General features: G+C 47.9%; 1 protein-coding gene across 1 annotated transcript; it reads right to left on the reverse strand.

Annotated features, from left to right (window-relative positions):
* Positions 1–8,477: 8,477 nt before the first annotated feature.
* Positions 8,478–82,835, reverse strand: PRKX (protein kinase cAMP-dependent X-linked catalytic subunit). The gene is made up of 9 exons (XM_025984630.2): positions 82,507–82,835; positions 52,625–52,793; positions 40,580–40,843; positions 29,342–29,461; positions 22,970–23,065; positions 19,538–19,595; positions 17,434–17,511; positions 15,451–15,598; positions 8,478–13,178 (listed from the first exon to the last, which is right to left on the reverse strand). Exons 1-8 carry the CDS (start codon positions 82,670–82,672, stop codon positions 15,473–15,475), a joined length of 1,077 nt encoding a protein of 358 aa, XP_025840415.2. The 5' UTR covers positions 82,673–82,835; the 3' UTR covers positions 8,478–13,178; positions 15,451–15,472.
* Between the last annotated feature and the right edge of the window lie 61,344 nt (positions 82,836–144,179).

Raw genomic sequence — 144,179 nt, forward strand, 5'->3', positions numbered from 1 at the left:
ATAATGTTGTGTCTGCAAGGCACAAAGCGGTTTTCACAGTGCAATCAGGATGCTGGTGGTGGTGTGTGGACATGCCCAAAAATCAATGTGGAGTGGAAATCTGGAATACCTCTACGGAAATAAATTCTTTTTTTTTTTAAGATTTTATTTATTTATTCATGAGAGACACAGAGAGAGATACAGAGACACAGGCAGAGGGAGAAGCAGCTCCCTGCGGGGAGTCTGATCCCAGGATTCCAAGGTCATAATCTGGGCCGAAGGCAGATGCTCAACCCCTGAGCCACCCAGGCGTCCTGAGAAAAAAATTCTCAGCTACCAGGAGGTTCTGAAAGTAAGCTAGGAGACCCAAAAGCATAAACATAAATTGAGGAGACACATGCCTTCCACCATCAGCTTCTGCTTAGACACAACGCAGAGGGGTAAATCTGGAAATAGGAACATTTGCAATGCGGAAACTCAGCCCACTGCAACCGCCCTGTTGTTCAGAACAATTGCCAAGGACAATAACATTCTCCAGAAAATGTGCTAATTTACTTTCTGTCTTTTTTTTTTTAAGATTTCATTTATTTATTTCAGAGAGAAAAAGTGCACACACAGAGGGAAAGGGAGAAGCAGACTCCCTGCTGAGCAGGGACCTCGACTCCATGCTCCATCTCAGGACCCTGAGATCATGACCTGAGCCGAAGGCAGACATTTAACAGCTCAGGCACCACCCAGGTGCCCCTCTACTAATTTACTTTCAAATGCTATAGTGACATGGGCAAAGGCACCTCCCAATGCTACACACAGACTGCACTCAAGATATAAAGCAGCTGGCAATAAAAAATGAAATTAATAAAAGTTTTATTTGGCATTCTTAACCAAAAATAACAAGCAAGCCCCCTGGTAGGGGATCATTGGCCAAGTTCAGAAGTGGAAGGAATGGTGAAGAGTGATTTATAATGACTTCTTTATAACATTGGCTCCACAACGGGACTCCACTTGAGAGCATGTATTTCAAGAAATGAGAAGCTAACTACAGGGTTGACAGACTCACAGAAGCAAACAGAGTCTGGAGTCAGACTTGGGTACAGTGGGAAGCTGGAATGTGGAAAACAGCGAGTCTTCTATAAATAGGGAAAAAAACAGACTCAGGAAAAAGCAGGGAAAAGGAAAAAAAAAAAAAAAAAAAGAGCCAAAGGAAAGGTCCTGTGGCAGGAGTTGCTGTAGGATGTTCTTTTTTTTTTTTTTTTTTTTTTTTTTTTTTTTTTTTTTTTTTTTTTTTTTGCTGTAGGATGTTCTAAATGAGTAAATAGGCTGGGGAATTTGGATCTGAGTGACCAGAGAAGACAAACAGGGAGTCTGACTTGCTGGAGAGCAGATCACGGACAGCTTTCCACATGTTGTGAGGATATCGTCTTTTGCTTGGAGTGCAATGGGGAGCCATTCCAGGGTCTTGAGCAGAAAGACATGCACGGAAAGTTGCCATCACTAATGAGTAAATGGGAGTGCAGGGCAGCTAACTCACCTGCCCCCTTGGCTCCAAGGAGATGCAAACCTGGACTCAAACCCACGTCTCTGACTAATAAATCTCAGGTTCATCCAACCACCCAGCCTGACTCCTTCTGCTTCTGATTCCCCACACTGGTCTCATAAATATTTTCAGTTTTGCAAGAGATCTAACATTGGTGATATTTAGCAGGAAGTCCAAGGTGGAATCAGAGGTAGGAAATAGCATCCACCGAAAACCACCTTTTGCATGCCCACTGCGAAATGGAGATTCCACGTGAGGATCTTCCACACGGCTTTTCGTCCTACTTAGTTCCTTGCCCGGGGCACTTTCTATCTCCACAGATGGACGTCTCATTGCACAAACGTGTTTGCAATTTTTCTACCTGGTGTCTCTAGTTCCATCCAACTGGAAGGCTGCACGGGTCAAGCTCACACACTCGGACTGGTGCGTCAACACGACACGTCCTAGCCTTCAAAGTGTTAGGATTCAGACTCTTGCTCTGGCATCAAGATCTTGTTGTAAACGTTGAAGGGAAGCAACTTTCTCTCTTTGCTTTGCTTTGTTAGCAACCCTCAAATGCTCCCCAATATCAAATATTCTCAAGATCGTGGTTTTCCAAAAACTCCAGTCAAGAAATGGGCAGAAGACACGAACAGACATTTATCTAAAGGAAGACCTACATGTGGCCAACAGATACATGAAAAAACGCTCCACATCACTTATCATCAGGAAAATATAAATCAAAACCACAATGAGATTATGATGCGTTGTTTGCAAAGAAGTCATTTTTATTTGCTTTGAAATACTTCCTCTTTAATAGTCACCTTGGTTGCAAAAATGTGCGCATTTCCTCGTGTTGGAAGCAAGCAAAGCAGAAGCAGAGCAGGGCTCTTGCTGTAACTGAGCCCCAAAACGAAACCCAAGAGCCAACTGTGTGTAGCGAGGGGCTGACGTTAACAATAGACTTATTGGAAGCTCTGGAGGTAAAACCAGTGAAAGGTGAGAGTAAAATCAGGAAACTTTAGGGTTTCTTTAGGGAAATCCCAGGGTTTCTCTATGAGATCCACAGCCTCTGTCATTAGCCAAGAGTATTTTTTAATAGGAAGTCTGAGCAAAAACAATAGAAAAGTCTTATCTATGGTTTCATATAGTTTAAGACAATTGTAGAGTCTACCTGGCAATGATCAAAATAGATATTGATAAAGTCTTGTGAATTTATACGTGGCTAAGTAGGTTTTATTTCTGTGCTATGCTTAAGATGTAGGTGCACGGTCTAGAACTATACTATTATTCCTTAATAGTACATTATTTACAATATTAATTAAATATTATGCTACATATATAATACTGAAAACTGCTTTTAAATAATTAATTTTAAATATTCAATATTACCAGTTTGAGGAGTGAATTGAGTGCCTAAGAAAAAGCAGGAATGAACAAATGAACAAACAAGAGAAAGAAACAAAGAAACAAAGATTTTTAAGAAGTGGGTTATCCCCATGTATGTTGCTTGGCTAGAAACTAAATCTACTTCTGTAATGGAACTCTACCATGACGATTATTCATCATTACTTAAAGAATATTTTTTAAAGATTTTATTTATTTACTCACGGAAGACACACAGAGAGAGAGAGAGAGAGAGAGAGGCAGAGACACAGGCAGAGGGAGAAGCAGGCTCCACGCAGGGAGCCCGATGTGGGACTCGATCCTGGGTCTCCAGGATCACTCCCTGGGCTGAAGGCGGCGCTAAACTGCTGAGCCACCTGGGCTGCCCTAAAGAATTTTTTTAAAAGATTTATGTATTCATTTTAGAGAAGGAGGGAGGAGCAGAGGGAGAGAAAGAATCTCAAACAGACTCCGTGCTGAGTCTGAAGCCTGAAACGAGACTCAATCTCATGACCCTGAGACTGTGACCTGAGCTGAAATCAAGACTGGGACACTCAACCCACTGAACCCCCCAGGAGCCCCTTATTTTTTTTTCCCAGGAGCCCCTTAAAGAATGTTCTTAAGGTCAAGTTTCAGTGAAGACCAATGGATAGAAAAGAAGAATCACCAAATGAGATCAAAGAAGGAAAATAAAAGTACGGGCTTCAGATACAGTTGGATGGATAGTATTTTAGGGTCTTCACCACTGACCAGGATGGGCTGGATTCCTAAGCCACAAAATCCAAACCTCTGCTTTGAAATAGTTAAGAGAAACACATGGAAAGCTGTCAGTACCTCTTTCTCCTTGGAAAAAAGAACACACCAGGGTATCAAGAACTCTAAACCCCTTTGCAGATCCTCAACAAGGATTAGGGTAGGTTTGTGCAGGGGCTTGCTGCCCCCATCTACAGCTGCCAACAGATGACAAAGATATTCCACCGTTAGGAAGGGAAATCTGTCCAACTGGATTCCCAAAGCAGACTGTAAAACGTAATGGCAATATCCAACGACCATGGCAATTTTGACCCAAAGTTGTAAAAAAAAAAAAAAAAAAAAAAAAAAAAAGAGAGGAAAAAAATGTAAAAAGCTGGACCAACTTTCTGTCAAAGTCCAAATTTACAGAGATTAGGAATAAGAGTTTCAGAAAAGAAAATATTACATAATGACGGACCATTAATAACTGCCCTGTAAGATGCTCATATATTGGCCAGAAGGCTGGAGTGTGCCATATGGGATAATGGGAATGAAAAATAAAATGGATTCCAGTTTTTGATTCAGAGATGTCATAGGAAAGGTTTCTTCTCCACCCCGGTTGGCTTTCAATCCCTCCTTAATCACCAATACTAAGCTCCAATTTAACATGGAAAAGTAGAGATTCAGAGCAGGCAACTATGGTTCGTGTAGGAAACTATTTTTCTAACTCTAAGCAAGATGCAAGAGTGGGTCATACATTCAATTTGGTGGGTTCCCAGTAGTCCTAAAAATAATGATTTTAGATAAAACGATTCTCTATTTAGACATGAATAAAGATGTATTTGAGAACACTATTTCTACAGTATTAGTATCAGAAGTTAGAAGTGTCTTGCTTGCTCCCCTCTGGCTTCAGGTGTGTTTGTGTGTGTGGTTTCTGGATAGTTCTGCCCAATACACCACAGTGAGGGTTTGAAAATCATGGCTCAGAGGATCTCGTGTTAAGCCCCAATGATGTTTAAGATTGTATTCTGTGCCTACAAGTTAAAAAAGAAAAGATTAAAAAAACCCGAAAAGATAAGAAACAAGTGTTGGCAAGGATGTGGAGAAAAAGGAGCCCCCTCGTGCACTGTTGGTGGGAATGCAAAGTGGTATAGCCGCTCCAGCATGGGGGTTCCTCAAAAAGTTAAAAATACAATTACCATATAATTCAGTGATTCCACTACTGGCTATTTACCCCAAGAAAACAAAGCACAAATGCAAAAAATATATATATACCTGTATGTTTATGGCAGCATTTACATACAAGAGTCAGGATACGGAAACAACCCAAGTGTCCATCCATAGATGAATAGATAAAGAAGAGGTGGTGTCTGTATACAACGGAGCATTACTCAGCCATCAGGAAGGAGGAGATCTTGCCATCTGAGAGAACGTGGACGGACCTAGAAGTCCATTTCACGTATGTTAAGGGAAATAAGTCCAACACAGAACAATACTGCAACTGCACTCGTATGTGGAATTTAAATAGGTAAATAATGAAACAACCTGAAAAATGCAGAAAGAGGCCCATAAAAGCAGAGAACTCACTGGTGGTTGCCAGAGAGGAAGGTAGGAGATGGATAAAATGGGAGAAAGGGAGTGGAAGAAACAGGTGTGCAGCTACGGAGTAGGTCACGGGGATAAAAGGTACAGCCCGGGGAATATAGTCAAAGGTATTGCAATAGCGTTGCACGGGGAACGGATGGTACTTACACATGTGGCGACCACCATAGCGTTAATGTACAGACAAGTCGAAGCGCTACTTTGTACACCAGAATGTAATATAACATTGTGTGTCAACTATCCTCAAATACGTTAAAAAAAAAAAAAAAAAAAGATTAGATCCTGAAAGAAGCACAGATTTCCCAAATTCGATCTGCAGAGGCGGCTCCCCTTTGGAACGGGGATGGTGTACAGTTGGGTTGGAGAGACAAAGGAACCCAAAAGAAAAGAAAATGCATCTAACCATCTGCCGACGGCGACATGGGTATTTCCAGGGCATTATGACGCATCCCTCGTCGTGCCAAATTTGCCGCCCATCCTGGCCTTTCAGACATCTGGGCCATTATTTATCCTCAGCAGAAGTCGGCACAGTGCAGAATAACCGCAAGAACTCCGTTTTCTGCAGGGCAGGTGACCTTTGTCCACTTCGCACTTACTGGACTGACCTCGCGTCTTCATCTTTGCCTTTTGCGGTGCTCCCCCGACCCCTTTTCCAAGGCCCTGATTTTAAGCAGCCTGCACACAGATTCTGATTCATTATGAAGAATTGTTTTCCAGCCAGTGGCTTTCTGAGACATTGCTCCCCAAGGTGCCGTAAGGGCTGACTTTGCACCGGGCTCGGAGCCAGATGCTTATAACGAGATACGAAAGCCCGAGTCTTTTCTCCATTATGTCCTTGAGAACTAAGATCGTTTCGGGTGAAATTCAAGACCCGGGTGGGCAGGTCCCCGCGTTGGCCAATTTTTGGCTGGAGGACACAGAGAGAGATGGGGAGTTGTTGCTCGTTGGGCATGAAGTCTGGGTTCTGCGAGATGATTATGTTTCAGAGATGTGCCGTCCCCAACCGGGCCTGTAGCTAGCTACCCCGGAAAGTGCGCTGAACATTCTGTTGACAGCAGATTTCCTATCATGTGTTCTTTACCATCATCATCATCATAATAATAAAAGTTCATCTCAGCTTATAACCTCAGAAGGTTTATAAGATGGTTTCTTGCATGCACTTCTGGAAGGCGATTTGCCTGTTAAAACAGACGCTCATATCGGCGGACCCAGTAGGGCTTAAGTAGATGATAGTTTTCTGCCTAAAGCAAAAGCAAAGCATCTAACTTCAAATTCTCCCAAGAATAGTCACTGTAGGTCTACAGTGTTCAAGTTTTGTGCAACGTTTTCGTCAGAGGGAACACAGAGAATCTGGTTCTTTGGTTTCTTTAACGAGGGTCTTGTTCATTTTTTACAGAAATGTCACATGGTTCCTCGGAGTGAGCAGGAACCAGATGGAGCTTAAAGCTGGGCCGGGCAATGGATTCACAGGGAGGCCTCCAAGGAAGAACTGAGTCTTTTGCGGGCTCACTTCTGCGATCTCTAAAGTGGATAGACACCAGCCTTTGCAGGGTTTGTAAGTGCTGGAGGAACGGCTGGATCATGTGACAGCCCCATCTTTAGTTTTTTGAGGAGCCTCCATACCGTTTTTCCAGAGCGGCTGGGCCAGAGTGCATTCCCGCCAACCGTGCCCGAGGGTTCCGATTTCTTCCCATCCGCGCCAACACCTGCTGTCCTCTCTTGTCTCTTTGATGATGGCCATTCTAACAAGGGTGATGGGACATCTCACTGTGGTTTCAGTTTGCATTTCAACGAGACACCTGCACCTCCATGTTCACAACAGCCAAGATATGCCAAAAATGAGTGAGTGGATAAAGAAGATTGGTTACATACATACAAATGTCTTCCTTAACGTTTTGGGGACAAGGTTATGAGATTTTTTTTAATAAAAATGCAAAAGGAAAAAAAATAAAATAAAATAAAAAATAAAAATGCAAAAGGATGGTGGCTTCCAAGGAAGTAAGAGAACTGCATGAACAGAATATGTGCTTTGAAAAAAAAAAAAAAAAAGGAAAAACCCTATGAAAGCATCTATAAAGGGCAAGGACATACTCCCCGGATAATTTCTCTCTGTCCTTCAAGAACCCTCTGGTTTTCCCCCCAAAATACATGCACATACACACTACGCCGTCTCCCAAACCACAATGTCACCACATAAGCACCTACTCTACAGAAATTCTGGAGCATTCCTTGCTCACGAGGTTTGGAATGAGACCCTGTAGTTTTTCCTGAAAGACTCCCTTTTCCAAGGGGTTTCCATGAGGAGGGGAGGACAAGCTCCATCAGCAGGTGAACAGGCTCCTGTGTGACCATCTGTTTGTTGAGATGTTCCGCTATGTGGCTGCAGCAAGTGCAGTCACCATTACTACTGATTCCGGGTTGACCTGAGTGACGAAGGCAGGACGTTTTTGGCAAGCAGCAGGTGGTTTGCGGAGCCAGGTGTCAAGCTAGGTGAGTAAAGAGAACGTGCATTATGAATGTGCAAACAACCTATTTATTGATAATGATAATGGCAGCACATTTTTAACTCGCTGCAAAGGCGATATGCCAGGTCACCCTTGGGCACTAGATGAGAATCTGGCCAAGGATGGCCTGAGCAACAAATTCGGCCCCTGACCTGTGTTTTTGTTTTAATAAAACTTTATTGGAACACAGCACGTTCATTTACAGATTGTCTAGGGAAGCTTTTGTGCTGAGACCTGGTGTGTCCTGCAACATTGAAAAAAATGACACAATAATAACACATTGTGTATAATATACTTGAAACTTGCTTAGAAGAAAGAATTTAAAAGTTCTCAGCACAGGGCACCTGGACGGCTCTGTGGTTGAACATCTGCCTTGGCTCAGGTCCCGGGATCGAGTCTCACATCAGGTTCCCCGAAGGGAGCCTGCTTCTCCCTCTGCTTATGTCTCTCATGAATAAATAAAAAACATCCTAAAAAAAAAACAAATTCTCATCAGAAAAAAAATATGTTTACGACTCTATGTCATAAACATATAGATTGTGATAGATTTGATAGATTCTGACTACGTTTATGGTGGTGATCGTTTTGCAATATACAGAGATATCCAATCATTATTGTACGTCCAAAACTAATAGATCATGTCAATTATACCAATAGAAAACTAGAAATTAAATTTAAAAAGAGACACTGCTGACTCTTGAACTAGATGAACCCAGAAAAGCTTGCCCTGTAATCAAAGAAGCAGACCAGAATCAAGTGTCTTAAAAGATACAAAGTTTTTATTAAACAAACCTGGAATGAATAGTATTATTACATAAATTAGGCAGCAGTAAAATTTTCCTAGGGTATATATATATACAAATCACAGTGATTTTCATTGTGCAAGAATTGAAAGAATTAGCAAGACTTTTTTTTTTTTTTTCCACATGAGAAGCTGGGATGACCCCACAGGGCTCCCAGTGCTGGCTCGCCGGGGCGCACCACACCTGCAAAGGCACTCCATCTCGCATCTGCGGCATCCCACGGCCACCCGGGGGCCCCCGACACGTGCACAGGTGACCCGGCCAGGCTGCCCGTAGCACAGCGCAAGGAAGAAGGAAGCTACGACCTCTCTGCAGAGCTGAAAAACCATCTCAGAGGACGAGACGCCCTGAGTGTCAGAAGGCTTGAAATCCCATCTGCTAACACACACACACACACACACACACACACACACACACACGCATAATGACTTTTCCTTTAAGTTAACAGTCGTGTCCACCAGGGAAGAGCCAACGAAAGCGTCACAGAATGCGTTACAACAGGACAATTGACAGGAAACCGTTACAGCACGTTTGCCTTTGACTGTGTAGGACCTTCCCTTGGATGCAAGCCCATGGGGTCTGCAAAGCAAACTTGGCAGGGAAATGTGACGCTTGGTGATATCAGCCCTCCTGCACTCCACCCCAACCAAGACACACATGCACACGCGCACACACACATCAAACTACCCCAATACATTATTGACACAACCGTTCATGTGCTTGTCTTCTCGGTTTTGGTAAGTGGACATCGTCCACTGACGGTGAAGCAAAGACAAGGCCTTCTCATCTCCGTAAGAAACGGGGATACGCGGTACAATACCCAGGACCTGCCCAACGCCGATAAAACCCACACTCTCGGTGGATGGACCTCCGGGAAAAAGAACTCAGGCATCATCACATTCTAAATCTGCACCGCGGGAGCCGTCAGGGGCTTCTGAGAATGTACATCATTTGAGGATGTCAAATCAATTGGTTGGGGGAACAACAACAACAAAAATCCAACCAAGTATTTTTCCTGCACTACAGTAACCAAGAAATGGCAGAACAAGAATGTCGATGTTGTCGTGGGATTGGACGCAGACTGAAGCACTCCCCGGGGCGGGCAACCCTCAGTGCTTAGCGAGTGGGGGCTCTGGGGTCTTCAGTTTATGGCATGGAGCCATAGTTTCACAGTTAAATTGGTCCAAGATCTAGAGGCAGCGTAGGTCATACACAGAAATGGCAAACGCATCCCACACATCCCACGTTCACGCGACGGCCCAGCGGTACCAGCGATCCTGTCGTTGGTGACCAGGGTATGAGTCCTTGAGTGCAGAGCACAGAACGAAACAGAACACTGTACCAGGTGCTCACGGACAGATGGGTGACGGGTGGTGGGAAGAGGATGTGAGCCGGGCACATCCATCCATCTCCTTGCCGGGCTTTCTTGCGACGCATCGACAGGTCAACAGCAGAAATCGCGCTGCGCTCATTGCCGCAGCAGATACGTTTCTGCCCAGCAGGACCCTCACGTATGTTCTGCAAGAGCTGGAAGTCACCCAACGCAAATGGAGGATATGCTGTACGGCCCGTGGTGATTTAATTTCCTTCTTAGCTCTGCAGACCGTGTGTCCAACCAGGTTAGTGACAATCCCCTCGGAAAAACAACACCCGCCCCAACACACTTCTTCGCAAAACATGCGTTTCCTGAGGAATTTCTTTTTAATGGTACGTGTATTTGAGGAAAATATTGCCAACTCATAAAATTGCATAGAACAAAAGGAGTCTGTAGTTTTTCCCCCATGCGAATTTTGCGAATATTTCCATGACGTTTCTTCCCGTGACTTCTGCGCACGGATGTTTGACCAGATAACCTGAAAACTGAAGTGTCCCCACCCGAATAAAGTATTTCTCAATTATATACGGTGAGGGTCCCATGTGTTTGGGACTCATTTTGACTGAATCAGTCTTTGCATTACGTCACTCTGTGTAATTTAACAGTCCAGCCACGGGCAGTTAACACACGGCATGTGCCACTTTGAATATTGAAATGGCAAAGACTGAGTTTAACACCATCTGGTATTCTTGGAATCCCCTTTAATTTTTAATTTGTTCTGCATGGTGGATGGCTGATGACAATGTTTTTAAAGAACTGTGTGATCTGTGCATTCCAATGTTGGCGTTTTGTGTGTCTGTGTGTGTGCGTATCTGTCCAAAATTAAGGCAATGTATTTCATGCTTCCTTGAGGCTATTTTCATATCCTATATTAAATCCGGGACAGTGAGAATTAAACCTGAAAATATGCGTATGGGTCAATGTGTATCTATGTACAACGTTTTACCGTGTTCAAGAAAGGTGTTTCATTTACTTTAATTTTTTGAAGCGCGGGGCTCCAAGATAATAATAATTTACTTTTACAAGTCAGAGGACACGAGATCTTTGCTTTCCCTCATGGGTTTGTATCTCAGTGCATAGGTCACTTTGCTGACTTAGACTTGAAAGAGCCAATGATCAGTTAAGAAACTTCATGGTGAACGTATAGCCGGTTCTGGCACCTGACTTAATGCAAACAGCATGGGCATTGCTCAGTACAGGCTAAAAAACACTGTTCTGTTGGAACATCCAGACAGCACGCCTTGTGAAAATAATTTTTCTTTGAATTATACATTATAAAGAGTTTATTTTACTAAATCTTGTCGTCACTCTGATCTTACTGGATTTGGATTTGAAGAGCAGCTCATGCATGAGAAAGGAGGAGATACCGAGTGGCTTCGATTTCAGGGTCTTGTAAAGCTTGGATGATTGCACGTGTTCATCACCTCATCTCCCGGCACACAGAGCCCCGGCCTTCCAACTTGAGAGCAGTGTCTGCTCAAAGCTGCTAAACGACTGGATGGCCATCGACATTTTGCTGCTTAAACCCACGTGTGACTCTCCCCCACGGCGGCTCTCTGCTTCCGTAGATGTGCTTGCAGAAGAGAGGTAGGAAAGCTCACACGGAAAGAAAAGACCTTCCCAGGCCCGGCATTGGAAAACAACATGTATGATGGTGAAGAATCCACGAGGTGACTCAAGAACGTGGGAGCTGGAGACACCTTGAGAGGGTCCCCACTCTTTCTTCTCCTGCATCCAAGTGCACCAACACATCTCCCAGGGCATGCGCATGCTGACTTTTCCGGACCCGGCATGGGAGAAGAAAGGGTATGCAAAGGGAGGTCTGTGTGGGTGTCCCTCTGCAGTTGTTGAAGGGCCTGGTGCCTACTAGAAAGTCATCGTTGACACCTACTACCAGGCACGTCACAGGTGTGAGCAGCTCTGTTTGTCCAGCTGAGTCACGGTGAGCAGAGAATGGGCCACCTCTTGAGATTCACACAGCAAAGTTCAGAATGAGGAAGAGAAGCACAAGACAGAAGCCAAGGGATCATGGACAGCACGGACCTCTTGTCTGTGCACCGTTTTCTGGGAAAACCCACATCTAGCAACACGCTCCCTGGAGCCCGGGCCACAACTACCTTTCATTAAGTCAATCCCAAGGGGAAAACACAGTGCAGGGTGCTCTCCGTGGTATCTTCACGATCAGGTCCAGAGAGGAAAACACAGAATCCCAGCCCTGAGAAGTCTCTACAGGGCCGCCCTACCTATGGTAAGACCAGAGTGTGCAAACTAGTCAAACGCTCTCAAACTGAACATTTACGGGGACAGGAACAAGAGAGGTTAATTTTAACTACGCTGAGAGCTTACATCCTATAGCTCATTCGTGTCTTACTTTTTCCCACAGTGAAAGTTAGAAGAAAACCTTGGCATGAAGGTCATCCATGCCACTGAGGCAACACGGAAAGTCATTTGTTAGCTTCTGCATTTTGTTGAAGCTAGAACTCAACTGGATTTTAAGAGGAAGCCACCCCTCCCCTACCCTCACAATGGAATATGAAATTTTTGGATATAATGCAGGAAATTTCTGAACTGTGTTCAATTCCTTGAAGAACGTTAATGGCTATTGGCTATTCTCAGACTCAAATTCAAATTGATAGGTCCTCCTCTTCCCCTTTTGGCTTCAAGACCTAAAGTCACTAGACATGAAGTACTAAAGACATGGGATGTGGACCACCCCATGATGTTTTCTCCACAAACTACAAAACGCACATGAGATGATAAAAAATACAACACGTCCTATCTGTTGCAGCTATTGTCGCCAAGAAACACGGATCTGGAAAGGGCAATTTGGAAAATAATCATAGGCTCTGCTGAGTATGAAGATTTACATCACGGCACAATTCCTGTGCACCAGTCAAATGGTCTTTTTACACCCGCACACACACACGCACACGCACACACACGCCACCTGTGGTTATAACTGAACGTGCTCCATTTAAACTTATAAAGTTAAGTCTATGAGGAAAACCAAGATATCACAGTAGGTTCATCACACTAAGAGATAAGAGAAAATCTACAACGAAACAATTTTCCAAAATGTCCTACTGTGCAGTAGATTTCCAGTTGCTTAAAGATGCTTAATTTCCAGTTGCTTAAATAATGCCAGGTCCATGACTTTGTACGGATCTCCAGTCTCTTTATATACATCCTGACGTACAGAATTCGGAAATGTCTTTATCCCACGGACATGACCCTTTTTCAGGACTCGTGTGCAGCTCTTTGTCCCCGGCAGGCTTCAAGCCATCCTGTGTGCCACATGACATAAGAGAAAGGATTTTGTTAGTTTTCAGAATGACAGGGTACGTTTTGTCATAATCATACTCATAACTCAAAAATGACTCAATAAAACACACACACAAGAAGAAACTTTCCATTGAAATTCTTGCAAAGACCCACAAGCAGGAATTCCAAGGGATGGGAGATGCTTAATAAAATAATTAAGCTGTGGGGCGCCTGGGTGGTGGACCGGTTTTAGCATCCGACTCTTGATTTCAGATTTTGGGATCGTTAGATTGAGCCCTACATCGGCCTTCACGGTCAGTGAGGGGTGTCCTTGAGAGTCTTTCTCCTTCTCCCTCTGCTCTTCTCTAAATAAGTAAATAAATCTCTAATAAAAAATTAAGCAGTATTTTAATGGTGGGTCTCAAATGTGGTATGATGGCATCATGCATATGACTATCCCATGCTCATCTATGCTAAGAGAAGACATTAGGTGGATTGCACAAGCAAAACCAGGTTCTGCTCGATGTGCTTCGCTGCAGACCCTTCCAGCTCGACAGAAAACATTCCATTATGAAGCCAAATAAAAGCCAAAGTGTGAGGTCTTTCCATGCCAGGTGTGCTAACAGCGTGCTCCAAGGGCTGGAAAGATGTGAGAATTCACTTTCCAAAGACAAGTGTCTTTCCCTCCTCGGCTCTGGAGGACAGTGATGAAGCTGCACTTGTGTCTCATCACTGGGAGAAATTTTTGCTTCATGAAGGAATATCCTCCTGCACGGGCGGTTGCGCCTGGGCACTTGGTGCTGAAAACTCAGGGCTCTGTGTGTCATCCCTCGACCCCACCACCGTGTACAAAACGCTGAGAACACATGAAAATGTTAACATGTCCTTCTGCTCGAGGATGAGACTGGGATCCAATGTTGTGGAATAAACAGATCAGGGAAATGACTTCTTGATACCCCAAGGTTCGCCAAGGAGGTCATCGCAGTGTCCCCACCACTGACCCAAGTACGTACACAATGATTCCAGGTGCAAAAAAATGCCGTTTGTGCATCCGTTCCCAAGGACATGCCCCACCTGGAGGAAGTTATTCCTATGTGCAGAAATGAGCTTTAAGAAAGGTAGCTGGACCAGCTGGGGGCATGATTCTCAACCGTGAATAGAAAACTATCCATTGAATACATGACAAAACCCATCGGACAGCAGCTCTGTGTTTCCCTAAGTCAACTGAACAGTGTGTCTTTTACAAAAAGGCCCCAGCCTCTGACTATCAATGATGAGTCTTCCACTAGAAAGCAATCCACGTCTTCCAATCATTGGAATATGCCTGAATGAAAGTAATTCATAAAATATTATGGGCAAATCACTCAAAATTGAAGCAAGCGAACAGAACACACACAAAAAACAAAACCAAGCTCAGAAACATCTTTTATCTTTAAAACTCATGAACTGGACTTCACTAGCTTTGCAGAAATTGGAAAAGCTAAAAAGAGTCTTCATTTTAAGAGAACCTCAGGAGAACGATGATTATGTGTTGAAAAGACTAAAACCCATCGAGCAGATGTCTTCCTTTGTCATCCACACAGCCATCTCTTTCTCTTATTAATTTTTTTCTTCTACGTTTTAACTTTTAGGCAGGTTTCCTCTCAGTATTGGCGTGGCCATACCAGCCCAGAGCAGGGTTCTGGTGGCACCATGCCTCCCTCCCCGCCAAGGCTCTATAGTGCTATCGTCTGCACATGGTATTGACCAATTATTTCTCCCACTCCTCATAAGCGCTGTTGGGGAGATAAACACAGGAAAAAGCAAGAAAAGTCACGGGTAGACATATCATCGGCAATATGCTCACGAGAAGGAAAACCTGATTTAGGTGGTATATATAACCAAGCTCCTCATGGAATGGGAGTAACTGAAAGATCTTTACTACCCACATTGAAAAATCCTTCAAAGCCATACGTAGATGCCAGACACATAGAGTCATAGACTTTCAAAGGTTCAAAGAAATGAGAGACTCAAAAATCCATTGTTTTCAACGTCCAATCGAGCTTAGAAAATTCCATACAAGGTGTTCCTGGGCAGCATGAGGCCGGAGGCAATGCTGTCTTGGCCGCACTGCCCACCGTGAGTAACACACTCCGGAGCGTTGATGAGGCTGCCGCCAAGAAGGCCTCCATCTTGCTCTGCCCCACTGCTCCTGTCCCAGTGGATGAGGAAAGCACCACTCGGCCAACGCAACATCCCCTTGACATGGGGACACTCAACCTCCCTGATGCGTAATTATTGAAACAAAAGATATACCTTCCAGATGTGGGTCCTGCCCTCAGAAATTCTTGAAGACTTCCAAGTCTTTTGGAGACACTGGAGGGGCCGTGTTCCAGTCATTCTCGGGGTATGCTTCAAAGTTGGAGGTATCACCCTCGCCGCACAGCTTGGGCACGATGGGGGGCTGCGGGACCAGGGCAAGACACAAAGGCACAGTTAGGAAGCAATGTTGCTTCCAACGTTGCACACCTGGGTGGGACGTGCATCCCTTCATGTCTATGCCTTTACATAAAAGTGGAAATGATGGGGGGGGGGGCACAAAAAGCCAAAGCTGAATTCCCTTGGTTTATGAACGTGGAAAGCTTCGAATCAGAGACACTGCAAATAAAGTATCCGTCAATGGTGCAGGATGAGGAATGAAGGAACGAAGGATGGTAGCCAACACTTGCTTTTTTTTTTAGACTTGAGACCCACCCAGATGACCTGTGAATGCAGATTCCCAGGCCTTCCCAGGGCTCAGTGATTCTGATGTAGCTAGTCCAGCAACCAGGGTTTGGAAAATCCCAGAAACATGTCAAGAACAACGGGTGCCAGTTTTAGTATCACTGACCCAAGCCTCAATCCTGCATCAGTAATACGAGGTCACTGGCATTGACAAAGAGGTTGGCCAAAGTTTCCCATAGAGGGCCAGTCAGGAAATATTTTTGATTTTGCAGGCTGTCAAATTTCTGTGGGGACTACTCAGCTCTGCCTCGATGGGGGGAAAGCAGCCTCAGACGACATGTAAATGAATGGAGGTGGCCACGTGCTAATAAAACTTTATTTATAAAAATTAGCAAGGGGCTTTGGGAGGAAATAGAACAAGGGAGTAATTCTTGGTAATACAGACCTCCTAATATCGATTTGGTTTTTAAACAATGAAAATGTATTATTTATTCAATTAAAAAAATAAATCATTTAATACAAAAAAAAAATTTTAAAGTTAAAAGCAGCTTACTGAGACATTAGTGGTCCAGGCTGAACCCAAGATTCTGGGCTAGGGGCCCAGAAAGGCATTAGCATTTCTCAAGTCTTCCCACTGACTCTAAAAAGTGCAAGGTTGAGAACGTCACTATTGACGACTCCTGTCAAAAATAAATTTCAGGGATCCCTGGGTGGCGCAGCGGTTTGGCGCCTGCCTTTGGCCCAGGGCGCGATCCTGGAGACCCAGGATCGAATCCCACATCGGGCTCCCGGTGCATGGAGCCTGCTTCTCCCTCTGCCTATGTCTCTGCCTCTTTCTCTCTCTCTGTGACTATCATAAATAAATAAAGATTAAAAAAAAAAGTTAAAAAAATAAATAAATAAATAAATAAATTTCAGTTCCAGGTCGCCTGGGTGACTTAGTCGGTCAAGCAGCCAACTCCTGATTTGGGCTCAGGTCACTATTTCAGGGTCATGAGTTCGAGGTTCAAAGCATGTCCCTTAATTGGCTCCACACTCACTGGGGAGTCGGCTCGAGATTCTCCCTCTCTCTGCCTCTCACCCCACTCATGCGCACACACTCTTCTTCTAAAATAAATAAATAAATACATCTTTTAAAATATATTTATATTTACATAGTCCGTTCAAAGAACGGTGATCTAGAAAGCATTCTCCATCTAATCCACCACCATCACTGCACGATATCTGTAACTGCTGGATGAACACCTAATCTGTGTTATGTCATCTATCATTCCCCATTAGAAGTTGGTGGGATGGGACTTTTCCCGGTCATAGTTCCAGTGAGGGACAGAGCCAAGTCTAAAAAAAAAATCTGATGGAAAAATCTTAACTGGTTACCTCTAGATGTTTCTGTAGCACTAAGATTTCCTCTAAAAAGGGATCTTGGCTTATTGATGATTTGAGATGATCAGTTGTATTCCCCAAATTAATTATGCACCAGCCATAAATAAATGAGTCACAGAGTCAGGCTCTGCCCCTCGCTGAAGACAGGTAAAGGATGCTGAGTCACCCGTCGCCCGCGAACGTATGTTGTACCTTCAGTTTCCTTTGTGGGACCGCCTCCCAATCCACAGTTCGGAACCACCGGTGTCGCTTCACGTCATCTGCTCCATTCTTCAAAAGAAACAGGCATCATCAGGAGACAGAATTTTCATGGGACAGCAAAGAAAATATTCCAGGTAATCTCTACCTTACTTAGTATAGCACAAAAAAAGAAAAGAAAAGAAAAAAGAAGAAAAGGAAAAGAAAAAAGAAAAAAGGGCTATGTTTTGATTAATTAATTATCCCTAGGCCGTGAGCTAGGGGGAGATGTATAAGTGAAGGAAACGAAGCTGTTTGTGTTCAGTTTGTGTTCAGTTGTTCAGTTTGCTAGTAGAAACAAATCCGGTCATTACTACCATGAACTGCATATAAGGGTAAGACTACGGCTCAGGCTCCTGAGATAAAACGAGACAGACACATGGTCATTTCTGCATCTGCCACCTATTTTCATGTGGACCGTTTTCTTTGATATTTAGAGTCCTCATCATATAGACATGGAAACCGAGGTTCACTAAATGATATAATTGGCTCAGGGCTGCGAAGCTAGTCAGTCACATGAGTAGGACTCAAATCCACGATGTGCAACTTTAGAGATCGTAACAGCTACCCAGCAGTACCTTCCAGTTACATTATCAGTATATTCGCGTCACAGTGATGATGTGTTGGGGTCTGTCTGCTTCATTCTCAAGTGTGATGCCAACCGCCCACTTGCAGGGGGCAGTGGCATCATGGTCTCTGAAAATCCTTCCCAAGTGTTCAGCCTCCGACTCTACCCTTCTTCCCCGTTTTTATGGCCCTTGGAGTGACTTTTTTAATCGATTAAATGTTGGGAGTTTTTAAGATAGAAACACATGAATTCTGTGACACAGGAAGAAGCCAATGGATCTGAATGTAACATTAAGTTTGTGAAATATCTCCTGGAACCTGTGAAGAACTTATTTGGAAATAGGGTGTTTGGAAATGTAAGTGAAGGGTCTGAGATGAGCTTGTCCTGGACGAGGGTGGCCCTACATCCAACGACAGGGGTCCTTGTAAGACACAGAAGAGGAGCCGCAGACACGGAGGAGTCACATGAGGATGGAGGCAGAAATGGGAGGGGTGTGGCCACCAGCCCAGGGACGCTTGGGGCCCCAGACGCTGGAAGAAGCAGGCGGGACCCGCCCTGGAGCTCCTGCCCTGGACCTCAGGGGTCCTGCCCAACTTGGATCTCAGACTCTGGTCCTTTGTTATAGCAGCTACAAAACACGCATATGAGCTATCATACCGTTTATGCAACCATCCTTAAATATATTCCCGTCCACATGAGAAGTCTGTGAAAATCATACATGACGTACACATTCTCAAATGATTCATTCACACACAAACGTGCACACCCATGTTTATGGCACTATTCACAACAACCCAAGTGTCCATCAACAGACGGATGGGTAAGCACGACGGGCTCCACCCATGGAGTAGGACACTGCCATGAAAAGGAACGAAGCTCTAACACCTGCTACCATGTGGACGGACCCTGAAAACGTGATGCTCAGTATGAGGAGCCATACATAAAACGTTTCCTTAAAAAAAAAAAAAAAAAAAAGTTTCCTTATGTGTAATTCATTTCCGTGAAAGCCCAGAAGAGGAATTCCACAGAGACAGAAAGTAGGAGGGCAGGAGGGACGGAAGGATCGGGTAACAATACCTAAGGCTATGGGATTTCTTTTTGACATGAAGGAAATGTTGTTTAACATCGACTGTGGGGATGCTTGCACAACTCTGCAAACGTATTAAAGCCATTGGCCTGCACCCTTTCAATGGGGAGGGTTGTACGGTATGTGATTTATTTGTAGGTCAATAATGTGATTTGAAAAATCGAAATAAATAAGCAAAATACTGACATCGTTCAGATCATCGGTGAGTTGTTTAATCGTTTGGAGAGAAGAGGGGATGACCGGTTGGATAGACCCAGTTGGATTTTGCCTACCCAGACCCCCAGATTGGAAGTTTGGCCCATAATTAAACACGATCACCGTGACTTTGTTTCTATAAATAGGAATGTATGGTGCCAGGTAATGAGTGTGTCTAGCGGGTGATACACATGGAAACAGACACTGACCTTCATGTTTCCGAGGCGCCTGGTTCTGTCAACAACAAGCAATTTCCTAATGAGGTCTCTGTTTGGAGGAAGGAGACAAGAAGAAGACGCGTCTTGATACGGACCCAAGCAAACACAGCATGTCAACAGCAATAAAATCCGCCCAGCACGTTATGCATTTGGAGAGAGGATCGATTTTTCACTTTGCCTCTGCATTTTCCAGCAATTGTTTCTTCACCAATACTGGTTTCTAAATAATTTACCCAAAGCTGGGTTGGCTACACAGAGGGACAGAGCGAAGGGGGAAAGGTGCATTAAATCTTTGGGCAGAAAATGAGCCTTTCAATAGAACACACGGGAAGATTATGTGCCCGCCCCGAGTGTGGCGACATTTCACTTAAGATACACCTATGAGGCTGTCCCCAAAGGGAAGACATCTGCTTTTCACAAAGTAAATGGCCACGCTCTGCCCTAAGGGTCTACTTATTTATGGGATCCTGGCTGTACACTGCTTGCTCTCCCACCGCATACAAACGTCTGTGAGTCCCCTGAACTCTGCGGTTCCACTCAATTCTTCCTCCTAAATAGCAGGCCGTGTCAGAATACAGGCCAATTAGGATCAGGCCAGGCCTATTAGGATTTGACGTTTAAGATGAGCGTCAAGACTTTCAGAAGACAGGCTACTTGTAAGAATAAAAGGTAAGGAAATAAAAAGAGTGTGTGAGTGTGTGTTTGTGCATTTGCACATAATCTATTGGATATATTATGTATCATAATCTCTAGACACTTCAAATAGAAACTGAAATCCCTCAGGCCAATCGAAAGACCCATGGCCCAGCCTCAAAAAGACCCATGACACGACTTCTCATAATTCAGATATACCATGTGCCCCGGGGTCAGGTGCACACACCCAGACTCACCCCATGGCACAGGCATGGGCTGTGAAGGCAGGAAGGCTGAGATCCCAAGGCCCATGACGATAGATGCGAAGGTCCAGGGTCCCAAGACCCTTGGGTGCCTCATGTCTAGACTGTGAATCACCAAGCACCACTCTCCTCAAACAATCCCAAATAAATGCATTTTTTTTTCTCCTTCTCTTTCCCTACTATTTGCACTCCTGCTGGCCATGTCAGGGCATATACTTAAAGCTGTCCATACTGGGGTTGTAAATAAATGAAGTTTTACTTAAAATATAAAATCACAGTCTTACAAGACTTTATGGTCCCGAAAACAAAGGTTATGGTAGTAAAGGGGTCGTCCCATATGGCAAAGCCACGTAGGAACTCTGGAAGTGTGTGAACTCTGGACGTGCCTGGAATCCTGGGATGGGCTCCGTGTCCGCTGGCGATCCCCCAGTTCACGGAGCCTGAAATTATACATCGTGTTCACCCCCTGCCTGGCTTGTCTCCGACCGCTCCGAGACACGGAGAAACACTGGTTAGGTATTTGTTCTACCGCCATGGCAACAAGTCCTAAAGCTTTTCTGTCCTTTCAACTGTTTAGTGCCTATAAATAATGTCAGAGTCAATGGAAAGAGACATGTGCCTGGGCAGGAAGGTGACACAGTCAGACGCCAAGCTCGTGTGAGCCAACAACAGGGGCCCGTGAGAAACGGAGTCACAATTCTGCCGTCATGGCGCCCAACGGCAATGGTCTGGATATGCGAGGCTCATCAGGGTCCTGCTTCTCAGCCAACTCACGGAGACCTACCCGATTGTGTGAAGCAGTCAAGTTTTCTCAACCGCCATCTGTAGTCAGCGATGCACCCAAGGGTCCCCGCTCACGTTACCCGGGGCAAACGCAGCAACAGCAACATCTAAGCCACATGTGTGTACTGTGGCCTGGATCCCACCAGGGTGCGTCCATACCAAGGGAGCAGAGGTCTACGCCCCCCTACCTGCCCCAAGATTAATCCAGAATTTCAGGGCTCAATGGTAACCGCCAGTTGGCAGATCCACCAATGGACATAGGTAGATTTTAATCCAAGCAAACCACTGGGAAATTGTTGGCATATACACGAGTAAATGTTTAAAAAGTCCACATGACATCATGTCACTCAACTCTAATTGGATTTGGACTCCGGGGGGTGAAATGCTCTATAATATTTTTCATTTCTTTCTAGAGAAAATAAGCTTTGGACTGCTTCATCTCCCTTTGCACCTCGCCATCTTGCCATTCACCGGACAAGTGCCCTCCCTTCCGGATGCTTCTTTTTTTTTTTTCGGATGCTTCTTTTTAAATGGAATCTCCTTCCCTTGCTCGTCTTCTAAAACTTGCCTGGTGTGTCAAACAACACAATTTTGGCCCAAGCAACCCCGAGAGACACTGCCTTCTCCTTGGACGGTGAGCCTCTGGGTGGAGCAAAACGGCCTCTACCACAAGGAAAAGCAACCAGATGCAGCCAGTGGTCCCAGCAGCTGACCCAGTGTCATGAAATAAGTTTTCTCTGGACTCGCCTCCTACAGGTGGCTTTAAAACATAGCAAAGGGGGCACCTGGGTGGCTCAGTGGTTGAGCATCTGCGTTTGGCCCAGATTGCGATCCTGAGGTCTTGGGATCGAGTTCTGCATCAGGCTCCCCACAAGGATCCTGCTTCTCTCTCTGCCTATGTCTCTGCCTCTCTCTCTGTGTCTCTCTTGAATAAGTTATTTTTTTAAAAAAATAAGTAAATAAAAATAAAAAATAGCAAAAACAGAAAAGTTTCATTGTTGAGTGAACAAAATGACCCCACGGGATCAGCAGGGCTTGGTACACCCAGCACGTCACCTGGGAAATGCACTGAAAGAACGAGAAACCATGGAGAAAGAAAAAAAAAATGTCTACCAGGTGACCAGATGGACGAAGATAACTAGACCGCCAAACGCATCCTTAAATTTTAAAAACTTTAGGTTTTCTCCCCACTGTTACCACAAATGTAATGAACTGTGTACCCTATGCTAACATTGAAACCATCGAGAAGTTCTCATAGCAGGTGTTCATCAGTCCCCATGTCAGCATGAAAAAGGAATTTAAGAATGAAAATTTAAGACGGAGGAAAAAGATAGACCTGCTAAAGCCATCAACCTTCCTGCCAAATGCAAAACTAGCAAGAGGGGGCGGGGAGGAGGGGATGTGGGGGTGGGGACGGACCCTTTTCATCAAATAGCCAAACGGCTCTCTTACTAAATATGATTAACAGATGCCTTGATTGGCTAATTGTAAATGTCATTTCTCTCAAAAGGCATAAAATCTGGCCAAGAGTCACGAAAACATTAAGTCTCATTACCGTAGAATAACGACAACCTCTTCCCTTTCTGTGGAAAGGTGATGGCCCAAAAGACGAGAGGCACAGCGCGGTCAGAAGGTGATATACCGTCCCGCTCGGCAGACGCCTGCCCTGTGATGTCTGGTCTGTGATTTTAAAAATAAACACCCCCCCCTCCGCCCCGGGTGAGGAGGGAAATGGTTTACTTACTTCACACTGAAATCCAAATGTCTGGGGAAATCTATTTTGCCTGCAAGAATTTTTTGGTAAATGCCAAATGGGTTGTCATCAAAAAACGGAGGAAACCTGTAAGAAAAATAAACATCTATTTTTAGTGGAGAGTAAGCATGGAAAAATCTCTGCCTCGCAGCGAGTACTATTTCCGTTCCAAGCGGGCAAGGCATTCAAAACCTCACCCCCTTCAGACCACGAATAAAGTTCTTTATATTCTTTTTTTTTTAAGTTCTTTATATTCTTCATCCGTACGGCAGAATGGAGTATCTAGCAGGTGCTTAGGAAATGTGAGCAGATCAAACGGAAGAGGACGGGTAACACTGTGCCCTATTTTCCTTTTATTTTTTTGGTTCAAGTAGACTACACCTCTATAGCAGCCAGCCTCCAAATCTCCATTCATATAGGTCGCATTAGGGAGCTGGGTGAGGGCAAGGCTGCTTCCTAAATTCTACCTTTTAGGCCACAAAGATCCAGCAAACTGCAGCCGGCACCCCGGTTTCGTAAATAAAGCTTTATTGGCAACACGGCTGTGCTCATTCACTTACGTATCGTCATCTACGGCAGAGTTATCATAAATAAAGATCGTAGTCCTGGCACGGAAACCAACAGACGTACCTTCTCTACTATCTTGAAATACAAGAAAAAAAATCTGAAATACGCTAAATAAGAAATATACTCAAAACTGCAAAGAGCAAAAAAAGGAAGAGAGAAGAAGAAGAAGAAGAAATAGAAGAAGAAGAAGAAGAAGAAGAAGAAGAAGAAGAAGAAGAAGAAAGAAGAAGAAGAAGAAAGAAAGAAAGAAGAAGAAGAAGAAGAAGAAGAAGAAGAAGAAGAAGAAGAAGAAAAAGAAGAAGAAGAAGGAGGAGGAGGAGGAGGAGAGGGAGAGGGAGAGGGAGAGGGAGAAGGAGAAGGAGAAGGAGAAGAAGAAGGAGGAGAAGAAGAAGAAGGAGGAGAAGAAGAAGAAGAAGAAGAAGAAGAAGAAGAAGAAGAAGAAGAAGAAGAAGAAAAAGGAGAAGAAGAAGGAAAAGGAGGAGAAGGAGAAAGAGAAGGAGGAGAAGGAGAAGGAGGAGAAGGAGGAGGAGGAGGAGGAAGAAGAAGAAGAAAATATAGAAGTAAATGAATAAATATATGCCAGGGACCTACCTATGCGCCCTGAGGCACACGTTGTACTTTTGATATTTGCTTGGAGGGATCAGGGCAAAGAATTGCAACTCAAAAGGATACTGCTAATTGAATGCTTTAGAAGTAGAACTGAAATAAGCCCTGGAAATAGGTTATAAAATGGAGTTTTTGTGGGGCACCTGGGTGGCTTAGTCCGTTAAGTGTCCGACTCTTGATATTAGCTCAGGTCACGATCTCAGGGTCGTGAGATCTCGCCCCAAGTCGGGCTCCACGCTCAGCACAGCCTGCTCAATATTCTCTCTCTCTTCTTGTGCTCTAACCATATAAAATCTTAAAAAAAAAAAAAAAAAACCCAACATAGAGTTTTCATATGACATCTTGATGGAAGATGGCAACTTTCAATAGGCAAAAAAAAAAAATTCCAGTTGATTTCAAATCAATTTATAAATAAATAAATACATAAATAAATAACGAGAATATGGGGAGTGCAATGGTGGACTTCAAAAAGATATATCCATGTTCTCACCCTGACAGTCTGTGAACCTCAGCTTCTTTGGAGAAAGAGTCTTTGCAGACGTAACTAAGTGAAAGATCCTGGGATGAGCTCATCCTGGAACAGGACGGCCCTACAACCAACGATAGGGGTGCTTGTAAGAGACCCAAGAGGAGACGCAGACGCAGAGGAGGAGCCCCATGAGGACGGAGGCGGAGACGGAGGGATGCGGCCACCAGCCCTGGGGACGCCTGGGGCCCCAGACGCTGGAAGAGGAGCTCAGATGTCTGGTCTCCAGAGCTGGGACAGGATGGATTCGTATTGTGAGCCACCGTGTTTTTAGCCATTTGTCCCACCAGCTCCTGGTATATGAAGTCTACACACACCGTACAAAGAAGTAAATGTGAAATGCGCCACGTGTGACAAAGGCGCACCACAACCTTCTTCTCGCGTGACATTTCAGCTCCTCAGGGACACACTTTGGTGTGAGCAGAGGCTCGGTGCTGAGAAGGCCGCAGCCGGATCTCTGAGCCACTGCATATTCGGGTTCCGTCACTACAACTTACTTTGGCCACTGGTGCTTGTAGAGCTATGAGCTACCGCGTCCTGAGAACGTGCCCAGGCCAGGCTGGAGAGGAAAGGTCTCTATGGACACAGAGACTCATCCGGTCCTCGCTGACCGGCTACACCTTCACGTTCATAGCTCCCGAGTCAACCGTCCTGGGTGGACCAGATGCCCTTTCCAGCAACGGCTGGGGGAGTCGGGACTCCTTTCTCGGGTAGCGGCTCCACCTGAGGACGCCCGGCCGTGTGATCTCATTGGGGAAATGGGCACGTTCACAAACGGCACGTTAAACACCAGGAGGGAGTGTGTCATCCATCCCTACCAACATTTATGGACAATTATTAAACAAAGTGTTCTCAGGAAGCAGGCGTTACAGGACTGTATCACGGGGAAGGTATGTGAGCAGTAGTTTAACGAGCGGAAAAAAATGATAATAAATGAGCAGCACCAAACCTTGCCCCAAGGAAGGAACGGAAGGAACGGGGATCTGAGAACGAGCCGTGCCGCAGGCCTGCGGAAAGCACCCTGAGAAATCCTCCAATCTGTCTGGGGTCCAACACAATACTTCCAGTTCTTAATTAAGCTCTGAGTGCGAGTTACGTAAGGAACCTAAAGCTGTCTACGGTGCCAGCAGCGCTCCGAAGGACCATCTGCTCACTGGCATGAAGGAAGGTCAAGAGTTTCCTCTTCCAGCTTCATGCCAGTTTTGCTGCTTTTCCCATCATCTCCCCGTGATGGCTTTCACATATCCGCTCTACCCACCTACACCCTCCAGTAGGACGGAACTGTCCAGAAAGAGGCGCCACGGTCGCGGTAACGTCATGCTCCTGAGCACAGTCCTGGACAACCACAGGAAGGACTGGCCCTGGAAGGCGGGCACTTTGGACGTGGGTTTGAGGAAAAGAAGAAAGCGTTCTTGGACAGAAAACAGAGCGGACAGGTGGCACCAGTTCTGGGTATTTGACTTCTTCCTCAAAGAACCCCTTCCCTGGTACGTGCGCACAAAACGTGAAATGTGTCCCTCAGAAACAGTGCCCAGGGCAAAGAGCCAGGCCTTGCAAGGGTTGGGGGCAGAGCAGAGAGTAGGAAAGAGTCCCAGGGGCACCTGTTGCAAGCATGACGGCCGTGATGCTCACTCTCATGGGAACCCTGGGGCTCCACAAGTCTCTTTCAGGAGCTTCGTGAGACCTTTCCTTCTGACTACAGGTCTGAATGTGGATGCATTTATTTTTTATACACCTCCAGCAACCGCGGTCTGGTTGGCGTGTGTGCAGGACACCTCCAGCTGCTGCCAGGGAAACGTCCCAAGGGCAGGAGGGGAAGCAGCTGGAGGGGACATCAAGGAAATTCAGAAGTGGTCCAGGGGGCCGCTGAGTGTGGCAGGAATGGAGAGAGAGTCAAGGAACTCCCAGGAAGGATCGACTAGGCTTGGGGGACGTGCACGCTCTCGAGTCTCTCAAGAAATCCCTCCAGGAAGCCTGGACCCCCTCCTACTGGAAACGTGAAAAAGGGAAATACGTTCCAGTGAACACACGGGGCCCTGCCTCGTAAGAAAGGCAAAGGTCAGGTCATGGTGTTTTGGTTGCGAGTGAGTTTTAACGATTCATCATCAATTATTCTGGAAACAGAGCCTCATGATATATTAGATACTATTTATCTTAAATGCTATGGCTAGAAGAAATGTGCAAAAATTCTAGTAGAATATTAGAAATATCCTATTTCCTAATGTTCTAATACAGCCTTTCTAATATTTGAACGGGTTATATCCTAAAAATATTCTAATCATTTTAATAATTGCTTTTATAAGGTAATCCTAATATATTTACTCCATCCTAATATTAAACTCTAATTTAATTAAATTTTATTCTATTTTAATTCCAATATTTTGTTATATTCTACCAATATTATTTTTCAAACTTGTATTTGCTAACAATATCTCACATTATTCTATATGTAGAATATATTTACTAGAACGTACCCCAGTAATACCGAGAAAACAGGGCAGCCCGGGTGGCTCAGCGGTTTAGAGCCGCCTTCAGCCCAGGGCGTGATCCTGGAGACCCGGGATCGAGTCCCACGTCAGGCTCCCTGCAGGGAGCTTGCTTCTCCCTCTGCCTGAGTCTCTGCCTCTCTCTCTGTGTGTCTCTCATGAATAAATAAATAAAATCTTAAAACAAAAGAAAACAAAACAAAAACCGAGAAAACAGAGCCAGGGAACCTCAGCTATGAAGCCCTGGCCGCCAGGGTTCATTTACCGTTAATCAATGCTGACCTCTAGTGGTCAATAACATTAAGGAAGGGAAATGTGCTGCTGGGCACGCGACGGGACTCGCCTGAATGCGGGCACATAAATATTCACAACTGTGGTATCTTCTCCACAGATGGACAATGCCTGATTCATTTTAACCTTCCGCTCTCCTTGGGATTTCACGGGCTGGGGTGTCTATAAAAAATCTGGTTCCATGTGATTTGCTAGACACGCTGGGTTAAGAGTAATGGAAAATACAAGAGAACAGATAGATGATGGATGGACAGATGGATGGATAAATACATAGACAGGTAGACAGAATAGATACATGATAGATAGATGGGGGAGTGGGTGGTTAAGTAGACATAAGGATAGATGGATGGATGCATGGATGAATGGACGGATGATGGACAGATGGATCAATAAATATACAGACAGACAGGTGCACAGAATAGATATGATAGATGGGAGAGTGGGTGGAAGGATGGATAGATAGATGGTGGATAAGTAGATATAGGGATGGATGGATGGATGGATGGATGGACGGATGGATGGATGGATGGATGGACAGGTGGATGGATAAATATATGGACAGACATGTAGACAGGATACATGATACATGGGTGACTGGGTAGATGGATGGATAGACGGATGGATAGATAGATGGTGGATGGGTAGATAAGTACATAGATATAGGGATAGATGGATGGATGGGTAGATAGAAAGGATGGATGGATGGATGGATGGATGCATAGAAGGATGGATGGATGGATGGATGGATGGATGGATGGATGGAGGGATGGATGGATGGATGGATGGATAGACAAGTAGAGACAAGAAACAGACATGATGGATGCCTGGATGGATGGATGGATGGATGGATGGGCAGATGGATCAACAAATATACAGACAGACAGGTACACAGAATAGATATGATAGATGGGAGAGTGGGTGGATGGATGGATAGATAGATGGTGATTAAGTAGATATAGGGATAGATGGATGGATGGATGGACAGGTGGATGGATAAATATATAGACAGACATGTAGACAGAATAGATACATGATATAGATGGGTGAGTGGGTAGATGAATGGATAGACGGATGGATAGATGGTGGATGGGTAGATAAGTACATACATATAGAGACAGATGGATGGATGGACAGAAAGGATGGAGGGATGGATGGAAAGACAAGTAGAGAGAATAAATAGACACGATGGATGCGTGGAGGGATGGATGGATGGATGGATGGGCAGATAGGTAGGTAGGTAGGTGATGGATGGATGGATAGAAGGATCGATGGATGGACAAATGGATGGACAAGGAGAAAGGCAGATGGATGGACAGATATGATAGATATAGAGAGGTGATAAGAGACGACAGACACAGATGAGAGCTAACATGATAGATGCACGGGTAGAGAGTTAATAAATAGAGAGAAAAATAAATACACATTTTCACAACACTCCATTCTGGCCACACCCTCGGCGCACAAACAGGTCTATTTCCATCATTCTTTCCAACTGAAAGGGAAGATTTCTGGGCAAACCCTCTGCTCCTGCCCTGCAGGGAATCAGGTGTGGAAGGGAATGTGGCTTCGGGTCCAACTGGGAATAAGCTCGGAGCGTCTACCAAGCTCGGCAGCGGGAAAGAAGTGAGCTGAAGGAGGTCACACAGGAGGAGGACAGGAGGAGGCAGCGGGCGTCCCTCGCACGCAGGTGCCTGTGGGCTGCCCCATCCGAGAAGGGCGTTCCCGCCACAGGGCCAGGAGGAGTCCCCACGTCCACGACCTCTACACGAGGGAGGCTTGGGAGAGGAACATCCCGCATGTGCGGTGCCTCCCGGTGCCACGGGAACGCGCGGTTCTAGGAGCACAGGACAGAGGCCCACGCTGATCCTCCACGGGGGCCCTACTCACCCCGAGTGCATCTCAAATATCAGGATGCCGAGCGCCCACCAGTCGACGGCCCTCCCGTGGCCTTTGCTCTGGATGACTTCGGGGGCCAGGTACTCGGGCGTTCCACAGAGGGTCCACGTCCTGGGGACAGAGAAGGGCGCACACACGTTAGCGGTGCTTGGCGAGCGCACGGCCCGGGAGCGCTGAACATGATGACGACATCGGTGACCACATGGCGCCCACCGCTCCCGTGGACACGCGTGGGGACATACGCGGACGTGGCCGCAGAGGGCATGTGCCCTTACAAACACCCGTTAACCCCAACAACCGAAGGCACGTCCTTGCCCTCACCGCCGCCCGCCGTTGCTGCTGCTCACCACTGTTGCTCAAGGCAAAAACGCCGCATGACCCGCTTTCCTACGAAACGACATGGAAAGTCACGCAAGCGTCCACCCACAGGACCCCTCAAGGAGCTACGCGTCTGCTCCACAGGCAAGGCAGGTCCGTCCTCCGGAGCAAAGGCGAAAAAGCTACTGCCGATGTCCTGCCCACCTGCTCCTGCAAAGCGTGGGCGTTTGCTGCGATACTGCGGGTTCCTGGTCATTTTAATCTCACCGGTGGCTCCTAGAATCCGTATGTGAAGGGACATAGTTGCTGTTTCAAGGGGGCAGGGGGCTTTTGGAGGGTTGTCTCTGCAGAGGAGCTGACACTTGCCCAAAAGGTAGCTGGTAGCCTAGAAGACAGCAGGCTGCAAGCAGGGGATGCTGAGCACCCCCCAAACCGGACCCAGCTTGGATGCTGGAGCTTCTCGTGGTCGGCTGTGCCGGGTTTTACTCTGGGCACCCCTCCCTGTGCTCGCTCTCACATCTTTCCCCCAACAGGTGAAAATGCACTGCCTTTCCTCTTGTCCTCGCAAGAGAATTCTCCTTATACCGAAAAAGAGGCACCAGGTTTAATCAAAATTCACAGATGTGTCACGTTTCTGCTGAGATCTCCAAATTTTATGCTCTACGGAAAAACGCAAGACCCGAGTTTCTTCATTTTCTCCTGGTGTACATGCCTCAGCATGGGGGGTTTTGCTATGAAAACTCATCTGTATAAAATATTAAAAAAAAAAAAAAAGGTACAGAGTTGGAGCACCTGAGTGGTTCACCGGTTGAGCGTCTGCCTTTGGCTCAGGTCATGAGCCCGACATCTCAGGATCGAGTCCCACATCGGGCTCCCCGCATGGAGCCTGCTTCTCCCTCTGCCTATGTCTCTCATGAATAATTAAGTAAAATCTTAAAAAAAAAAAAAAAAAAGTACACACTTCCAGGTAGAGATGACTGAGTCCTGAGATGGAATAAGACTATTTCACGTTTGAAGTCTACCGAGAGGACAGACCTCCGTGTCCTCACCGTCCGGAAAGAATGGGAGCCAGGTGAGACGATGGGAGGTGTCCGTTCACTTGGGTGTGGTAATCCCACCCTGACCTGTAGTAAATCACGCCATATACCTTCTAAAAACCATACTGTACCTCATAAATACAATTCTTATTTGTTGATCATACCTTATTATGGGTGCGGTTAAAAAAAAAACATAAGGACACGGACACGCACGGAGGGAAGACCCGTGGGGGCACAGGGATGGTGTCTACACTCTGGGAACCGCATGAGGTGACCTGAAGCCAGGCCGGAGGCTCAGGGCAGACCCTTCTCTTGGGAGCCTTTGTGGGGCCAGAGCCCTGCAAGCACCTCATTCCGGAGCTCTGGCGTCCAGAATCGCGGGAGAGTACCGTTGCCCGAAGCTCCCTGTCGGGTGCTGCTGCGGGACCCTGGGAAGGGCACGGACTGCGCACGCCACCAGGCACACGCCTCTCCCTCCCCCTGGAGCACCTGCAGGCTCGGCCGCACACGTTCTATATGGAACCTGAGCGAACCGACAGCGGGGAATGTGGAAATACAACCCTGGAGGCCAAGAGGACCCCCACGCCGGCCTCTTTAGTGACTGCCCAGGCCCTGGCCCGCTGACACTCTAAGGACACAGGACGTCGGGTCTCTAAGGTGGGCAGCGGCGGCTCAGAGAGGCTGCTACGGGGCTTCCGTGAGCGCCAAGTTGGGACCCTCCTTGTGGCTTTGCTCCCTGGTTACCAGGAAAGAAACGGTCAAACGTGGAGACCACCCCATACCCGTCGGGACGGCCGTTAAAAACCCAGGAGCATTGGCGAGGACGTGGAGGACAGGGATCCCTCGGGCACTGCAAGGGGATGAGCAAAGGAAACCAAGGCGGGGGGTGAGGAGCTACTGGCACACCCACGGTCAGGCCAGCGTGACTCACAATGGCCAAGAGGCAGGTGCCACCCAAGTGCCCATCAGCGGGCGAATGGATAAAGGAAACGCAGTCCCTTCACACAATGGACCATGATTCAGCCTGAAAAAGGCAAAACCCTGTAACACCTGCTACCACATGGGTGAACCTCGAGGACACGATGCTGAGTGACTGAAGCCAGACCCAGGAAGACAAACACTGTATGATGTCACATGTATGGAGCCCCCAGAGCAGGGAAAGGCAGAGACAGAGGGCAGGTGGCAGCGCCAGGGGCTGGGGGAGGCCAGTGAACAGGGACAAAGTGTCCCTTGGGGAGGATGCCGAGTTCTGCAGGTGGATGGTGCATCTAGTGAACCGTGAGCCTGAAAACGGTGAAGACGGTCAATTTTATCCTAAGCACCTTTTGCAACAATCTTTATAAAAAGTGCAGAGACCGAGGAGACCGGGCGGAGAGGGGTGTCCTCCAAGGAAGAGAGATGCAAGAAGCGTCTGATAAAGTGGCGGGAAGGCAAGCGGGATCTCAGCAGAGGCTGGGCAGAGGCTGGGTTTGGAAAGGGCCTGGGAAATTGTGACCAGAGAGAGACAGCTGCGTGCGGTTGGCGCTCTCCCGCCAGGGAGTGTCGCGTGCGGTTCTCCACTTGGCACCTGACACCCCGGACACACCTGCAGGCCACCTGTGCCCATCTTGCCAACTGAGGGGGGCCCTTCATGCTGGAGGCCCCGGCCGGTGGCGCGCCCAGGGTTGCCTGAAGCTGGCTGGAAATCGAGTTCCGAGCTCCTATTAGAAGCAGGTGGAGGTGGCCGCAGGTCACCGTAGGCATCAGGTACATCAGGTCTCCACTTGTGTTTGGAAAGGTGAGTGTCTTGCAAGCCCCGTCCTCGGGTCAGGGGCTGTTATGACGTTCCAGTTCCTAAGCTGCGTCGGGTAGCCCGGTGCTTCTTCCTTCCTGCAAACGGCCCCCAGTGCTGCGTGGACGTGCAGCGAGGTGCGGGTGGCTACAGGGCTTCGGGCTGCGCGGGACACGGGAAGATGAGACGACCAGCCCCGGGCGTTATTCAGAGCCCGCGGCGCAGCGTGTGAATTATCCATGTGGCCGGTCTTATCTCCTCCTGCTCACTCAGCTCACGGAGAGCAGGCAAGGTGACACCAGTCTGCTCACTGCTACCAGCACCACCGTGACGGGGTAGGAGACCGCATGAACCAGAGAGGGACGGGACTCTGCAAGGGACGTACGTCCACATGCTGGTGTGTTCTGAACCTCCCATTGCCTCCTGGGGCGTCTGTCCAGCGGTGAACCGTGTTCCTCCAAAAGTCCTAAACCCCAGAGCCTACGAATGTGATCTTATTTGGAAACAGGGTCTCACAGATGTAATTAAGATGACGTCATACTGGGTCAAGATGCTAACCCAGTAACTGGTGTCCCTGTAAGGAGACAGGGGACAGAGACCTCTCTCCACACTGCGAGGCCATCCAAAGGTCAGCAGGAATCCTCATCCAGGCCCCAAGCTGTCCGGCACGCAGACCTTGGACTTCCAGCCCCCAGACCTGTGACAAATCAATGCCTATGAGGTTGTCAATCCTCTCAGATTAGAACCCCACGCTCCTGACCTCGTGGAACCTCAATTACCTCTCCAAAGCACTATCTCCAAATACGGTCACCTTGGGAGGGTTGAAGCTTCAACACAGGAATTTTGGAGGGACGGAATTCAGCCCATAGCAGTGGTGATGATGGTGATGCTGGTAATGGTGATGCTGGTGATGACAGTGCTGATGGTGGTGATGGTGGTGATGGCGATGATGAAGCTGGTGGTGATGGTGATGATGGTGATCATGATGGTGATGGCGGTGGTGAGGGTAATGGTGAGGATGGTGAGGATGGTGATGATGGTGATGATGCTGGTTAGGTTGGTGATGGTGGTGGTGGTGATGGTTGATACTGATGATGGAGAGGATAAAGTCGGAAGCACCTTATGTCTACTCAATGCTTCCTATGTGTCAGGAACTCTCCTAAGGATGTACTTCCCAATGAGCAGATCCACCCATTCTTACAATCCTACAGAGTGGGAACAATTCTCACTTCACTGATGGCTCCTCTCTTCACTCCTAATCCCTCCTCTAAGGGACTTCCATTAATAGAGGCTGAGGGTGAAAATGAAGGTGTGGGGTCGATGAACACTGCTGCAAAGCACAAGCAGACAGGCTGCGTTGAGGACAGCGTGGCGAAATGGCCCTGGCTACTTCTATTTGACTTCTGACTCCACAATTTGAGTACATCAGGTACCTCGTATATGTGAATTCGACTGGGTCTGGCTCCTTTCAGTCGCGGTAATTGCTCTCAAGGTTCAGTGATGCTGTGGTTTTCTTATTTTTTGCAGCTGAACAACCATCCACAGTATGACTATACCTTCTGGTCAGTTTTAACCAGTTCACACAGCACATGGTCTTAGTTCACGGGTCAGTAAACTTTCTGTGGAAATGGCCAGGTGGAGAATATATTGAAAAGATAATATAATTTCATTGTGTAGAAAGTAAACTGGTATTAAGAGGTATGCACTGGGGCAGCCCGGGGGGCTCAGCGGTTCAGCACCTGCCTTCAGTCCAGGGCATGATCCTGGAGACCTGGGATCTAGTCCCACATCGGGATCCCTGCATGGAGCCTGCTTCTCCCTCTGCCTGTGTCTCTGCCTCTCTCTCTCTCTCTCTCTCTCTCTCATGAATAAATAAATAAAATTTTTTTTAAAAAGAGGTATGGGGGATCCCTGGGTGGCGCAGCGGTTTGGCGCCTGCCTTTGGCCCAGGGCGCGATCCTGGAGACCCGGGATCGAATCCCACGTTGGGCTCCCGGTGCATGGAGCCTGCTTCTTCCTCTGCCTGTGTCTCTGCCTCTCTCTCTCTCTGTGACTATCATAAATAAATAAAAATTTAAAAAAATAAAAAATAAAAAATAAAAAAATAAATAAAAAAGAGGTATGTACTGCTGTCCACAACAGCCAAAGTATGGAAAGAGCCCAGATGCCCACTGACAGACAAATGGATAAAGAAGATGTGGTCTATATATGCAATGTAATATTACTGAGCCATCAAAAAGAATGAAAGCTCACCATTTGCAATGACATGGATGCAACAGAAGGTGTTATGCTAAGTGAAATAAATCACTCAAGAAAGACAAATACCATATGATTCCACTCAGATGTGGAATTTGAGAAAGAAAACTGATGAACGTAGGGGAAGGGAGAATAAAATAGGATGAAACCAGAGAGGGAGGCAAACCATGAGGGTCTCTTAGCTCTAGGGAACAAACTGAGGGTCGCTGGAGGGGAGGGGAGTGGAGGGATGGGGTACCTGGGTGATGGGCAAGAAGGAGGGCACGTGATGTGATGAGCGTTGCCGGTGATACGCAACTGCTGAGTCACTAAATTCTACCCCTGAAACTAATAATACACTGTATGTTAATTAAATTGAATTTATTTTTTTTTAAAAGTGTGCATTGCCAAGCACCACTCTCTTGGTCTACGTACTCCTAAGACCCTCACTTATTTTATTTATTTATTTATTTATTTATTTATTTATTTATTTATTTATTCCCTCACTTATTTTATAAATAAAGTTTTATTGGCACACAGCACAATTCATTCATTTACATATTGTCTCTGGCTCTGCTGCGGACGCAGGACTCTGCTCCTGTAGCATGAGAGCTGCTATAGACAAGATGTAAACAAACTATGCGAACATGTTCTAATAAAACTTTATTTATAAAAACACAAGCGGTGGGCCAGATCTCACGGGCCTCTGTGTGCTGAGTCCTGGTGTAGAGAAAAGAACTAGAGAGAGGGATGGATTTCAAAGCCGGGCTTTCATCTAACACTCAAGCTTTTATGGTTTCAGTTTTCATTTCCCTGAAACAGAAGCCCTCACCAGTTTCACAGTTTAAGTTGAGCTTCACCTCTGGCTGGTTTTCTAATAGGTTAACACATTGCAACCCACACCCAGGCCAGAACATTTCAACTCCAGGGTCACGTACCCAGATCAGCTGTGTGCAGTACAGCAAGCACTTGCTGCTGCGAATCAGTGCAATAGGTAGGTGAGAGCTTTAGGGTAAGCAAAGAGGTACAAGAATAATTCACAAAAGATATGTAAGAACTCATGGTCTTAAATACAACTAGTACGGTCTGGAGTCATTGTTTGCTCTTCTGTTTAAAATAAAAATGTATATTTTTAATTCTGTCCCCCCCGCAGAATTCTCTTAGAAGCAATGAAACCCCCACAGCAAAGGGTATCCCTGGGGTGGGGGGAGTTTTTAAATTACTATTTCCCACCAAAAGGGTCCAGAGTTCCTTAAAGAAGTGGCTGACAGCAGGGTAGAGAGGAGACGCGAACAGGGATCCGGGGGCTTTTCTCTAGTCAATGAAAGCAAGGACGTTCTCCAAGCCAGTGAGATTCTGGCAAAAGGGTACAGAGGGCAGCTTGAAGGGGCCATTGTTGCTTATTTAATTATTTATTTATTTTTAAGATTTTATTTATTTATTCACGAGAGACACACAGAAAGAGGCGGAGACACAGGCAGAGGGAGAAGCAGGCTCCATGCAGGGAGCCCGATGCAGGACTCGATCCCAGAACACGCCCTGAACCAAAGGCAGATGCTCAACCGCTGAGCCACCCTGGTGCCCCTGTTGCTTTTTTAATTGAGACAAAATTCACAGAACATAAAATCTGCCATTTTACTTTTTAATTTTTTTTAAGTTTATCTCTTTTTTAAAGTAATCTCTATATCCAACAAGAGGCTCAAACTCATGACCCTGAGTTCAAAGGCTGCACTCTTCCAGCTGAGCCAGGCAGGCACCCCGAAATTTCCCATTTTAAAGCAAGCAAAGATAAGCTTTACAGGGAAGAAAAAGACATTTTTCAGACATGGGGGAAATCTGAATATTCACTGGGTCTTCAATGATCTTAAAGAATTTTTCCTTTTATTCTGTAAGATGTGATAATGGCACAGATGTTATTTTATTTTTAAATCATTATTTGTTAGAGAGAGCGTGGTATGCACTTGCTTTAAAAATAATACAAGGAAAAAAAATAAAAATAATACAAGGAACAAAAATGTGGGAGAGGCAAAAAGTCAAGTGAGGTGACAAAGCTTTGATGTCTACTGAATCTGGACTTTAAGGTAAATTCTTCTCTCTGCTTTTGTGGCTGTTTGGGAATATTAAGTAACAATTGCAAAAAATTGGCTACAACGTTATTTATCCCTAGCAAGAAGCTAGGCACGAAAATCCAAAGGACATTATTCAATGTTACCTTTAAATTTTAAAAACTGAAATAGAATAACTAAATGAAATGTATTGGTATTTTTGTTTTAATCATTTTAGAAAATGAAAAATAATAATCCTAGGGGCACCTGGGTAGCTCAGTTGGTTAAGCGTCTGCCTTCGGCTCAGTTCATGATCTCAGGGTCCTGGAATCGAGTGCCCCATCGGGATCCCTGCTCAGAAGGGAGTCTGCTTCTTTCTCTGCCCCTCCCCTGTTCATGCCCGTCCTCTCTCTCCAAAATACATAAAATCTTAAAAAAAAAAAAAAGGATCCTATCGTCTCCCTTATTCTGTTACACAGTCTACCTGCATAACAGAATGTGTGTGTGCCAATCACTTTCATACAATGAAAGGAAATATCACTGTAATTACACAAGAGTTCCGTAAGATTACGGTAGAAGAGGAAAAATCCATCCATTATTGAGAACCTAAGGAAAGTATGAAAACTGCAGTCACCGTGAGCCAGCTAGCATACAATTCGATTCGTACGTTAAGAAGAATTCCGCAGCACCTCATTGTATGTCACGCCGTAAAAAAAAAAAAAAAAATAGGAGAAACATGCTTTCCTGAATTACGTGTTCCAAAACATTATTGGGGATGAAGCTCTGTTTGGCTCCATGTCGTTTGGTGATCCCTGGGGACATTTCTTTCCATATTTGAGCAAAAGTCAGGTCAGCTGTCTGAATGCTGAACTGGAAGACAGACCATGAGCACCATGTCACCAGAGCTGGCCCAGAAGGGAAATACCTCATCCAGCAAACCAACAAAAACATGCAGAAAAACATAAAGGGGGAGAAATGATTTTGCAATCTAAGCCCATGACTAAAAACATAAACATCTTTGAAAAAGCAACGTATCAAAAAATAAGATAAAATGAAAAAACTTTTTAGAAGCAACATACCATGATGGTAATGAGGCCTTCTTTTCCAAAATTCAACATCGTAAGTATGTTAATTGCTTGATGTAGAAAGCCACCAACATGCATTTAATCTGCTGGGTTAACGGCAGAGGAACATGGCTACCCAAACTTAAAATCAAGTGAATTTGTGGAATATTTGATGTGTAGTTGGCTTGAACCAGACTTCCAAATAAAATGACTTAGAAGAGACGCCTGAGTGGCTCAGTGGTTGAGCGTCTGCCATCGGCTCAGGGCGTGATTCTGGGTCCTGGGATCGAGTTGCGCATCGGGCTCCCTGCATGGAGCCTGCTTCTCCCTCTGCCTGTGTCTCTGCCTCTCTCTCTGTGTCTCTCATGAATAAATAAATAAAATCCTTTTTATAAATAAATAAATAAATAGACTTAAAAAAAAAAAAGTAAATGTACCATATACCACATGCTGTCAATAGGGGGCAGCCTCCATGTTATAAAATCCAATTATTCTGTGTTAATAGGGTCTTCAGAGGTCTATGCGAAAGTACTTCATTTTCATGTGCTTTATTCTTAGATATGACATAGAATTATATAAGGGAAAATCAGATTGAATTTAACTGCATCACAAAGTGTTCCTGGGATGGCCCCTTTCTTAATAACTGTCAGAGAAGAATCGTTTACTGCAAAACTGCATCCTCCACACAATCAAAGTTTCTCATAAATGCAGATGTTTCCATAATTCAAGGAATAGAATTATCATGTTAGCCAATCCCACATTATCAAGAAATGGAACAATACAAGTGTATTGTCTTTCTCTTTTAAGTTCTTATTTTTAAGTAATCTCTATACCCGGCGTGGGGCTCAAACTCACGACCCTGAGACCAAGACCAAAGCTGAGATCAAGAGTTAGATGCTTAGGGACGCCTGGGTGGCTCAGCAGCGGAGCATCTGCCTTTGGCTCAGGGTGTGACCCCGGGGTCTAGGGATCGAGTCCCACATCAGGCTCCCTGCATGGAGCCTGCTTCTCCCTCTGCCTGTGTCTGTGCCTTTCTCTCTGTGTCTCTCATGAATAAATAAATAAAATCTTTTTTAAAAATCTAGAATCATATTCAAAAGCAAATCTTTAGACAGCAAGAGAAGCTGGACTTCTGGCTTATATGCATGGGATTGAAAATATTAAGGTTTCCCTGTATTCTCTATGTAAGGGCTGCATTGTTCCTAATGGAGGGAATATGCTCCTTGTAAACCGTGGCCCTGAAAGACCCACGAACATCAACACACACCAGCTGTGCAAGCACACCAGCCTCACGGAAGCTGGATGCTGTATTTTTATACATTATATATCGCATAATTGCACATATTGGCTGTAAATGTTTTCCCAGGGAAATGAGGCACTCTCGACCATCGGGCGGAGTACGCTAAAAAGGCGTTTTACGCCCAACTCCATTAGGATTTCATTTTATAGGGCTGCTCTTGATGAGATCGATGCCGGTGCAAAGGAGGCTGAGAATGTTTGTTCCGGTGAGTGGGCCATTAGAGACCTAAGCACAGAACTCAGCTGACACATAAATACTTGGCACAGCAGATATCCCGTGCCTTCATTTCCACTGGAAAACACTGGAACTGATTATCTACTTGCTCAGCCAGAGGACTTTCTCCTTGTTTGGTTACCGTCAGAAATAAAAACCAAGATACGAAGTCGTTTTCAAAAGACCCCAAGGTGACCTTGTGCATCATCTCTTCTTGTCAAAGATGATGAACTGATCATGTGCACCTCCACCCCCTCCCAAAAGGCAACAGTGAATGACAGAAAGGAAGCTCTCAAAAGCTTAAAGCATGGGGCGCCCAGGGGTTCTGTCGATGAAGCATTTGCCTTGAGCTCAGGTCATGACCTCAGGGTCCTGGGATCAAGTCTCACATGCTTGGCAGGGAGTCTGCCTCTCCCTCTCCTCCTGCAACTCCCTCCCGCTCATGCCCTCTAACTTGTTCTTCCTCTTAAATAAATAAAATTAAAAAAAAAAAAAAGTGTAACGCATGGGGATTCAGAGGGGACAAGCAAAATTTTGGAAGGTGCCCCAGGGGTTGGGTCCAAAAAACAGAACAGTCCGACCTGCGTATTATAAGTGGTTTTCAGCGAAGAGAGGAAATGAGCTGAGGGGAAGAGGAGAGAGCTCCTTGATGCACAATATACACACACGTATAATCCCGATAAAAAAGAGTAAGTAACGGGAGATATACCACCGCACACCTGCTGGCGGCTAGTAATGAAAAGGCAGGACGTGAGAGGTGTCGGCGAGGATGTGCAGAAAGGGGAGCCCTCGTGCGCAGCTGGTGGGAACGCACGCTGGTGCAGCCGCTCTGGAGAAAAGTGTAGAGGTTCCTCAAAAGAGTTAAAAATAGAGCTACCCTACAACCCAGCAACTCCACATCTGGCTATTTATGGGAAGAAGATGAAGACGCTACCTTAAATACACACTTGCCTCCCCATATTCCCACTCGAGTGTCCACTGACAGATGAACGGATAGAGAATGTGTCTCTACGTGCAATGGGCTATCTCATGCGTCCTGGAAAGAGCAGATCGCGCCATCTGCGGCAACCTGGATGGACCTTGAGGCCATTATGTCAAGGAAGAGGAGTCGGGCACGGAAAGTCAAACAGGCCACGACCCCACTTCCACGTGGAATCCCCAAACAACCCAACTGGCGGGAACAGGGGGCCGAAGGGTGGCTGCCGGACACGGCGGCAGTGAGGGGCGCGGGGCAGTGACCACTTACTTGTCTACCAATTTCTTGGCGAAGCCGAAGTCGGTGAGCTTGATGTGACCCTCCCTGTCCAGCAGAATGTTCTCGGGCTTCAAGTCCCTGTAGACAATTTCCTTGGAGTGCAGGTACTCAATGGCACAGATGATCTCCGCCGAGTAGAAGAGCCCCGTGCTGCTGGAGAAGCGGCCGCGGTTGCGCAGGTAGCTGAAGAGCTCGCCGCCCGGCACGAACTCCATCAGCATGTAGAGGAAGCGCTCGTCGTGGCACGTCCAGAACCTGCGGGACAGCAGCGCGGGGGGGAGAGCTGAGCCGCGGAGCCACACCAACGGGCGTCAGCTAGACACAGGGCACAGCGTGGGTAAGGGGGGGCATCACGGATGTCGCGTACACAGACGGGAGATGCTCATTCGAACAGGTGCCAAATACGCAGATGGGCGGATGTTAGAACCGGCGAGACATAGATGTGAACAGATGGGCTGTGACGTGTATAGACACACGTACAGGGGCAGCTGGGTTTGTAGGCAGAGGGGCCCCTGGGTGGCTCAGTGGTTGAGCATCTGCCTTCAGCTCAGGTCATGATCCCAGAGTCCTGGGATCCCACATCGGGCTCCCTGCTCAGCGGGGAGTCTGCTTCTGCCTCTACCCCTCAACCCCTCTTGGGTTCTCTCTCACACATATAAATAGTAAATAAATAAATAAATAATAAATAATAAATAAATAAATAAATAAATAAATAAAATATTTTTTAAAAAAGAAAAATAAATAAAATTCAAAAAATAAAAAAATAAAAAGATTTGTGTCTAGGCACACGTTACGGTTCAGGTGGATGTTAACATGCGTGTAGATACCCGTCAGGGTGTAGGTATCCTGGGAAATGCACCAGGGTCTCAGAACGGACAAGAGTAAATACCATGTTTTCATAACACGTTGGCCAAGAGGATGAACTGGGCCCCCCAAGATCGTATGTAGAACCCCGAACCCCCAGGATTTCACAATGGGATTATATTAGGAGAAAAGGTGTTTGAAAAAGGGATTAAGGTACAATGAGGTCAGTAGGGTGGGTTCTGATCACATAGGAGTGGGGTCCTTATAGGAAGAGGAGATGAAGACACAAACTCGCACAGAGGGAACAATCACGTGAGGACACGGGGAGAACATGGGGTGTCCATGCCAGAAGGCCTCAGGGGGAACCAGCCTCGGCCCTGCCTGATTCTCAGGCTCCCGGCCTCCAGGACTATGGGACGTATGTGTTGTTTAAGGCCCCTGATCTGTGGGATTTGTCTTGGCAGCTGAAGGAAACTCATACACACTGGACACATCTTTAGGGGATCATACCCAGTTCGGCCACCCAGCACTGTAATCAAGACCAAAAAACGTAGAGTAGGTGAAGACCATGCCTCCCAAACACCTGCCGGGAAAAGGTGGCCAGTAAAAATGTCCAACGTAAGATTTCTAAGCAGTGATGGATAGGAGACTTCCCGAGAGAGTCAGAAGAAGCGCATCCTCCTTACGAAGGCGTTCCTGAGCTCTGTTACTGGAAGGAGAGGTGGTGATGGGGAAGGCAGGGGGTGGAGGGGGAGACAAAAGACGCCAGGTCCCGACTGTATTGCAGAAGTCTTGGCTGAAGGAAATGAAACAAACCCGTAGGGGGATCGGCAGTGATGGAGGAAAAATGTTTTCTCGTCGAGGAGACGTGGGGAGAAGAGAAACGAGCTTTGGAAGCACGGACTGTGTTTCTGAGAAGATGTAGGAAGCACAAGCACGCGCTTGGTACCATCCCGGCTATGAGACGACCCCCCGTGAAAGCCACCCCACAGGATGGGGGTGCCCAGGTCGACGTTAACCACGGCCACACTATGCTGTCAACGCCGCAAGGCTTCTGGGATCAGGACAGTCTGGTGCTTCCCTGCAGAGCTGACTCCCCATGAGCTGCGTCCATCTGGGCTTCACCAGAAGTACACTTAGGCCCCAGAGAACCGTCCATCCATCCTTGCAGGAGGATGCTCAGGGCACCTGCTGTACCAGAGGGTCTCACCTGCTGGGATGGGCCATCCCAATAAAGTAAAATAAAGACAAAGCATTGGGGGGCACAGTTTGCCATGACATGAAGACGGGCTCAAGGGGAAATCATAAAGGGATAATACGCAAAAGTCAGGACACAGTGACACGGGACGCGAGAGAGGACAAAAAATCCCAACCGCAGAAAAGAAAAACTCTGCTATGTCCAAGGAAAGCATTTTAAGAAAGAATGCTTAGTTTGTTCATCACGGTGTTTACGTGCCAGCAAAACCCGGTTGTACGCACAAAAGGCTCTCCCGAAACGCACGTGGAAACGTGCAGAGCCTTTGCGGTGAGCACGCCGTTCGGGGGGGGGCGCGTACCCACACACGGGCTTTGCACAAATGCCGTGCTCTCTCCCAGCTGCTGCGAGCAAGGCAACCCCGGGGCTCGTAGGAGGCCCCTGTTTTCACTTACTGAAAGCTCTGATTTCTGTGTCCTGCTTCCCCTTCTGGTCTCTTGTAGCTCAGAAGGCTCAAGACTGGCAGTATTGAGGCATGAACGGGTACAGGAAGCAGGAACAGTGTTTTGGGGTTTTTCGTTGCTATGGTCATTTCCTGGAGAAATGTTTTACGGTTACATGACTCACTAGCTAGCTATACTCTTTCTATCACTTAAAGCCCAGAGGAGGGTTTTCTTTCAGCCACATGCTCCACTCCTCGATTAATATGGCAGGAACATTCCTTCCCGTGATGCTTCCATATAAACGCTGAGTATTTCAAATGCATATGGCGGCCACACTCTGCTTTCATGGGGGAGCGTGGACTCCAACAACGACGTCAGCACTCTGGTGGGGTAGTATCGCCTAAGGTCCACGTAACCCCGGAGTGCTGAGCTTTTACAATGAACCTCTCTCTCTATGTAGTAAGCTGGTGATGTTCTGGGTTTCTCTGGAATGGGATGAGTAGCATATTTAGGTGGAACTCACCAGAAAACGTGTTCCAGAACGTCGGGGCAGCCCTGAGCCCTTGCAAAGTCCCCAAATGGCCAAAGTTTTCCAAGTCAGAGCATTACCATTTTCCACAACCTTGTTGAACTCCATTGAAACGACAGGAAACTATGCAAAACCCTATGTCCCTACCACTCAAATGCATTATGGCCGTGCATGCACTCGCACAACACACACACACACCACCTAGTATGCCCCCATTCTTTAGATATATTCTATACCCACTCCTATTGCTCCACAGCCTGGGTAATAATCTACACAGATCCCTTCTCAGCTCTTGAGAACAATGCATCTGCCATGTCCCAAAGCAACCTAATTTCACCCTCCAAAGACGTCGGAGATAATTCACAATGGGGGAGATTAGAACAGGGCCCATCCAGAGTCCAAGGTAAGAAAGGAAACAGAACTTTCAGCATCCAGCCAAGTGGAATGTGTCAATCCCCAAGACAGTTCGGGGGGAGATCAGGAGATTCAGGCCGATCTCAGAGTCTACCACCTGGGTGCCAGATGAGTTGTAATTTTGTCCGTGGATAGGCTGAGATATAGATAAGCACATAAAAGTTAGGATTTGAAGTCAATCATCCTGCTGCCAATTCCAACACGTGTTGCTCTTTTTCCCCCACGCCACCAAGTCGTTCTGTGACACCAGCTGGGTGTCCTACGATTTAACTCAATTCTGACACTGTATACACCTGGAGACAACAGGCGATCCCACAGGGTAAGGGTTAAGCCCTACAACACGCCCCTCAACGCATGCACTTCAGATGCCGATCACAGGTCCAGGTCCTGTGCTTCTGATAGAGCTGCTATAAGGCAGAGGTTCCAAACACTCCTCCTTGGGTTCCATTAAGCTGGAGGAAAAAAAAAAAAAAAAAAGCTGGAGGAGGGCCTCACAGAGCTCAGGGCAACACCGGGTTGATCGCCGAGTTATCACAGAGACATAACTCAGGAACAGCCGGATGGAAGAGATGCAGGAGAAGCTTCCAAGCCTGCTCCAGGTATACCAGTCTTCCCAAATCTCCCCAAATTCACCATCCTGGAAGCTCCCCAATTCTGTCCTTCTGTGGTATCATGGAGGCTTCATCACGTAGGCAAGGATGATTAAATCATTGGCCACAGGATTAATTCAGCCTCCAGCCCCTCTGCCCTCCCCGCCATCTACTGTGGGGCCAAGAATTCCAATCTCCCAATTACAGGATTGGTTCCCTTGGCAACCAGCCGGGCCCCAGGGTGTTGTCCAAAGTCACCTCTTTCACATAACAAAAGCCACCTTTGTCTCTCTTATCACTGAGGAAATTCCAAGGGTTTTAGGAGCTCAGTGCCAGGGATGAAGAGCAAACATGCATTTCTTACAAATCACAACATCACGGTGGCAAATGTCACACACACAAAGGGCTGAGTGCGGAGAACTAGACCGGTACTTATTTGTTACACATTTGTTGCACATTCGTTGCACGGATCTCTCAATAAAATCAAACAAAGCATCAACCACAACCCTAAAATAGACTCTATTATCAAGCAGGCTGTCCATTCTACGGACACACACATCACATGCATGTGCATGGGTCACCAGCACCCTTGAGAAACAGTGGTTTTCAAATAAAGGGACTGCACAAGGAATCAAAAACCGAGACTATGGGGCAGCCCGGGTGGCTCAGTGGTTTAGCGCCTGCCTTCAGCCCAGGGCATGATCCTGGAGACCCAGGATGGAGTCCCGTGTCGGGCTCCCTGCATGGAGCCTGCTTCTCCCTCTGCCTGTGTCTCTGCCTCTCCCTCTCTCCCTCTGTGTGTGTGTGTGGGGGGGGGTTTCTCATGAATAAATAAAAATAAAATCTTTAAAAAAAAAAAAAAAAAGAGAGAGACTATGAAGAAAAAAACAAATTCCTGAGGGTCCCTGGTTCCTTGGCCTTTCTTCAAGCTAAATAAATATCCTAAGGGAGAAAAAATTCCATGGGCACAAATTTACATTAATAAGACTTTTCTTACATGGAAAGAATGTGAAACGTGTTGTGTGTTATTAATAAAAGCCAAAATATTCAAAGAGGTGCTGAGACGTTACTATTCTGGAAACATCTGAGGCACTAGTCATCACTTGGGGCTTGTGGGTGGGGCAGAGGAGTCTAGGCGGCCACAGATGAAATAAAATCTGAGTTAAGAAAATGAGAAACAAAGGACTAAAGGCGTCAGTCAGTGAGCTAATTAATTCATTCCCATTCATTGCAGGACTCTGCCCCTGGCGCTGAGTCTATAAACAACAAAACTGCAAGGGGGCAAGAGAAGGAAGCAGGTTTGTCATGAGTGGTATGACAGAAGGAAGCATTTCTGGATCTCAAGCCCAGTATATATTAGAGTCTTGCTTGAGCACCAGGGATCAGAAAGTAAGGAAACACACTCTATCCACCTCCACACTCACTTGCACTTTGCTTCATTTACGGATAAATTTTGACCAAGGACCCCCTGTGTGCCAGGCAACAAGCTGGGTACACAGCCCTGCAAGGGGCAGCTCTTGTGCTGACCAGTCCTGAGCCCTGTGGCCTAAGGAGGGAACACAGAATGGCAGTGGGGAGTCAAGAAAGCTGGAGGGCAGGCCCTGCAGACAGGATGCACCTGTGGTCAAAGCAGGCTGGGCGTGGGACACTTAAGAAGGTGGGAAATAGGGGATCCCTGGGTGGCGCAGCGGTTTGGCTCCTGCCTTTGGCCCGGGGCGGGATCCTGGAGACCCGGGATCGAATCCCACATCGGGCTCCCGGTGCATGGAGCCTGCTTCTCCCTCTGCCTGTGTCTCTGCCCCTCTCTCTCTTTCTCTCTGTGTGACTATCATAAATAAAAATAAAAAAAAAAAAAGGTGGGAAATAGAGGCACCAGGCAAACACTGAGATGTGGCAAAGAGCCTGCACTCTATACTACGCACAAAGGACACCCCTCCATGGGATCACACTGCACACGCTGGCACAGGCCAGGGCTCATGTCAGAAGGAAGCTCCAACCTGGTATCCAGAGTGGACACTGAGAAGAAAGTGGGGCATGTGATGAGCTGCAGTAGCTTCTGTGAAGATGCCACTGAACTGGACAGATCTGGAGATGTGGAGCAGAACTGGAGAGGGCAGGGCCCCGGGCTGGAGTGAACACAGGAGCAAAGAAAAGCAGATGAAAAATGGTGCCCGGGGGCGGCTAGAAGGACCATCTGGGGAAGTCGAAAGGAAGAAATGACTGGGGATAAGAGGCCAGGAGGAAGGTCAAAAATTCGTGTTTGGACAGAAGGACCGTGAACTGCCTGGGAGGCATCTGAGCAGGACAGACCAGGAGCAAGTGGGCCTCAAACATCCAGCTCAAGGGGGCAACAGAGGGGAAGCAAGCAGCATGGCTTAGCTGGAGTCGCCAAGTCCAAAATTGGAAGCAAGGTGGTCGTGGTGATGAGAGCAGGATTTCTGGAGCACACGCACACCCGTGCACACACTTGCTCCAACACCAACATCCCAAATGTGTCCTCCCGAAAACCCCCACAAGGGATCCCAGTGAAGGTGGGATGGAAACAGAGGGAAGGTATAAAATAAAGAGCAGGTGCATACACACTTTAAGGACACAACGATCCATCTCAGACTGTGCATGGGATGACCTGGTCATGAGGGAGGGTGGGAAGAAGACAGGAGAGTCCTGCGTGAAGCAAGCTGAACAAGGAAAGGAAAAGCAACAAGAGAAAATCTTAAATCCCACCACCAACGGGAGGGAGATAGAATTCGAGACTGAAAATGCACTCGAGCAGTTAGAGCGGGGACTTGAACAGATACTTGCACACCGCGTGGTCCTCATCTCGTTAGTATGAGAGCCCGGATGTGGAAGCAATCCAAGTGTCTGGGGGTGGACGGATGGTTGGATGGATGGATGGATGGATGGATGGATGGATGGATGGATGGAAAAATGCATGAGTGCATGGGGAGATAGATAGATAAGTGGATGGATAAGTGGCTGGCTGGATGGATGGATGATGATGATGGAGGAATGGATGGATGGGTAGGTGGATGATGATGATGATGGAAGAATAGATGAATCAGTGGATGGATGTGGATGGATGGATGTATAGGTGGGTGGGTAGATGAATGGATGGGCAGATGGATGGATGGATAAATAACTGGATGCACTGATGGATGCATGGGTGGCTAGACAGCATGTGGCCCATGCATAGAATGGAATACGAGTCACCCTTGAAAAGAATGTTCTGCACCTGCTTTAATGTGAATGGACCCTGGGGACACGGGGCTGAGTGACGTGAGCTAGACACAGAAGGACAGATGCTGACTGATTCCACGTATATGGGGTCCCTACACGAATCACGTGCATAGAGTCAGAGATGGTGGGGTCAAGGGCTGTGGTGATGGGAATGGGGAGTTACAGCTGCATGGGGTCTAGAGCTTCAGTTTGGGATGATGGAAAGCGCTGGACATAACGGCTGCACAACAGCGTGAATGTGTCGATGCCACCGAGCTGCCCACTTACAAACAGGTGAGACGGCCAACTGTATGTTTGGGATGAGAGGAGAAAATTAAACTTTTTAAGTGCATTCAAGAGTACGTGTGAACCTACGAAGAGCAAGAAAAGAAACAGGCCGTAGTTTACGGTGACAAGGAACACACAGGACGGTCCGACGCTGGGCCCCCCTGGTCCCTGACCTCAGCGCAGAGTAATGGTTTCTGCTGTTAACACCGAGCACTGTCTCTCCCTTTGCAATGTCTGCGGCGGGGCTTGTCCTCGAAGGTGTTAATTGACTGGAAACGCAAGCTCGCTCATTTAAGGAGTCTCCTAATTTCTCCCGGGGCTATGGTAAGGGTGCGCCTCTGCCCTAAACCATGAACGCGAGAGACCGCCTGCGCGCGTCACCCTATCTGTTCTTGCTCAGCTCTTTGTGCAACCTGAGGCTCTGGAATGTTCCTTCTCCTTTCCAATCTGGCTCCGTGGCAACCAGCCCTGCCCCAAGGCACCCTTGGCAACAGGGGAACAGCTCCACCAATGACGTGAGCACGGGCAAAGGGACAGGGACAGCAGACCCAAGGTGGTGGACATGGACACGTATTGTAGCCTAAAGCACAGGCCTGGCTCTGCTCACGTGCAGTGGGCCACCCCGGGCAGGGGCCTGCTGTGGGGTCCGCAGCCGATCATCACTGATGGAGTAATCGAGATCTTGGCTTAGAGGCTGGGCCCAGAAAGGGCGAGCAGGACCACATGCACGGCCACCTAGAGGTGCGTGGAAGGGGCCCGAAAGATGTCACCAGGGAGGGAATACGGAGGAGCCACCCGGAGAACAGACCAGATCAAACTCCCCAGTCCTGTGAAGGTGCAAACATTCGGGGATCCACACGGACTCGCATGACAACACATTTGTCGAGGGCTGGAGACAGGAGCAGGGGTTTCTGGCCATGATGTTTGCCCGGGCTCTGGACTCCGTGGCTGCAGGCAACATGTCCTGCTTCGTTACGCAGCCCGGGTGACCTGCACCCCGTTACGTTGGGTTCTCCCAATGCCCTATGAGGGAATGCTCTGCTCTTCTGCTCAAGCTCTCTTGTGCTTTTGCCCCTTGTGACACTTAGTTTGATGGATCAACTGCTCTACGCCCTGGTGCCCGGACATGGGGTCTAACAGGAGTCTCGACGTTGCTGGGAAGGTATAGATATTTGGATGTGATTGACATCTACTGTCAATTGGCTTTAGGAGAAGCACATGATCCTCCATAATGTGGGTGGACCTCATCTAGTCGCTTGAGAGCTGTAAGGGAAAAAAATGTAGGCAACTGGGGGGCTGAGTTGGTGAAGCATCTGCCTTTGGTTCAAGTCCTGATGTCAGGGTCCTGGGATCGAGCCCCACATCGGGCTCCCTGCTCAGCAGGAAGTATTCTCTCTCTCTCTCTCTCTCAAAAATTAATAAAATGTCAAACAACAAGTATCCATCTACACATCATTTATCTATGTACCAGTGTCTCATCTATCTACCCACCCTGTGTGCTTTCCTTTGGTCCATCCATGCATCCATCCATCCATGCATGCATCCATCCACCCATCCATCCATCCACCCACCCATCCATCCATCCACCCATCCATCCATCCATCCATCCATACACCCATCCATCCATCCATGCATCCATGCATCCATCCATGCATCCATCCATCCATCCATGCATACATCCATCCATCCATCCATCCATCCATCCATCCATCCATACACCCATCCATCCATCCATGCATCCATGCATCCATCCATGCATCCATCCATCCATCCACCCATCCATCCATCCACCCATCCATCCATCCATCCATCCATCCATCCATGCATCCATCCATCCATCCATCCATCCATGCATCCAGTGTACCCACTATGGATGTATCTATGCAGCTTCCATCAAACCTATGTATTGCTACCTATTGTCTACCTATTGCTCAAGCACAGAGGTCTGCAACTGAGGACTCTTTCACCCCCTATGACGTTATTTTGTCAAGGTCCAAATATAAACATTTTTGGTTGTCCCCACTGGAGACAGCCTGCTAGTGGCAGTGAGTGGGAAGAGCATGCGGAGGCCGTAAACTTTCTTACATGACGCAGAGCTGCCCCACCAGAGAGAATGATGCCAAGGTGGAGAACCCGTGTCCTGAGGTCAAACAGCTCTGGGACACCAGCAATTCCTGTTCACCCAAAGGGCAAGGAGCAGGCATGGAGAGGCTGGTGTTTGGGCACACCCCAAGCCTCTGTCCCAGGGAAGTCTTGGCTTTGCATCCCAGACAATTACTCAGCTCTTCTAAAATTATCCCCACGGGCTGAGCTGGCCTTAGGAACGGCTCCATCCCCGAAAAGAACATGTTCTCCAATGTGCATTTAATGAGAGCCCTGGCATCTTCTCAAAAATACAACAGCACCAGTTCGCATACTGAACTTACGATAATACCACCGGCGAACTTGCCAAGTCACTCAGCGGCAGCTTCTACCTCCAAATAATCGTTGTCCAGCTCAATACCTGGGATCATCAGCGTTCCTCGTGGCCTCAGGAAATGCCAGCAAGACCCCATCTTTCCAGAGAGTACGGGAAGCAGATGTTGGGGGAGGTGACCCCGGCGCACAGCTGGGGGATTAAATGCACTCCTCACAGATGGTCTTTTCCCACAAAAAATGTGCCCTTCATCATGTGGCCCTAAACACCCTGTGGCCCCCATCCAGATACAATGTGGTCTCCGTCCTCTGTTCACAGAACTTCCAAGACTGATTCCACTCGCTTTTATACACAGTGTTTGGGCCCATCTGATCACTTAAGTGAGGATGCACAGAAAAAAACAACTGCTCAAAGTACATTATACTAAGGTCCACGTGCTCTGGGGGATCTACACTTAGCAAGTCACTGAGTAGGTGTTAAAGCTGAATTATATCCCCCAAAATTCACGTGTTGAAGCCTTAACCCCAGGACCTCAGCATGGGACTGTGTTTGGAGGTGGGGTCTTTAGAGAGGGGATGAAGGTATAATGAGGTCAGTAGGGTGGGCCCTGATCCCGTAGGACTGAGGTCCTTAGAAGAAGAGGGGATGAGGACACAGACACGCACGGAGGGACGACCACGTGAGGACACGGGGAGAGCACGGCGTCTAGTATGTGATATAACTTGGGTCCCTATTGGAAAACGAGGAACAGCAAACTACAAAACGTTGGCTTGAGACCCCCCTGCCTTTGAAGGAACCCGAGATGTGTGATGACCCTTTGGCCGTATCATAAGGGAGCCCACGTCTCCCGGGGACAACTCTGACTTAACATCCTAGCGAGCTAAGGCTCACTTTGGCAGCACATCTACTAAAAACCCTAGCGTGTGAAAGTCCACGTCCGGGACTGCTATCTTGCTTCATCCGAGAGGCATGACTAGAAGCTTTCCTTAATTCCAGAGGGAAATCTACGTGCATTACTTTTTCTGAACGTTGTTCTACCTCGGACCGAATGAGAGACTCACACCCGGTGCGTGAGCGGCTCTGAGTCCCCAAATCACTGGCTACTTTTGTGACTATGACTTGAACTATGAGATGCTACTGACCCCTCTGTATCGGCACAAAATCACCCGCAGCTCAATAAACTCAGGAAAATAAAACAAAAAAAAATATTTTTTTAAAAATCAACCAATGGGGATCCCTGGGTGCCTCGGTGGTTTAGCACTGCCTTTAGCCCAGGGTATGATCCTGGAGACCCGGGATCAAGTCCCACATCAGGCTCCATGCATGGAGCCTGCTTCTCCCTCTGCCTGTGTCTTTGCCTCTCTCTCTCTGGGTCTCTCATGAAAAAATAAATAAAATCTTAAAAAAAAATAAAAATAAGTCAGCTGATTCCTTTCTCCCCCTCGTTACACACACAACAGGTCCCTACCCTGGGTAAGACACCATTTGGAGGAGTCGAGATGCACAGGAAATGTTCCAGAGCCGTGACGGGGTGCTCCTGTCTCTACAGGTGCATCAGAGAAGGGCTGGGGTTGGCCAGGTGTGAGGGGGCCCAGGGGGGACACAGAGGCATTGCAGGGGGGGTGGCCTGTGACAGGCGAGGAAGGGACAACGAGAAGGAATAAGAACAAGATGGCGGAGGGGAGACATGGACACAGGTTGGGAGGCCACCACCTCCAAGAAGGGGAAAGAGAGGCATCTCCGTGCATCCCGTGTCTGGCACCTGGGGGTGGGCCGGTCTTAGCATCCCCCAGCAAGAGCATGGGCAGACAGGGATGTCTTCGTTCGGTGCAGGGCACCCCCAACTGGAGATACGCAGCTGTCCCCTGGAACCCCAAGGAGCATCCTGCATGAATGAGGTTGAGCAGGGACTGTGGCCCTGATGGGGATGAGGGGAACAGAGTGTCCGGCTGGGCCGTGCACGCCCCTTTGCATGTCCTGCTTGCCCAGGGCCCCAGGGTCTGCACTGGTCCCAACAGCACCAGTTTCTCCAGAGCCCGGGCCAGCCTGAGTTTCCGCCGTGAGCTCATTCCACCCCACCTGGGCTCTCAGAGACGGAATGACCAAACGACCAAGACTCGGCCATGTGGGGAAGGACTCACAGCTTGACCAGGAACGGATGGCTGACTTCCTTGAGCACCGACTTCTCATTGTGGACATGCTGCTCCTGCTTCAGGCGGATGACGTCGGGGATGCTCATCACCTTCAGGGCGAAGAAGTGCTTGGCCGCCTTATCCTTGACCAGCTGCACCCGTCCGAATGTCCCGGTGCCTGGAGTGGGGGGAGACAGCACAAGACTTACCCAACGCAACGCGTCTGCTCCAGCAGCTCCCGACCCCAGCAGGCGGCGGGTGACAATATTTTCAAGAAACTCTGTTCTGGAAGTTTCAGGCGAGGGCTGGTGTGATGCAGACGTCAACAAAGACAACCACCTGCCCCTGCAATGTCCTTCAACTGGAGGGGAAGCTGGCCACCGATTCTACGAATGGGTCGTTGTGGAGAGCACAAGGACGGGAGCGATGGAAAAGGGCGGGAATGACTGGTGGCCCTGGTTCTTCGACCAGTCTTTCCTTTTCGCGATTTAGGTATCAGGCACACCATGCTCACCAAAAAGCCTCTGTAACACGCGAACCCCTGCTAAAAGCACTGGGTCTTTACTTTAAAATGTGCTACGGAATGGAATCTGGGGTATATACCAACACGATCTGGGAACATAGACCTACGCGGGTAGGAGGGAAAAGGGTGGAGGCTGAGACCACAGTGAAATTTAAAAGTTGCAACCATAACACACATGCAAGGAAATCAAACTATCTTTTGTACCCCGCTGGGACGTTTCCAACCCAAATGCATCCTCTTCCTCCACCGCCGGGCTTTCCTACTCCTCTGAGCCTGTGTGGAGGGCACGATGCCCGCCGTCCACCCCTCACCCAGGTTGGCAGCCACTGAATGCAAATAGGAGAGCAACGACCCCAAGGAATTTTATCTGTGGCCAGAGAAGATGTAAAGTACAGGGACACCGAAATGCAAATCTGTACACGTGAGCCTCAGGTCCCTGGTGCCAAGGAGCTTATAAAGGGCACCCGGGCTTTCCGTCACCATGTAGGCAGCTGCACAGGAAGGGGTCTTCCCAGGGATGAAAGCAGGCAAAACGCTCAACACCTGGAGCTCTCTGGTTGGAAAGCTGGCAATGAACGTCCTAGGAGGGAGGAAGGACTCCAGAAGAGCTGGAGAAGGAGAAGGGCCCTGGGCTCCCCCCAACACAAGCCCATGGCCACGGATGTCCTTTCCTTCTTGCGCAGCGTTTGGACCTGGGCACAGTAACGTGAGACACAGCACCACGTCACAGCCAAGCCAAAACCCCTTGTTTTAGGGATTTCTATAAATGAGGGTTGCCGAGCTGTGAAATAAATCTCTAAAAAAAAAAAATTTAAAAAATTTAAAAAAAAAATTTAAAAAAAATTAAAAAAAATAAAAATAAAAGAAATAAAAATAATAAATAAATAAATAAATAAATAATTTAAAAATAAAAAATAAATAAAAAAATAAAAATAAATAAAATAAAAAAATAAAAATAAATAAAAAAATAAATAAAATAAAATAAAATAAAATAAAATAAAATAAAATAAAATAAAATAAAATAAAATAAAATAAATAAAATAAATCTCCTCGCCACCGGGGGTAGGGTGGAGGGCGGGAAGGAGGACACCAGGAGTCCACCTTGGCTTAGAAGTGGATTGTGGATCTTTTAACCGTAGGAAGAGCAGAGAGGGAGGCGCAAAAACCCAGAAAAGTCAGTGTCGTGCAAGGAGGAGCGAGTGACGAGGGACGGTAGGCACAGTCGCAAGGGGGATTCTCAGTAGAAGGTCATTCGGAAGCACACAAAAAATCGTAGGGGGTGAGGCAGGGTGTTGGGATGGAATCCAGTCAAAACTAGGAGGCGTGGTGGGGGCAGCGGGGAGACCGTAAAGAGGGTGAACGGGCCAAGCTTCGGGGTCCCCATGCAGATATTGACGTTTCCACTAGGTGAGGTGTCCACAGCAGGGACCCCGACATCCGTTACCAGGTTTGGCTTATATTTGATCAAACACATGCCCCGTCGGGCTTCTACTGTCATCTCCCCAGCAGGACGGGTGGAGGGGAGCACACCACAGAAGTCCTGCCACGTCGTCACATCCTCACGAGGGAAAGAAGGCCTTGTGCCTGGCTCGCTCTTCCTGATATCTTGCTCCACTGCCCCCCGAGAAGGAGCCCCTTTGTCACTGGACTGCACTCACTAGATCATCCTCTGACTTTTCGGCCCTCATGTTTGACCCGCAATGGGATGTTCCTGAGCCTACATGAAAGACAACCCAACTATGACTCCGGTTTTTCCACGTGTCTGTCTGCAACGCCTTCCAAGCTCTCTCGGAGTAGCGTCAGCCGTACGGACACAGAAATCCAAATGGGTTACTTATGTCCGGCAGCCAAAACCTGAGCTACCCGGGGCGGACGTGGGCAGGCCCTGGATGCCACAATCAGATTGGGGGACCGCACAGGTCAACAGTCTTGTTCAAGGCACAAAGAAGCAGCACACTGCAATTTTCAGCTCGGACCACATAAATGCACAGAACACACGACAACATTAGCGGTGTTGGTCATAAGTCATCAAGGTGGTGGACGGAATATGGGCAAAACGAACACAGATCTCACCACTTGGTGTTGGGAGGCTCATCAATACACACTCCCAGCTCTCAATAACCCCTTCCAGAAAGTAGAAATCTCCTTTTTTTTTTTTTTTTTTTTTTTTTTACTATTGTTGCAGGTAAGGATAGCCATCGGGCCCTCCTCTGCCCAATAAGACACACAACGCATTACTAGTCAGCCATAAAAAAAAGAAACATAAGGTTCCCACCATTTGCAATAATATGGATGGGCCTTGACGTCATTATGCTGAGTGAAATAAGTCAGACAAAGGCAAAGAAAGTATGATCTCTCTTGTATGTGGACTCTGAATAGGGAAAAAAAAAAAAAAAAAACTCAGGAAATTTCAGATTTCTGGTTACCAGAGACGGGGCATGGGATTACAACAAATGGATGAAAAATAAATAAATAAATAAAATTTAAAAAAATTTAAAAAAAAGAACAAATGGATGAAGATGGTCAAAAGGTACAAAATTCCAGTTGTACGATAATTAAGTCCTGGGGCTGGGTTACCAAACAACGTGACCACCACAGTTAATGGCTTTACGACATATTTCAAAGTTGCTGAAAGAGTGAATCCTACAAGTTCTCATTACAAGAAAAGGATGTCAACTACGCTGTGGTAATAATTCCAAAATACATGTATTTGTCATTACGTTGTTCACCTTACACTTAACACAGTGCTGTCAGCAGTATCTCAGTACAACTGAAAAAAAAAAAAAAATGGGGCAGCCCGGGTGGCTCAGCGGTTTAGCGCCGCCTGGAGACCCGGGATTGAGTCCCACATCGGGCTCCCTGCATGGAGCCTGCTTCTCCCTCTGCCTGTGTCTCTGCCTCTCTCTCTATGTCTCTCTCAGTCTCTCATGAATAAATGAAGAAAATCTTTAAAAAAAAATAATAAACTAAAAAAAAAAAAAAATCTTGACCCCCGCAGGGTTTAAATAAAATGACACATGCAAAGCACAGCACACAGCATCTCAGTCAAGGTGATGAATGAATTTTCCATCAGAGTAAAATCAAAGTCAGCCTCACAAATGTTCTGTGCGGTGGTGGTGACGTAATGCTATGCCTTTGCGAATAAGGCATCAACCCGAACGCCTAGAATGGATGCATTGTGCTGTGTGTAAACTATACCTCCAGGACATTAACCGCCACTCCCCCAAATTAGGCTGAGATAGATTTTTCTTAAGTAGGCTCCATTAAATAGATTCTCTGCTCCCCATGTGAAATATCACGGATTGCAAGTCCACTTGGCAAATCAGGTCACAAAACAGGACACGTGGCATTGGAATGACCACCTAGAACCAGAAAGGCCCGGGGTGCACAAAGCTCTCCTCCTTAGAGAACCACGGGGGAAAGGTGCACTGTGAGTGCAGCCGCGACAAAAACGCTCCGGTCAACACACCAACTTCCAAAATATCGGACACTGCCGTTTTTATTTTCATTTTTTTTTATATAAATATGTTAAAACTGAATGGCAACAAGTTCTGCAGATCAAGTATCTTCTACATCCGTTTGTGATTAATCCCTGGGCACCCGTTAGTTGGTTAAATGTGCAGGTGGATGAATTCATGGATAAGCCAACGACCAAGTCCACATAATGGAAGTAGCAGCAGAACGTCTCTGGCCTACACCAATGCACGTCCTTTGGTAAATGTGGGCGACGTTAGAGAAACTCACGGAGATGGAGAAGCAGGAGTGAGGACAAGATTAAATCCCAGGGTGGCCCCTCAGTCCCGTGTTCCCCGTGGCATAAGCAGCTTGGGCCCTAAGTACGTCAGATGTCACAGGGAATGCCATAGAGAGCATTTAAAGCAGCTCCATATATTTGTAAAACAAACTATATAAAGTATCTCCACCGTGATCCGAGTAAGGTCCACACAGCTGTTTACAGGATCACAGAGAAGCCAGTTCCTGGATTCATGGATCTCCTTTGATGATGGAAGGTATGATCCCTGGGGGGAGGGCGCATGGGGACCCTCCTATTTTACGTCTTCTGACTCCTAAATTATTAACAGCCACACTAGCTCATGTAAAAATTTTAGAGAAATCATCTCTATCTTACACCCTAGTGGACTATCCTATGTTACCATCTTCAAGAAGCGGGATCACAGGGAGCATGAGTGGCGCAGTTGTTGAGTATCCAACTCTTGGTTTCGGCTCAGATCACGATCTCAGGGCTGTGAGGTCATGCCCCACAGCGGGCTCTGTGCTTAGAGCACAGTCCGCAGTCTGCTTGGGATTCTCTCTCTCCCCCTCTGCCCCTCCCCTTTTTTTAAAAAAAATAAGTTTTTTTTTTTTTTTTTTTTTTATTCAGAGAGAGAGACTGAGAGGCAGAGACACCGTCAGAGGGAGAAGCGGGCTCCATGCAGGGAGCCCGACATGGGACTCGATCCTGGGTCTCCAGGATCATGCCCTGGGCTGCAGGCGGCGCTAAACCGGGGGTGCCCTGCCCCTCCCCTTAATCATGCACACCCTCTCTCTGCAAATAAATTTCTTAAATCTTAAAAAAAAAAAAAAAAAAGAAGTAGATGAAAAAGTGTATCGCCTAAGTCCACCGATGTAGGATTTGACCACAGCTATTTTGCTAACAGCATCTGTAAGAAGGTCTCTGGCTCCAAAGGCATCTGTTCCGTCTGATGACTTGGAGGTCCAGTGACTGTCAAAGGTGATTGGAGCAGGTCACCTGCCTCCCTTTCTCTTACCTGAGCCTACCTTCCGTTTGCCATCATTAAAAAATAAAGGAAAAAAGAAAATAGGAGAGACAGGATCCCAAGCCAGTTGCTATGACTCTTTCCCTCCTGGATAGTTTCCTCTAGGTTACTTTAATTTTCGTTAACTTTTATTTTAGTTGTTTCTTTTTTTTTTTCATGACACATTCAGTCTACTGCTAAATTAAGTTTAATAAATTCACTGTTTTCTTGACAGCAGCAAAAAGAGGTATTTCCTGTAGTTTCCTATAAAAAGACTCCTCATGATGCCCTTACCACTGTCCCTGTAAAGTTTTTTTTTTTTTAAGATTTTATTTATTTATTATTCATGAGAGACAGAGAGAGAGAGAGAGGCAGAGACACAGGCAGAGGGGAAGTGGGCTCCATGCAGGGAGCCCGATGTGGGACTTGATTCCGGGACCGCGGGATCACGCCCTGAGCTCAAGGGAGATGCTCAACCACTGAGTCACCCGGGCTGCCCCTTCCTGTTAAGTTTTTAAGCAAATGCCATGACAACCGGTGTCCCTGAGCCTGACAAGAGTGCTGCTAAGTGCAAAAATGAAGAAAATAGAACGAAATGAAATTCCGTTCTGCTCACACTGCACACTCCCGGGGACAGAACTGTGCCTCTCGCCAGCCTCCCTTCATGCAGTTTCCCCACAGACGGGCGCCCCACGATGCCTTCCGCTCTACATGGACAACTACAAACAGACACACACGAACCACAACACACCACGGGACAAAGAGTGCATTGAAATCTAGCACAGGATTTTAAATACCTCACCCACCACCTCCCCTTTTAAATGTTGTGGAGGAGAATAAAGAAGAATAAGGAAAAGGCAATAATAGATCCCAAGAGGAACTAAAGAACCCCTGGCAGGCCAACCCACACAGATAAGAGCGAGCCACCTCCAGCTGCAATTATATAAAAGTATTCACGGGTAAACAAATAAGGAGCTGAAGGCATTTCTATTTAAACAAAACAGAGATGTGGCGCCTGGGTGGTTGAGTCTGTTTAACGTCTGACTCTTGATTTCACCCCAGGTCTTGATCTCAGGGTCATGAGTGCAAGCCCTACATTGGGTTCCATGCTGGGCGCAGTGCTTAAAAAAATATAAAGGTTAAAAAGTAAACATAGACAAAGACAGGCAGGGATACTGCGTTTGATTTGAATGTGTCTATAATCAGGACTTCCACCTCCTCCCCAAAGGCACACCCAAAATATAAAATCCCACTTCATTTATTTGTTTAATCTGGATATAAGAATAGGGCTTTATTCTGTGCCAGGGAATGGACTCTGACTGGGTCACAAAAAAAAAAAAAAAAAACTGTGTTCCTTGATCCCAGGGCAAGAAGGAGTCACAAAAGGAGTTAATGACAGGGGATCCCTGATGACTCAGTAGTTGAGCTCCTGCCTTCAGCCCAGGGCGTGATCCTGGAGTCCCAGAATCGAGTCCCACATCAGGCTCCCTGCATGGAGCTTGTTTCTCCCTCTGCCTGTGTCTCGGCCTCTCCTCTCTCTCTCTGTGTGTCTCTCATGAATAAATAAATAAAATCTTAAGAAAAAAAAGGAGTTAATGAGAGATGCACAGTCAGATGATAGCTACTCAGGTCCACAGATAGATGATGGATGGATGGATGGATGATAGATGGTTGGATAGATAGATGGATAGATGGACAGGTAAATGAATAGATGGGCGGATAGATGGAGAGGTGGTTGATGGATAGGTGGGTAGATGGATGGACAGAGAGATGGACAGGTAGATGGATGGATAGATGGAAAGGTGGATGATGGATAGGTGGGTAGACGGATGGACGGAGAGATGGACAGATAAATGAATAGATAGATGGAGAGATGGTTTGATGGATGGATGCATAGATGGAGAGATGGATGCATAGACGGATAGACAGATGAAGAGATGGATGGATGATGATGGATGGATAGATGGATATGATAAATGAGACAGATAATAGATGAATGAATGGAAACAAAGATAATAGCTGATGGATGGATGGATGGATGGATGGATGGATAGAGACAGACACATAGACAAACATATAGAGGATAGGCAAATGAGTAACATACAGATGGTTGATATACATACGATAGATGAGACACAGGATGGACGGATGGGGTGGGTGAATGGACAGAAAGACAAGCTAACTGGTAAATAGGTAAATAGATCATAGATGACCGATACATACATTGACAGATAACAGATGAGATAAATGAGATAGGTGAGAGATAGATAGGTGGACGGACGTGTAGAAAGATGTTAACTTACAGACACAGAGATACTAACTTACTTGTTAAGCCTATTTCCCAAACAGAAAATAAAACTTCATCAAAACGCATCTGGCAATAACCCGTCATTTCCGACTTTGTGTCCTAACAGCCACATTGGGACAGCAAAACGACTCCCGAGCGTTACGGCACACCTAGGAAAAGTATCCTGGGACTCAGGGTCTGTTGCTTCCCCGAGAGAAGGGTTCATGTTTCCATCACGTTGACGGCCATCGGAGCAGGGGCAGAGAGCCCAGTCGGTGCAGAGGACGCGTGCTCTGGGTGGGCACAGCCTTTAGACGCTTAACCACACGGAGCCACGGAGAGGATTAAACTCACCCTGGTCTCAGGCCTGACATGCACTCCAGGCTCCACCAATCCTCCGGGGTCTGGATGCCACCTCATCTCACCTGTCATCTGACGAAGGTCACAATTTTGACCCGGGAGCATCCCATGTGCAAAAATAAACCAGTGGAAGACAGAGCCCGTGTCCACCCCATCCTGGAATGGCCTGCACCCAGCACTGCATGCACGTGCGGAATAACAACATCCAAACAACAGCTCTTACAAAATACCAGCTGCCACTGGTGGGAGGGGAAGTGAGAATTGCTCCTGACATGCAAGGACGACACAGCCATGTCTGAGTCAAAGACCCATGTTGTTTGCCATCAACCCCGTCCTGCTCCTCTTCCTAACCTGGGGTGTCTCCTGAATTAGGATGCTCAGTGTGCTCTCGCACGGGCATCCCAGATGCGACGGAAACAGGGCAGGCACGTGCCAGGGGAGGGAGGGAGCGTGCAGGAGGCCTCGTCCCCCCGAAATGCACGGGAGAGAACAGCCAACAGGCCAGTGGTGGGTGGAGCAGAGCTTCCTAGCGGGCCTGCAGCGATGCAGGGAGAGGCGCACGCACATGGTAGTGCATGTCTTCCTCATGCACAGGGCAGGTGTGGGAAAGCACGCTTGTAAGGAGGCACCCCCAGAAGTGAGCGGAGCCCCCACGCCTGACCCATTGGTGGGTCGGCCACCATGCTCCACCCTGGGTTTCCAGGGAACACGTTCCTTCCTCATCCTTCCACACGGTGTGGCATAGTAAGGCACACAGGGTGACACGGGCGGTCTGTATTGAGGCGTACTGAGCACAGACCTTCTTGGGTGACCCCCTACGACGGGGTCTGGACTATGCTTCAGATCCAAGACTGCTGAGGATCAGACGTCCGTGTCCATGGACACAGATGCAGCAGTTGTGCATGACAAGGACTTGGAGGAAAATGATACACTCCTGAGTCACCAGGTGCTCTAGGTAAGGTGGTCTGAAGGAATGCAGTGGACTCATAACAGGAGGCTCTTGGACGCAGGTGAGTAACCGGGACACCCTAAGAAATCTGGGGCAAGCGGGGCCCCTTCCCACCAGCATACACCACACGTGCCAGGTGTTGCCAAGCACCCACCTTTACCTGGAACCCCCGGCAGAAAGCTCTCAGGGATCACTTCTCTCCTCCACCCAGCTCATGCATAGACTTTCTATCTCCCGGAACTGTCTGGATAGGAGAAATTAGCTCAAAAAGCTTTTAAAGCAAATGAAAAACAGGCGATTCCCAAGGAGGCCAACAGGATGCACTCTGCTGGTCATTAAAACATCTGTCCTCTCTTCATCGTCATAGTTGCTGTTGAAAAGGACGTCTCCAGAAAGATCCAGGACGCTACAATGGGTCCTGCAGGGTCACGGGAGAGGACAGATGCGGGACAAAAGGAGATGCATTTCACAGTTATGATTTTCACGATTTTTTTAGTGTGTGAACTATGGAAATGTTTCATGTCCATAATAGCAGAGTTTGTATGAAATGGATCGGTTAAGCGAAATGGATGCATTAAGTAATCATTGCAAAATACAGCTGACCCTTGGGAGGGTTAGGGGTGCCGACGCCCCATACTGTCGAAAATCTGCGTGTAACTTTTCATGCCCCCAAAACGTATCTACTAAAAAGCCTACTGTTGACCCGAATCCTTAGTTATAACGATGGGTTCACACATGGTTTATATGTTCTACGTGTCACTTACTATATTCTTACCATGAAGTAAGCTACAGGAAAGAAAACGTGACGAATAAAATCGTAGAGAAAACACATTTACGGTGCCGTATTGCATTTTTCGTAAAAAAATAATAATAACGAAGACCGTGTATAAGTGACCCCGCGGAGTTCAAACCCGTGTTGTGCAAGAGTCGACTGTAATCACTGCATCACAATGCATGAATTTATCATTGTGAAACTCACTTGTTAAAAAAAAAAAAAAAAAAACAACTCACTTGTTCTCTCTGGCATGTCCCCCTCCTGGTAATATCAGCAAAGATGATAAGCTACAATGAATGAAATAATAAAAGTCTAAAGCATTCAATTCTCCTTCAAATAGCCGAGTTTTAAAGTTATTGTTGGACTCAAGTATAGTCAGATTTCTCTTTTATGGGGAAAAAAGCCTTAAAAAAAATATGTGCTAATTCTGTGATTTAACATAAAACACGGAACTGGACCCTTGGAATCATATGGCCCGTGAACTACATCTCAATAAGCAAGCGTTACCGACAAAAAGTGTGCTTTGCATAATCTCGTGAAGATTCTTTTTTTAACCTGGAATATTTACTTCAAAGATCAGCTGAAAAGACTGGACCCAGTTCCACTCAGCCCTGGCTGGGGAGGGAGGGTTGTTTTGGGAGTCTGCTGGTCTAGACAGCTCTTTGTGTTTTTGTTTTGTTTTGTTTTGTTTTGTTTTAAACAAGTAACTCCCTCAAAATTGTGCTGAGTCAGGCAATATTCGATTTCACATTATGCTATTTTAAAAGATAAAAATGGAACAGACGTTTTGGAAACACCACTCTCCTGTTTGCAAATTTTTGACTGAATTATCCTCTCCCCCATCAAAGATGCAGAAACGATAACCACGAAGGGAAAAGAAACACAGGAAGTTCCCACCCGCCCCCAGCACTAGCAAATGTCCCACAAGGGAAATGCCTGGAATTCCTGGCTCGGCGTTGGTGTTTCTATAAGCATAAGTATCTGTAGCTCTGAATGTCCCTCGGGTGAGTCTTCATCGAGAACAAAGGTTGGTCTAAACACGTTCCCAATAAAAGGCAGCCAGGATACCACACAGCCCTAAAAACTGCATCCAGGGAGAGATGGAATGTGTCACAGTAACCCCTGAAATGCCCCCAAAATGAATTGCCCTTCAGATGAGGGTTTCTCAACCTCTGCACTGCTGACACGTGAGGCTGGAGGACTCACTGCAGGGCGTTGAGCAGCGTCCCTGGTCTCCACCCACCACACGCCAGGTTTGGCAACCCCACACCCGATTGTCACGACCGAAAATATCCCCTGACGTCGTCGGATGTCCATGGAGGTGCAGAAACACCGTTGGTTGAAAACCACTGCCAGCTGATTGATAGATGATAGATATACAGATGATTGATGACTGATTCATGATTGAGGATAGATGATGGATGGATGGATGGATGGATGGATGGATGGATGGATGGACACGCAGATGGGAGAGAATCTCTCCCACTAAGGCAGAGTATCCTCCACTCTGGCACAGCTGGCATCTAGGGTGGATCTGATGGGGCGTCCTGGGCACCTACTGGCAGGTGCTGAGCACCATCCCTCATCTGCATCCACCAGATGCCCTCATCACGGACCCCACATCTAGCTGTGACAATCAGTAATGCCCAGACATTGCCAAGTGTCCAGAATCAGCCCCCGTTAAGAATCACCACCATCGGGATGCCTGGGTGGCTCAACAGTTGAGCATCTGCCTTCAACTCAGGGCGTGATCCCGGGTCTGGGGATCGAGTCCCACATCGGGCTCCCCACAGGGAGCCTTGCTTCTCCCTCTGCCTGTGTCTCTGCCTCTATGTATCTCTCATTAATACATGAATAAAATCTTTTAAAAAATAAAAAGAAGAAGAACCATGACCGCATGGAGCAAGCACTGCCCAGTAGAACTTTCTGTGGGGCAGGAACCTTTCACATCCTCTGTCCGATGGAGTAGGCTCACATTCATGGGGCAGGGGGAAGGGGGGGTTACTGAGGCTGTAAAATGCAGCTCCTGAGATGGGCTAGTGAGACAATACTATTCCCCTATTCCACGTGGCCAACGGCTACCATATTGGACAGCTTTAAAGTTCCACCAATTCAGCTCACACTCCATTCTTGTATCAAGTGACAACTGCCAAGTTAGAAATAACCAGAAAACTCCATCTTTGACCACAAAGGATTTAGGTAGTCAGGGGGGATGAATGCGACGTCAGTCTCTGAATGAAGACCATGTCAATACAATGAGGTTCGGCATCCTGTCTCCCCCGCTCTCAGTATTTTACCGTGTGTCAGGTGCTCTCCACGACTCCGAAGCCACAATGAACAACATAAGGCTGGTTCCTGCGTTCACGGGGTTTAGTTACCATCGGACCAGAAAGGTAGACAGCAACCACTAATTATAATAGCTATAATAACGTTGCTGAGCTCATTTGGGTTTAAGGAGCTTATTCAGGTTTGATGACTCGATGAGAAGAAAAGAATGGAAAGAATGGAACTTGCCTTGGTGTAAGGGTCAGAAGAAGACATGTCCTTTAGAAGAAGTCAGGTTTCAAACAGAAACTAGAAATTGGGGCAGATGGAAGGCTATATTGGAGGGCGACTGGAAAGAAGGCCAGAGCCACCCAGAGAACCTGGATTTCGGAGGATGGAAGAAAACACTAGAGAGGACAGCAAGAGAAGGAAGGGATTGCAAAACCTTGGAGTGAGCTCTTCCTGCCGAGGGCAGCAGGAAATCACACGATGACACCGGGAAGTACCTGTGTGGCTCTGGGTTCTGCAGGCTTTTGTTTTGTTTCAAGGATGTCCCTGTCCTAGGAGAAGCCGGTGGGAGGAACGGCCAGGGTAGAGTGGATGCCCTGACACAAACCAAGACAGACGCCAGAGCCAAGGGTGACAAGCAGGACTGACAGGGAGATGCACAGCCAAGAGGATGAGCAGAGAGGGAGCCAGGAGAGGGAGGGTGGGCAAGACCGCAGGGTGGGGGCACGTGTAGGCATCTACAAGACAGCGAGGACACCAACACCGACCAGAAACCCTGGCAGGTGTGCGAGGGGTCTGCAGAGTTGTGTTGTTTGGGGAAAGAAGGTCCAACACTTCCATGTGGCACCCTGTGGACGTGTTGAGGATGGAGGGTGGAGTGGGTTGAACTGTGTCCCCATGTCGTGACCCCTAGTCCTGAGAACATGGAATTATTTGAAAACAGGGTCTTTGTAACCAAGGCAAAGATCTCAAGAAGAGGTCATCGTGCATGAGGGTGGCCCTAAATCCAATGGCAGGTGTCCTTGGAGGACAATGGGCTTCCTAGATTTCAGGGAGACATGAAATGGGGAGACATGGGCCCCCTCCACTCCCAACAGGCATTGCTTTGGAGACACGCCTCCCAATGCTCACTCAAGGGAAAGGTCTAGACCTGAGCTGTGCACCTGGAAGCCAGCAGCTCCACAGTGATAAGTCAAGTCTCAATCATGAACAAGATCACCCTTTGATTAGGGGGAACTTTGTTCTTTAATGATTCAAATTTTCAGCTATCTTCTCCAAACCTGTTTCTCTTTCACTTGTCACATCCTATTTTTGTGGATGGGAACAGCAGCTTCTCAAACTTCTCTGAAAACAACTCAAACTAAGACTTTTTTTTTTTCTTTTTAACTGTTTCCCGTGTTCCTCTTTTCGCATTAGTCAGTTTCGGGGGTGGGGGTGGGGCTGAGTTATTGGCTTTTCCTGGGATCACACGTCTTGACTTCTCTTGACGCCTCGCACAGTGTAACCCGCTGATAACCATCAGGTGTGTGGCCTCTTCCCGTGTAAGAAGGAGGCGGAGAGCAGAGAGGGTGACTCAGAGGGTTTCCGTGTGTGTGAGTGGGGCCAGGGGCTCTCACAGCGAGAGCCTCAGGACGGCTCCAGGCTGGGCCCCCAGGAGCTGCGTGCTCCCTCCCCACTTCTGTTTACCCAAACTCGGCACTGAACATCTGCGCTCGGATCCCCAGTTCCTCCTCGGCACCTTGATTACAGTCTGAACACCCTGACCTTTTCCTAGAGTTATTTGTAGACCAAGCTTCTTGGAAATGGAAACTACATCCCCCAAATCAGCCCTGCAGTTCTCTGCATAAGGGACGTGCTAATGACCGCTTTCCGAGCAGCCTAAATCGTGTCTTGGCACAGTGAACCCAGACCCACGTAGCGGTGGGGGCAACCACACTTGCAAGGGAGCAATGCAATTAGTAGGACTCAGTTCTGAACAAAGCGACCACTTCGCTTGGGTGGAGTAAGATGAAAAACAAACACCCAAGCTGCGTGCTTGGGGCACAGTGAGGCATTTCATTCTCGGCAGACTCGCTGGGGGCGCAGGCCTCATCACGAACCCGTCGCTGTGGGTGCTCAATCGAGATCCTCCGAGACCGGGTCTCTGGTTTAGGAGAGCAGATCTCAAACTCCCTGATCTCAAGACTTCTTTGGGCCAGACCTTCAGAAACAGATGGAGGAGGGTAACCAGTGTCTGTTTGCTTGTGGGCATCACTCTCTGGAGAGATAGTAACCATATTAGCAAGGAAAACAGAAATGTCTAAAACACGAGAGTGAGCAAGTTCACCCCGCTCATGGTCAGGGGTCATACGGTCACGGCTCAGGGAGCCTCCGGAAAGCACCACACGCCCAGGCAAGGGGGAGAGAGAGAAGATGACAAATTCTATTTCATGGTACCATGAACCTAGGCATGGCCCCACGGATTCCCCAGAAGGTTCTCCGGGAACCCCGTAGGTCCCCGGGCCCCAGGAGGAGAGCTGCTTTGGTCTCGGTGATGTTCTCACTCTGGGAACCCATCTTGCAACCAATAGGCTCTTCCAAGAGGCGTTAATGGAGTATTTTGCACGTGGCACCATTTTGCAAACATGAAGGGTCTGTATTTGGTAGAAAGGCTTCCATTTGGGGCTCTTAAGGGTTACCGCTTCCATTTGGGGCTCCTAAGGTTACCACCACGTTTCCTCCAGGACTGAAGGCACCACTGGACAACATGATGAAAATGAGCTTCCCCCCAACCAAGTCCCCATCCCCAGAGACATCCAGTTCCCATCACACAAGCCTCCTTCCCAAATGACTACGGCGCTCCTGCGTCTTCCCCCAAGAGGCTCCGGGAGGGAAGGGGTCTGGGGACCCCAAGGAGGAATGTGAGATTATCCCCCGTGTCCCTCAATGAGGGTAAGAATCACTCACTCATCTTCACACGATAGAGGTGAGCCAGAGACGTGGCAAGCACGTGGCGTCCCAACATCAACTGAGAAGATGAGGAGAGGGTCCGTGTGCTACATCCCCTGCTGGAGCCACCCAGCCTGTTCTCTACCTCAGCCACATCTTCACGCCAGCCCGATGGCAGCAGCTCCATGACAAGCCAGACCCGTTTGAAAGAACCACTACCCGCCGCCCGCGTGCAAAGTGAAGTTCAACGCCGTAAAAAAAGAAGGCCAACACCGCTGCTTTCTGCACCACTGAGCGATCCCTTGGCCGAACTGCTAATTTTATAAAAAAGCCTGCTTTACATTTTTTCTATCGCCGCGTGATGCTCGTTACAGGTCACGAGTCTTTTCTATGCTACGGATTAAGGCGTCTGGAATCCCAACCGTGGTGCGTGAGGCTGTTTCTAGAACAAAGACATTCCAGAGAAACAATCTACAAACCAGCTTTGGGAGCAGATCAGGGGACGAGCTGTTCTGCTCACTCATCAAGAACACTGGGCACCAAAGCTTTCGAATGGGAGGTTGCTTTCCTGTCACACAATGTGGCGGTCCGGTCAGGCTCAGGTCTCAAAATATGTGCCAAAACCTCAGGAATCATAGTGTTTTCAAGCGCCAGGAGGGCTGCCACCCAATCACCAACCTCCCCCCCGCCCCAAAATAAAGTCCTTTCATTCTATACGGGTGTGTGCACACCTGTGTATGCTTCATTCACTACTGGGTGCACATATCTCGCGGGCCCGTGAAGGCAAAAAGGGAAGCACGCCACAGAACAAAGAAGTAGGTCTGCAGCTTCCCGAAGGTCGGGAACCCTCACCTGATGATGCAGGAGGGGAAGAATCCAGACCACAGGGATGCTTGGGTGGCTCAGCGGTTGAACATCTGCCTTTGGCCCAGGGCATGATCCCAGGGTCCTGCATCCCTGCAGGGAGCCTGCTTCTCCCTCTGCCTGTGTCTCTGCCTCTCTCTGTGTCTCTCATGAATAAATACATAAAATCTTAAAAAAAAAAAAATGCAGAGTGCACAGCCACCTGCAAACTTCCCCACTGATGCTCTGCCGAGAGCATCCCAAGCTCTGCGTGCTAGTCTGTAGTCAATGCCTAGACTGCACTCAATCTGCATTGCAGCATGACTCAGCTTCTCCTTTTGAAGGAAGACAAGCCTCCTGGAACCCAGAGCAGTGGTCCCAAAAGGCAGCGCATTCAGGGGCGACGCACTTCTGGAGCAGGTGGCTGCTGCCTTGTGTTCTTCACGCTCACTTCCGGGCCTAGTTGGGCAAGGAAGAAGCAATCGAGGTGGGGATGGCGCGGAGGATGAGGGGAGCTGGAGCTGCATGAGCACCAGCTGGGACAGATGAAGCGTGAAGCCCACAAGACAGCACCACAACTTACGAGACTCAACAGGCCACAAGCTTACAATGGAGCAGATTCTGAACTCCCAACATGAGGCAGACCACCACTGGCCCGTAGGTGGTCTGAATGCAGGAAAGGATGGTCATTTCCTAGTTTTCCCCGGGTTTCAGTGTTGTTTCTTCCCCGGCTCTAGGCCACACTCAACGCGGCAGCCCGGAATCATGCTCAAAATAAGACAATTAAGAAAAAAAAAAAAAAACAGTGAAGAACATAGTATACCTACAGAGGAGCAAGTAACAGATACCCAAACAGAAGAACACATGTAAAAATCAGAGCCACCAAGGAAGCTGAAAACTCAACAAAAGCCTGTAGGAGGAAAAGTCGGGGAAAGAAATACCAGACAGGCAAGCAGAACAAAGAGCAAAACTGAAAACAGAAATCAATGAAATGGAAAACAGAAAATGGACAGAAGGGAAAGAAAAAAAAAATCAAACAAATCAGACACTGGTTGTTTGACAGGATCAACACCACGGATGCTCCCGAATCTGTCATCAAAATAAAATACTTAAGTGGTTCGGGATGGAGCAAAGAAAGGCCTTGGTAAGTGGCATCAGCTGATGACCATTATACCTGGGTATCCAGGGAATAGGCCGTCATTACCGGTTTTATTTATTTTTTAGTCTTTTTTTGTTGTTGTTTAAGATTTTATGTATTCATGAGAGACACAGAGAGAGAGGTAGAGACACAGACAGAGGGAGAAGCAGGCTCCATGCAGGGAGCCCGATGTGGGACTCGATCCCGGGTCTCCAGGATCACACCCTGGGCTGCAGGCGGCACTAAACCGCTGAGCCACCCGGGGCTGCCCACTGGTTTTATTTCTCTATGGGCTCTTATCTTTTTATTTTTTTTTTTATCTTAAGGTGTGATGGTAACGGAATTCATCGCCCAAGAAGAGGGTATTCAAGACAGTTGGCCTTCTTAACGCCCGTGCTGGATTTTCCGATCTCTGCAGAATGATCTCCTCTGGATTCATCCCCAAGCATTCAGCTGGCTCAGTATCCTCGTGAGGGGCGGCCCCACGACACGCCCACAACATGAGCACACACGGCCACCCGCGTGCACGCTCCGGGCACAGGCCCAGGCCCGCTCCTGGTGGCCCTCCCCACATTCAGCTCCCGGGGGTGGTGGGGGTGCCCAGGCATTACAAAGAGCTTCTTTCTCCAGAGCCCGAGCTCTTGCCCAGCCACACCCAGCCCCACATCTGCGCAGCCCTTTGTTCTGTGGAGTGGCTCCCAACATAATGATCTAACGAGATGAAATCATCCACCAAATTAATTGTCAACCACTTTAAAAGACCTCTCTGGGGGTTGCCCTGTGAACCTCTTTGATGAGCTGCTTCATCAAACCGACCACCTCAAGACCATGACCATAATGCCTGCTCGTGACACCTGCCCAAGACCAGGAGGCAGAGGGGGGTGTGATCACCTGGTGGTGGGACCCAGTGCACGTCAGCAGGGAGGCTGTGGGACGGTTTCCTTCTTCCGTTACCTGCTGGGGAAACCAGTATGGATTTCCAAGGGGGCAAGGGGGGCTAATCGAAGCCACCACGGAAGACACTGTAGCCAAGGTTGGTGTCGCTGTCAAATGTGAAACTGCCCAGTGAAGCCGAGTCCGGGATGCCCAGGGTCTAGCCTTGGCAGGCTGTCTGCATCCAGAGGGTTGGGGAAGTGCAAAGAGATGTCGGGAAGGTCCCTGGAGGCCCGAGCTGAGCTAAGGGCCTGGAAGGATTGCCCAGAGGTGGCCTATAGGAAACTCCCCCATGGGGACATGGAGGATGCAAAGGGCTGGGGGCAGGTCACACACTGTGAATCTGCGCTCAGCCTCCTCAGGGCACGTAGGGAGCAGGAGCAGCTGAGCCACAGGAGGAAGGAATCTGGTCCCTGGAATGCACCACGTCTTCTCCTACTCGACGGTACTGCAAATGCCAACTGGACTCGTATGCCAGTGCCCCGGCGGTGAAGCAAATCCGGTCCAGCCCGCCCGGCATACAATCGGAAGTTCCTCCCCATGAGGAGCTCCCAGAATTACCTGCTTCGAGGGTTTCCTTGTGTCAGTTTTATTATTCTTGCACACGCTATCTCGGAAACAAGAGCTGCCAAGTTCACTACACAAAAAAGTGCCTGTTATCGAGTTAATCTACAAGCTCAAGAGTCCTTGCAAACAGTCCTGTGTCTGTGTTCCTTATCTCGCTCCTCTAGGTGGATATGAGCTCTGCTTCCGGGGTGCCATGTGGCAACCCCGACGGAGGGTCACGGCCACCTGTCTGGCTGTGCATCCGGGGCCGGACGCAAGCCTCCTTCCGGAAGGTAAGGCTGTGTCACCCCAGCTGTGAGCAATCCCATCCCGGGGGCTCCTTGCAACAGGAGACCTGGATCTGCTCACCCAGCACAGCCGACGGGTCGCAGAGACGTGGCGACGAGTCCTCATACAGGGTTCCAGCCCGGCAGGGGAGGGCGCAGGTGTGAGCAGGTCACTTCACTCCCTTAACCCCTTGTCTCCCACTTCTGTCTGTGTCGGTCTCTCTCACGCACACACACTCACACCCAACTTTCGGCCACGCCCATGGCTAATCAGAGCTAGCATCCGTCCTCCAGACGGAAGAGCTTTTTACTGCTAATGCCTTGTCCGTTGACGGAAGTCAACGCAGCTGGAGAAGGACACGGGGCACACAAGCTGGAGCGCAGCCCGCGTCACCCACCCGACCCCACCCCATCCCACCCCCGTCTTAATGCCACTTCTAAAGCGAGGCATGCACAGCACATGACAGAGAGCAGGTGCCATCGACAGAATAACGGGCGCCTTCTCCTCAAAGGCGTCAACATCCCAATCCCCAGACCACGTGAGGACGTTAATGTACATGGCAAAGGGGAAACTGAGTTTCCAGGTGCTAATTACAGATGCTAAGTAGTTGACTTGAAATAAGGAGATGATCCTTGGTGATGTACATGGGTCCTTCCAAGTGTTAAGAGAGAGGTGGGGGAGAAAGAACAAGAGACATGGCCTCATGAGAAGGATCTGACCCAACTGCTGTCCTAGAAGATGGGTGAAGGCATCCTAAGTCATAGAGGGCCGGCAGCATCTAGAAGATTCAAGGAAAGATGCTCCCTTGGAGCCTCCAAAAGGGAACGCAGCCCTCCTAACCCTTCTTATTAACCCATCAACACCCACCTTCATGCTCCTAACCTGCAGTTGTGGGGCTTTAAAAATGCGTGTTGTTTTAAGCCACTAAGTGAGGGGTGATGGGTTAGAGCAGCCGTCAGAGACCAAGATGGGGAGAAAGTCCATGAGAGAGATCATAGCAGGAGACAAGGAAAGGTGACCTCGCAGTGGGCTCCCTCGGGGACCCTGCCCTGCACCCTGATTCCCTAACTCAGGAGCTAGCACAGGTGCAGGACTGGGGTGGGAGGGGAAGATGCTCAGCAGCCTCAAGACACGCACACCCAGTAAAGTTCAGGTCTACGAAACGGAATAAACTCCAAATCTAAGCAAATAACACCACCACCCGTCCCTGAAATGATGAGCCTGCATCATGCCTGGGAACTGATGGTCGTGATGGTGATGGTGATGGTGATGGTGAGGACGATGAGGGCGATGCCGGCTGTGGCGAGACGTGCTTACTTCCTGGTTGATGCACAAAGGACAGGAGACACAAGTGCTCAAGGCTGAAGCTCACCACTCTCCCCAAAGGCCGGAATAAAACACAACACACACCTGCCAAGCGCTATGGAGAAGCACATCCCGGGTGAAGGACCACCTCCACCACTGGGGGGGGGGTCTCAGCCTTTCGCTGACCCCTCCTCAAGGACTGTGTGGGGAAATGCAGGGTTGTGGAGCCAGGACCACACGCACCTTGGAACTATGCCTCATTTAGTGAACCCGGAGACCAGAGCTGGGCTTCTGTCCCAATCACTCAAGCCAGGAACCTGAGCCCCAACCCCATGCACCATGTTGGTTCTTAAATGCTCAGAGCCCCGTCCCCCTGGAAGGATAAGAAAGGCGGGTCATGAAACAGGGGTGAGACATAGGGACAGAGAAAAGATCAGAGGACACTTGCCTTGTTTAGTGACTTCTACATGGGTGTTGGGTTTTGGTTTGGGGTCACAGGAAAGTGTTAGAAGTGGGCGGTGATGATGGTCGCACAACAGTATGAGTTACTTAATGCCACTCAATTGGTTACAATGGTGAATTCTACGTGGTATCAGTACAATGAAAATATTCTGGGGCAGCCTGGGTGGCTTAGTGGTTTTAGAGCTGCCTTCAGCCCAGTGCGGGATCCTGGAGACCCAGGATCGAGTCCCACATCGGGCTCCCTGCATGGAGCCTGCTTCTCCTTCTGCCTGTGTCTCTGCCCCTCTCTCTCTGTCTCTCATGAATAAATAAATAAAATCTTAAAAAAATATTCTTTAAAAAATCAAATAGCATTAGAGAGTTGGTGGGGCTGTCCCACCACCCAGAATGGTCACTGGAGGTGACTTCCCAAGACACAGAGGGACCAGGATGCACATACACCACGTCACACAGACATCACAGCAGATGGGATGGAGGGTCGCCCTTCTCGGTGGGGCATGAAGGCGATAGATCCATGTGGTGCACCAGGAAATCCGCCGACACATGCGGCCTCCCAGAACCAGGAGCTGCACCCAGCATGGCTCCCCTGTGCAGGGGCTATGCCTTTTCGAGGGATAAAGAATACCCCCTCTCCCACACACAATTTGGTGAAAGGTGCTACTTGAGTGAACGAAGAACCTTGAGAGCAGTTGCACTCTGCTGGGCACCACTTAAATGCGAGTCTTGACACCTGTAGGTGACGGTTACAAATGAGCAGAGAGAAAGAAGGGGTGGTTGGTGGGTGGTGATGCACAGGAGGAAGGCAGGTGGAGGTGTTGCCAGGATGAGCAGAGGTGGTCCTTACACTAGTACCATAGTCTTCTGTCCTTGGTCAAAAAGGATCCTGCTTTCGGCCCTCCAAGCTGGTCAGCCAAATGCACCTGGGGTGACCCTACCGGGTCTTGGCACTACTGGGTCTTGGCAGCTCCCAGGGCATGGAGGTAGCATCCATGCATTCAAAGTCTCACAGGTGTAACGGGCTGAACTGCGTCCCTCCCTCACAGAAAATAACGTTGACGTCCCGATCTCCAGGACCTCCAGACTGTATCTGGAGATGGATTCCTTAAGGTAAAGTGGTGAAGGTAGAACGAGGTCACTGGGGTGTGGCCTTATCTCACAGGACCGGTGTCCTCACACGGAGAGGAGATTAAGACACAGTCACGCACAGAGGGAAGACCATGGAACGACACAGGGAGAAGATGGTGTCTCCACACCAAGCAGAGAGGCGTCAGGAGGAACCAGCCCTGGCCACGCCTGGATCTTGAACTTGCAGCCTCCAGGAGTGGGAGACAATAAATGTCTACTGTTGAAGCCGCCCCATCTCTGGTACTTTGTTTCTCCGAGCAAACCCACAGAACAGGCTACACCCAGTGTAGTCTCATCCATTCCATGAAATACTGGTCATAAAAAAGAATGAAGTCCTGACACATACTTACTCTACGGATGAAACTCAAAACATCATCCCGGACGAAGAAACCAGTTGAAAAAAAAGGCCCTGTACTGTAGGATCCCACTTACAGGAAATGTCCAGAAGGGGCAAATCCATAGAGACAGAGTATAGATGGGTGGTTGCAAAGGGCAAAGGGAAAGGGGAGCAGCGGGTGATTGCTTAACGGGTACAGGGCATTCTTTGGGGGCTGATGCAAGTGTTGGATACAAGGGATGGTCGCATATGGTGGATGTGCTAAATGTCCCTGAACTGTTCACCGTAAAACACATTTTACGGGGGCGCCTGGGTGGCTCAGCAGTTGAGCTTCTGCCTTCAGCTCAAGCCATGACTTTGGGGTCCAGGGATGGAGTCCCACATCGGGGTCCCCGCAGGGAACCCTCCGCCTGTGTCTCTGCCTCTCTCTCTCTCTGTGTCTCATGAATAAATAAGTAAAAATCTTTTTTAAAAAATCAAATAATGATTTTACATTACGTGAATTTCCATGAAAAAGCGTCACGGGCGTCAGAAGGGATGGTGACGGTAGACAGAATGCCAGAGATAGTAGATAAGTGGTAGGATGTGGGTGGGGGTGTTGAAGGGAAGGTGCTGATGAAGGTGGTGGTGGTGGTGGTAATGATGGGGTTGGTGAGCAAGATGGGAGGAACCGGAAGGATGTTGAACAGGGAGTAGTGATGAAGGTGGTAATGAGGATCATGATGATGGGATTCGTGACAATGGCCATGGTGGTCATGATGGCCATGATGATGATGCTGGTGCTGGTGATAAAGACGGGTAGAAAGTGGTAAGACATGGGCAGGTGCTGACCAGAAGGCCGTGACAAAGGGGGTGATGACGACGATGATGATGGGGTTGGCGATGGTGGTGATGGTGGTCACGGTCATCATGGTGACGATGGTGATAATGATGATGGTGACCGTGATGACGATGATGCTTAAGATGATCAAGATGGTAGAGGAGGTCAAGTGTGGGCAAGTGACAGGGTGAGGCATTGATAAAGGTGACGGTGACCGTGTTATCTTCTCTCCCAAACATGACCCCTTCCAGAGCCTTCCTTGTGCCGCCCAATGGTAGAGTCAACTTCCCGTTGATGCAACCCGCAAACCTTGGGGTCGCCCATGACTGTTGCCTAAGTCTCTGTTATAGACACAACGTGTGTGCGTGTCCCCGCAACACTCATGCCTTGAAGGCCTACATCCCAGTGACTGTGTATGGACGTGAACCTCTCAGGAGGTAATAAAGGTGAAATGAGGTCACGGGGAGGCGCCCTCATCTAACAGACCACCTACAAGTGTCCTCGCAAGAAGAGGCACCAGGGAACGCGCCATCTGTCCTCCGTGCGCTTGCACCCAGCTGAGGACACTCCACAGGCCCTGCAGGGCAGCTCTTGCGCCTTCGTTTCTCTGCTTGCTCCGCCCCACGCCGGCCACGGCGACCTTCCCAGAGCTTCTAGAACATGTCCAGTGGGCTCCGAGGCTGCCGTGCGGCTCACGTTCCAGAGCAGCAGCAGCAGCACCGGAACCTTATGAGGCATCCAGAGTCTCTGCACCACCACCCTCTCCAGGTAGGAGTCAGAACGTCTCCAGGGTGGGGGGTGGCCGCGCATGTTCCCAGCAGCCCTCTAGGGGATGCTGAGGCTGCTCAGGGTTGAGAACCAGCCACTCTGCCCATGGCTCGCCCTCTCCTCATCAACCTCGGGCCCTATCAGCGTGCCCCTACCCGCCCTCCGCTCCGACCCCCACCAGGCTGCTCCATTCTCCCCCAGACTTCCGACGGCCTTCGAACCAACCAGCAACTGGACATGTCGCACGTGGTACCCACCGTCCCATAAGGGGACGTCAAGTGGAGAAGCAGAGCCCCGTGCGCAGTACCCTAGAGCATCCCGCAGCCAGAGAGCAACCTGGCGGGCAGTGGCTGCTCAGCGATGTGCGGCGTGAGCGGGGACAACCGCCGACCGACTGCCCGGGGCCCAGGAGTCTCCCAATGTAGGCGACTTAACGGCTTTCCGGGGGCCAAACGGGGACACACCAAGCGGCCTGCGTACAGGAGCAGAAAGAACAGATGGAGGCATGACACACGTACACAGGACGTCCCCGGGGCCCCGCGCTCCTGGGGGAAGGCAGGACACCTGCCCAAAGACATGCAGCTGCAGAACAGCCCCACAGACGTGTCTGCCCCCCATGGGGCGCCTCATTCCAGGGCAAGAGGCGGGAGCACCGTGGGTGAGGAGGAGGAGGACACAAGGCAGCAGCGCAAGGCCGGGCCGCCCACAGGGTGCACACGGCGCGGAGACAGATGGCAAGCAGCCCCCCAGGGGTGGGCATCCTTGCAAAATCAGGGACACGCCTCTACTGTGCCTGGCACCCGGGCGGCTCCGTGCATTAGGCGCCTGCCGCTGGCTCAGGTCGTGACCTCAGGGTCTGCAATCGAGCCCCATGCGGGCTCTCCCGCTCCCTCTGCCCGTCGCTCCCCCTGCTTGTGCTCCCTCTTGCTCTCTCTCCCTGTCAAATAAAGGCGTTCGGAAAGGAAGAATGAACACCGCACGTCAAGGCTCAGAGGGTTAAAAGAGGAAAAAAAGAACCGAAAAGGCGAGTCTTCACATGGCGTGGCGGGTTGTGACACCGTGGTGGCTTGAAGAACCTCGGGGGAAATACAAAGGGAACCAGCCCCACCGTGTCGCTCCCGGAGCAAAGGTGGTTTTCTGAGAATTGGTGACACATTAATCTCTCCGAGAGAACACAGCGGTTAGGAGCGTCGCCGTGCACCCAGCCACCAACGCTGCTGGCACGCAGGGCACGTCTGTGGCACACGTCGCCCCTGCCCGTTTCCTCCAAGGACAAAAGCGGCCTCCCAGGTTGTCCCCAGCCGTGGAGGAACTGCCCCAGGTCGCACACTGGGGAGCACCCTCACGGCGCACTGTCCTCACCCGCGTGGGTGACCCAAGCGAGGACAAGGCAGGTGGCCCTGGGCAGACACGGGGACTGGAGCGGGACGTCACACCCGCACATGCCCGTGGACTGGATGTCTACACCCACACCCCGCCCCACCCCCGGTTTCACATGACGAAGCACCTGCTCCCGATATCAAGGGATGGACATTTGCACGTGGGGCTCTGGGACGTCAGCAGGATGAGGTCATGAGAATGGGGTGCCCTGCGATGAAATGGGTCCCCGTGTGACCCCCGGCATGCCCTACGTCCCTGCCCGCCTCAGGAGCACACAGCAGGACGGTGGCCCCCTACCAACCAGGCAGAGCACTCATCAGAACCCATCCCTGCTGGCGTCCTGACCCCACATCCTGACCCCAGAGCTGTGAAACTCTGTTGTGTAGGAGCCACCCCGTCCGGGCGTACGAGCCACGGCAGCCCAACGTCGAGCCTGATTCAACATGGCGCCCCTTGGTCCATCCTGGATTTGCGAGAGAGAGTGACAAGGTGACGCGGACCCGGGGTGCAGGCCTCGCCCGGCTGCTCGCTGCGCAGGAAGCGGATGGGTGCGAGGGAGCAGAAGCAGAGGCAGCAGAAGAGCAAGTTGGGGCTGTGTCCCATCCTCGAGCGGGAGGCCACGGATGCCCATGAACCCTTGGCTCTCCTGGGTGGACCCCAGCTGCGTGCGCTCTGTAGGTTCAGGTCGCCCGCAGTAGGGCTGCCACCCCGTGGGGGCTTCACACGATGCCCTCCCGCTTCTGGAGACCAGATGTCCGAGATGCAAGTAGGCTGGTCCCACCAGAGGTAGGTTGAGGCAGAGACTCACTCCCAGCGGAGGCTCCGGGGAGGGTCCCTCCTGCCTCTTCCGGTATCTGGGGCTGCAGGCATCCCTGAGCTGGTGTCCGCGTCCCTCCCGCCTCTGCCTCCATCCTCACCCTTGTCCTTGGGTTGAAGCTCATCCTAAGCAACGGACTTGACCTCAATCCTTAACTAATTACCTCTTCAAAGAGTCTATCTCCAAATCGGGTCCCATCTGCAGTTCTGAGAGGGAGAACACGAATTGGGGTGGGAGGGACCCTACCCCCAGGACACTGGCGGTCGTGTGCATGTGTTGGCTCATCACGGGCTCCTGCGTGTTGCCTATTTTTTATTCCCACTTTGGCCCCATCTGGCTTCCCCATCCCCTTTTTTCTCCGCCCCTTTGAGCAAGGAAATGTGGGCTCTGCATCTCCTCATTTTTCCCTTCCCATTGGACCCTCACGCCCTTGGACATGGCCAGGGAGAAGGAAGCAGCGCTCGTGGGGATGCAGCACACAGAACCGGTAACTCCGTGGAGACACGAAGCACATTCCGGGTCACCGGGGGCTGCGGACGGGGCATGCGGGGTGACCGCTCGTGGGGACGGGACCTCCTCTGGGCCACGACGAGGACGTTTTGGACGTCGATGGAGGTGGTGGTCACACAACTTTCTAAAGGAACAACACGCAGCTGGAGGGCCTCACTGAAAAGCCGTTTGCTTCCTTGGACATGAATTTTCTAATGTGCAGGACGTCTGCACTCGGGGATACGCTTTTTTCCCCCCAAATACATCTGATTTCTGAAGCTCCTGGAACGCCGTCGAACGGAAACCACTGCTCCCGTGCGCTTGCAGGTTCCGAGCCCATGAAGGGCGGACCGGATCCAAGGGTGATCTCAAGTTTCTGTGCATTGGGAAGGAACCACCGGCTTCCATTGCTATGTCTACACGGCGCACAGGGCCGCTCATTTATGGGCACAGCCCGACGACAGTGAGTCCGATTCCAGTCCTTCTGGAGGTGGATATTTGAGGATAAATAAGAGCCCGGGTCAGAAGGAGTGAAATCGGGCCGATGTGGGGGGACGAGGACCTCAGCAGAAAATCCCGTAGGTACGGAGGGAACTGCAAATACTGAGTATTTCAGAACAAACCGTCTATATGACCAGTTATTGGTTACGAAGGGCTCCTCGATCCTGAGGAAATACGACTGCGTGACGCACGACGGTGGATACCTGACAGGTGTCAAGCGCAGGCCACTAGCCTGAGCAGAGGGACGTCGTTCTGTCCCCGATGAGGGGGCGTCCGCCGCCAAATAAATGCACATGGTAACGCTGCACAGCAGGGCGCCCAGGTGCACAGCACAAGCTCCAAGCACGGGGTGGCCCAAATCGGGGCGCAATGGACGCGGCCTATGCGGCGTCAGGAGGACGAGTGTGCAGACGGGGACGTCGTGGTTCCCGCCCTGCGCCAGGAGGTCACCACGGAGGCACGCGAGGCGTGGATTCCGGGATCCCCTGCGCGCCCATAATGACTTCAGAACATGTTATTAGGCCCTTTAACAGCGTCTTGTCCGTCATCAGCAGACGGACCCAAGCGCCGCCCCAGGAACCCGAAACGCAGAGAAGGGGGTTGCAAACCAGCTCCTGCGGCTCCCAGCCCATGGTTCCCGAGCCAGGAAATGATCCTTAACCGAGACGCGCCCCGAAGTCGCTTCCCTGCTCTGACAGGGGCCTTCACCTGTCGTCGCAGCCAAGCCGGCCGGGATTCCTTCCCCACCCACGGGCGCCCTGGCACAGGGGAGCCACCGAGACCACCCGACCCTGCTCCCCGCCTAGGACCTGGGCCTCCCGGGCCCCGTGGAGTCGCCGGGCACCGTGCAGCCGGGTCAGCAGGCCCGAGCCTGCGTGTGCACCTGCTGCGTCCCACCCGCACAACCGCATCGGCCTCGGGGCGGGCGCCAGCGGGACTTGGCTGTCCTGCCCAGCATCCAGGCGGAGGTGTGGGGTGAAAGGCACAGGAGCGCACGCATGGGTGACGAACAGACAAGTGTTGCAAGCGCACGCACACGGGTGAAATGCAAACGCGCACGTGCGAGCAGCGTGGTCTTGGAGCCGGCCATGTCCTGCTGCCACAGATCCTTCAGGAAAAAAGCGTCCGGACCCCCGGGAGCAAGTGGGAGGGGGACCCTGTGGGTCAGGCACGGGGCAGGATCGGCTCGGGAGGCAGATTAGTCTCCTGGGCTAACTGCTTGTGGTAAACTTGGATCAGTATTGAAGAAAAGGCTGGGATAAAATACGGCGGAAAAGGTCACCAGAGGGGCGCCTGGGTGGCTCCGTGGGTGAGCATCTTGGGGTCTCGGGATCGAGTCCTGCGTCGGGCTCCCTGCATGGAGCCTGCTTCTCCCTCTGCCTGTGTCTCTGCCTCTCTCTCTCTCTCTCTCTCTCATGAATAAATAAATAAAATATTAAAAAAAGAAAATATCGTCAGAGCTGCAGAGCCGTGCACACACACACGCGTGCACGCATACGGACCTGGGTCTACCTCCCTCTCTCACACACACACCTGCACCCTGCAGGTCCGAGCAGGTGAACCTGCGCACTCCGGCCCTCCCTTCACACCCTGGAAGCCCACAGGAAGTTCTCCTTGCACAAGCAGCATCCTCTTCATCAAGGGAGACGAATGACACGTGGAAGGAAGGACTCGCCCTCCCCCGCGGGCCCCTCTCAGCTCCCAGGGGCGGCGACATTCTATTTTTAAGGACAAGATGACTGACTGGCTGGCCTGCCCGGGCCCCCTGGGGCAGCGCCCACGGGGCAGCGCCCACGGGGCCCCACGTGACTGCAGAACCAGAATAGGTGGCGGCGCCTCCCACCCGCCTGCCCCCACCCCTCCGGCCACCTGGCCCCCCGCCCCGGCACCTACGACAATACACCCGACGATACACCCGTGTGTGTGCCCAAGACAAATACAATCGGCGGTGCTGCGTGCCAAGGGACGGCGGGTCCTGCACCAACTTTCCATTGTTCGCTGCTGGTGTTTCCACCTCGTCCTGGGGCCACCGCACGGGCTGGGTTTGTGTCCCACCCTGCAGTCCTGCGGAGCGCAGCCAGCTTTTCAGGGAGCCCGTGTTGGTGGGGGGGGTGCTAGGCAGACAGACACCGAGACAGGGACACAGCAGCAGGAGGAGGGTGACGGGGAAACAGAAACAGAGAAGCCCACAGAGGCACAGAGGTGCCCCCGCCCCTCGTCTTCCCCAGTGAGGTCTCCTGCAGACCCGCCCCCAGCCAGCTGCACCCCTGCAGGCACACCCCCCTGAAAAAGAGAAGTGTCCCTGTGCACTGGGGGTTGGTTACCGGCCGCCTGGCTGCGCCTGGGGTCTGAGTAAACCCTAGGCCGTGACCGTGAGCCCGGCTTCCTGCTGCCCTGCCCAGCTTCCTCCTTTGCAAAAGAGGGGGTCGGGGACTGGGACGCCCCCCTCCCAGGGACAGCCCTGCCCTGCCCTGCCCCTCCGGGCTGTGCAGCGGGTCCCCTTCCCTATGTGTGTTTCTGGCCCCAAAATCCCGTCCGTCCCGGAACCGGGTTGGCAACAAAGAGCTGCTGAGAAGCCACGGCAGGTTGTGCCCACATTCGGAACTGAGCGCCCACCTGGGGTGCGGCTCTGGGGGGATTCAGGGTGGAGGATGCAGGCAGGGGGCAGGGGGGCCAGACACTACGATCGCTGATGTCCCAGCGTGAACAGCTTCGAAAGCGGAGGACAAAAGGAAAGCAGTGTGTGATTTTTTTTAAAAAAATGCCAACTTTCAGACGCCCGGGAGGAGCAGCCCGCAGGGTGTTGGGAGATGGGTCCTGTATGGGGAACGCTGCCCCCCCCCCGTCCGTGCGCCCCCCGGGGGACGCCCGGACACCTGCCTCGCCAAGCGCGGGGTGAGGTCTGCAGTGTCCGGGAGCGCACGGGGAGTGTGGGCAGGAGGAGCAGGGCAGGTGCCTCTAGGGGCCCCCAGGGCGGGCAGGGCGGGTCCCCAGTACGAGGTGCCCCCCCCCCTGGAAGTTGGAGCGCGTCTGGGGCGCACAGAGAGCACAGACAGGGCTGGGGGCGCAGGGCAGTTGCACCCCAGGAGACTCCAGGGGCGACGGGCGTTGGGGAGGGTGTCGCGGGCCGGGGAGGGCGGTGAGCGTGCGCGCAGCGGAGCCCCCAAGGTGCGGGGGCGCAGCCCGGCCCCTGGGGGTCCCCCGGAGCCTCCCGGCCCCGCGCGGGCAGGCGGCCCTTTGTCTGCTGCTGCGCCCCTGCGGCCCGCGCCCCGCGCGCCCCACTCACCCACGGTGGCCAGCGTGTCGAAGTCCTGCAGGCGGTAGGCGGGCGGCTCTGGCGAGGGCGCCTCGGGGCTCGGGCAGGGCAAGGGCGCGCCGTCGGGGGCCTCGGCTGCGCGCTCCGGGGGCGCGGGGCCCGGCGCGGCCGCCTTGGCCAGCCCGGGCGCCTCCATGGGGGCGCGCTCCAGCCCGGGGGGCGCGCGGGGCCGGGCTTCCCGGGACGCAGCCTCGGAGGGCGGCGCGGCGGCGGCGGCATCAGCGGCGCCCACCCATGCGCGCCCCCCGCGGCCCGGCGCGACTGTCGGAGCGGCGGGGACAATGGCGGGGCGCGGGGCGGCGCTCGGTGCAGCCGCTGCAGCCGGTGGGAGTCGCCCGCGGCCTCGGGGGGCGGGCCCGGGGGCGCGCTGGGCGGGGGCAGGGGCGGGCGCGGGGGCGCGGCCCGGGCAGGCTGGGGCGTTCATCCCCCGGCCGCCGCCGCTGCGTGCGCGCTGCTGGGGGGCCGGGCGGACGCGGCCGGGGCGGGGCCGTGCGCTCTCCGGCCCGCCGACCCGGGAGTCGCCGGCCCCCCCCAACACCCGCGCGCTCCGCCCCCGGATCCCGGAGGGCGGCGTGGAGGAGGCGGCCGCGCCCCCCCGCGCGCTCCCGGGGCGCCCCGCTGAGGGAGGGGGGTCCCCGCCCAGCCAGGCCGGACACCGCGCTCTCCGCGCCCCCGCCCTGGAGGCCGGGAGGCGGGGCGCGCTGGCCACCAGGAGGGCGTGGCTGCAACTAAAGTAAAGTCCAAAAAAAAAAAAAAAAGAAAGAAAGAAAGAAAAACATCCAGTGAACCGGGAGCGAAACGCGCACGGGCCCGGCACCGGGTGTAGCCAACAAAAACCCGGGCGGGGTCACCTTCCTGGTCTCCGCGGGGTGCGCGAAGGGGGCACGGTGATGCCAACATGCCATTTGGGGAGGGGCGCACGGGCACCCCTCCCGCTGGATCCCTGACGCTTCCCAAACACCCCTGATCCAGGGCGACCCCTCCAGCGCACCTTGCTCGGAGTCCCCCCAAACGCTCATGCTTCCAACCAAAGACCGGCAGACGCAGGTTTAAGATGCAGGACCGCGGCCCCCTCCCCGAAAGGCAGCGCGCGCAGCTCGGTGGGCCACCGTTTTTCGACACACACACCCAGTTTGGATGAGAAACGCAGGACGCCCCAGATGCATTCGAATTCCCGCCGCTCCCGCCGTGTAAGCACGCCCCAGCCCGTGTCGGGTGTACTCACACCAGAGATGACCAATGCGTATCTGACATTGGAATGTAACTGGACGTCCCGTGTGTTATCGGGTCACCCTGTCCCCGGGCATCCGGTGGACATGCAGGCTGCAAAGGGTTGGCCGTTCCCAGTTGCTGGCCCGGGGACCACACTTTGAGCTGCTGGAGGACACATGGCCTCCCACGTCGCCTCCCTCCTCCTTCAGAGGCGGCTCAGGGACTCAGCCCTTGGAGAGGGTGTCCTGCCCCTGAGTCCTGGGGTTGGCGAGGGGGCGGCCTGCCCAGAAGGCTACGCGCCTCAAAATCACAGCTGAAGTGTGTGATTGCAGACAGCAGGCCGTGTGTGCCCCGACTCGACCAACGGGGAGGGGGCCACAGGAAACGGGAAGGGGGCTCTGGGTGCGGTCCTCGGGCCTCTGGGCTTCAGCCTGGGCCCACGCGCCTGTGCTCATGGTGGGTGGCATGTTCCCCGGGCATTAGGCCTGCAGTCTGTGCTTGTTGCCAAATCCTGAGCTGGAATGCAAAAAATGCGTGCCCTGAGCAGGCCCCGTGCTCCGCGCTGGAACAAGGAGGCGCTCTGGCCACCAGGCCCTGTGTGGCCCTGTCCTGCTGAGCCACTGGGGAAGGGGGACTCCCCCCCACCGCCCAGACCCCGGGGGTATGTCCAGGCTCCCTTACCACCCTGATGCTACTAGGTAACTCTCTTGTTGGTCAAGCCGAGGTCAAGTAGGGACGTGCTCCCCCTTGCCATTGCACCCAGGCAGAGAAGGTTACAGAGAAACTCAGCATTAAAGTCGGGGTTGCAGAGCTGACGGGACTGACGCCTTCCTCCCCCACCCCTGAGACTGACCACATACCTGCCTCTTCCTATAAATATCCTGGGCAGGTGTCGCAACCTGGCCGTACAAAGCAGCTTTCATCTGGAAGGATCATAAACATTCCTCAGGAACCGCAGCCTGTGACTCGGAAGACAGAACTGAAAAGTCCCTGTCAGGCAGGCGTCATAGGGGCATTGCCGCCGTCAGGCCGCGGCATCACGGGTGGCGCGGCGGGCACCATGCACTGAGCCCTGCAATGCAGAAAGAGGAGGGTCTGCGTCGCCCCAGAGGGAACCATCAGGTCAGCACCGTGATCAGTGCAGGTGTCGATGGAGGCAAGAGACACACAAGTTGTGGTCCGTGAAGGTCCGCGGGAATGGATGTGCGTGGTTCAGCTGGAAGGCGAGTGGGTGTATTCGTATGTATGCAGGCCCACGAGTGTGTGCGTATGTTGTACGTAGAAATACATCCACACACACATACGTATGTACAAGCGTATGTGCAAATATATATAGAAAACATTATATATCCAAAAATATAACATATATGCTATATATTATATATAAAATATTCAAAATGTTATATATACACATACATGTATCTATGTGTGTACATGTGAGTGTACAGATGCTGAGTTAAAACTAAAAAGTATACTGTTACCTGTGCAAGCTTTACAATTGATACATATTTTATATATGTGTTATATTATAATATATTCCAGAATACATATTCTAATACATTTTATTTGACAATTGATACATACTTTATATATGTGTCATATTGTAATATATTCTAGAATATATATTCTAATACATTTTATTTTACAATTGATACATATTTTATGTAATATATGTGTTATATTGTAATATATTTCAGAATATATATTCTAATACATTTTATTTTACAATTGATACATATTTTATATAATATATGTGTTATATTGTAATATATTCCGGAATATATATTCTAATACATTTTGTTTTACAATTGACACATATTTTATGTAATATATGTGTTATATTGTAATATATTCCAGAATATATATTCTAATACATTTTATTCTGTATATTCTAAAAGGCATGTTCACCTGCCTTCACAGACTTTACAACCTAAGCATAATTAAAATATTAGATAAATATAGTCTGTATTATACCATAACATTCTGTAATATATTCTAACATTTTATTATATATATTTTAATAAGTTTTATTATAAATCCTAATATATATTCCAAAAGACATATTCAGCTGCCTTTAGACTTTACAGCTACATATATAATGTGAGATATATATTATATACTATATTGTAACATTCTTTAATACATATCAATATATTTTAATATATTTTTCATGAATTCTAACATATATTCTAAAAGACATGTTCAACTGCCTTTAGACTACACTTTACACATATATTAGATATGTATTATATATTATATTCTAACATTCTGTAATATATTCTGATATGTTTTCTTATAAATTTTAATGTATATTCTCAGACATGTTCACCCGCCTTCACAGACTCTACAACTTATGTATAATTAAAATATTAGATAAATACAGTCTATATTATACTATAACATTGTGTGATACATTCTAACATTATACATATTTTAATAAGTTTTATTATAAATCCTAATATATATATTCTAAAAGACACGTTCACCTGCCTTCAAAGACTTTACAACTTATGTATAATTAAAATTTTAGATAAACATAGTCTATATTATACTATAACATTTTGTAATATATTCTAACATATATATTTTAATGTTTTATTTTAAATCCTAATATATATATTCTAAAAGACATGTTCAGCTGCCTTTAGGATTTACACCTACATATACAATGTGAGATACATATTATAGACTATATTATAACATTCTTTAATATTTATTAGTATATTTTAATATATTTTTATGAGTTCTAACATATATATTCTAAAAGACATGTTCAGCTGCCTTTAGACTACACTTTACACACATATTGGATACATATTATATATTACATTCTATAATATATTCTAATATGTTTTCTTATAAATTTTAATGTATATTCCAAAAGACAGGTTCAGCTGCCTTCAGACTTTACAATTCATGTATATAAATATTAGACATCTACGTTATATTCTAACATTCTGTAATGCGTATTCTAACATATTTATCAATTCTGAAATATAGTTCATGTATATAATATTAGACATCTATATTATATTCTAACACTCTGTAGTGTGTATTCTAATATATTTAATTATAAATTCTGACGAATAGATTGTAAAAGAAAAATCCGTGTCAGGCAGGCGTTAGAGGGGCATTACCACCTTCAGGCCACGGTGAGCTGCCTTACAGACATTACAATTTATAAGGATATATTTGCATATGAAAAAATGAATATATATATATATTTTTATTTTTATTTATTTGAGAGCGAGAGCACATGAGCAGCAGGTGGGCAGAGGCAGAAGGAGAGGTAGGTGCTCCGCGGAGCAGGGCGCCCGATGCGGGGCTGGGTCCCAAGACCCTGGGATCGCGACCTGAGCTGCAGGCAGGTGCTTTGCCAACAGAACCACGCAGGTGCCTCTACCTACCGCGCGCTGAATACTTGCCCCAGTACTGCCTCGCGGGCAGATAAACCTGTTCTTGGGAATGCGCGTGGTGGCTTTCCATACATCCATATGTTGGAAGAGGCCTGCCCAGGGCTTCTGGAAAGACATCCTTCCAATCGGACTCGGCCCGGGAGGCCGTGCTTCCTCACTGGATGCCCGAGGTTCTGTCCGCTTAGGATTTGGTCTCTGGGGGCGGGCGGGACATTCTCTGGGGTGTTCAGCTGCCCGATGAGGGCTTCCGATTTCACGGCTTCCATCTCCCCGGATCCACCTAACACCCTGCCTGCCTGTGCGCTAGGAACAGAACGGGGCGGCATCCCGTGGTCCGTGTATTGTTCCCGGTTCCTCGGATGCGCGGTGCAAGGCCCGTTATCCGGGCTGGGGGGCCTCGCCGCAGAGCCCATAAGCGCCGTCTTACCAAGGGCTGCCCCCGAGGCTGAGCAGCGCGCTCCGTTCCTGGCTGAACAGCCGTGGCCTTCGCTTTCCTCCCCGTCACGGCCGGGGCACGTGGGGTGGGAATTCCCGGTAACCTTGCTGGTGGGCCACCCTCGCCCACCGGGCTGGGCACCCGGGCCTCCAAGTCATCAGAGGCGACGAAACGTATTTTATAATTATATGTGCAGCCACCGGCCTCCAGGGCTCTCTCGGTGGGAGTGGGGCTGAGTCACCACCGTACACAGCCTGCGGGCACCCGGGGACCGTGTGTTGGCACCTGGCTCTGCACAGGCATTTCATGCGCGTGGAACCCGTCTTCCAAACAGCTCCGACCTCCCTGGTTTCAGCAATGCCCTGACCCAACCCATGTGTTCCAACCAGGTGAGGCCGACCTCGAAATGCCCCGTCTGGTGACGGAGAGCAAGTTTTCACCATGGAGACACCACACACGCAGCTGGCTCCCTGGGTGGGGACGTCGCGAGTTCCAAATGTGCTCACAGCAATTAAGTCATCCCGGGGTAGAAACATGAGTAGTCAAATAATTGCAGATTTAAGTAACATCAGTGAGTCATCAACCCGTAAAATCAAGCAAACCTCTCAGGCTCTCTCTCTCTCTCTCTCTCCAAATTCGAGTTTGAAAATCTGAACACATCACAAGGCAGACGGACGTGCTTGTTCGTGCGTGGAGCCCTGACTGCTAAAAATAAGGCTTCAAAACGTGCCTATTTACTCTGAGGCTTTTCTTGAGTGATTTCAAAGGAAACCATATAGGAAGCAATGCCCGGGCCAGGCCAGCCTGTAATTAGACTTTGCTGAGTTTACGCTTCACCCAGAATATGCGTTGAGAGCTGTTGGTCCTCAGATGCTGGAGAGGTTTATGGAAAACCTAAGCAGTGACGCTGCATGCTCGCAGCCGCACCATGCTTTGCAAAATGCAAACAGACGCCCTGACCTTATCACTTGGGTCAGATAAGCTTTTCCACTTCTTTTTTGCTCCTGGGCTAGTTAGTCTCTGAAGCTTTTAAGTAACTCAAGACTCTGACACAGTAACATGAGAGAAATTGTCTCAAATAGAGTTGTGTGTGTCTCCAGCCAGAGTAAATAATACAGTGGTATCAAACGGTTATCTGGTTTGGATTAAATGCTACTTAGATGCTCACCTTGTAGTGCCTTTGAAAATACCAGGAAGCCATCACAGGAAAAAAAAAAGAAAGAAAAGAAAATGAAAATGAAAATAAATTCCAGGAAGAGTAGGCGTAAAGGGGAGATAAAAATCAAAAACGGTAAAACTCGGAGAAAATCCCAGGGCTAGGTTTTCAAATAAAAACGTGTGGTTGGAGAAGGATGTTGTAAGCTTGTCAGAAATAGAACCACGGGGGTAAAGAGATGAATAGATCCGACTACCCAAAAATTTAAGAAAGTCATGGAAGTATCAAGGAAATTAAAATGCACTGAACGGGAAATGTGCAGGGCGCATAAAACAAACTGCTATCTGGTCAGAGGGCATTAATGCACAATTAATACTCAAAAAAGGGCATAGCTGTGGGTCATTCACAGAGGTAGAAACAAATATTGTTAATAAGTAGGAAGCAAAGAAATGTATCAAACACCAAAGTGGCAGGTGTCTCGTTTTTTTGTTTTTTTTTTTTTTTTTTTAATCCAGCTAATTTTACAAAGAAGAGTTACTCCACACAGACAAGATAATTCTTACACACTTTTCCCGGTGACGTGCATTCGAGGGAGGCCTTTGGGGGCTAGACACGGTCAGATGTTTCGAGCGTGTCCTTTTATACCCGTGAGTTTATTTTTCAAAGCTAAATTTTGGAGAACTTTGACAGCTCTGCGATCAAGGTTAGCTAATGATCGTGGGCTAAATAGTGTCCCCCGAAATTCGCGGGCCGAAGCCCTCACCCCCAGGATTTGAGGGTGGGGCTGTGTTTGGAGGTGGGGTCTTTAAAGTGGGGATTAGGGGGAAATTAGGGCTGTGGGGTGGACTCTGATCCCACAGGAAGGAGGCACGGGTGCCAACGAGGACCAAGCCAGACCATCTGGTTGGAGGAGCTGAAGGAGGGGACACGTTCAGGCCCGCTAACCGGGATCTCACCATCCACAGGTGTTCTGGGTTGAATTGTGTCTCCAAGTTTGTATAAAGGAGTCGTCAGCTTCCAGGACCTCAGAATGGAACTACATTTTGGTATAGGGGCTGGAAAGAGGGGATATAAGGTAAAATGAAGTCAGTAGGGTGAGCCCTGATCCTATAGGACTGGGGTCCTTGTAAGAAAAGGAGGTGAGGGGCACCCTGGGTGGCTCAGCGGTTTAGTGCCTCCTTCAGCCCAGGGTGTGATCCTGGAGACCCAGGATCAAGTCCCACGTCGGGCTCCCTGCATGGAGCCTGCTTCTCCCTCTGCCTGTGTCTCTGCCTCTCTCTGTGTCTGTGTCTCTCATGAATAAATAAATAAAGTCTTAAAAAAAAAAAAGAGAAGAGGAGGTGAGGACAAATGCAAATATTATCACACACTCTGATCTTCGTTATCTAACAAAACGACCTGTAAAAAATAGAATAAAATAAGGTAGGACAATATCAAAAAGGTTGTGCGTAGATTATGAAAGTCTTTTATTTTTATTTTGCATTTCACATATTTTCTGGTAAGGAGGAAGCGGACCTCAGAGCACAAGAACTGATTATTTCCTAAGGAGATGCAAGTGGAGAGGCGTGGAAACCAGTGTTTGTGAACCGACCGATCGGCTTGAGAGTGATGTCAGGTCCTGCAGGGAAGCCGTGGTTGTAATTTCATCTTCATTTCCAGGATGCAGGAATGAGAACGTGTGCGGGGGCTTATCTACCAGCCAGATAGTTTCACTTAGTCACGAGTCCTTATCGGGGCGAGACTCGTAAGGAGGAAACGTGACGAGTCGTGAGGGATGTGAGGGAGTCAGGGCCACCGACAGACTCAGGCCTTGACCTTGGTGGAGAAAACCTTGGCTACTCCTGACCCAGGAGAACCAGCATGAGAGCCAGGATTCCAAAATCGAGTAAAGGAGACTCATCCCTCACATGGGAACTAGGTTTTCCTGGGATAAAGCCAGGATGTTAAAAATAGTTTTGTGCCGCAGCAGATAAGATCTCCAGGGGCGCGTTTCTCCGGAGACCAAAGCGCACCTGCCGTCTCCATGCGGTGGAGAGAGCACGGCCTACCCGGTAAGTGTCATGCACGCACCGCGTGGCCATTTAAAGTCCCTAAAAAGGGGTATTCCTTCTTCACGCCTTCATGGGCAATTAAATTCTGCGTCTGTCAAGACGCGTGTGTAAAAATAAAATCACAAAGTGTTTCACGAAAACGCAGACTATAAAAGTCTAATCATTTGAAAAGTATAATAAGTGCATTTATAAGATATATCTAGTTTGTGCTCTACATAATTTATTAAAAATATGCATCATATATTGTATGTATTATTATATATTTTATAGATTATAGATTAGTATAAAATATTATACAACTCTGCTGCAATGAACCGTATATATTTGTATACATATATTTTATATTGCAATATATATATTTTGTGTATACATTTAGAAAACTCTCATTTCTAAGAAACTGTACAGGAAAGGCATATTTGTGATTGTGTTGTCTAGGAACAATAGATTCATGTTTTTATATAGGCATAAATGTATGTACAAAATATATATATTGCAATATAAAATATATGTATACATAGTAGACGAATGTGTAGAAACATATGTATAAACCTAAGTGTTTGAACATATATACAAATACCTACAAACCTAAATATGTATAAAGCCACGTGTACACATGCTTGTCTCTATTAGCTTGTGTGCGTGTGTATAGATATTTCTGTGTGCGTTCATAATCATTTAAAGTACACATAATTTAAAAGTACGTAAGCTAATTTTTAAAAATGTATTTACTTATTCATGAGAGACACGGAGAGAGAGGCAGAGACACAGGCAGAGGGAGAAGCAGGCTCCTGCGGGGAGCCCGATGTGGGACTTGATCCTGGCGACCCCTCGTGGGAAGGTTCTTGGAGAAGACGGTTCATTGCAGCAGAGTTTCAAATAGCAAAAGCTGGCAGTAAGCTGAATCCACCAAGCAGGGTGCCGGTAGAGATCCTACCATGTGCCAGGCGCTCCCAACGTGGACATTTGGATGAACCAGGAGTAAGGAGACCGAGATCCTCCCATCTCCTAGGGCTCAGATCCCACTGGTGAGCACTGGACAGTGAACATTAAGAGTCAGTAAGAGAATGTCATGTCCTGGCTGCTAGAGCAGAAATAGAAATATAAATAGCAAAGCAGGAGTGTCACGGGGAGGGGAACATTTGGAACACAATAATTAATCTGTTTTCGCTACATACATATAATTACAGGTATATAAGTATATGCTCATATTTTATATCACATAATATGTATGTGTGTGCAGAGGTGTGGCATTATTTACATAGAGATGTGAGTGCATGTGTGCACATCTAGTAGGTCTTACAAATGGGGTGGGATTTGAAGGAGGAGTTGAAAGAGGGACGGGGTTGTGAGTTCCAGCCCCACGTTGGGTGTAGACATTACTGATTACTTAAAAATAAAATCTTGAGGGATCCCTGGGTGGCTCAGCGGTTTGGCACCTGCCTTTGGCCCAGGACGTGATCCTGGAGTCCTGGACTGAATCCCACATTGGGCTCCCGGCATGGAGCCTGCTTCTCCCTCTGCCTGTGTCTCTGCCTCTCTCTCTCTCTCTCTTTCTCTGTGTCTCTCATGAATAAATAAAATTGTAAAGAAAAGGAGATAAAATAAAATCTTGCAAAAAAATTCAGAATGCCCAGTGAAATGTGAATTTCAGATAGACAATGTATATGTATATTATAAATAACATATCTGTGATATATAATACATTATATATTAATCATATTATATTGTAATATATTACATAATGTATATTACATAATGTAATATATTACATTAATGCATGATTAATATTATATATTTATAATATATTGCACTTTGTATTATATATTTTATATATTATAGATTAGTATAAAATATGTGTGCATATTTTAGGCTAAATGCCAAGTGAATTTCAATTTCAGATGAACAACACGTAATTGTTTTAATATAACTATGTCTCATTCTGTATTGGGGATGTACTCACACTCAACACCCAGCTGAATTTGAATTTCAAATAAACAATGAATAATTCTTTCATTCTACATGTCTCTCATGCAGTATTTGGGACATACTCAGACTAGGCACCCAGTTGAATTTGAATTCGAATGTATGGCCCATGCGACCTTTGGGATATAACTATGCTGAATCTCGAGATGGATTTTGAATTTCAGATCAACAACAAATCATTACTTATTATAAGTACATCCTGCTTAATATTTGGGATACATTTATGCTATAATCAACTAGTTGACGGGGTGCAGAGACAGGTGGACGTGGGAACCGCCTGTGCATGGTGTTCTGTGCTTCTGTAACCCGAAACTGCTCCAGGCAATGACGTCTATTTATTTTACACAATAAAAAATAAATTGAGGCATGTCCTTCCAAGAGACCATGACATAGCCATAGACGTTACATATAAACGAAGGTGATCTGTACATCTTTATTTGTGGGAAAAATCTCAGAGTAATACTGATAAGGAACGCCTTGCCTCAGATGATGTTCTTGAGCGATGCAAAAGCATATGGTATTCTCGGGGTTCGGGTGTGCTCTTCATGGACCATCCAGAAGGGATCCTGAAACACAGGGCTGTGCAGTGAGGAGGGTAAACCAATTTGAGGGGGGGGAGGGATCACATTACCTCACCTGTGCTCAGTTTGGCTTTCTTTCTTTTTTTTTTTTTTCTTTCACAAGATTAAAAAAAAAAAAAATTCATGAGAGACACAGAGACAGAGGCAGAGGGAGAAGCAGGCTCCATGCAGGCAGCCCAATGCGGGACTCGATCCCGGGACTCCAGAATCATGCCCTGAGCTGAAGGTAGGCGCCAAACCGCTGAGCCCCCTGGGCCACCCTCAGTTCGGCTTTCTGAACAGGAGATGTTCTTTATATCAGTTGTTAAAATACGTTAATTGAAACAATAAAATACAATAGAACACGATACGATAAAATAAAAGTAAACTATGCTAAAACGAAATGAAACAAAGCACAACAGAAACCAAACTAAAAACCAAATAAAACAAAACTAAATAAAAACAAAACAAAAATGAAGCAAAACAGAATAAAATAAAATAAAACGAAACAAAATAAAATAATGAAATAAAACAACCTAAAGTAGGGCAGATGAATTGTCTTGGCTGCCTGAAGCAGCAAGGTCATGTGTCGGGGTACCCCGCCTGGGGCCAACTCCAAGACGCGTCAAGGCCCTACATGAGGTGGGGCCCCCTGGGAGGAGGCAGGGAGAGGAAAAGAGGCTCAGAGGGCGCCCCAGCCTGGCCGCTGGCGCTGTCACCTGTTTCCCCAAGAGGCCTTCGGTGCCCCACAGGGCCGACGGCAACCCTAACCCCGAAATTCCGTGCAAATTCCACGCAGACACACAGCCAGGACTTGTTCCCTCTGCTCCTACAGTTCGGTCTGCATTTGCAGAGCTGACGGAGGCCGAACAAGCAAAGGGAACCCGACATCCGAAAATGAAGCACCTGTAGAGAACTACATATGCCCACATTTGACGGATGGAAAGGTCTCCCCGCTCCAATTTTTTATGGCTTCTTGGGTATAATTAGACCAACCCACGCGGGGCTAAAGATTATGGGTAATGACCATGTCATGCCACTAATTACTGTTTATTTATTATTGAATTTATAAGAACAGTTCTGGTTGTGGGACGATGCCTTGAGATGTGTAAGGAAGAGGAAGAAGAAACCGCGCTGGTGATGTATTCCTAGTTCTCGGCTGGTTCTAAAGATAATGCCCAGCGTCGCTCTTGAGCAAGAGTGTGAAGGACGCAACGCTTTGTTTCCACCAGGTTGGATCTGGGGCTGAGGCCGGGGATCAGGAAGCTCACCTGGTACAGCCTTTGACTTGTGGAGGTTTTGTTGGTTCATGCTTGAGCTACAGGATAAGAACTGTGTCCTGGAACATGTCAGGTGCTCGTTGGGAAATAGGCTCTGCGGGGCACCTTTCACACGCTTGTTTCAGGGTGACAGTGGGGGGCATGGAGCACTGGAAAGCGGAGTCTCGGTTGATTTGACACACTCTGACTCTTCCCCCGAATGTGTTCCATTGGTGAGTACAAGTGACATGTGCTCAAGGCAAGGAAGAAGAACCTTGGCCTACCTCCCGGACTTCTCAAAGCCACGGACACCCGGACTTTTGCCAACCGATGGCCAACCCCAACCCCATCACTTCCTGCCTCGGATAGCGGACAAACCCCTATGCGTGTTGCACCTGACCTTGCTGTGAAAAGAAGGCGTGGCTTGAGGTTTAGGGATTTGGGAGGTATTTCCTTGTTTTTAGGCATTAAAAACACACTTTTAAAGAAAACACGTTTGTTTACTCAGAAATTCATTAACAGTTGTTTAGGGACTTGCTATAGTATTTCTCACATAGGATAGGTAGTAGATGAGCTTATGATCCATGTGTATTTAATGCGTCACGCTGAATATTTACTCTCCAGTCGTTAGGCCCAAGGTCCCTCAAACTTGACACTACTGACATTTGGGGATAGATAGTTCTTTGCCGTAGGGGGTGTCCTGTGTGTTGTAGGGTCTTGAGCAGCATCCCTGGTGTCCACACAGCAGATGCCAGAAGCATCTCCCTACTCCCAGTTGTGATGACCAAAAATGTCTCCTGGCATTACCAGATGGCCTGTGGACATGAAAGGGCATGTCCCCTGGTTGAGAACCACTGTCTTAGCACAATTTGTGAATTATATTCAATACAGATCATACATATAATTTATATGAGTGAGTGAGTATACACGTGTGTTTGGATACATGATAGATATAATGAATGGATAGATAGATATGATGGATGGATGGATGGATGGATGGATGATGGATGATGGATGGATGGAAAGGTATATATGATGGATGGATAGATGGATGATGGATGATGGATGGATGGGTAGATGGATGGTGATGGATGGATAGATAGATATGATGGATAGATGGATGATGGATAATTGATGGATGGGTGGATGGATGGATGGATGATGGATGACAGATGGATGAAAAGGTATATATGATGGATGGATAGATGGATGAGGGATGATGGATGGATGGGTAGATGGATGGATGATGGATGGATGGAAAGGTATATATGATGGATGGATGATGGATGGATGAAAAGGTATATATAATGGATGGATAGATGTGATGGATGGATGGAGATGGATGGATGGATAGATGGATGATGGATGATGGATGGATGGGTAGATGGATGGATGATGGATGGATGGATAGATATAATGGATGAATAGATATGATGGATGGATGGATGGATGGATGGATGGATGAATGGATGATGGATGATGGATGGATGATGGATGGATGGAAAGGCATATATGATGGATGGATAGATGTGATGGATGGATGGAGATGGATGGATGGATGATGGATGGATGGATAGATATAATGGATGGATAGATATGATGGATGGATGGATGGATGGATGGATGGATGAATGGATGATGGATGATGGATGGATGATGGATGGATGGAAAGGCATATATGATGGATGGATAGATGTGATGGATGGATGGAGATGGATGGATGGATAGATGGATGATGGATGATGGATGGATGGGTACATGGATGGATGATGGATGGATGGATAGATATAATGGATGGATAGATATGATGGATGGATGGATGGATAGAAGGATGATGGATAATGGATGGATGGATGGATGGATGGATGGATGGATGATGGATGATGGATGGATATAATGGATAGATAGATGGTTACACAGATGGATAGATAGATAGGCATGATGGATGGATAGATGAATGGATGGATAGAATGATATGATAGATGGAAAGATAGACATGATACATGGATAGATAGATATGATGGGTGGATGGATGCATGGATAGATGTGGTGGATAGATATTATGGATGGAGAGATGCATAGATATGATATATGGATAGATATGATGGATGGATATATGGAAGGATGTGATGGATAGATAGATAGATAGATAGATAGATAGATAGATAGATAGATATGATGAGTAGATGGGTATGGACGTCATTGAGAGGGAAAGTCAACTTCATCCCATGGAACTGTGGTCTTGTCTATAGAGTGAGACTCCACTAGGATCATGTGTCCAGTGCCTGCCTCCTGGGTGTTGAGATGGTTTGTATCTGCATCCTTGGTGGCTACTCACAGGATTGCTTATCTCAGTGTGGCACAGGTGGAAACATCTATTCATTCTTGTTCATCTGCCTTTTATTGACCTAGAGGTCTTTCCAACACAGGGACATGAAACAAATTGAAAGAGTGTCGCCAAATCCTATGAATAAAGCCACATTGCTGTTTATATTCATTTAATATTTTGTTTAAACCTTTTTTTTTTAAAGGAAGACTCACTGGGGCATCTGGGTGGCCCAGTCAGCTGAGAGTCTGCCTTCGGCTCAGGTCATGCTCTTGGGGCCCTGGGGTGGAGCCCCTGCATCTGTGTGGCTGCAGGCTTAGCGGGGAGCCTGCATGTCCCTCCGCCCCTGCCTCTCCCTCCTACTCTCGCTTTCTCTGGCCATCTCTCAAATAAATAGATAAAATCTTAAAAAAAAAAAAAAAAAAAGAAAAAGAAAAGGAAGAAGCAGAAGGCTTTCAAGTTCCGCATTGGATAATGGTTATTATGTTGATCATTGCAATAAAGCACTTTTCGGTTATAAAACAATGTATAATTGAAGTCTGCGCCATTTAAGTGGACCTCTATTAAGACGTGGGTGAGTGAGGTGGGTGCTGTGGTCGCTGTGGAATTAACCACTAAAATTAAGACTCCCTCCTTGACTGAGGAAGATCGAATTGAGACATACTGCCATTTTAACCCCGAGTTGAGGCTTTATCCTCTCAATTTTTCTGAGATTATTGTGATTCCAGTATTCATTCCGCCATTTCTTCGATATTCTTAAAACACGCTCCTATTTTTGTTAACTTGAAGAAACATTAATCGCCCCATGGAGGCTGTGTTCCAGGTCATGTGGATGATGCGGATGCGGCGTTCCAGCCCAGCCCTCCAGTTAACTATTGATTAAACAGAACCAATATTAACGGCTCTCCCTAGAAACGCAATTATTGGAAAATGATTGCATTTTTAAAAGCCCGGTTGCCAGATTAAGAGAGTCCTTCCCATTCTGAACTTGCGAAGAATGATATTCATGAAATAATGGACTTTTATGAAAATGTTCTCCCCGTACTGAAATGATATCTTTTCCTTGAAAGTGTATTTGGTCTCTTCAGTAAAACGGTCTGGAACTAATATTTCTTTTCTGGGAATCTTCAAAGCTCATTCAAATTATTTAATAGGCATGAGACTATTTAGGGAAACATTCTGTGATGTCACGAGGCGGCATGACTATTTTTGCATAGAGCAATACATCTGTGAGCTCTGCTCAGACGCACTTACCATATTACAAAAAAACATATTTCCCAACCCAAATGCATTTCCCAAAGTGCGGCTTGGATGTGTGAGCGGGGTAAAATGTTTCCGACAAATCAGGCGACCAAGAAAAGGAAACATGGAAGCTGTGCACGCTTACGCATGGGACGTCCCAAGTATTTCTGTGCTTTCCGTTTGGAAGGCGTCTCCCGGGTGCCCTGTTGTGTCTGTCTTCTGGCAACCCGTAGGGGAAATTGCACAAATGTTTTATCTCTGGACGCGAAGATCTAAGGCAGGGCGCTCACTGCAGGTGGCTCATTTCCCCTGATTCGGTGCCTGTGAAATCGCTGCTGGCCTCAGCGCTAAGAACCCTGCGGTGGGCCGGCCTGCTGCGGGGTGTCCTGTGCACCCTACCAGGCCAAGCCAAGTCTCTGGTCTTCACCCACCGGGTGCCAGAAAGATCCCTCCCCTATAGCTATGACCCCCCCCCACCCCGCCCTGCCCCTATATCTCCAGACACTACCAGTGTCCCTGGGAGCAGAGCGGCCCCGGGGCTGTGGATCACCGCTCTGGAGAGGTGAGGATCCCATACAAAGTATCTGGAAACCATCAACTGGGATCGTAGTGGGCTACCCAGGTGCTGCAGGGCAGGTTTCCGAGCTTCCGGCTGGGCTCCTGTCTCCTGCGTGGGTCTCCAGGCCGCGGATATTGGGGGAGTGCTTCTGCAAGGAAGAAAACCCCAAGACCCAAAGGAGCGCTTGGGCCGAGTCACCCAACTGGGGCTCTTGTGCCTCAGCTGCCCGCGGGCTCCCCGTGTCCCAGGTATTAAGGCTTAACTGGTCACTGGGGAGTGAACGCTGTGATCCACAGCACTGAGGGCATCTGTCCCGGGGCCCTCTGCACCTGCCCAACCAAGGCACATGAGGGGGTGCACCTCAAATGCCCCCGCCTTCCCCCTACGGGACGGTGACCTTGCCCAACACAGTTATTATTTATTTTGCTAACATGCTGGGGCCCCACTGCCCGACGTCCCAAGCGTTCTATGTGGTCCAACCTCTTGGGCCTCCCTCTGCTCTCCGGATGGGACGCCGCCTCGTGGGGGAGCAGCGTCATCAAGCCAGCGTTGGCTCAGCTGGGTGTGTGTCCTTGAACACGCGGCTTGGGGCACCCAGTGGGGGCAAAGCAGGGCCGCCGAGGCGGACAGCCGCACCCACAACCCCGTTAGTGCTTCGCCATGGCCCGGACCGTGTTTAAACCCAGCATCACGGAGCTGCTGTACGTGCTACACCTGCCGCTCTAAGTCTGGTGCCGTGTCCTACGTGTGCGGGCCGGGGGCTTCCCCGGCCACCGGCTCTCGGACAGCAGCTGAGCGTCCACCGGGCACCTTGGGCGTGCAGATGGGCTCAGAGCCCGCAGCGGAACGGGCACGGTCCTGTGTCTTGAGGCAGCATGCGGGATCGGGGGCTCCCATGACCCCCTCTCGGGGTTCCATCCGTTGTGCTGAGTGACTCAGGGAAACTCATTCACCCCGTGAGATTACCTACAAGGGAACAAAGGACATTAGGATAACCAGTCAAGTGCTGGATGAAGAGACTGGCAGAGTGAGGTCTCCAACAAAGAGCTTCTGTCGTCCGGGACCTTGGGGTCGGGCACAGAGTCAGGGGACAGTGTCCCATTGTCCTGGAAGTTCTCAAAACCTGTCCTTTTGGGGTTTTATGGAGGCTTCAATGTGGAGGTACAATTGCTGAAATCGTTGGCCACTGGGGAATGGGCTCAACCTGCACCCCTCCCCCGGCCCATGAAATGGAAACTTCCATCCCTTTAATCTTGGGGTTGGTTTCCCGGGCAACTAGCCCTTGGGCCCGCCCTTAGGGGCATTCCACAAGTCCCCTTATTCACATGACAAAAGACACCTTCCTATCTCCTCATTTACAAATTCCTAGGGTTTCAGGAGATCTGTGCCAGATGCAGGGGTTGGGGCGGGGAGGGGCGTGGGGACCCAAAGGCCTCTGTTTCTCGAGTCACAACATCACACCACACGAACGGAGTCAAGGATCAGGAACCACGACCCAGCCTCCGCCTGTCACCTGGCAGCGCTCCCTATTTACTGATCAAACACGAGTAAGAACCAGCAAAGACAAAGCTCCAAAGTCCGGGAACGAGGGCACGACTTAGAGGGGGAAACGCAGTCATGTGGGAAACGCCGGGGAAGGCGCGTTTCTGGCCTTCCGTGCATTTCCCAGGCTATTTTTAAGTCTCCCTACAGCTTTCCTGGTAAACTGCTTTACGGAGATGTATTTCACGGACCTTGCAGGTCACCTGTTCAAAGTGACCGAGGGACTGGGGTTTAGCACCTTCACAGATGTGAGGAACCATCAGCGCAGCCCAATTGGGATAGTTGAAAAAGAAACCCCGCGTGCCCGAACCCCCACGCCCCCCTCCGAAGCCCCACCAGCCCTAAGCAGCCCTTAGTCTGCGTCCTGTTTTCATCGACTTTCCTGTTCTGCACTTTCGGACGACGAGACATCTGTCATCCGTGGTATTTGGCGACTTGCTGTGTCTCCCCGAGCATCATGGTTTCGAGGCTCGTTCGTGTTTGTAGCAGGTGTCACAATGCGGTTTCTCTTTGCGGCTGAGGACTATTCCATTGTATGCACGGGCCACGCGGTGCCTGTCCATCCACCCGCGGAGGACGCTGCGGTGGTTTCCACCTTTTGACGCATGGGAATCATCCCCTAGGAGCACGGGTGGACAGGTGTGTGCGTGAACCCATCTTTCCATTTCCGTTGGGTTGACACCTGGGAGTAGAAGTGATCGCAGCGTGATGGATTACCAATCTTTCCTATGACGCTCTGGGAGCCTTCCTATGACCTTTTGCCCCTTGCAGAATTGGAAGAAGAAAGGATCAAGAAGCGATGCCGATAAAATCTATCTCGGTGGCAACGGGGCACTGCCGGCTTTGAGCCCCAGCGTCCTGAGGGACAGGACTAATCCCTCTTGTCTGGGGGATGTGGTGCTCTGGGGGGCATCTTAATAGAACACCTGCTTCCTTCCGTTGTGCACCTGCCAGTGTGTCGAGGGAAGAAGAAGGAAAAGGCAGGGGTTGCATTTGTGGAGACTGAGAAAGGGAGTCTGGGCATCCAGGAAGGGCAGGGGGTGCAGAAGGTGGTCCTAGGTGTGAGTTCTAGGTGTGGGTTGCGGAGGTGACTTACCCATGTGGTTCCAGGTGTGCATTCCAGGTGTGAGTTCTAGATGTGGGTTGCAGGTGTGGTTTAATGTGTGGGTCGCAGATCTGACACATGTGGTTCCAGATGTGTATTCCAGGTGTGAGTTATAGGTATAGGTCTCAGGTATGAGCTATTTTTGTGGTTCCAGGTGTGTATTCCAGGTGTGAGTTCTAGGTGTGATTTGCAGGTCTGAGTTCTAGGTGTGGGTTGCACGTATGGTTTGATGAGTGGGTGGCAGATCTGATTTACACATGTGGTTCCAGGTGTGCATTCCAGGCGCGGATTACAGGTGTGGGTCACAGGTATGAGTTATGCATGTAGTTCCAGGGGTGCATTCCAGGTGTGAGATCTAGGTGTGGGTTGCAGGTGTGTTTTGATGTGTGGGTGGCAGATCTGACTTATACATGTGGTTCCAGGTGTGCATTCCAGGCGCGGATTACAGGTGTGGGTCACAGGTATGAGTTATGCATGTAGTTCCAGGGGTGCATTCCAGGTGTGAGATCTAGGTGTGGGTTGCAGGTGTGTTTTGATGTGTGGGTGGCAGATCTGACTTATACATGTGGTTCCAGGTGTGCATTCCAGGTGTGAGTTACAGGTGTGGGTCACAGGTATGAGTTATGCATGTGGTTCCAGGGGTGCATTCCAGGTGTGAGTTCTAGGTGTGGGTTGCAGGTGTGTTTTGATGTGTGGGTGGCAGATCTGACTTATACATGTGGTTCCAGGTGTGCATTCCAGGTGTGAGTTACAGGTGTGGGTCACAGGTATGAGTTATGCATGTGGTTCCAGGGGTGCATTCCAGGTGTGAGTTCTAGGTGTGGGTTGCAGGTGTGTTTTGATGTGTGGGTGGCAGATCTGACTTACACATGTGGTTCCAGGTGTGCATTCCAGGCCCGGGTTACAGGTGTGGGTCACAGGTATGAGTTATGCATGTGGTTCCAGGTGTGCATTCTAGGTGTGGGTCGCAGGTATGAGCTATTTTTGTGGTTCCAGGTCTGTGTTACAGGTGTGAGTTCTAGGTGTGGGTTGCAGGTGTGGTTTGATGTGTGGGTCACAGATCTGACTTACACATGTGGTTCCAGGTGTGCATTCCAGGTGCGAGTTACAGGTGTGGGTCACAGGTAGGAGTTATACATGTCGTTCCAGGTGTGTATTCCAGGTGTGAGCTCCAGGTGTGCATTCCAGGTGTGAGTTGTAGGTGTGGGCTGCAGGTGTGGTTGACGTGTGGGCCGCAGGTATGAGTTACACGTGTGTCTCCAGGCGTGTGCGTTACAGGTGTGCTTCGAGATGTGAGCACCATGCGATGGGGCAAAGGCCCCGCTTCACCAACGGCAACTCAGAAATCAAGAAGCTGTGCGTTGGGGCAGACTTCCCAGCGGCGTGGCTTCCGTTCCTGCATCCACAGTCCGCCGCCGCGTGTCCGCCTTTGCTGGTGAATCTGGCCCAGACCGGGTGCGTGTGCATCCAGGACGCTGCTCAGTGGAACTGCTGTGGGCTCCACCCCGCTCCCCGTCCTTTCCCGAGGTTCAGAAGGAGCCACATGCTCCGAAGTCACGGCCGCAGGGATCCACGCCGACAGCGAAGGGGCGCGGGGTGCACGGGGGAAAAGGCAAGCGTTGAGGAACAGCCCCGCACACCAGGCCCCGAGCCCCTGCAGGGAATGCGGTGCTTCCGTGGGCTCCACGGCGCGAACCAGGGACGGCGGTTCTCACCTTGCTGGCCAGCCGGGAGTGGGTGCTCAGGTCACCTGTCGCCCCGAGGGCCGCTGACAGGTCTGGGTCGTGTCTTTCCGGCCTCCAAACAACACTAACTAAACGGGTTATTACTCCGCATCCCTGCAAACAAGCAGTTTGATTTAAGGTCATGAGCAGTTTTTAATCCCAATTTCGGATTCATTTGGGAGCAATGTTTGTTTCTTGCCCACAAAGGAGCCGCTCCCTGAACCCATCGGACCCGAGCAAGGCGGCATGGGTGGCCCGTCCTTCTGGTGATATGCCTGTCTCGGTGCAGTGACCCGGGTGTCTCCAGTTCTGGGTCATGCACTCATGCTCCTGCCTTGAAGTCAGGGCCCCCCAGGCGGGGCAGGCTCGGGTTCCACTCTGCTTCCCTCCCTCCCTCCCGGGACTTCCCAACTGTTCCTGCTGCAGGCAAACACCTGGGAGCTTGTTAAAAATAGCCGCACCCCAGGCTAATTCAAATTCCGAAGAAGTGGGGTGAGGGCCAGGCTGCCCTGTTTATTTAACGAGCTCCCCGGGTGATTCTGAGGCACAGGGATGCGTTAGAAGCCGCCAAATCAGGCCATCTGCTGTGCTGCTGTGGGTTTCGGTTTAGGGAATACTTCACCATGGAAGGAGCTTCTGGAATAATGGTGTGCCCTTGGGTCACCGACGTCTTGTGTACTCAAACGACAGCGGTTCCTCTCTCGAGGGTACGTTACAGGCTGAATTGGGCGCCCACCCACCCCTCCCGCCCGAATTTTCTCTGTTGACGTCCCAACCTGCAGTACGCAGAAGGTTGAGACCTTATTTGGAAATAGGGTCATTGCAGATGAAATACGTTAGGATGAGGTCATCTGGGCCTCCCCTCAGGCAACGGGACTGGTGATCCACAGGGATCCCTCTTCACAAGGCGCAGCCCATGTGAAGATGAAGGAGGAGACCCCCGGCCGGGGAGGGGGATGCATGTGCAAGCCAAGGTGCGCCGAAGGTGCTCTGCAAACCAGCAGCAGCTCACCCGCCGGCTGGCGTCGTCTGGGACCCCAGGCGTCCCTCCTGCATCTGCCTCCATCCTCATGGCCTCCTCCCCTGCATCTGTGTCCCCTCCTCCGTGGCTTCCAAGGACGCCTGTCGTTGGATGTAGGGCCCCCTGGTCCAGGAAGCTCATGTCAAGATCCTTCCCTTATTTGCATCTGCAAACACCCTGTTTCCAAATAAGTTTGTATCGCCAGGTTCCCGGTGGACGCACGCTTTGAGGTGCACCCACTCAACCTCCACCGCAGGCTTCTGCAGGCCGCGCCCCAGCTCTTGCACGTTTCTGCCAACGAGGCCGCACACGCTCCCCCGCAGCGCGTCTCCAGGAAAACGCGCGGCCACTGCCTCAAGCTGACCCACGTCCAACCCTACGTCCTTGACAATTTGGCAACTTTACCTGCACCCGAGCCAACGAGCCAACGTGCAAAAGGCTCACACGAGACTCTTCCCTCTGCCGAGTGTTTGTCCCTGCCCGTGGTTTGCAGGGACGGGCTCTGGGGACCGCAACGACCTTCCTTGACTTTGAAAGGCCTCTGCGCTTGGGAGGAGCCCTGCCTGCCGCCCACCGCGGGGGGAGGCTTTATTTAGTATCTACATTTTCCGGAGAATCGTGTCACCCCGCCAAGCAATTACACGGTTGTAATACAGATTTCGACGGTTGCTATAATTATGCCAACGGTCTGATCCAAGTGCATAATAAAAGTGCCATTACCAGTCTAATGACTATATAATCAGAGTTTTTTGCAGATAAAAGGGAGCCCATTCTTTGCCGGGGAAAGGAATTTGTGGTGTTTCCCCTGCACCAGCACCGGCATTAAGTGTTGTTTGAATGCCTTGTTGTGGGGGGGAAGAGGGGTTTCCGTTTGTTTGGGTTGGGTTCTGGCTTTTGGTTTAGGGTCCTGTGCGCTGCTGTATCGACGGGCAGAGCGGAGTGTGGACGGGAAGCTGGGCTCTGGCGCAGGTGCGGTCCCCGCTACAACCGGCCTGAGTAGGACGGGCCCTGCAGGGTCCTGTAGGATGCCGGCCAGTTTCCGCTCTAATGCAGTGTTGACAAAGACCTAAAGTGGGAGCAAGCAGTACATAAATGCACGGCGAGCGACAAGCCAATGCTTCCACGAGAGCTGGGACGGGTACCCCCAGAGGATGCCGGCCCGGCCCTGGAGGCTGTCTTGCCCTCCCTCCTGGAGGCCGGCCCTGCAGGTATGGGTGCTTGGGCCACAGGAGCCTCCCTGGGCTCCAGGGATGCACAAGAACTTCCCAGGGAGCCGGCGCCCTGCGTCCGCCCAGTCCCGGCTACTGGCTGCCCCACTGGCCTCCCTTCGAAGCCAGCACGGCCCCTGCACCCCGGCCAATTCCCACTTGGAGTGTCTCCCCGCTTGGGTCCTGATGGTGCAAGAAGAGTCTCTTGGGGCACTTGGCTGAGCGGCGACAGACACTCTGAGTGTGCGTCTGAAGGCCCCACGGCCTCCTGCCCGCTTCCTTGTCCCCACGAGGGGCTCGGTCAGGGCATCTCCTCCCTTCTACCACCTCCCTTGCACGGATGTTTCCCCAAAAGCGTCACACAGGGTCCTGGCCCTTCTTGCCAAACGCACCCGCAGACAAGGTCTGAGAATAGCGTGGCCTCCACGTGGGACAAGTGGTTACCTCTTATCCCCGACGTGCCTCGTGTTGACCGAGACTATCGCGCTTCCCAGGGAACATCTTCAAGGTCCACCTTCGGCTGCCGGGTGCGCGCGTCACCTGTGTGCAGGAGCCACATGAGACACAAGGAAGCAACAGAGCCAGAACCAAAATAAAATAAAAAATTAGTGACACTTATTGAATAAAATTAATTGATTTTATGATTTTTAAATTTTATTTATTCATGAGAGACACAGGGCGAGCGAGCGAGAGAGAGAGAGAGAGAGAGAGAGAGAGGCAGAGACACAGACAGAGGGAGAAGCAGCCTGATGTAGGACTCGATCCCAGGACCCCGGGATGATATTATTTGCAAATGGTATTTCCTATATGTATATATAGAAATGAAAACAATTTTGAGATAAAACAGAATTATTAAGAGTTAACTGTCCTTTCTATATGGACCATAATAAAGTCCATTTCCTTTTAATATAGCAGCACAAGAATATTTAGTATAATATAATTATATATAATATTATATATCACAATATGTAATCTAATAGCATTATATTATTGAAACATGATATATTACAATATTAATATATAATATGTAACTATGATATATCAGAATATACATAATATAATAATATATAATATGTAACTATAATATATAGTATATTACAGTGTATTATATAATATAGAACATAACATATTGTATATTAAAATATACAATAATATACAATATAGTTATTGCAATATATACTATATAACTATAATAGATTGTATCACAATATTTAATATAAAATTAGATCATCTGTAGCTATAATATATTGCTCTATATAATATATAATATGTAATTAAAATATTATTTTATATATTACACATATTATTATATAATTAATTGATATAATAAAAATATGCAATTTATAATGTCAGTAATGGGATTACTCTACCAAAAGAAATGCCAGAACAAATGAAAAGGAAACCACAAAGCTATTCATTTAATGTCCTGCTGACAGGCGTCACTAAAGAATACCATTCAAGAAAACTTACGTATTCAAAGTTTGAAAAATTCAGTAGCCTGAAGATGCATGAGGGACACTGAGGGACACTCTCTCTGTCATTTTAACCACAGTTTTTTAGAAACATTTTTTGCAAAGCTTGACAACCTGCCTTTAAAATTTATATGCAGGGGCACCTGGCTGGCTCAGTCAGTAGGGCATGGAACTCTTGATCTCAGGGTCCTGAGTTTGAGCCCCGCATTGGGTGTAGAGTAGACTTTAAAAATAAAAAATCTGGGGATCCCTGGGTGGCGCAGCGGTTTAGCGCCTGCCTTTGGCCCAGGGCGCGATCCTGGAGATTCGGGATCGAATCCCACATCGGGCTCCCAGTGCATGGAGCCTGCTTCTCCCTCTGCCTATGTCTCTGCCTCTCTCTCTCTCTCTGTGACTATCATAAATAAATAAAAGTTAACAAAAAAAAAAAAAAACTTTGGGTTTAAAAAAATAAAAAAATAAAAAAAATAAAAATAAAAAATCTTTAAAATACATAAAAAATTTTAATTTATATGCAAATAGGCAATACTGCTGATGTAAGTTTGAGGAAGTAAAATCAGGTGGAGACTATTCCTGCCAATATCAGGTTTCCTTCCAAGAAGTAGGATGACTATAGAGTAGCATGGTGGCTGGGATTGAAGACTGGAGGCATTTGGTGTGTGACTGGTCCAAGCCAAAGTAATGAACTGTTCAATATGGTGCTCGGACAATGGGTTATCCAGAGGGAGCAAAACCCAGCTTTAAAGTTCTAAGCTAAAAAAAAAAAAAAAGCTAAAAAAAAAAAAAAAAGTTCTAAGCTATCCAAGTTAAGCAGTTAGGTATGGAAAACTAAACTTAAGCCCTTTTATTTATTAAAAAATATTTTAAAAAAATATTTCATTCATTTATTTGAGAAGGAGAGACAGAGCACCCAGAAGGAGAGAGGCAGAGGGAGAAGTAGACTATCCAGTGAGCAGGGAGCCTGATGGGGTGCTCGATCCCAGGACCCTGAGATCGTGCCCTGAGCCAAAGGCAGACGCTTAACTGACTGAGTCACCCAACTGCCCCCAAACTTAAACCCTTTTAGGAGAATACGTGAGCATCACAGTAATGACATTGCGTGAACGCCAGATCTCTTCACCCCAGAGACAACCCAAGCAGAAACCACCGAGCAGAGACTGATGCAGTTGACTCCATGAAAGCCAAGAAATTGCGTCAAGACTCCAGTAAAAGAATGGGACCATGCAGCATAGGCTGGGAGACTGCATTTGCTACGAAGGACCCACAGAAGGTTAGTGTCCACGGTACATAAAGAACTCCTCCCTCGGGGCCCAAGTTGGAAAGACCACACAGTTGTAGAAAAATGTGTGAGAGCCTCCAGGGGCATTTCAAAGAAGAGGAAATCGAACTCACAATGGAACAAGTAGGAGCGGCTCAGTGAGTGGTAGTCAGGGGATGAGAAATTAAAACCACATTTGCCATCAAAGAGTAGCAGAGCTGGGCACGCATGTGGGGGAGGGTGGTAACTCTCAGACTCCTGTAGATGTGGACGTTGGTGAAGCTACTTGGGGAAACCATGTGGCACTACTTAGGAAAGATGAACTATTCTGCTGGCGACTTCCCCTAAAAAAGCCTTACAAGGGAACCCTACACACAAAAAAAACCTCACGGCATCAATGTCCATAGTAGCAAAGGATGGAAAACCATCCAAATGGTCATCGAGAGGGGGGAAAAAGGTTGTTTAAGTAAAGCACGTGATATCCAGACATTGGAGTAACAGTAAAGACAAGTCGTGACATTAAGAACAAATGAAGACCAAAAAAAATGGAATTAATGCAATAGGGCTAAGTCCTTCAACAATGTAATTGTCACAGTGTTGGAGATCGTCACGTGGCCGGAGAGAACACGCAGCCTGAGGACACTTATTGAAAGGTAAAAAGCATCCGCACAGTATGGCCTGTAGATTCACGACGAGGCCCACGTGAGGAAACCGTACGCAAAACCGATGAATGATGAACGTGAATTCAGGATCTATTATCCTTGAGGGTTTGGGAAGGACCCACAAGAAGCTTAGGACGTACGGGGTGTGTGCTTTGCTTTCTCCCTGTTGGCTATTTCTTAGAAATATGGTCCACTCCGTGTTGCACGGAAGGAAAAGGATCCCATGCACGTGACCGCCTTATACCACGTGGCGAGCGTTTTGCCAGCGACTCTGCACATCGGGGCCGTGCAGCAGGAGCCCGGCCAGGACTGAGCACGGGAGCAGGCCAGATGTGGACACAACAGTGGAGAAAAAACTTCAGAAAAATGGTGATTCGTGGCAGAAGAGGTCGAGAGGTGACTTTCTCTCTCTCTCTCTGTCATGATCTAAGTAACACGTCCCACATGCGACCGGACATCTGTCAAGGGTGTTGAGTTTGATCTTTCTCTAGGCAAGATGTCAACTCGACTTCATGTCACACCCGTAAAGCTCCCCTAAAAATATCTCAGCTTTGGGAATGTGAAAACAATTCGTTGCTTGTGTGACAAGTGCACGTCTGCAGTAGTTCTGTGGGTTAATGAGATAAACTAAATTTCAGCGACTATTCCAAATGGGGCGAGTTCTGTAGTCTTGGGGGAACATGGGTCCTGAACATTAAAGCCCGGAGAGAGCACTTCCAATATGATATGACTTTAAAGAGATCATCGGTCGCCTGCTTAAGTCCTTCCTATTTCTTTGTACATACTCAGGGTTGAAAATTGACTTTATGGAGTAAAAATAATAATAAAAAAAAAAAGTGAATTCATTTTTCCCTCTTTCCTTCCCCCAATCTGGTTCCCTTTCTCAATGTTAAAAGCAAAACACCAAAAAATGCACATTTCTGTTCAATCCTCCAGAATCCTAACTCAGAGGTGATCTATCTCTGCCTTTCTTCTGTGTGTGTGTGTGGTTTTTTTTCTTTCTTTTCTTTTCTTTTTTTTCTTTTTTTTTTTTTTTTTTGGAGCAGTAACTACCACATCCTGTTAACATGGCCTTTATCAGATCTTTCAAATTTGAACCTTTCTCTCCTTATCTTTGTCTCTGTGTCCTGGGTAGGATGGCAAGGGGGGGGCGCCCCTGTGCTCGCTCCCCATCCCCCTCCCCTGGGTTTCTCCTTAGACTGTAACATGCCCTGAGCGTCGCGTGCATGGGCATTGCTGAGATAACAGGAATATGGTCACGTGACCACCGGCAGGCGCATCTGCTTCCCTCCGTGGAAACATGCACCTGGGGCCTCCGGCTCTTGGTCTCCGGCTCTTAGAAGGAGGCAGACATTCCACCACCTTCACCAGCTGCCCCTTGATGGTAAAAACATTGACCTGTGGTGTAGACACAGCTGGCGCTTGCGCTCATGGAGCTCACCACCTACATTGAGGACGGAGAGGGGTGGGTGCAGTTCTATCCCGCTGCACTAAGTACTGCTCCCAGGTAGGAACAGGGTCCCAGCACTCCCTTCAGGGAGCACCCAAGGGATCCATCAGATGCAGAATGGGCCGGATGGCACCTGCCTGGTACCGTGAGGACTCCATCAGATGTGGAGGGAGCCAGATGGCCCCTGCTCGGGGTGGCATCCGTCCCATCTGTGTCCCCAGGAGGAATGAACACGGTGACATTTCAAATACCGCAAAAAGCTCGAAGAAACGATGGTAATCTTTCACTTCTTTTGCAATATCACCACTTTTCATTTTTTCTCTTTTTTGGTATTTACTCCTCGTCTCCCCAAATTCTTTGTAGGCACTTCAGAGAGGAAATTAAACACACACACACACACACACACACACACACACACACACACGTAGGATCCACGCCCAGTGTAGAGCGACTTGAGCTGGAGGCAAACATTGAACCGACTGAGCCCCCCAGGTGCCGCAACACTGTTTCTATGGCAAATTTCAAAACATCTGCATGGGATGGATTGTGTCCTTCCGGGGCTGTGGGGTGGGAGCCTGTGCTTGAGCTGCCTGGGGTGGGAGCCACCTGGACATCTCTTCACCACCTGTGCCAGGAAGCACCTAACTTCTGGTCTGTCCCTCGGGATGGGCCCCATGAGCCTACCTTCAAATCCTTTGATTCTGGAACATTTTCTCAGACTATCCCATCCATCATTCCCATCCTGTGCTTTCTTTCTCTCTCTCTGTCTCTCTCTCTCTCTCTTTTTTTTTCCCCGAATCTCCTATTTTTCAGATGTCAGACCAACTAGATGTATCTTCTTTCCCGTTTTCTGTCTTTTTGTGTTACTTCTTTCTTTTTATTCCTGGATGAGTTGTGTATTTGTCATTCTTTATCATCCATACATGGTATTAATGCCTAGTTTTTGCCTTGCCTTGTATATTCTGAGAGCTCTTCCTTGCACTCCAATTTTTTTTTTATACTGTCCGATTCGTATTTTGTAGCAAATGGCTGGTCTTAATTCTCTGAGAATTATATGTTTTATTTGAAGCTTCTTCTGTTGCTGCCTTGTGTCTTGAACGCCTGGTGATTCCTGGCTATTTATTCTTGGGCCAGAGCCTCCCTGCATGTGCAAGGATGGTCACCTGTGGACAAGAGTACTTGGTGACAACTTACACACCTGATCATTTCTGGGGGAGGGTTTCATATTTTCCCATCTCTGGAACTTTCCTCTTAGGTCTGTAACTTCCTCATGGAGGAACTCATAACAGAAATGTTTTCTGGATGCCCAGTAGGAGTAGTGGATGGAACATTTCAACATACAACATGCAAACTTCCTTTCTCTTTTTTTTTATTAGGGGAAATTCATAACATAAAATTAACCATTGTAAAGTGAGCAATTCAGGGGGGAATTTAGTACAAATTAGTACAGTTAGTGTTGGGCAGCTACCGTCTCTGTGGCTCCAGAAAATTTCTATTGCTCAAAAAACTGGGGTTTTAAACTCATTTAAATAATTGCTCCCTGTTCCCCTGATTCTTCTAACGACTAATTACTTTCTCACTCTATGAATTTTGTGGATGTTTCTTTTTATTTTTTTTTAAGATTTATTTATTTATTTTTGAGAGAGAGAGAGATTGAGAACAGGAGCAGGGGGAGGAAAAGAGGGAAAGAACACTCCCCACTGAACATGGAGCTGATTTGAGGCTCCATCTCAGGACCCTCAGTTCATGACCTGAGCTGAAATCAAGAATAGGACATTTAACTGAGTGGGCACCCCAGGACCCCCTCTGGATGCTTCATATAAATGGATTCACGCTCTCTGCTCTCGTGTGTCTGGCTCCTGTCATGGAGCGTTGTGTTTTCAAGGTCCGTTCATGGGGTAGCAGGTGTCAGAGCTTTGTTCCTCTTCATGGCGGGCTCATATTCCATTCATGGAGGGACCATATTGTGCTTATCCTTTCATCCACTGATGGACACTTGGGTTGCTTCCACTTCAAGCCTGTTGGGTATAAGGCTGCCCCAAATATAGGTGCATCTGTACTTGAGTCCCCATCTTCCATGCTTTGGGGGTATCAACCCAGGAGTGGTGGGCTTCCATCCCTTGTCCTTATCTCCAGCAGAGTATCTCACCTTTGCCCTCAGCTCTTCCTGGTGTCCCTGAATATGTCCTTGCCCATTTGTCCTTGATTCCAAAGAACACATTCTATGGAGTTTGCCGAAGTTGGAAAGACGTGTTCGCCTGGCTGCAAGGAGCGTGATAGGGTTTTCATGCAAATCTCCTGCTTTCCATCCAGGCTCTGTCTGCAATTTATGTGATTTCCCTTGCTTCTTGTTGGCTTCTAGGTTTTAGAATATGGAGGGAGACCAATGAAGGGAGAGAGAGCCAGAATAAATGACTGTATTAACCCAATCATATTTAACAGCAACTCCCAATTATTCTGTTTATAAACCTTTATTTCCCACCACTTCCCGTAGTGGAAATGGTCAAGGCTAGTGCAAGGTTATGTGCACCCGAGCATCAGCAAGCCCAGTGCCTGACATCAGCGATCAGAGCGTTTTTCCTTAGGGGGATGGGCATCATCCATCCAATGTCAGACTTAATTTGCATCCAGAAGTCCTAATACTGCTCCTACTCCTCCAGAGGCGCCACGGAGAAAAGAAGAGGAAGGAAACCCAGGTTGCCTGTACATGTGAGGGAAGAGGGGATAGATGACTTCACAGGAGACTGTCTTAAAATATTGCAAAGGATGAGAATACCCAAGGGTCTGCAACTCCAGAAGAGGGAAGGGCACTTGAGCATGAAGGATACAGAGAAGCCCTAGGATAACAGGCAGCAAGAGTCAAAGGCTCATGCAGAGGGTGGAGAAACAAAAACGGAATTGCACTTAGGCACAGAGGCTCTGGAAATCCCAAATCGACAGGAAATGCTGTCAGCACTTTGAGGGGAAATACCCGGGGCTACCATCAGCTCAACAATGCTAGCAGGGGCTCAAGGCTGGCGGTCTCTTGGATACAGAATGCCTGCCTCAGGGTAGTACGTCCCATGCATTATTGCTCAGAATGTACTGGAAAAAACAGTCTAAGAAAACACAGAGGAAACATAGGGGAGATGCCGTAGTCGGGAAGCAGAGTAGCCACCATGGGAGAGAGAGGTTGGAGGGTTTTCAGGGGAATTCTCAGAATGGCAAAACTAACGCCCCATGCTCAGCGACTGGGGGATTTCATGCAATGCATATTGCTGTATGATATAATAAATTACACAACATAATACAAAATCGTGCATTACAGGACATATTAATATATTCCCATTTTCCAGCCAGAGGAAGTGAGTCATGGGGAGACTGTCATGTGTTGGAGCTCTCACAAGAGGCTGCCAGGATCCGGACCCATGCCATTTGGGGATGGAAGTTCCCCAAAGGACAGCTGTGGGGACATCTTAAAAAGCATAAATCCACGTGGACCAGGGGTCAGAGGGTCTCGGGAAGCTGTGTTCAAAACACCCCATAGAGATCCTGATGCGCTTGTGTGTTTAGAAGGGGTTAGCAGTACTATAGTAAGTCTGGAATGATGGTAAGAGAGGCAAGCAGAAAAAAAAAAAGGCAATGAATAACAATACTGATTAAAAGCAAAAGTGCTGGGGCACCAGGCTGGCTTAGTGGGTGGAGAATGTGAGTCTTGACTTTGGAGTCGTGAGTTCGAGCTTCACCCTGGGAATGGAGCCTACTTAAAAAAATAAAATAAAATAAAAACAGAAGCACTAAAAGCATAAAAAAAAATTATAGGGCGTTAGCAAAGACTGTGATGTAGTTATATCAGGAAGGTGGATTCTAAGTGTGTACGTGCATGTGTGTGTGTGTCTTGCACACATGCTAGATAAAATAGCATTCGGGTAAGAAACCAAAAACCATCATCTACCAAACAGGAAGCCAATAGACCCCACCTACACCTAACAAAAAAGAAGAGATCTCTGAGCCAATATGTTATTTCAGAACATAAGACAAAGACCAGAAAAAGCTAAAAATAAAAAAAAAAAGAGAGAGAATGTTAACATAGAAGAAGAGAAGACATCCACTGGGGTCCTCTTTAATTTTTTGGACTTTATACAGATTCTAGGGTCACCTGGGTGGCTCAGTGGTTGAGTGTTTGCCTTCAGCTCAGGGTGTGATCCTGGGATCCTGGGATCGAGTCCCCCATCGGGGTCCCTTCTCTGTGGGGAGCCTGCTTCTCCCTCTGCCTGTGTCTCTGCCTCTGTGTGTCTCTCATGAATAAATAAATAACATGTAAAAAAAAGAAAGGAGATCCTAAGGAGACATCCAGGAATGCTGATATCTCTCTGACGGGGGTTCCAGGAGGAGAGCAGGACCATGTGCTGGGGAAAATGTACTTAATCCCTAACTCTGACTCCTCGATAGGTGATGCTTTTCCTTCCTTCCTTCCTTCCTTCCTTCCTTCCTTCCTTCCTTCCTTCCTTCCTTCCTTCCTTTCACAGCAAAGTCAAATAGTCTAGGCCTCTCACTATCACCAAGACTGGATCCTATGGGGGGAAAATTGTCCCAACTCTATGCAAATACATAGTAACTGACTTATGTTTTCCCCCATCTTGTAGCCAAACACAGTGAGTTGTTTCTGGCATGCTCATGTGTGATGGGTGTGGTTTTCATGCTGATTCATACCTGGCCTGCTTTCCATGCTCAATGATTTTAAGTGTTTCACTTCTTCTCAAGGACAAATCTGCTAAGATCATGAAGAGAAGCCATGTGGTTTTAGGCCCCACCTTTGAGCTAAAATGCCCTGGGGACATTTGAGGGGAAGTTTCAGGGAGACACTAAGAACATAGTGAGATGTATGTCCTGTCCATTTTTAATACTTTTTGGGTTTTTTTTTTTAAGATTTTACTTATTTATTCATGGGAGACACAGAGAGAGAGAGAGAGAAAGAGAGAGAGAGAGAGAGAGGCAGAGACACAGGCAGAGGGAGAAGCAGGCTCCACGCAGGGAGCCCGACATGGGACTGGATCCCGGGTCTCCAGGATCACGCCCTGAGCTGAAGGCAGCGCTAAACCTCTGAGCCACCCGGCTGCCCCATTTTTAATATAAGGGGTGTATGTCTGTGAGAGAAGGAAATGCTTCAAGGTAATGAGCACGGGAATAGGACAGTCTTGGAAATGTTGTCACGGGTCTCTGCTCGGATATGTTGAGGGCGGTGAGATGCATAGATGAGTCATCCAGGCTTAGAAATTCACCTTCCTCGGGTTGGGTTATTGGTTCAATGTCAATGGAATGGCATCTAAAAGATGTTTCTCTGTTCAAGGAATCATGGTCCAGTGACTGTACAGTCCCCAGGTGGTGTTCATCCTGGAAGATCAGGTTGTAATAAATAATAGTAATAATAATATAATGATGATGATGATGATGATGGGACTGATAATGGCAGGTGGTGCTTACAGAGTGCATCCTGGGCACATCCGAGGCCCCAGCCTCTAAGCACATACACCTGCAGGACGTGGCCACCTGTTTCTGACCACAGCAGAACAACTTGGAACATAGGAATCCAGCCCATGCAGACCCTCCCTCAGTATTTCCTATGTGTGTGTGTGTGTGTGTGTGTGTGTGTGTGTGTTTCCCTAAAGACATGACCTGTGCCACTTTTGGAGACAAGCACTGCCTTCTTTAGATTGTGGCCAAAGCTGTCTGGGCATGTGCCCCTAAGAGACAGATCTACAGGGAACCTTAGCAGGTTCAGTGCTGTTAGGCAGAGAGTTGATGGAAATTATGGAAAAAGCCTGTGCAATGGTGGTCATTTATGGTATGGATGAAACTGCTTCACTTTCTAGGCCTTTCTTGGCTAGTTTCCTGCACTTTGGTCTGGGCTTTTTTGTTTGTTACTTAGAAGTGAGGGTCGATGGAAAGAGTTTAAACCAAATGTGTTCGTTTTGTAATCGTTCTGGCAAATGCTAAGGAATAGAGGTGCAAATAAAGGAATGGAGCGGGGCTTTCAGATTTCCCATGCACCGTATTTCTATAAATTGTCATAGTTTTATGCACACACACATACTCACACAAATGTAACGTTCTACCTATCCATCCATCCTTCCACCATCTATTCATCCTACATTCATCCACCCATTCATCTATCCATTTATCCGTCCATCCACCCATCCATCATTTATCCATCCATCAACCCATCCACCTACCTATCTATCCATCCATCCATCCACCCATCCATCCACTCACCTATCCATCTATTTTTCCATCTATCTATCCATCATCCATATCCATCCATCCATCCATCCATCCATTTATGAATCCATCTATCCATCCATCCATCCATCCATCCATTTATCAATCCATCCATCCATCAACCCATGCACCTACTCATGCATTATCCATCCATCCATCCATCCATCCATCCTTTATGCTGCATATATATGTGCATTTGGAAGACAAAATTAAGTTTAATATTTCTTTCCTTCTGCTCCTTCACCACTGATCCTGAAAATCTGCCCTGCTTTCCCCAGCTCCTGCCCCCAAAGATGCATTCCCAGCCTCTCATGCGACGGGAAAGAGCATCAAGATTTCCATTTAAGGAGATGTTCTCTTCTTCAAGGCAGATGTGGTCATAAACATTGTTTATTGTTTATTATTATTTTTTATTGAATGTTTAGATTTTCATCAGACTTTCAGGGTTAGGAAAACTGGCCTTGGAATCCAACCAGTCTGGGGTTAGATTCTCATCATGTCTGTGTAAGAAACCCTGATTGTTGTGAAACTGGCGCAAGATCCTTTACGTAAAATGCTTATCACAACGTTTGGCATTGAGTGGGTCACCAATGATGAGCACTATAAAAAATGACAGTAATTAACAGTAGATTTTCTTATGTTTGGTACACTGAAAAGAAATAATAACAAATTTTATATTTGGAACACTGTTTAATAATAGTGAATTTTACGTTTGGTACATTGTATAATAATAATGATGATAGTAAATTTTATATCTCGTACATTGCATAATAGTAATCATGTATTTTACATATGGTACCTAGGAAATAATAGCAATTTACCACTCTAAATCTATAAATAAATGTTAATAATAAGCCATTGAGGTGTATTTATGATATGATTTCTGGATTTTTTTGCAGTTGTGTATGTAACCTAATATAAACCAATCCTGTTTTGCTGGGTGTTGCAGAATTTGGCATCATTTCTGGTCAGTTGTGGGGAAAACACTGAAAAAAAAAAAATCTCCTACTGATTTGCAGATGAGCACGAAGAGTGGTGGGAATGTCAGATTATATCAAATGTGATCATCTAGAGTACTCTGTTGCTCAGATCAGCTGTGAGCTCCTTCCTGTTTTTTTAAGAAATGTTTTTAAAGACATTTTTAACAAATGTTAATTAGCATAGGTTATCTACTTTGGGTTTCACAACTGTGGATATTATTGGTTGGTTTTCCCGGTTTCAGAGCTCCTGAATGTCACTGAAACCCACATTTCGCTTATGTGTGGTGATAAAGGAGACTGATTAAACGCTATCTAGTCATTTTAGATAAATACCCTTTGTGTGTGTGTGTGTGTGTGTGTGTGTGTGTGTGTGTGTTTTAAGTATTTTGTCATTCTTGGAGAGGAAAAAAAAATAAAAAAATAAAAAATAATTTAAAAAATAGATTTTTTTTTAACAATAGGAAACACCATTTAGGAAATTTAAGGATGTTGTGCCCTGAGCACATTTTCTTTTTTTTTTCTTTTTTTCTTTTTTTTTTTTTTTTTACATTTTCTTTTAAAGTTCATGGAGACTTTAATGTAAAAAAAAAAGTGGATAATATTTAGAAGTACCAGCATTTGCAGAAAATTAATGTATTTTCTAAGAGATACCCCTTTTAGGATATCTTAGGATATCAGTTCCCTTGGACATTGGCCTCTAACTTTTGAATATCCAATGTGTCTTTGTCTTTGTCTTTACTGAGGCGTGATTGACATATAACGCTCTATTAGTTCTGTGTGTATAGCATGACGATGCGATATTTGTGCATATTGAGAAGTGATAAAAAAAGAGAGAGAGAGAAGTGATCATCTTAGTAAACGTAGAGAACATCCATCAGCACCCATGGTGATGATTTTCTCTTTCTTGCGATGATCCAATACGTTCATTTCATCATGAACGGCCCATGAGGGCAAAAGAAAGGACCTTCCTAACAAATCTCCAGAGCGAGAGGATTATTTTTATTTTTTAAAGCTTTATCTGACTTTTACACGTAAGACCCATTATTTTTGGGTGGCGATTTGGGTTTCTAGGAACACCGAGCAGAAAGTATGGAGAGTTTACATATGCCCTGTGTCTTCCTACATATGCCCAGTTCACTCTGTTTCTAAACTCTTGCATCGCTGTGGTACATTCGTTACAACTGACGAGCTCATATTCTGCCCCGTTATTAACTAAAGTCCCTCGGTGACTCTAGGGTTCACTCTTTCTCTTGTGTATCCCATGGATTCCCAAAAAGTGAGTCTTTCCATCATCTGCCACCATCACTGTATCCTACAAAGAACAGTTCTGATGTCCTGTGCTCCATTTTTTTTTTTTTTTAATCCGTCCTTTGATCCCCAGGAGCCGTGGCAATCATGGATTTTCTACTCTCTAGTTTTAGTTTTGCTTTTAACACTCTATTTTAAAATTTTTTCTTTAAATCTATACAAAAGTGCCCATGAAGCTAAGGCGTGTTCTCGGAATGTTGAGTGGGATGATCTGGTTCCTTAAATCAGTAACATCCCTACGCCCTGGGAGGGAGAACAGGAAACACACAGTGTGTGCCGGGGCGTGCGTGCATGCATGCCCCTGCCTTTGTTGGGACAGGACGCTCGCTGCCTTCTCGTTGAGGCAGACCTTGGGCTCTTTGCCCAGTGTTGACATTTGTGCCAATGCAGCAGATGGAAATCCTGGCCTTTGCACCAGCCCTGCTGGGCCCAGGTCTGTTGTTGGGGCTGTCACGCCCTCGCGGCATATTGAAATCACACACGACTCCCCCACACAGTCGGGATAAATATGTGGAGACAAAGGGTGGATGTGCTGGTGTCTCGTACTCCTGCTTTTCAAGCGCACGAGGCAGGGCTTTTTAAAATACTCTATGCGCGCGCGTGTGTTTTAATTGAGGTGAAGTCCACGCAATGTGTGACTCACTGTTTTCACAGGTGCCGCTCAGGGGCATTTAGCACACTCTCTGCAAGATGAGCTACTTGGGAATGGGACAAATATGAGAACTATTTCTATTTATTTTATTGACCAAACAGGAGGAGCACAGCCTTGTGGATAGGAAACATACTAATGAACAACGATCCCTGTGTGCTTATGGGATGCGAGCTGGCGAGTGTTGTAAGATGAGAATAATCACAAAAATGGGACTGCCATGGCTCTGAACTTTGGACCTCACAGAGTCCTCACTTCCTTTTTCTGTCAGGCCGACTTGAAATTTCTCATTTTTGCTTGGGGTTCCACCCATGCCCACACCTTATTTTTCACTATGAAGGATTTTCCTACTTCCATATTTTCTATTTCAGAGAAGATTTTTGGAGGCATGAGCATTAAACGTATATCCCAGCCTGACCCACCTCTGCACCTGCTTTACAAACACAGAACACTGTGGATTTTTGACTGGTAATGTGGGGCTTTTTGTGAGATATTTAATTTGAATTCTATAGGAGGAAGAAAATCTAACAAGAAGACCGAAGGCTGCTTGACATTAATTAGGATAATAATGTTTTCTGAACAAAATGCAATCATCTGACCTTCCCAGGGGCAAGCGGTGAGGCAGTGTAGGTGTGTGCACATGCCCATATGCATGTCTGTGTGTGAGCCTCTGTGTGTGTGTGTGCGTTCCTGTATTGGTGCACGGCATGCATATCGTCATGTACTCACGTACATGCATGTGGTGTGTGTGCATGCTGTCTGTGTGCAAGTGTGGTGTGTGATGACTGTGTATTTATGTGTGCATCTGTGACATGCATGTGTGGATTGTGGCATATACGTGCATATGTGCCATATGCACGTCTATGCACATCTGTTGTATGTGCCATATGCTTGTGTGTGTGGTGTGCACATATGTATGCAGAATGGGGGATCTATGCGTGTCTGCACATATGTTGGTGAATGCACATGTGTAGTGTGCAGGTACATCGTATGGTATGCCTGCACAATTGCGTGTGTTGGCGGCTGACCGATGCTGGATGTATAAGAGAATTTAGAGGTCACTTGTCTAATGAGGTTGTTTTAGTCCAATACAAGCCTTGACATAGTCTCTTCAGGAAGAATGCCTGGTCTTTTTGACGTCCCCGTCTCGTCCCTCAGTGACATCTGGGCTCTGATGGGGGGCTTCGATGCCTTCCAGGAAGTGGGGCCGAGGAGTGTGGGTTACCAGGTGCTGTCAGTGGCTGTCCCAGGTCTGCCTGTCGATGTTCCAGGACTTTCAGGGAGCTGCTGGCACTCTCAGCTGATGTCAGTGGCTGGTGAACAACGTGGTCTGGCCACGGGCAGATGGCACTTCTGGCTCCGATTGTACCAGAGTTGCACCCTCCGGCGAGTCCCTGCAATACCTTCCACCCCGTCCTGGTGCAGTCTGTCCTGTCCCGTGATCTGGCTCTGGCATCATGCTGCTCCTCCAAAGGGGGGCTGCAGCTTTTTTCTGTGGCTTACCCCTCGCCATCTGCACCATGAAGGACCCTAGTGAGGCCAAGATGGGGGTGGGAGGAACTGTGTCCTCTCTCTGCCGAGCAAGTCTGACCACTCAAGGGCAGATGGGAGCTGTGAATAAGCCCAGACCCGCGTTTCTCTCTGGGAGCCAAGGAACTGATTGCTGTTTTCAAGGGTGCCCATCATCTGGGAGATTTGCTCCCCTTTGCAAAGAACCAGCCCGTATAGGAGTCAGAGCTGCATGACCAAAGGACATCCCACCCTGGAGGAGAAAAAAACAGCAAAGCACAGAAAGCAAATGAATTCGGATCAAAATCCTGGCTAGTTCAGATCCTCTGGAAGGCACCGTAGCCTCCTCTGCCTCAGTTTCCTTATCTCTGCAAAGCAGGATGGTTGTGTCACTGTCACAGGGATGGAGGACCCAGTGAGGGGCCACACTGAGTGGACTCTCAGGACTCATCTGTGTGAGCATTTTAATGCACTGATGGCTGATGGTGGGTTGGACGCTGGGCATTGGCCCATAGGAACAGCTCGTGGAAGGTGCCAGAGGCTCCTTTGTTTGAGAGTGAGATCTAGGTGACTTTGTCTATAGTGGGCACTTGCAAATGTCTGGAGACAGTGCTGGCAGTCACAACTGGTGCAGGTGTGGACACCTGGCATCTGGTGGAGGAAGACTGTGGACACTGCTCAGCATCTGACGGTGGCCAGGACATCCCCACCTCAGACTGTCATCCAGCATGTCAGTTCGTGCTGAGGCTGTGAACACCTGACGTGGCATGAGGGGTTCTAGCTATCATCCATCTTTCATATCTACCTATCTCATCTATCCATCCACTCACTCATCCATCCATCCATTCTATCCTCTATCATCTCTCTATCCATCATGCATTAATTCAATCAATCAATCAATCAATCAATCATCATCTACCCCTCCAGTCATTCATCCACCCTTCTATTCTATCATCCATCTGTCTATCCATCTGTCATCTATCCATCAATCCAACCATCTATTCTGTGTATGTATCTGTGTATCTATCTACCATCTATGCACCCATCCATCCACCATCCATCCATCTATCCATTCTGTGTATCTCTCTACATGTCTATCATCTATCTCTTTATGTTATTTTACGTTATATATTCTTTTATGAACATTCTTAATGTGTATATATATTTATAAACATAAAAGAAGGTATGCAGAGACACATATATGTAAGGATTCCCTTATATGTTTATATGTACTACATATATACGTATTATAAGTGTATATACGATTCTGAATCAGCAATAACATAATGCGTGTGTGTGTGTGTCCATCTATATGTAGGGACACTCATTCTTTTGTTTGTTTGTTTGTTTTTAGGAAGCTTTACGCCCAACATGGGGCTTGAACTCATGACCCTGATATCAAGAGTTGCGTGCTCTTCCGACTGAACCAGCCGGGCCCCCCCCAAGACTCGTCTTTTGTTTGTATACATGCATTTTCCATGTATGTAAGCTACACACATATATGCAGATTGAAGAATGTGTGCAAAGGAATATATATGTATTACATACACGCACATCCCATATGGATCTCAGTGATAGTATGTGTGTCTGTGTTCATGCCTGGCTGCTGCTTCGAATCCATAGGAAAACAGTCTCCATGTTCTCATTTATGAGCAAGATAACAAGCACACACAAAGACAAAACTCAGTTCCTTATCTGAAGTTTGTTCCTGGTGTACTGGGCTGTTTCTGTTATACTTCTTTGTATCTAGTGTGCTCCTGGACACTCAGTACTAACTCAAATAATTATTGCTGGCATGAGAAAATTTAAAAATGAAGGGTGTCTACTATTTTTTAAAGGGGGGGATCCCTAGGTGGCACAGTGGTTTGGTGCCTGCCTTTGGCCCAGGGCGCGATCCTGGAGACCCGGGATCGAATCCCACGTTGGGCTCCTGGTGCATGGAGCCTGCTTCTCCCTCTGCCTATGTCTCTGCCTCTCTGTCTCTCTCTCTCTCTCTGTGACTATCATAAGTAAAAATAAATAAATAAATAAATAAATAAATAAATAAATAAATAAATAAATGGGATTTGGCAGTCAGGAGTGGTATAGACTACTATCCACTGGATCTTGTTATTATGGATGATTTTCTGTTGACTCTGGTCTGCTGTGCCTTAGCTGTGCATGTGGGCTAGTTTAGGGATGCAACAGGTCTATTAAGGAGGCTCATTGATTTGGGGGTAATCATTATAGAAAGGGACCAGTCAAGTGGCATCTTTGGTGCCAAACAACCTCAATGCATAAGACTCAAGGTCCTAGAAAGGAGGGAATGTAGCAAGAGCCTGAGACACAGGGCAGGGAGTCACCTATTTGCTGACAGATGAGGTTCACACAGAGAGGCATGCGTGCTTCAGTGGCATCATCCCATCCTGAAGGTGGAGACTCACTGGGAGGACGGGGAGCCTGGGCTGGGCTGATGGACTTGCCTTCAGCACAAGCCAAGGAGATGTCTGTCACAGATGGTCCTTTTCCTGGGGTCCTTTCATGGGTTGTCCATCTGTGATGTGCACTTCCTCATCTTACCATAGCATTGAAGCCTGGTTTGGAATCCAAAAGTTTTATATATATATATATATAGACATTCTTCAATATTCTCTTCATCATAAAAAAAAAAAGATGTAAATTCAGAAAGAAACAACTGGAGCATTTTTTTTTTTTTTTTTTTTTTTTTTTGGTGTCTGGGAACGTCCATGGGGCTGGCTGTCACCTCTCCCCTCCTTGGTTCAGATTGCATTTGTATGTTAGAGAGCAGAGCGCAAGTACAGGCGTGCGTTCTCTTTGATGGGATTGAGTTTAATTGCTCAATACAAAACACTTAGAGCTGGAATTTCAAATCGCTGATAATGAGCAGGGCGTTGTCCTGGAAGACTCCCCGGAAAAATTGTGGTCACTAATGTAGAAGCAGCAGCGAACAGCAAAGCTCATCTGGGAGACTCTCCAGAACTTTCCTCATTAAGAATTTAAAATAGCTTTATGGGAAAGGTGTGGTCCAGAAGCAGAGATACCTGCTTTCAGAACGAAATGGAAAATATAGCCGAGTATTTTGGGGGAAGGACGATTCAAATGAGATTTCATTGCCTTGTATATCAGCTATGAGCTCCCCAAATAAGCTCCGAGAAATGGCTGCATTGCTGTGTTCCAGGTGTCGGATCCATGCACTGAGGTCCAAATCTGGCCCGCTGTGCGCTTTTATAAATAAAGTTATATTGGTACACAGCCATATGCATTCATTTGCATATTGGTACTGTCTATGGCCATTCCCCGTTACAAGGACCGAGTTCGGTATTTTCAAAGGAGATTCAGTGGCTCAGGAAGCCCAAAGTATTTAACTCTTTGGACTCTTCAGAAAACAGTTGACAAACCTCCCTCTATTGATAAACTTGGCTTCCTTTTAGACAGAATCCTCATGTGCCCATGGCTTTAGAGACTTAAGATCATCACTGGGTGCTTGGGTGGCTCAGTTGATTGAGCATCTGCCTTTGGCTCAGGTCATGATCTCAGGGTCCTGGGACTGAGCCTCACATCGGGCTCCCGGCTCGATGGGGCGTTTGCTTCTCCCTCTACCCCTCCTCACCTCTTGCTCTCTCTCTCTCTCTCTCTTTCAAATAAATGAATACATAAAATGTTTTAAAAAATAAAATCATCATTTGGAAAAATTTTGTCTCTAATATGTAAAGTTTGAATACTGGTTTTCTTTCTACTGTTTATCAGTAGAGTCTGTCACCCCTATTTTTTAAATGATAAAGGAAAACGAAGCAAACAGATCATACAAATGTTGGAAGGCCCACATTTTTTGTTTTCTCTGGCTGACTTTATGTTACTCCGCCTAAATTGCCGTCTTTCTAAGAAAAGCTGGCTGAAAATTCCACCAAGAATTTTATGTGTAATCTTCAAATACTGTGAAATTAATAACTCATTTTGGATTAACCAATAGATTCCATTTTCATCGAAAGACAAAGATGTCAATGAAAGATCCCCAGACATGGTTTTTCTGTTCTTCACTTCTTCCTTCTTCACGTCAATGGGTGGTGGAGACGCCCCATGACTCCTGGACTCCCACGGAAGCAGACGTTGAGCGATCCCACTTCCCTTTGGTTTAGTTGCCAATGGGTGGAAGGGAAATTTCAAAGCCAGGAGAGGAGGACCTGAAAGGAGAGAATCCTTCATGTCCATGCATTTTGATAAAGTCCCTCACTAATTCTCCTGGGGATTCATTACATTCTGACGGTTTGCAAAGTGATTGAGTAACCAGGTTAGCCAAAGAATCTGAGTTTGAAAATGAGCAAAACCACAATAACTCCCTGGATTTTTAACTGCATCTAGGATTGGTTGAGTGTTGTCTCCGAACCCCACTAGTTTTCTCTTTGCTGTTGGTTATTTTAGGTTGGCAGCCCCGAGTCAACTGTTGTTGGGATGTTGGAAGACGATTGACACATTTTGGAGTGAACTGAGGACCTCAGATAAGAAGGCACGATTGCCTATCAGGAAAAGTATAAGGCTGAGTTTCAGAACCATGTCATAGAGCAGGCTTTTTATTTCTTTTTTCCTTTCACAATTTCATTCACAATGAATTTCACAATTCAAATTGTGATTCTGGACCTAAAGGAAAATTATTTTGTCTGTATTTTAGGTAAAATTTAAATCCCAGACATTTGGAAAAATTCCCAAGCCATGTTGACAATGCTCAATGAAACACATATATATTTGAGAGAGAAATTCTGAGCATGAGTGAGGGGAAGGTGCGGAGATAGAGGGAGAAGCAGCCTCCCCGCTGAGCAGGGAGCAGCGATGTGGGGCTCCATCCCAGGACCCTGAGGTCATGACCTGAGTTGAAGGCAGACGCTTAACCTAGTGAGCCACCCAGATGCCTCAATATATTCTTTGTATAACATGAAATTGTTCATACCACACCAACATGTCACAGTTTGCTTGTACTACATTCGTACCATAGAGGGAATTTTGTCCTCAAACACTTTTTTTTCCCCCAATACCTTCCACCACGTCTTATACCTGCAATGAGATACCTTCCTAATGCTATGGTCCAATGTGAAGACTGATGGCACCTGTAACACCAATTAAAGCCTGGGTCATGTTAGTGTTCACTGCATGAGGGAATGAGAATCTACTAATTCCATCAATGTGTGGGCTTATTTTCTCAAATAAACATCTTTAAGTAGGAGTTTTCCTTCTTGGAGGACAATAGAGAATCAAAGTACTTGTATTGCTTACCTTTGTTCGAATCTCCAGTTCTATATGCTCCTACTACTCCCAGTGATGGTCTTCCTAAGTGGCCTCGTACTGGTTCAAAGGTTTCACATCTCTAACAAGCACTGGGTGTTCTACAACAATGATGAATCACTGACCTCTACCTCTGACTAATAATATATTATATGTTAACTAATTGAATTTAAACTAAAAAAAAAAATTCACACCCCTACCTTGTACCTATGGGTCTTAAAAACCAAAGTAACAGTAGGAACATGACATTGTTCTTTATTTTCTTTATTTCCTGTAGTGAGCAGCTCAGTATCCATTATATGCGTAATGATCAGCTTCATACAGCGTGTAAATAATACACAGGCTGCCTAATCCAATCAAACAATAAGTACTTTTAGTGAAGACTTTCCTCCAAGTCCTTGTAAATCAAAACATTCTTTGGACATCATCTCAAATAACCCAACATTTCAGTTGTTGTTCAGATCATCAAAAAGAGAGCACCGTCTACAGACTCACAAATGCAGCAGAAAATGAATGTGTTGGCAGCAGATCGGTTTCATATTACGGAGTCATATCGTGCAGCTTAGTCTGGGGTCTGCAAACCGGAATCAGCCCGCAGGTTTGCTTCCAAAACAGGCATAGAGTAAGACTGGGTCCTGTTTGGGAAAACGTGGCACGCTCAAGTTTCGTGATTTGGGGATGGGTTTTAAAAGGAACTGGTTCCAAAGGTGTGGGAAGGACATAGGAAAGCCCAAGGCAAGAGTGCAGGAATCTGAGTCATAAAGAAACATAAAGAAAAAGAGTTGCCACAATCGTGAGGCGTGGATGGGGTGTGTGGGAAGGGGCACCTGGCAGCCAGGGATGCGGCCAATTTCCCTTTTATCTCTCACTCCTGCCTCCTGCTGCTGTACCCCAGCCTTCTGACGGACTAGAAACCGGAGCTAAGGGAACATATTGATTCACCAAACTTTCCAGGAGCTCAGAGCAGAGTAGAGAAAAGTGAACTGAGTCATGATGGGTGAAAAGGCAAGCCGGAGATACCCAGCAGAGACAGTTAGACTTCCTTTCATGGGGATGTTTTTTTTTAAATAAATTTATTTTTATTGGTGTTCAATTTACCAACATATAGAATCACACCCAGTGCTCATCCCGTCAAGTGCCCCTCTCAGTGCCTGTCACCCAGTCACCCCCACCCCCCACCCACCTCCCCTTCCACCACCCCTAGTTCGTTTCCCAGAGTTAGGAGTCTTTCATGTTCTGTCTCCCTTTCTGATATTTCCCACATTTTTTTCTCTTTTCCTCATGGGGATGTTTGATTTTTGTTTGTTTGTTTGTTCACTCACTTTTGTGTGTGCGTCACAGCAATCTCTCTGTTGAGTTGTGCTTAGAAGTGAAAAATTCATTTATTGGTCATGTTTAATTTTAAAATTTCATGGACTTATTATTTTTTCAAGAGAAAGCCTGAGTGAGGGAGGGGCTGAGAGAGAATCTTAAGCAGGCTCCATGCTCAGTGAAGAGCCTGACCCAGGGCTCAATCTCATGACTCCAAGATCATGACCTGAACCGAAATCAAGAGTCAGATGCTTAACCAACTGAGCCACCCAGGCACCTCAATTTTATTTATTGTTTATTTTTTAAAGATTTTTATTTTTTTAATTTTTATATATTTATTCATGCGAGACACACAGAGCGAGGAAGAGACACAGGCAAAGGGGAGCCGAATGCGGGACTTGATCCTGGCCAAAAGGCAGACGCTCAACCACTGAACCACCCAGGCATCCTGGAACCTCAATTAAAATTTTTTTTTTCTTAAAAAAGTCATCTCTATGCTGAACATGGAGCTCAAACTCACAACCCCCAGATCAAGAGCCACATGCTCTACCAACTGAGCTAGCCAGGTGCCCCCAGAAGTCAAAATTTAATGCATTCTTACAGAAAGGGTTACCAGTTAACAGCAATGGTCTCAGTAACTACCATAACTAGGATGCATCCAGTTAGCTACAATATCAAGTGATTTTATTATTCTTTTCTTAAATCCTGCGGAGATCCACCAAATGTCATGCTGCATGTTTTAACTGTCCCTCTGTATGGACTGATTCTTAAAAAATTTCTTTGAATTCACCTTTCGTTGGATACAGACTGCTTATTTCATTCGGAGACCCAGCTTCTCCTGCAGAAGTCTCCGACGAGAGGCCATTCATACAGCTCACTTCGTCAGAGTCACCAATTTGAAGAAATACCAATTTCTCTCCCAGAATCGATTTCCCTTTTCTCTGATATCATAATATATTCTACCCCTTAAGAGATGAACTTTCAAGATGCTATTATCAGAAGTAAATCACGGATCAATGAAAGGCAACCGATTTTTTTCGATAACAATTAGATCTCTTCATGATGCAGTTTCACATTGAGATTTCCTACCTCAATAGTTGCAGCAGTGAAGAATTACCTCAAATCGTTTTAAAGGTTTGCAGAATGCATTTTCAGGAGCTGAGCTGAAAGAGATTGCATTTTAGAGATTGAGGCATCCTTCGCTATTACCATATTGAGACTTTGAGGGCACGTGTTTTGTGAAATGTTCCCACATTCCCTAACAAAGGGGTCTGTGCTGTAGTGGTTTGGGAAGCAAGTCCCTATCTTCCCTCTTGGACAGTCCCAAAATCTTCAGGTATGTAAAGGCGTGAACATGATGCATCTACTTTTGACAATAACTTCAGACATTGAGTATCTTTTTGATTGCTTTGTTTTTAAGAGACAGAGAAGGCCTGCATGTGAGCCATAGGAGGATGGGCAGAGGCAGAGAGAGAGAATATTATTAATCAGGCTCCACACCCTGCACACAAGCTCAACACTGGGCTCAATCTCATGACCCCGAGATCACGATTTGAGCCAAAAATCAAGAGTCAGATGCTCAATGGACTGAACCACCCAGGCACCCTGAGTATCTTGATACCCATATGGCTTTATTATAATTACAGTTAGAAAAATTAACTGATGTATTTCAATAGTTACCTTTATTTTATTTATTTTTAAATGTTTTATTTATTCATGAGAGACACACAGAGAGAGAGGCAGAGACACAGGGAGAGGGAGAAGCAGGCTCCCCGCAGGGAGCCCGATGTGGGACTCGATCCTTGGACCCACGGTCACGCCCTGGGCCGAAGGCACACGCGCAACCACTGAGCCACCTAGGGATCCCCCAATAGTTACCTTTAAAAAAAGCAATCTCCTAAGCTTCTATTAGGTGGATATGCAATATGATATGGATATGGCATAATTTGAAATCATTAAGATTTTATTTCCAATCTAGACTTGGTCATTTACTGGGTAAATGAACACACAAGGCGTTTTAAGTTTCTGGGACTTTTTATTCTTCTGCAAAATAGAAATTATCCTTTTAAAAAAGGGTTTTATTTATTTAATTGAGAGTGAAGAGCAGAGGGAGAGCAAGAGAGAATCTCAAGCAGACTCTACTGAGCACAAAGTCCAACATGGGCTTGATTCCAAGACTCTGACATCATGACCTGAGCTGAAATCAGGAGTAGATTGCTTAATCAACTGGGCCACCAAGGTGCCCCAAATAGAAGTTATTCTTTCTTTTTTAGAAGTTATTCTTATTATATATATTAGTTTTCAGTTTCTCTCTCCATGTTTAATTATATTGAGATACATATTAATGATGTATATATCATTATTATACATTATATATTACTAATCTATTCCTCTATGATGTCTGATGTCCTGACAATCCCATAAAGCACATCTTTCATCTTAAGAGGTTGGACTCAGGTCTTATGTTTGTATTTTGCTCGTCTCTCCTTAACATGCTCGTGTTTTCCTCTACCTTCTTGAACGAATCGAATATCGATATAAATCTGATCGAATGTCCCTCTGTACTAATTCTCTCACCTGTGTTATTTCCAGGTTAGTTTCAATAGACCAATTTTCTCCTAATGATGGACCATATATTTCTACTTTGCCTGTCTAATCATTTTTGATAGGTGCCAGACATTGTTAATGTTCTAGAATGCAGTCAAAATTTTCAGAAAAAAAATTTTTTGAGCTTTGCTTTTTTTCCCCCAAATATTTTATTTTATTTTTAAGATTTTATTCATTTATTCATGAGAGACACAGAGAGAGAGGCAGAGACTCAGGTAGAGGGAGAAGCAGGCTCCCTGTGGGGAGCCCGATGTAGGAATTGATCCCAGGACCCCAGGATTATGACCTGAGCTGAAGGCAGATGCTCAACCGCTGAGCCACCCAAGTGTCTGTAAAGATTTTATTTTTTAAAGTAATCTCTACACCCAACATGGGGTTCGATCTCATGACTTGCATGCTCTACCAGCTGAGATAGCCCAGGACCCCCGGAGCCTTGCAGAATCAAAGCGCCTTTAGTTGATTGTTTCTGTCTGCACAATACTGAGACAATACTCTTTGGAGTATGCTACCTAATGCCCCAGTACTGCAAGCTTTCTCCTACTCTTACTTGGGAGGAAGGTAACTATTTCTGGCCCTGTGAGAGCACCAGAGATTGCTCCCTCTACTCCTTTTTTTTTTTTTTTTAAATCTTTTTTTTTTTATTTATGATAGTCACAGAGAGAGAGAGAGAGAGAGGCAGAGACACAGGCAGAGGGAGAAGCAGGCTCCATGCACCGGGAGCCCGACGTGGGATTCGATCCCGGATCTCCAGGATCGCGTCCTGGGCCAAAGGCAGGCGCTAAACCGCTGCGCCACCCAGGGATCCCTCCCTCTACTCCTTTTAAGGATTCTTTTCCTAGATGAATGCATTTCTTATCCCGAATGTGCTGATTAGTCAGACTGGAAAAAGGATCTTCTGCACATCTTTGTGGTTCTTTTTCTGTGTAGCTGCTGTCTCTCCAATACTCCGGCTGAGTCGGTGTCCTCAAACTCCCAAATGCATGCCCTCAACCCAGAACATTGGCCAGGCATTCTCTGGGCTTCTTCCCCTTTTGCTACATCCTATGGAATCTCTCTCTCCAGGCAGTAAGTTGGGGGAGATTGGAGGATCGCCTCATGTGTTTCCACTATCTCAGGGATGACTGTCATAGATCTGAATGAAACCTTTCTTTCATATATTTTGTCTGTTTTTTACATTTGGTTCTTATTACGCCATCTTGGGTGACTATAAGTTGTCCAAGGCTTGAATGAAATGACCTAAGTAAGGTGGTTGCATGTGGACATCACATAGGAAATGCTATGTTTCTCATTCGTAGTATAGAGATAAGAAATGGAGGTCTCAGGGCTTTTCTAATTGAGGGAACTTATTTGGTAGTGGGACATTCAGGATGTGAGCTTTCACCTGGTGTCTTCTGTGTTTAGATTTTAGGAGCAGAAGAAAAGAGAGAAATCTATGTTGAATTTAAACACAGAAAAACCCATCATTGTGCTAAACATGTAGTGTTTCTTTGTAATATTCCTCTTATACTCAATGAAATGGAAAGATGGTAAGTTCTTTGATTTTTTTTTTTTGGTGGGGGTTGGGGCAAAAACCATCGCCCAGCATAGTGTGGGATTTTAGTACGTGTTGGGTAATTAGTGAATATAGACATTAGCATAGAGTCTGCCTAGGTTTATAAGTGTTCAGCTGTTCCTCGTCTTCAGCTAATTTTTATAAAAACAGAATTGTAGGATTCTTTCCCTTTCTCATTAAATCATGTTAACTTTGACTCTAGCTCCAGAGAAAAAGTTCTTAGAGTTTTAAAATTTCAAGCGTCTTTCCCACGACATACATTTCGGTGAAAGTTTTCTAGGTAATAAAACAAAATGTATGGATGTGTCACGCAATGTGTATTCGAACGTTTGTTTCTGTGGGCTAACCTCCCCAAAGATACATATCTCTTATTGGTTTCTACCTGAGGCTGTTTTAAGCAGAACTGAAGGAATAATTTAGCATTTCGAGAACACCATTTGGTGGAAGGTTAGTTCTCCTCCATGTACCGTGGGAATGGAGCTAAGATGGGATTTTGGAAGAAGTGACAGTGAGATCATCTCTACGAAGCGTTTCAGGGGTGGAGTGATGGGTCTTGCATGCAATGCTGAGGAGAAGTTTCTCCAATGGAATCATCATCTTGGGGTGAAAACAAAATACTAGATTGATGTGCCCCTTTAATGCTTATCCAAAGTCAAATGAGATTTCTTTCCTCATTGCATTTTTTTAGGAATTAAATATTTTTGTTTCTCTCTTTAAAATAAAATTGTACATTTTTCCGGTGTCCGACATGTATTGAGATAACAACCAATTAACATACCCACCTACTGCCACAGTTATCATTTTTATGTGTATGGTGAGAGCACCTGAGACCAACTCTCTTAGCAAATTCCCTGCATTCAGTACAGTGTTATTGGTTATAGACACCACATTGTGCATTCGATCCTCAGAACTTGCACACCCTATGGAATTCAAACTTTGTACCCTTTGCCGACATCGCCCATTTCCATCACCCCTCAGCCTTTGAAAACCACCATTCTATCCTATGCTTTTATGTATGCAACATTTTCAGATTCCACATATGAGCGGCATCGTGCGGTAGCTGTTCTTCTATGCCCAGCTTATTGCATTTAGCATAACATCCTCCAGGTTCATCCTTGTTGTTGGAAATGGAAGGATTTCCTTCTTTCTTAAGGCTGAATAATAGCCCTTTGTGTATTTAGACTGTAGTTTCTTTCCCCGGTCATCATCTGTTGATAGATCCTTGGTTTCTGTACCGCGACTGTTGTGAATAATGCTGCAGTGAGCATGGGAGTGCAGATACATCTTTGAGATCCATATTTCATGTCTGTTGGGTATATGCCGGCCGTTATCATTTAAGATGAAGGACCGTCCAAGCAGGATAGGACACCCATGCCAGGGGAGAGTAAGCCAGCCTGCAGGCCCCATCACCGTACCTAGGGAGTAAAGGTGCTAAGGAGGCCAAATTGGTGACCGTTCTTCACACATCTCCAACCCCAAACTTCCTCATGGACAAGTGCAAGGCAAATTCATAGTTTTCAAGATGCTATTTTATGTGGGAAAGGCAATTTGATTTGCCTCAGTGTTCTCAAAGAGGTCATTTATCTTTCCCTGAGAATTGGTTCCCTACTGGCCGTCTGTTTTGTTTCATCTCACCAGACACACGGACGTCAGAGTCATTATCTCGAGAACGGCTTCTGCTCACTGTGGTTTGTTTGAACACGACCGTGATTCCAGAAACCAGACACCAAATAGGATATTAACCTACTTACGAGAAAGGCACCCCTAAAGTGGTGGTTCTCGGACTTTAGGCTGTGTCAGAACCACACAGAAGGCTTGTAAAAATGTAGCCTTTGATGCTGTGGGTCCGGGGATTTGCATTTGTCCTAAGGGTTTGTATCTGGAATAAGGGGTGCAGATGCTCCTCCTGGCCCAAGGACCCCATTTGAAAAGCACTGCCTTAGAAGGCCTTGCGAATCTTCTTAAAACACTGTGGTAGTGTTATAAAATGAGCTAATGAGTGGGTTTAGTTTCTCATGAAAACATTTTCTACTGCCTTAGACAAGTTTACCAAACAGCCGTCTTTGCTCATACTGAGATTCTGTTTTCCTTGTAGTATGCTCCACACTATGTGCACACTGCGTTGTGCACAACCTGCTCAGAGATTTACAATCTGAGTTGCTGGATGCACGGACGGGACCTCGGTTCTGCTCCTCAAACAGGTGAGAGGATGATAAATCCCCAATCTGTGCAGGAGAGGTGGTCTGCCTCTGGCCAGATAACTGTATCCTTGGCGGGATGACTTGCCACGCTTCCTCCATGTTTTTCTGAAGGGATGGAAACAGGTTTGAGAGGATGCAGCTGGTTTGGAACATGTGGCTCAGCCAGGCCACCAATTGCTTGGAATTCAGATGGGAGGCAATGGACATGGGACCAAACAGGAAGAGGAAATCGGTAGCTCCGTTCTGCCAATAAGATTCTAGTGTTGGCTTTACCCAGAGGGGCCCGGCCGTGTAAACTATGGTGACATCAGGGAAACAGTATTTTCCTTTACGTGGATGGTGTTCTGACTTAGGGAATTAAAGTTTGCTCTTTATGGGAAGGTGTCTGATTCAATATTTCCCTTTGAACATTTGCATGAATAAAAAGGTTTCTCTGCAACTCACAGTGGCGTATAGACTTTGACGATGACAAAACATGGCATGTGTTGGTTGCAAACACCAAAGTCTTTCCACTGGCTCTTCCAGGGAGGTCGACGTCCCTTAGAACTCTCCTGAAATCCCCTCACGTTGAATCTAGAGCCAATTAACTCAGATTTGGGGGAGGTCCCCGCCTGGAGGGAGTGAATCGTGAAGCCAGAAAAGTGGGTGCTAACTAAGGAGGTCTGGAGGGATCCTATATAAGTCTAAAGAGTGAGATGCTTTCTTGAGGAGGTGTTGACGCAGATGCAAGGGAATAAGGTTAAGAGACAGGTGTGCATGTGAGACTATTCCTTGTCAGGATGTTTTCCTTGCTTTAGGGAAGAAATCTCTTCTGGAGTTGTGAGCTCAGTAATTATAAGAGCTGACGATTGTATAGGGCCTGTACATCAGGGCTGCTCTGATCCTCTTGTATGCTGTACACTGGATTGCCATTCAAGACATGGGTACGACATCCTCCAGAGGGGGCTGGTGGGGAAAGAGTGTCTTCTTATCCAGGGCTCTGTCGTTAAATGAGCCTCAGGTGCTAGGGAACAGTGTTCTGGGGAAGAGAAGGTGCTCCAGGAACAGGTAAGGGGTGGCTCCCCAAGGCTGACTCAGCTACGCAGTCCATCCAGTGCGCCATGTTGGGAGGTTCGGCTCATGTAAGTCCAGGGCAGGGACATGGTGGGTAGAACTCTGGGTGTCCAGAAGGGGATCTCAGGATCACGACACATTGTCCCTGGAGGAGGGGACCGTCCCTGAGATACGCAGGAAACGGACTCTTCCAGCGCTGGGATCTGAAATGCATCTCTTTATCCCAAGTCCCATTGCCTGGTTTCTTCCTTTTCTTTTCTGTTCTTATGTTGGTGTTTTATTTTGTTTTGAGAATGGCTTTCCATACTCCCTTCTAGCCACTAGGGCTAATGTTAGAATAATGCTTTACAGAAGAAAAAATGTTTTCAGGCAGTACCAGAAACAACACTTCTGTCTAAGTCCAAAGGCCTGTTCCTATGAAATATTTATTAACACACTGTTGTGATGTTTCAAATGCGGGCCCACCCAGAGGGCATATATTTATGGATTAGGGTATTTTCTGTTTGTGTTATTTAGTATTTAGCTCTATAATTCGATTTAATATTTTATTTGCGAGTTCAAAAAATTCCATGTAATTGGTCTTGGCTATTGCTTCTGAATTATTGAAAATGCTATAAAGTTGAGCGTGTCTCAAGTGACCATTTCTCTGAACTCCTTGCGAAACATCTTTTTTCAATCTCCACAGGAAAGTAGTTTACTTTTTCAAGTAGTACAATTTTCGAGTTTATTGGGTACCGCGTTTGTTTCTTAGGACCGCCACAGCAAATTAGCACAGATGTGGATAACTTAAAACAACCACAACAAAAAATACGCTCTCAGAGTCCCAGAGACCAGAAGTTTGAGATGAAGTTGTCACAGGGCCATGCTTCCTCAGAAGGCTCGAGCGGGAGGGTCCTTCCTGCCTCTTCCTGTTTCTGGTCTTGCTGTCAACCCATGGTGTTCTTTGGCTTGTAGAAATATCCCTCCAACGTCTGCTTCCATGGGCACATGGCCTTTGCTCCGTGTGAATGTCTCTTCTGTTTTTATAAGGGCACCAGTCATGGGATGTAGAAGCCCATATACTCCAGTATAACCCCATTGTCATTTGATTACATCTGCAGAGACTCTATTTTTTTTTTTTTTTTTAGTTTTTAAGGAGTCTCTACCCTGTGGCTTGAGCTCAACCCTGAGATCAAGACCTGAGCTAACACCAAGACACAAATGCTTAACTGACTGAGCTACCCAGGTACCCCTGCAAAGACTTTCTAAATGAGGTCACACTCACGAATGCCAGAGATTAAGCCTTGAACCTATATTTTGAGGGCTTTGTTTTTGGGGAGTCAAATGAAACCCACGACACATACTATTTTCTATTTCTTTATATGAAATTATGTTTAAATATCAGGATATCAATAATTTGACCTGAATATATTGGGTGCTCAGTTGTCCCCCCTTATCTGTGGTTTTGCTGTCTGCAGATATGGTTACTGAGGATCAACCATGGTCCAGAAGTGGATGATCCTCCTGATGGTCAGTAGTTGCCTAAACATAAGTCACAACACCTACAAGCACTTGCCTTCATCTTACATCACGTGGGCATTTTACCATCTCACATCTTCACAAGGAGAAGGGTGAGTACAGGACAAGAAGATATTTTGAGAGAGAGAGAGAGAGAGAGAGGGAAACCACATTCATATAACTTTTGTTACTTATATTGTTATAATTGTTGTTTTTTATCATTAGTTGTTGCTAATCTCTTACTGTGCATAATTTATAAATTAGACTTTTTTAAAAAGGACTTTATTTATTTATTCATGAGAGACACACAGAGAGAGGCAGAGACACAGGAAGAGGGAGAAGCAGGCTCCATCAGGGGACTCCAGGATCATGACCTGAGCCAAAGGCAGACGCTCAACTACTGAGCCACCCAGGTGCCCCAAATTAGACTATATATATATATATAGTTCATGCATGCAAGCCAGGGGAGAGGCAGAGGGAGAAAGAATCTCAAGCAGGCTTCAAGGTCAGCACATAGCCTGACATGGGGCTTGATCTCATGACCCTGAGCTGAAATCAAGATTGGGTGCTTGACCAACTGAGACACCTAGGTGCCCCTATAAATTAGTCTTTATTATAGGCATGTGTACACAAAAGCATAGTATATATAAGGTTCAGTACTATTTGTGGTGTTAGGGATTTTTGGGGGGATCTTGGAATGTATTCCCCACGGACAAGGGGGCACCCTACTACTATGAATGATAGTATCATGATAGGTACCGTGGAAGGAACATAGATCTTGTTCTGTTGTCAACAACACCAGGACATACTTGTAAATGAGTCCTTCTATTAAAAAGATGAAATCAGAGAGGGAGACAAACCACGAGAGACTCTTAACTCTAGGAACACACTGAGGGTTGCTGGAGGAAAGATGGGTGGAGGCATGGGGTACCCGTGTGATGGACATGAAGGAGGGCACGTGATGTGATGAGCACCGGGTGGATAGAGCTCATAATACACTATATGTAAATTAAAGTGAATTTAAAGAACTTTTAAAAATTGGACTAAACCAAATGCAGAAAAGATTTGGTAGAGGCAGACTCACATGAACCGCGGGAAGAAATAATCAATATGAACGTAAGGAAAGGCAACTTTAAAAAGCTGAGGCTGGAGTTGTGCCTTGTAGAGTTGACAGGGAGAAAGGAGTGAGAGAAATAAGGGAAGGAATGCACAGATGGGGTGGAGGTGGTAGAGGCTTGGAAAGAGACCAGGGATGTGGCCTAACTTGTAAGGAAGGCAACGGTGGAAAGTAGGGTTAATCCATAGAGCCGGACCTCAAAGCTGGACGGATGAACTGCAACCATGGAATGCACTATAAAATGTTAGTGGGGAAGTGGGATCATGAGAGTGGGGTAAGGTGCTCAGAGAGCCCAGCATTGGTAGGAACTGGAAGGGAGGATTTTGATGGCACGGGTCCAAAGAATCTTGGTGTACCAACAGCCCATTGATACTTTGCATCAAAGACTTGATGGGTCTTTGGGGAAACGCCTGTCATGAGTAGTTTGTCTGGACCCTCGAATGACTTGCTTTGAAGACATGAATAAGGATGGAGGAAAAGCAAAGTCATGCTGGAAGTAGGGTATGGTTTCATCCGGCCATGTCCCCAGGAAGCGTGATGGAAGGGTAGACGGTTTGGTTCTCAGGAAGATGACATGGAGGCAGCATGGTGAGACCCAACACACCCTGTTTGGAAAAACGACGTCCACAGGCCTCCAGAGCTGTGGTTCTTGGCACGAAGAGCTTAGGAGAAGTGGGTGCTCTTCCAGACTCACCCAGGGAGTATTTGTGGAATATCCCCACCACAACCCTCCTCCACTGTTATGCACAGGGAATATTTACCGACAGCACAATACATTAAGAAAAAAAAAAATCAATGAAGGGCTCCTGTAAAAGGACACCTTATCTATTATCCACTTCCTTTGGAAGACCCTCCTTATGTTTATGATCTTTCCCTGGTGTTGAGGGTGGCTGGACTCTGCTAAATGGATGAAAAACCATTTCTCTTGATGTGTGCTTTCCTTCTCGATGTAGGGGAAATTAGATTTCTCCCAGGAAGAAGCAGTGACAAATCAAAACTGGCCTTCAGCTCAATGCATCTGTGTAATTGCTAAGAGAGAGCTGCCTGCACAATTATGTATCGTAAGTAAGGAATGATTTCGGTTTCCTGTTCTTCCACTGGGGGAGAAACGTAGAGAGTGGTGTTTGCACGACTCGGAAAGTATAACTTAGACACAGATTGTAGATGAAATTTAAAAATGTCCACCTGTTGGACTTTGGGCGACCTCGGGGTTCAGTCAGGTGAGCATCCGAGTCTTAGTTTTGGCTCAAGTCATGATCTTGGGGTCGCAAGATGAAGCCCGGCGTCAGACTCACTTGTGCACTCTCTTTCTCATTGAAATAAATAAATAAATATTTAAAAAATAGAATAAAATATCTATGCATTGTAGGTGGAGTCCTTACCAAGAGTATATTATCCTTGTTGGGCACAGCTTCGTTTCTCTGCCCTTACGGGGTCAACGGACAGACCTAGGGAGATGGACTCCCATTTCTCCTGCTAGGACTGGGTGTCAGTTAAGAATTAATTTAGCAGGATATCAAAGAAAATCCAAGGCCGGGCAAGACAGAGGTCTCAGCTCCTCACGGCTGCTTGAGGATCGGTTTCTTTCAGTTCTCCAAAAATGGTGTGGGGAGGAGACACCAGGGCTTATCTTGGAAAAAGAGGGACCTTGGAAATTCAGAGGTGTGCTTTTAACTCATGATTTTAACTCACTCCCCGCAGTGAGTTCAGGGAGAGAAAATGACAAAGGAGCTCAGGGCTCCTTCATCTCCACGTGGGCGTCTTCTGGGTGATGATGGTGGACAACGCGGAGCGTTGTGACCTGGAGGCTCATCACTGGAGGGCCGGGTAACTCTAGGAGAAGAGGCTCTTGGTCTTTGACCAGGGGGACATCAGTGCCTCGGGGATTTGGACCAATCTGCGTGAAACCATTTGTATGTTCCATGAGTGGACAATCATGGTGACCTGAACCTACACAATCACAGGCATATCACGTACATGTCTGTTCCCTAGGAGGAGGGCTCTTGCATTTTTGTGGCATTTATCCCTGCTTTGTGCTAAAGGATTTCCAGTTTCTGGGCTATGCTTTAATCCTGGCCTTCTCTTAGCCAGGACGAGGAGGACCGGAACACTGATTTATTCTGACTTTTAATGTTCAGAGATGATGTTGCTGATCTGGGCGAGCATCGTGTATGCAGTAGCTCAAAAATAAACATAGAGGGGTGCCTGGATGGCTCCGTCTGAGTGTGCGGACTGCGGGTGTGGTCCGGGCGATGCCTGAAGCCATTTTTCCTCTTCTTTATTTTGTTTTGGGACGTTTAAAAGCGCCGGACGTCATGCACGCTTTCGTGAATAGGTAGAAAGTAAAAGCCAGCTGCTAATTATGGTTGCGGTGGGCTCATTCTAAGATGGTCCCCAAGATTCTCACTGCTTGGTACCAGTAACCTGTTCCTCTTGAACGTAGGCGGGATTATGGATGGCATGCACTCCGGGCTTGGGATAAGGTTATGCTAGATGGCAAAGGTGAAGAGATTTTGCTGGTGTAACTAAAGGTTTCAGACCAGGTGACTTACCATCCATGAACGGGGATGATTATTCTGGGTGGGCCTGACCTAAACAGGTGAGACCTTTGAAAGAGGGTCTACAGGTTGATGATGGGAGAATCTCAGAGATTTCAGGCACTGGAGAGATTCTCATCTTGCTCATCCTTGAAGGAGCAAAGTCTCCTGTGGGTGGAGAGGGTCACGAGGAAGGGAATGGCAGGTGACCACAGGGGTGCTGAGGATATCAGCCCTACAGCCACAAGGAGCTGAGTCATGGCACCAAGCAGTGGGTTTGGGAGAGGATCCTGAGCCACGGAGGAGGGTGAAGCTCCAGACAACACCTTGATTTCATCTGTGCGGGACCCTGAGCAGAGGACCCAGGACACTGTGCCTGGAATCTGTGGGATAATAAATGAGAGTGGGCAGCCCAGGTGGCTCAGCGGTTTTGCGCCCCTTCTACCCAGGGTATGATCCTGGAGACCCGGGATCGAGTCCCACGTCGGGGTCCCTACATGGAGCCTGCTTCTCCCTCTGCCTGTGCCTCTGCCTCTCTCTCTCTCTCTATGTCTCTCATGAATAAATAAATAAAATCTTTAAAATAATAAATGAGAGTGAGAATCTGTTCCATAGCAATAGCTGATGAATACACAATCAATGAACATAAGAATTTATCGCACGGCAATAGCTGACGAATACATTATAAATGAGAGTGAGAATTTGTTCTTCTCTCTCTATGTCTCTCATGAATAAATAAATAAAATCCTTGAAAGAAAATAAATGAGAGTGAGAATTTGTTGCATGGCAATAGCCGATGAATACATCATAAACGAGACTGAGAATTTCTTCTTCTCTCTCTATGTCTCTCATGAATAAATAAATAAAATCCTTGAAAAAAAATAAATGAGAGTGAGAATTTGTTGCATGGCAATAGCCGATGAATACATGATAAATGAACGTGAGAATTTGTCGCACGGCAATAGCTGACGAATACATCATAAATGAGAGTGAGAATTTGTTCCACAGCAATAGCTGACAAATAATTAATAAATGAGCATGAAAATTCATGACACAGCAATTGCTGATGAGTACAAAATAGTGAGTGAGAATTTGTCACACACCAATAGCTGACGAATACGCTGCGTCCTTTCCTAAAACCGTGGAAATGTTGCAGGAAATGTTCTTTCCTAGAACAAAGTCCATGGCTAGAGAAAGCCTGGGCAGCCCTGCCTGCTTCTCTGAAATAAGCGGCGCGCCACAGGTCTCTCGGCAAGGCTGGCACAGCTCGATGCCTTAGTTCAAACGGCCTCCCTTCCCCAGCTCCACAGGCTTCCCCTGGCAACGCAGCTCCGTACGTCATCGTCGGTCTTATTTGGGAAGCTGAGCTGTCCCCGAGGTCCCCAGACGCCGTTAGCACGAGCTTCTGGAACATGCCACGTAAATAAGGAGCCAGAGATTTCATTCTGACCAGTGGGTGCTGTGTTGCCCAGGACACATGTCTGATGGTGGAGCCTACACAAGTGTGTAGATGTGGTGCCCATGTGATTAGGCCGAGTTTTGTTTCTTGTCTAACAGATTTGAGGGGGATCTCTGTCTTGTAGGGCCATTGGGTACACACGGTGTCATGCTCCGAGATGCACACGGGGTCCTGTGTGCTGACCACCTCCTGCTGGGTTTATGCGAGGAAATTGTCTATACGTGCCTACTTCACTTTAGCTGATTCTGGGTCTTCCTACCCCTTCCAGGGTGATAAAGGAGGGACTGTGCTCAATAACGAATTACCGCTACCTTGAGTTGATCAACCGTCAGGGCACAGAGCAAGACTCTGGCAATGCATGCAGGTCACTATTTGCCTCCTCCCCGCCCAGAGAGAACCTTACAGGAAAGAATTTGGGTGCCAATATCAAGACATAAATACTAGGAATGGCCCCAAATCCACATTGGTCCCACCTAGATGGGGAAATGTAGATGCTTCCAACCCCAAGCAAGCAATGCCAGCGGTGAGTTTTGGAAAAATGCAGACCCTCTTTGGGGGCTATTTTCACCTGGTGGAGGAAGCTTGTCCAAGAGCATTCCAGGAATTGTGCTTTGGGTCTTTGATCCTTGAAAGAGATACCATGCTGGGGCCCCTGGGTGGCTCAGAGGTTGAGCAGCTGTGTTTGGCTTGGGTCATGATCCCGGGGTCCTGCATGAATCGAGTCCTGCATCAGTCTCCTTGCAGGGAGCCTGCTTCTCCATCTGCCTGTGTCTCTGTCTCTCATGAATAAGTAAATAAAATCTTAAGAAAGAAAAAGAGAGAGAGACTCTGTGCTTTGAAAAAGGCAGCTGGGAATTGGGTAAACAGTCTTGGAAGTCAAGGTAACTGTCTCCAAGGAGGAAGGTGTGCCTCAGGTAGGGAGGGAATGGAGGAGGAAGAGCTAGGCCCAAGGGCATCCAGGTGATGTGCAGGAGACTGTGCAGGGCTCAGTGTGCCCAGCGTGGTCCACACCATGGGGCATGTATTGGGGCAGCATGAGTGTGCAAGAGGGCTAAGTCCCAAGATGGCCCTAGACATTGGTCAGGAGTATGGATGCTACGTGGAGTCTGGGGGCTCAGCTGGGGGTGTTGACAGGCTGTGATTCTCCTGATAATTGAGGCTTCTCAGGGTGGAGGATGTCAAGGCACCTGGAACTCATTACATGGAGCCTGAATTACCCCATAATCTCACTCCCATGAACTCCCGGCCCTGCTAAGAGCTTGGACGAACGTAGCCACGTGTGCCATGTTGTGTAGGATCAATCGCATCATGTGGCAGTCAGTGTTCCTGGGGAAGGGGCCCACAAGGATAGGAAGGCCAGGGGTCAAGCTTCATGGGGGGCGCGGGTGGTCAACAAAGTCCATGGCGCCCTCAGTACCTACGGATCCTATAGGTGCCAACGGGACGACCTACTGCAATTTCTTTGTGAGTCCAACCAATGCTGGTGGCACCTTTGTGGTCATTTGCAGACCTGTGTAGACAGGCAGGAGGTGGTATGGGGTCCGCCAGCCTCCATGGACCTTACAAACCTGTCGCGCAGGACTTTGATGTGAAGCAAAAAAAAAAAATCACCCACCAGACAAGGAGCCTTTGAGCCAAAACACCTGCAGAGCAAGGTCAGGTGTTGATGCACCAAATGAAAACGTAGGCAGAGGCTGCAGATACCTAACCCGGGCTCTTGCGTGCCTCGATGGCACCTGCAAGTGTCCCCTCGGTGGGGCCGGGCTTTTTGCAAGAGGACTGGTCTTCCCGGGCGCCGTGGCCCCTTCCCCATCGTGGGTCCTGCAGAGTGCGTGCTGGACGGCGGCCCTTCTGTTCCTCGGCTTTGTGGGAATGAAGGTCCGCAGTGTCTGGCATCCGTGGGGAGCTGCTGGTGCCCTCTTGGGATTTTCCCAGTGCCTGGGGACACCTCCAGCTTAGGGCCCGCCCGACTTGCCACGCGCCCCTCTACCCCTGCTTGTGCACATGCTTCACAGAAACCCCGGGAGCTTTGCACACGTTTTCAGCTTTCCTCCCTGGGCCTGAATTGAGGTCGCGGTGGCCCCAAAGCGTGAAATGTGAGACACGAGAAAGAAGAGGGAGCTGGTTGCCCGGAGCTCCCCAGGGGGGTTGTCCCCACAGAGCAGGCACATGGAGGAGGGAATGGGATCCCCTGACCCTTCCCGTGGGGGCCCCCAGAGGCAGGGGGCTTTGGGAAAGGGCGCACCCCGTGACCTCCCCTTCCAAGCGGGGCACCCCCGGGGGGGCTTTGGAAAGGGCACACCCCGCAACCTCCCCTTCCAAGCGGGGCACCCCCAGGGGCAGGGGGCTTTGGAAAGGGCGCACCCCGTGACCTCCCCTTCCAAGCCTCCCTTTTGGAGACCCGCCACCCACAAATCGCTCTGTAGGAGCCTCGCTGCAGACAGAGAGCCATGTTCTGTGCACACAGGTGTGTGTGGGGGGGGGTCCTCCCCCCTTCTCAACCAGCCCTGGGCCCTGGAGGAAACAGTGAGATCATGTCCGTGATGGGGGGTGGCCGAGGTGTCCCCGCCCCGAGAGGCAGGTAAGTGATGTGTGGCTTCTCTCTGGGGGGATTGGGCCAGGGGACAGGTTGGGGGCAGCTGGAAGGAAGCACGTGGGTCTTCTGGGCACCGCAGGGCCAGCTTGGGGT

The sequence above is a fragment of the Vulpes vulpes genome, chromosome X (genome assembly GCF_048418805.1).
Source record: "Vulpes vulpes isolate BD-2025 chromosome X, VulVul3, whole genome shotgun sequence".
NCBI classification, from domain to species: Eukaryota; Metazoa; Chordata; class Mammalia; order Carnivora; family Canidae; genus Vulpes; species Vulpes vulpes.

Excerpts from the sequence above, each read along its gene's own strand:
- PRKX (XM_025984630.2), bottom strand. The coding sequence starts at position 82,672 with ATGGAGGCGCCCGGGCTGGCCAAGGCGGCCGCGCCGGGCCCCGCGCCC. Across the intron at positions 19,596-22,969 it reads CATTTGGATTTCAGTGTGAA|AGACCTCATTAGGAAATTGC; the intron begins GTAAGTAAACCA and ends TCCTCCAAACAG. Across the intron at positions 17,512-19,537 it reads GGCGCCTCGGAAACATGAAG|AATGGAGCAGATGACGTGAA; the intron begins GTCAGTGTCTGT and ends TTTCTTTTGAAG.